This window comes from Miniopterus natalensis, chromosome 18, assembly GCF_054644295.1.
Source record: "Miniopterus natalensis isolate mMinNat1 chromosome 18, mMinNat1.hap1, whole genome shotgun sequence".
Classification (NCBI taxonomy): domain Eukaryota; kingdom Metazoa; phylum Chordata; class Mammalia; order Chiroptera; family Miniopteridae; genus Miniopterus; species Miniopterus natalensis.
The window spans coordinates 40,384,598-40,487,992 of NC_142098.1; the positions used below are offsets into that span (position 1 = coordinate 40,384,598).

Consider the following 103,395-nt stretch of genomic DNA (forward strand, 5'->3'; position numbering starts at 1 on the left):
CGGCGCTGGGGTGGCACCAGGTGTTAGATGTTGGGGTCGGACCGGACCTGGGTTCGGCATCCTCGGTACTTGGGTTCTGGCTGGGAGAGAATTCAGAGCCAAGACTCGAGCGATAAGAGAACATTTATTTGGAAAATTACAGGGATAGAAGGAGTGATTCATAGAAGAAATGGGCCGATGAAGCAGGTTATAGAGGCAAAGGAAGGGCCCTTGGAGCTTAGAATCGGGGAAGGGGAAGGTGACCCGCCCAGGGGGCTGGGAAAGAGGAGGGGGAGCTCACTGGGCCCTCTGTCCTCAGGGTTTAAGGGTGGAGATTTTAAGGGAGGTTGGGGTGGGGGATCTCAATAGAATATTCAGCAGCTTCCAGGTGTGTCCTTTCAGGGTGTCTCCACCGACTGGCCAGCGCCAGGGCAGAGGGCCATTAGCCACTGCAGCTGGTCCAGGGGTCAGCCATGGGGTCACTGGTGTGGTTTTGCTGCTTTTCTGGGCCTGGGGCTGAAACAACTGAGGCCTAGATGTTATCTCTGGGGAGGGGAGGTCAGAGGGTCCAAATCCCGTGACCAGCGATGTGCTGGGGGGGAAAGGCCGCCCTGGGGGTGAGGTCCCACCCTACAGTTGTCTGGTACCTCCTGCACCTGGCCCCTCGTCCTTGCTCTGCTCACGTCTGTCTCACTGCTGACCACAGTTAGCTGTCTGTCTGTGATGAGGATGTGGAGTTCCAGGGATTTTAAGAAATCTTCCCGACTTCACACAACCCACAACTTATATCCAAACAGCCTGAAAAACAAGGACTCTCGTCTTCCCGTGGTTGCTGGCCTCTTCTTGGCATGTCCCACGTGCTTAAAAACAAACAAACCTGGACTACACTTGTTACGGTTTTGGTGATTTCAGAAAATAAACAGTCGGCAATCGTGTTATTAAAATCAAAGGCTTAGCCTGGCCGGCGTGGCTCAGTGGTTGAGCATCGACCTAGGATCCAGGAGAGCTCGGGTTCGATTCCCAGTCAGAGCACAGGCCTGGGTTTCGGGCTCCCCCTCTCCCTTCCTCTCTCTGAAATCAATAAAAACATATTTTAAAAAATCAAAGACTTACTATCCTAATTTAAGGAGGGTGAATACCAGAATGGATGTCCATAAATAATTTGTTAGAGTCATCAGTTTTAGTCATCAAATACTTGTCATGGTGGTTTGACCAAAACCAGGCCCCCTTCTCGGACTAATTTAGACTCAAAGGACTTCTGGGGTTTGGTTTTCTTTTGTTTCTGGCACTGAGGGTGAGGAGACTGAGGGAACAAGAAAGCTGCAAGGAGAGAAGGGAGGCAGAGATTTGGAAGCAATTAGAAGCTAGAAAAAAAACCCCAAACACTGTTGGCACTGTCACTGGGCTCCTTTCCCTGGTGCTGCCTGAGTCACCCTCGCGTTTCTCGGGAAAGACTGGCTTCCTCCACATGGTGAGACAGATGGTCGGAGAACTCCCAAGTTTTAGAGAGAATGACTTCTGTGGCAAAGGGAACGGAGACTTCACCCCCCCCCCCCTTCCGGAGGCGACCTTGACAACCTGGGGCTGCTGAGAAGAGGGGAGCAAGGGACGCTCCCTCAGAGGTGCCACTCCTGGGAGCTTCTGGGTGAAACGAGTGCAAACACACCGGGTCCAGGGGCACCCACCCAGTGCCAACAGGACCTCCCACTCACACGGGGACCCTGTGTTTGGGCTTAATGCTCCAAGGTCACCGTCTTGAAGTTCTTTCTTTTCTAAAGAATTTTCATTGATTTTTAGAGAGAGAGGAAGGGAGAAGGAGAGAGAAAGAGAAACATCGATGTGAGAGCCAAGCATGGATCGGCTGCCTCCTGCCCGCCCCCTACTGGGGATCGAACCCGCAACCTTGGCATATCCGGATGACACTCTAATCAGAGGAGCCACCCGCTACAGCTAATTCAATTCTTATTTGTAAATTTGTTCAGATTTCAAAAAGCACTGTTCTTGCCCGGCCGGCGTGGCTCGGCGGTTGAGCATCGACCTAGGATCCAGGTGATCAGGGTTTGATTCCCGGTCAGGGCACAGGCCCGGGTTTCGGGCTCGATCCCCAGCAGGGGGCGTGCAGGAGGCAGCCGATCAATGACTCTCATCATTGATGTTTCTACCTGTCTCCCTCTCCTTTCCTCTCTCTGAAATCAATAAAGACATAAAAAAATTTGAAAAGCACTGTTCTGGAGCAGGGGCTGGCCAGCACGGCCCACCGCTTGTGCTCGTGAATAACGTTTCACTAGAGCACAGCTGCACCTGCTTGTCCACACACAGCCCCAGCCCGCGGAGCTGAGTGGACTCCGCGGCCCACGGAGGCGGGAACGTTCCTCTCTGCCGCTTTCCGGGAAAAGTCAGCAGAGCTCTGGTCCGGGGTGGGCCGGCGGCTCGGTTCTGCCGCTGTTATGGGTAAGACTGGGAAAGCAATGTCCTGAGTGACGCCGCCCGGCCTCCCCTGCCTCTCTGGTGCTTGGTCTGCCGGGCGCTGCCAGTCTCTGGCGGGCAGACACTAACGGCTCCTCTGTCACCCCCGTGGCAGGCGCCCGCTGAGATGGGCCCGGAGGCGCCTTCTTTGGGTATTTGTCGTAGTAACTGTAGGAGCAGGAACTCAGTCCCCCCCACTATCCGGCTGTCCTGCAGCGCAGGTTGTAATGAAAGGCGGGATAAACACTGGAGTTTTTTGTGGTTTTTTTTGGTTCTGTGTTTAAGACTTTTGGGAGTTGGCTTTCTAGCATCTTCCAAAGGTAGCCGCTAACATCTTTTTCTAAACAGATCCAGGAAATAAAAGCCCCTTTCCTCCGTGCAAGGCTGTGGGCCTGGACTTGGGACCAGCCGCCGGCGGGAGGCACAGCTGGTCTGAGTAATGACACGGAGAAACAGGCGGGACGGGTCTGCACGGGGTCAGTGCGGGACGCAGCTGTCGGAGGTGGTCTCTGCCTTGGTTTCCCCCATAGTTTAGTGACATGATTCAATTCCCTTTTTAAAAAAATACTTCTTATCCCAGGATATGTTTATTAATTTTAGAGAGAGGGAGAGAGAGAGAAATCCCTCAGTTGCCTCCCGCACACACCCCAACCAGGGATTGAACCCTCAGCCTTTCGGGGGGGGGGGACACACACACTCCAACCAGCTGAGCCACCCAGCCAGGGTACCGACATATTTGAAAAAACAAAACAAAAACTTAGTTTTATTAGTACGGATTACGAGCAGAGAGCACAGTGATGCGGATTTCTATCCGCCCAGCCGTCTCAGCCACCCGAACCCAAGCCCGCCTCCCCGGGTGAGGAGTCCTTCCTGCAGGGGCTCCGCCAGCCCCCTACACTTTCACCGCGGTGCAGTCACCGGGCCCCGGGGGCTCCTGGGCAGGGACAGAAGCCGCCTCCGCCGGCACCTTGCTGTTTCCATCCACACAGGTCCCCTCCTGCGGGTCTTCAGTCTTGGGGGAAAGAGAGGGGTAGACATGGGTGTTTAGAGCTGAGCTGTCCAATATAGGGTGGCCATGAGCACACGCGGCTGCTTAAATGTAAATGAATTAAAATTAAATTAAATTTGAAGATATGCCAGACCAGGAGTGTTTCAAATGTGTTCTTGCCACATGCGTCTGAGGTATCAGAGCCACAGGTCATTTCTATACTGGCAGAAAGTCCCAGCAGGCAGCGTCTTATGTATGTATTTATTTCTCTATTGATTTTTATTTTTTAAAAATATATTTTTATTGATTTCAGAGAGACAGGAAGGGAGAGGGAGAGAGAAACATCAATGATGAGGGAGTCATTGATCAGCTGCTTCCTGCACGCCCCCTCCCGGGGATTGAGCCTGACGTGCCCTGACCAGGAATCGAACCTCGGTCTCCGGGATCATAGGCTGATGCTCAACAGCTGAGCCACGCTGGCCGGGCTCCACTGATTTTTAGAGGGAGTGGAAGGGGTGGAGGGAGGGGGAGAGAAAGAAACATCATATCCAAAGGTTGCCTCCTACATGCTCCCTGAGCAGGGCCTGGAATCGAACCCACAGCCCTTTGGTTTGCTGGCTGACGCTCTAACCACTGAGCCACACTGGCCAGGGCGGCAGCCTCTGTACTTCAGGGGGGATGGAGGGTTTGACTCTAGTATCAATAAAACAATACCGACAACCAGTGCCAGCCCTGCTAATGGAAATCACTGCAAACGTGTGCCTTTGAGAATAAGAGCCGCCAGCCTGTGAGGACACCTGCTGGTCACGTAACAGTACATCCTTGTTTCAAACAGTTTTATTAAAATATAATGTATAGCCCAGCTCATCACTGATGCTTCTCTCTCTCTCCCTCCCTCCCTTCCTCTCTCTGAAATCAATAAAGAGATATTTAAAAATATATATAATTTATAAAGAAATAATTTCCCTATGAAATTCCCATAAAATCCCCCCCCGTATGTGTACGATTGGATGAGTTGTGGTAAATTCAGTGGTGCACCATCACCACAGCACACTCGGGGGGCACTCCACCCCACCCCGAGCCCGGGTGTCGGGAGGCTGGCAAACCTTGCCCTCCTGCCCCCACCCCAGCCCCACCCGCACCCCCACCGCAGCCGTAGGCAACTACCGATGTGCCCTTTCTCTAGATTTTCATATAGATGGAGTAATACTACTTGGAGCCTTTTGTATCTGGCTTCTTTCTTTTCTTTTAAAAAATTTTTATTGACTGATTTGGGGGAGAGGGAGGGAGGGAGAGAAACATCGATCGGTTGCCTCCCTTTGGCACCATGACTGGGGCCGTGATCGAACCTGCAGCCCAGCTCTGCGCCCTGACTGGGAGTCAAACCCGCGACCTCCCGGTGTATTGGGACGACACTCCGCCAGCTGAGCCGCCCGGCGGCGCAGAGCACATGGTCTGAAACGCGATGTTAGTTGCCTCTCAACTGAGTCGGGGCATCCCCGCAACCAGGGCCCAGGCTGAGCCGGGAAGCGGGCAGGGCCGGAGGGGCTGAGCGAGCTGCTGGGGAGAACTCACCGAGAGGGACAGCGACTCCCCTTCCAGCCTGGATGCGTCTGCCCCCAGGGAGAAAACACAACACAACACAGCTCAGCTCTCCCGCGTCTGCCCCGTGATTCCCCCGTCTCCCCTGATCACTCACCGCGGGCCTCCTGCGCGGGAAATTCGGAATGGCTAGTTCTGGGGAGGGAAGCACACGTTACAGCAGGATGCGGGGATCGGGAGGGGCGGCGAGGGCTTTGGAGAGGGCGGGAGGAAGGTCGCAGCCCGGCCTGGGGGCCTGGGGGCCTGGGGGCCTGGGGGACTGGGGGAGCCGGGGAACGGGCGGGCCTGGGCATGAGAAATGGGGTCTGCGCAGGTGGGCCTCTGGGGGTGGAGTGCAAGGCCTCCGGGTATCTATCTACCTCTTGGCGGATTCTTCATGTGATGAGCCTACAAAAAAAGCACAGGGAGGGATTGACGGAAGGAGAGGCTGCTTCCCCCCCCCCCCCCCCCCCAGCGGCTGCAAGGGCTGTTCCCAGGGACTCACCGTGCTGACTGCACCTGTAGATGAGGAAGACGGCCGGGAACAGGAGAAAGATAGCGAGGCAGCTGAAGGTGGAGACGAAGACGGTCCTGGTGTCTGCAGGCGGAGGAGCGGGCCCGACGGTCGGCGCGGCTCCTGAAACACACAGAGGGGTTCAGCGGGGCAGGTAAGAGGAGCCCGGCCACCTGGCTTCAAAACCTGGAGCTGCCACCCTGGCCGGCCTGGCCCAGGCGGCGGGAGCCCCGTCCCGCGCACCCTAAGGCCTCGGCTTTGACCCCCCCCCGGGGCACATGCCTGGGCTGCTGGTTCAGTCTCTGCCGGTGGGCATGTGCCCATCGGTGTTTCTCTCTCCCATTGATGTTTCTCTCTCTCCCCCTCCCTCCCTCCCACTCTCTCTAAAAATCGATGGAAAAAATAGCCTCAGGTGACGATTAACAACAACAATTAAAAACAGCAGCAGTTCCCCAGGCATCTGCTCGGACCTACTATCCCAGGGAGGGAACCACTGTTCCCGGACCCTCAACCGGAGCAGAGAAACTTCAGTCCTGCCTCAACCTTTTACTTTCCCCCTGGTGCAGCCTACAGTTTCCCTCGCGGAGCAATGGGCTAGAAATGAGAAGTAGATTCTTGCAAAATTCTCCCCTTCCTATGGCCCCACAGCCCGAGGAGCTGGGTTCGCCCCAAGATGTCCACATATCCTGCTCAAATTCTGCACCTCTATTTACAAATAGCCAAAATGAATTACGAAGGGCCTGTGCGAGCGGCCTGGAGGAATCGGGCTGAGCAGGGGGACGCAGCTCGACCCCGGCAGCAGAACACAAGCCTGGCCTGGTGTCCGAGTCCGCTGGTCACATTGCCAGTCTGCGCGGAAAGGGAGCGTCGAGGCTGCGGGCCGCATGTCCGCGCCTAAAGATCTGTTATTCTGTTTAGAGATGTGGTGGTACAAGCGTGGACTCAGAAAGTACATTTTAAGAAATGATATGCACACCCACTTGGGTGGCTGTAATAAAAATGAGAGGAAATCAGCAAGGTTGGCCAGGAGGCAGGGATCCTGGAGGCGCAGGCATGACTGGTGGGAGGCGGGGCGGTGCAGCGCACTGCAGACAGCCCGGCAGGTCCCCGGGAAGCAAACACAGAGCTGCCCTATGTGCCAGCAAGCCTGCCGCGGGTACCCCCCGGTTGGTTCGCCAGTGTCTCCCCGATACGTTCAACTACAGAAAGGTTAGCGCTTCCCAGTTACAGTACTTCCTGTGTCTTCTAAGACTCAGCAAATAAATAAGTAAACTGGGAGAAAAAAGAGCGAGAACATTTTCGAAGACTAACACGTATTTTGCAAAGACACGCCAGAGGCTATCTTTTTTGAAAAAATGAATTATACCAGTAGCGGCTCTAATGGCAAACTTTAAGAATCTTGGCTCTTTGGGGCACAAGGTTATGAATTGCTGAAAAAAAAAAAGATGATGAAGCGTCTAGATGAGTTCCTGCCTCAGTCTAAAACTACCAAAAGCCCGAGGCCTGGCCAGGTAGCTCAGTAGGTTAGAGTGTTGTCCTGATACTCCAAGGTTGCAGGTTCGATCCCTGGTCAGGGCACATGTACAGGAATCGACCAATGATGCCTAAATAAGTGGAAAGACAGATCGATGTCCCCCCCCCCCAAAAGTCAATCAATAAAACTACCAAAGGCCTTAATTTTTACAAGAATCTCTGAGGACAGAACCTTAGCCAATTCTTGATGGAAAAGCAAAATCAGAGGAAAAAAAATTCACCTGTTTTTGAAGACTTTAAGGTTTGATCAAGGCCTTAATCATACACATCCCCAAAGTACCTGGGCTCCGCAGGGCCTGGCCCCATTCTCCAGTCACACTAACTCACCCCAAGCTCACATAACTCCAGCATAGTTTTTATCACGAGAGATGGCAGACGATGCGCCTCATGGTGTTTTTATTTTTTACTCACTAGGATGTTCAGGAGTGGCTTAGAGCTCGCCTCCCCCAAATGCACTGGTTCCTCCCAAAGCACGGAGAAAGTGGGCATCGGAGGGATCCCCCTCCTCGTGAGGTGGATGTAAGTGGTCAAACCACCTCTAATCATCTTACCTGTTTTTGTTGAGGAAGCCCCAAGCCCATCACGGTCGTCTAGAAAACAGGATGCAAAAACATGCAGTCATAAGGATTATCTGGGAACCCCGGGGGCATAATTGCTCATGTTCTGGAGTTTGATGTTATTTTATTAACAGGAATATTTATGAATGACACTGCTAATTTCCTCCCTTCGAATCCTATTTCTTGCCAATCTCCCTATCTCAGGAAAGAGCACCAACATTTTGTTTTGTTTTTATTTAATTCATTTAAAAAATTTTCTATCATGTATTAGTTTTGGGTGTACAGCTTAGTGGATACACAATCATATACTTTACGTAGTGTTCCCCTCGATATTGCTAGTACCCCAAGTGGCATCACACAGTTACCACAGTATTATTGACTATATTTCCTAGGCTTTACTTACTTCCCTGTTACTATTTTTTTAGCTACTGATTTGTGCTCCTTGGTCCCTTTATCTCTCACCCAGAAGCACCACCATTTTTCAATTTTTATCCCCCGCCATTTAGTAGGTTGCCTTTTCATTTTGTTGATGGTTTCCTTTGCAGTGTGGATGCTTCTTAGTTAGATGTGATCCCACTTATTTATTTTGGGTTTTGTTTCTTGTGCTTTTGATGTCATATCCAAAAAATTTTTGCCAAGACCAATGTCAAGGAGATCTTCGTTTTTAAAAAAAGCACTCTTTTTAAAAAAAAAAAAATTTAAATATGTTTTTATTGATTTCAGAGAGAGGAAGGGGGGGAGAGAGAGATCAATGATGAGAGAGTCATTGATCGGCTGCCTCCTGCACGCTCCCTACTGGGGATGGAGCCCGCAACCTGGGCTTGTGCCCTGACTGGGAATTGAACTGTGTCCTCGTGGTTCATAGGTTGATGCTCAACCACTGAGCCATGCCAGCGGGGCAAGAAATCTCTCTTCTTAAAAATTGATTTTAGAGAGAGAGGAAGGAAAAGTGTGAGAGAGAAACACCAATGTGACAGAGGAACATTGATTGGTTGCCTCCCATATGCTCCCTGACTGGGGATCAAACCCGCAACCCAGGTATGTGCCCTGACCAGGAATCGAACCAGCAACCTTTTGGGGTGGGGGGTGACGCTCAACCAACCGGATCACTCCAGCCAGACAATTTTGCTGCTTTTTTTATAATTTGTGATCAATAATTGACTTCACATATTATATACTTATCATTAAAATGACTTCCAAGACTAAACAAAATTGTACTGAAAAGTTGTAAGATGCAAAGGTAATAGAAAATGTAGAAAATAAAGGGAATTCCGAAGAAGCACCATCCTAGTGCTTCTGGATGTTCACATCTTTAAAATATTTATAATAATGCCCATGTCTCTGTGGGTGATCATTTAACGTCTTCCTTCCCACTTTGGATTCCTTTTCTTTCTTTTTCTTGCCTGATTGCTCTGGCTAGCACTTCTAGTACTGCGCTGGATAGGAGTGCTGAGAGTGGGCACCTGATCTTAGAGGAAAATATTTCAACCTTTTATCATTGAGTATGATGTTAGCTGCTGGCTTCTCGTATATGGTCTTTCTACGATTGAGATACATTCCACGTATCTGAAAGAGATGTTGTATTTTGTCCACTGCTTTGTCTGCGCCTGTTGAAATGATCGCATGATTTTAATCCTTCATCTTATGAATGTGGTTCATCACATTTATTGATTTATGTGTGTCGAACCATCCTTGCATCCCAGGGATAAATCCCACTAGATCACGGTCTATGATCCTTTTAATGTGCTGGCAAATTCAGTTTGCTAGTATTTTGTTGAGAATTTTTGCATTTATATTCATCAGGGATATTGGTCTGTAGTTTACTCTTCCTGTCATGTCCTGATCTGGCTTTAGTATCAGGGTACAATGAGGGCTAGTGGTCCCTCCTTTTCAACTTTTTGAAACTGTTGGAGAAGGACTGGCATTTTTCTTCTTCAAATATTTGGTAGAATTCACCAGTAAAACCATCTGGTCCTGGGCTTTTTGTTGTTGAGAGGGTTTTCTTTTGTTTTGTTTTTTAATTACTGATTCAATCTCCTTGCCCATTACTGATCTGTTCCGATTTTCTATTTCTTCATGATTCAGTCTTGGTCTGTAGACTCACACAAAGGCTCTCTCATCCATAGGTGGTTATATAAGTCCATGTTCTTCAGGTGATCCCGGACCACAGCCAAGAGGGGCTGGAACCAGTGCATAATCGCCTGCAGGCTCCACAGCTGGTACTGAAGTCTAGCTATTACTTGAAGCACAGGTGGGTGAGACTCCCCCAGGGTCCCTTGGCATATGGTGCTGGATCCCACAACTCCCACATAGGCACTTCTGTTTGTAGATGGATGCTGAATTTTTGTTGTTGAAGGGAGGGCCATAACAAGGGATGCCTTATGCCAGCATGATGCTTAGTGTGGCTTTTTATTACTTTCTCAATTTGTAATGGTTCTGGGATTCCCATTTTCAGCAGAGCAATAAGGATACATTCAGTTCTGTTGTATGGAATCAGATATCAGTGTCATACTGTGACCTGGAGTCATCTCAGGCTTTATGATGACTGAGGGAAGGATTTAGGAGTGATCCTGAAGAGGACAAGGCAGTCGGAGTGAAGGAAAGGACCAGGGCTTTCCATTTTTCACTGCACCTGAAGACATTCTCACTCACCTCTCTCTATTAACCATGTCTTTTATTTTCTACATCTGAAGCTTTGACATTTGTGGACTTTGCTGACTTTATTCCCCTCCCAGGGTTAGCCAATTGCTAGAGCACACCCCTCAAATGCAAATCAACCAACCCAGAGTCCACACTCCCAACCACCTCCTTCACTGGGCTCTCAGACTCAGGGCCACTATTCCCTTCACCCTAGAGCCACGTCCCAGACAACATGAAGCAGCCTCTATGCCCCAATCCTAAGCCTGCTGATTCCCATAGAAACCACAATAAAGGCTCTTTTGCACAGTCCTCTCCCTCCCTCTGCTTCCTGACTCTGGTGCTTCCCCATGTGGCCCTGCATGGCCTCTTGGGAACTGTACCAAACTATTTCTTCAGTGACAATTGTCCCTTGATCCCTTGACCTTGCTGCACCTCAAATTTTCTATTAATACCTCTATTCTAAAACCTTGACCCACTGTCCTGGCCAGGTAGCTCAGCTGGTTAGAGCATCATCCCAATGCGCCAAGGTTGCTGGTTCAATCCCGGGTCAGGGTACATACAAGAACCAACCAATGATGCATAAATAAGTGGAACAACAAATCAATGTCTCTCTCTCTCATCAATCACTAAAATTTAAAATAATAAATAAACGTTGTCAACATCCACATCACTGAGACCCGCTCAGAAGCCCCAATGGGAATCTTGTCCCCACACTCAGCTCCCGTTTCCTTGCACTCAAGGTATTGCATCTGTCTTCTTGTTTCCTAGATTCCTTCTCCTCCTGCCAGGACCCATCACAGGACAAGGAATATGTGCGCCAAGGAGAAAAACCTGAGGCTGCTCTGCTCACCTGTGACCTCCAGCTGCAGGTATTCACTCTTCTCTGACCACTCATGGGAGCCTGTCATCTTGTAGGCACAGAAGTACATTCCTGCGTTCTTAGGCGCCAGGCCCGTGAGGAGGAACTCAGCATCGTAGCCCCCTGAGCTCTGCTCCTTCCTGTATCCAGGGTCTCGCCACTTCCCCAGCATGAATGTCACATTCTGGAAGTGGCCCTGGCACTTGAGGGTCACGTTACCATTGTGTCCAACCACTGACCCCGGCAAGGCGTGGAGGGAGGGCTTGGGAAGTGTCTCTGGAAAGAATTCAGAGTTAGTTGGACTCTATTTTTTTTTACATTTCATTTTTCAATTACACTTTACATTCAATATTTTATATTCGTTTCAGGTGTACAGCGTGTGGTTAGACAATCACATATTTTACTCCACTCTTTATCTTCAGGACCACTAACACTCTCTTGGGATTCAGAGGATTAAAGGGAAAAGGTCATATAACTCAGCCATAAAACACACCCACAAAAAACCGCAAAAAATGAAACCCCGCCATTTGCAACAGCATAGATGGACCTAGAAAGTTTTATGATACGTGAAATAAGTCAGATAAAGAGAAATACCAAGTGATTTCAATTATATGCGGAATCTAATATACAAACAAACAAAACTGAAACAAACGCATAGATACAGAGAAGAGACTGACAGCGGTCGGAGGGGCGGGGGTTGGGGCTGGGTGGAAAAGGTGAAGAGATTAAAAGGCACACATTGGTAGCTCAAAATACTCATGGGATGTAGAGTACAGCACAGGGAATACAGTCAATAACAGTAATAACTGTGGGTGGTGCCAGGTGAGCTTCCCCGGGGATCCCTCTGTAAGGTATATAAATGTCTAATCACTATGCTGTACACCTGGAGCGAATATAATATTGTATGTCAACTGTAATTGAAAAAAAACATATTTTTAAAAGACATCATGAAACTTGGATATAAAAAGAGACAACTCACCATTCCTGTGTTCCTCTTCGTAGCCCCGAGCGAGCCCTGGAAAGGAAGTGATGAGCTGAATTTGTTACGGATCTACTCTGCTCCTTGGAGGTAGGTCCCTGGGTTTATTTTTTTTACCTTTCAATTTTATCCCATCCTTTGTCCTTCAGAAGTTATGCTTATGGAGAGCCTTCCAGCCACCCTTTCTTTATATATGTGTGTGTGTGTGTGTGTATGTGTGTGTGTGTGTATGGATATATATATGTGTATATATATGTGTGTGTGCATATATATATATATATATATATATATATAATTTTTTATTGATTTTGAGAAAGAGGGGGAGAAAAATATGAGAAAGAAACATCAATCGGTTGCCTCTCTGGGGACCGAGCCACAACCTGGGCGCGTGCCCTGACTGGGAATCGAGCTGGTGACCCTCCGGCTTGGGGTGATGCTCCACCCAGCTGAGCCGCACCGGCCAGGGCTCCCCTTTCTGACTGCATCGGGAATTGTAACAAAGCTTCTCCGATTAGTCCTACTTTCGCCATCTATAGACCATTGAACACTGACCTGTAATTTTCTGTCATAGTGTCTGGGCCTGCAGTGTTTATCCTTAGCACTTAACTGATGCCCTGGGTATTTTACCGTGGGGTGTCCGGGAGGGTTTCCTCCCTCAGTCAAGCGGAGAGAGTCTGGGGGAGGGATGAGGGCAGTGCCTGATGGCCCAGCAGGCTCTGCCCTGCGGAGGAGGTCCGGGGTATGGTGTCGACAGCCGCCTCTGAAGTTCAAGTGTGTGTGGGAGGAGTATTACCCCAAAGGGAAGAGCTGTACCCAGAAGGAGGAAGGAACTGGGGCAGATAATAAGTCCCGCACCCCCTCACTCAAGAAGAAGGATCTGGGGGCTTAGGGAGGTGGGGCTGTTGGTTCCCAGCCCAGAGCTCCTGCGAGCCCATCCCAAGATTCTAATCCAGGCCATCCTTTTTGCAGGCCGAGGTCTGTGTCTGCCTTATGTTCAAGTTGAAGACGATTAAAATCAGGCTGTGGGTAGGGCTGGTCAGAAAATTTTCTTCTTAAGCATGGTCCCCAGGCCCTGTTCTCGATTCCTGGTTTGTCCCCAAACCCATAGCTTTTCATGGCCCGTAGACCCTGCCCGCCTATAGGTGAATGGGACATTCGTGGCAAGGCTGTGATGTTTATTATTTTTGTTTTTGTTGATCCTTACTGGAGGATAATTTTTCCATTGATTTTTTTTTTTAAAGAGAGTGGAAGGGAGGGAGAGGGAGAGAGGAAAGAAACATCGATGGGAAAGAGACACATTGATTGGTTGCCTCCCACACGCACCCAATAGGGGGCCGGATCCACCCTGCAACCCAGGTACATGCCCTTGACTAGGAATCGAACCTACGACCCTTCAGTGCCACGGCCAACAGCCCTAACCCCTGAGCCACAACGGCCAGGGCGAGGCTGCGGTGTTCAGAGGATACAGACTTGGAGATCCCATCCGAGCTCGGTTTCTCAGCTGAGTAAAGAGAGGGCACTGCCCCAGTCTCTGAACCGTGGGTTCCTCATCGTTTCATGCGAACATCAGAATGAAGGCATGAGCCTGTCGCAGCCCATGAAACTGACGGTTGGCATGTACCCAACACACAGAAGTCGTGTTCCCCATGATAATGCCCCCTGCCCATAAATTTTCTCACCTATCCAAACCGATCCCTCCTGGTCCTGGAGACTCACCGAGGCAAAGCAGGGGCAGGAATCCTGTGATCATAGCGTCCCTCTCTCTAAGACCAGGGTCCTGTCTTTAGTTTTACAGTTAAAGACAGACAGGGAACTGGGATGATTGAAGCTTTCTGGCTGCTTGCTTTGTCCCCAGGCTGTGTGGGGAGACGTTTTGCTGGCTCTCTGGCTCTCCACACCACCTGGCATACAGTTTCCTTCTCGCAACCAAATCAGGAAGCCAGTGGCTGTCAATGACAACATCTTCCCCATAACCCGGTGCGTGCGCGGCTATGGCTCCGCCCTCCCCAAGATCCATCTCTTCTCATTTGAAGTCGTGCCCAAGACATTTCATTAATTTTTTTTCTTTTTTTTTTTTTTTGCCCAGCCAGGCGTGGCTCAGTGGTTGAGCGTCAACCTAGGATCCAGGAGATGGGGTTCGATTCCCGGTCAGGGCACAGGCCCGGGTTGGGGGCTCGATCCCCAGCAGGGGGCCTGCAGGAGGCAGCTGATCAATGACTCTCATCATTGATGTTTCAACTCTCTTTCCCTCTCTCTTCCTCTCTCTGAAGTCAATAAAGATATATTAAAATATATATATATATTTTGAATAGTTTGAGAGTAGAAAAAAAAAAAGTATACAGAGTTCCCACATACCCATCCGCAAGCTCCCCACAATGGTAATACAACTATTGTACATCATCAAAACCAGAAAGTTGGTATTTGCACAATAGGTGGCTCTGCAAGCACATAGTGTCTGAAATGCTGGGATCTCTGTAAAAGCTGGACACTCACAGCCTCTCAGGGCACGTAGGTTAACAAAACAAACAAACAAACAAAAACCATAAATAAATATGTCTGCCTTTGAGGCTGAGTAAACTTGTCCCCTAGTAAACCATGACAAATGGGTCACACAGGAGTCAGATTGTAAATGTGCTATGTTTTTACAGAAGAGAAAGTAATCTAGGGACATTGAAAAGCTTCCATTCAATTATTTCTCCAAATGAGAAGAGCATATCCCATCTTCTAAGGAGCCAGGGAGGAAACATCAATGAATCACGGGAGTAGTCCCTCCCTAGAAGCATAACATTCAGTCATTGTTCCTTCCCAGCTACTCATTGCTTTCTAAGTGTTAACCTAAAAATATAATTTTATTTACATTTTATTTGCTTTTATAATTTTATTTTCTTTAATAAGTACATAATAGTTTAATGCATAATAGTTTTATTTTCTTTATAAGTGCATAATAGTTTAATTTAATAGATTATGGGACATTTAATTCCACATTTGTGCTATTGTATAAATGTGCAAAATAGATATGCTTGTATGTGTTTTTGTGCACACATGTAGACTAAATTTGAATAGCAGAATTACTCCATGGACAATCATGAGCCTCTTAACAGACTGACAGCTGTCAGAGGGGAGGGGAGGGGGGATTGGATGAAAGAAGGTGAAGAGATGAGCCAAAGAACATGTACGCCCACCCCACGGACACAAACAACAGTGTGGTGATGGCCAGCGGAGGGAGGGGCTGGGGGCCGGGTGAAGGCAGGCAAAGGGGGAAGGGAGCGGAGGACATCTGTAATAGCGTCAACAATAAAAAATAAATAAAAACAAAAAATTACGTACCCCTTGAAATCTTTTTTTTTTTTTTTTAATAGATCTTTATTGATTTCAGAGAGAGGAAAGGAGAGGGAGAGAGAGAAACATCAATGATGAGAGCGTCATTGATCGAGTCTGGCCCTGGCTGGGGTGGGTGGGGGCTGTTTCGTGCACAGAGCTGGCTCCCACCAGACAAGACATGGGTGTGTGACAGGCGGGGTGGGGGCGGGTGGGGGCTGACGGACAGTGCACTCCGGCCACGTCTGGGCAGCAAAGGGAGGGCGCCCGCCCCGGCTGCGCACCCGCCACCCCACCACGCATGCTCGCTCCGGGACGCGCAGCCACTCCGCCTACCGCACGCGTTCACGCACGCCAGCCCCAACGCTGCGCCTCCCGCGCACGCCCCGCAGGCACGCCTCCCTCCCTTCCCACGCACGCTCCTCCTCCCGCGCACGCTCCGTACGCACGCTGCCTCCCAGGCACGTTCCTCGCACCTCCCCCAGGGAGCATGCGCAATACATCGGTGGTGGTTGGGGGCGTGCGCGCGCAACGTGCGCTTTCCGGAACCTTCTGGGCGCTCCTCTGCTCAGGCGCTGCCTCAGAGTCTCTACTAGGAGAAGCCTGAGAACTGGGGGGTCCCTGACACACCCCGCACAGCCCGCTCGCGTCCTGGGGAGGAAGCACGGCGTCCCCAACAGTGAGTACCGCCGCCGTCGCCCGCCGAGTCGCGGCCACCCTGGAAGACGTCGGCCGCGCCTTCGTGGTCCCGCAGCTCCCGGTGGGCGTGCGGGGCGGCCTGGGCGCAGGGCGGGGCGCAGCCGGGAGTGCATGTGGGGCAGGGGGTGCAGCGCAGGGGACCCCACCCCCCGGGGCCTGCTTCCCCTCTTCCGCCACCTCGGCCTGCCCGGGAGGTCCCGGGTTCTTAGATGTCTGGTGTTTTGGGTCTGTCGACAGGAAATTCCGGCCGGGTGCTTGGGCGGGAAAGGGTTTGTCCCGGAAGGAGAAAGGGCGGTGGGTGCTTGGGCGGGAAAGGGTTTGTCCCGGAAGGAGAAAGGGCGGTGGGTGCTTGGGCGGGAAAGGGTTTGTCCCGGAAGGAGAAAGGGCGGTGGGTGCTTGGGCGGGGAAGGGTTTGTCCCGGAAGGAGAAAGGGCGGCCCGGTGCTTGGGCGGGAAAGGGTTTGTCCCGGAAGGAGAAAGGGCGGTCCGGTGCTTGGGCGGGGAAGGGTTTGTCCCGGAAGGAGAAAGGGCGGTGGGTGCTTGGGCGGGGAAGGGTTTGTCCCGGAAGGAGAAAGGGCGGCCCGGTGCTTGGGCGGGAAAGGGTTTGTCCCGGAAGGAGAAAGGGCGGCACCGCCGTGCGCGGCCGGCCTGGCAGGATGGAGGGGCATCTGCAGAAGGGGGGGAAGGTGGGCCCTAGGGGAATAATAAATAATAACTTATGAGCAGAGTTCTTAGGTAGAGTAAGAGAACTTCCCTAAGCCGTAGCGCTTCTCGTAGACCCTCCCACTGATTGATTGTTGGTCTCGGTCAGGTGTGGCCCCCAGAAGAGCACCCCAGATATGCCAGGGGGTGTTTTTCCTTCTAGAGCTGGCTATTACATAATGGTAGATAGCAGGTTCTCGAATGACGTCACGTTGTGCAGTGTAGTTTGGTTATAAAGTGGGTAGGACGCCTGGGTGCTTAACTCTTGTTGACATCAGTTCGCCTGTGGCAAAACTGGTTTCTGTTATGTGGCATCGCTTAAAGTCACAGAACCTACCTGTGATGTTAAATGAGGGTTTACTGTACAATGTTGTCTGTTATTATGCCGTGAAACCTCGGTTCTCGAACTTAATTCGTTCGGGAAGGCTGTTTGAGAAGCAGTTTGTTCAAAAACCGAATCATTTTTTCCCCCATTAGAAATAATGTAAATTGAATGAAACCGTTCCGGACCCACAAATGATTCCCTCTTTAAATCTTTTTTTATATACAGTACATGTCTAATGTACTGTTTAATCTATAAGTAGATGCTTTTTTTAAATGTGCCAGACCACCCCCCTACTAGCCTTAAATGAATTGTTCATATATCACTGCCTCTGAAATACTAGTTTAGCCAAATCAACCAGTTTTTCTACCTGTTCAGTTGCCTGTGATTGTTGTTTTGTGTGCTCTTTCACCCTCTTAGCAGCACTCTTGATGGCCTCTTTGTATTTTGAAATTGGGCTAATGGTCGATTTCAAAAGCCTTCTCTCCTTTGTCCGTTGCCTGAGAGACGCTTTTTGTCATGCTGAGGTATCAGCTTGAAAGGGTCGTCAGGTCAAAAACTGAAGTTTTGGTCGACAACAACCAAGGCATTTTTTCCTGTGAACAACTTGGTCAAGAACAGAACTGTCCGAGATGGGAGATGTTCTAGAACCGAGGTTTGTACTGTGCATGGTCTCTGTGGCTCGTTTATGACTTCTTACAAGTTTGTGCCCTAAAAGACATCAGTGTTATTCACGTGCCTCCCCCACCCTCAATCCCCTGGTAACCACCATTTTCCTCTCTTTTACAGTTTTGAGTTTTTTAGCTTCCATGTATAAGAGAGGTCAGACACTTGTCTTTCCCTGGTGTATCTTGCTTAACATAATGTCCTCAAGGTCATTCTGTGTTGTCACAAATGGCAGGATATCATCCTTTCTCATGGCTAAATAATGTTCACGTGTGTGTATGTGTGTGTGAGAGTTGAAAATGGCAATATTTTGGAGATGGAGAAGAAATCATCGGTTGCCAGGGTGGAAGAGCGGTGTTGGAAAGAGTTGTCTGTGACTGTAAAGGGACAGCATGAGGGACATCTTCATGGTGATGGACCAGATCAGTGTGTGGGCTGTCGAGGCTACATGAATCTCAACACATGATAAACTGAGATAGAACTGAACACACATTGTACTCAGGTCAACTTCCTTCCTTGATACTGTAGTGGGTGAGTAATGGAGCCATTGGGAGAAACTGGATGGAGAGACAAGTATCTGTACTACTGCAACTTCCTGTGAATCTATAATGATTTCAGAATAAACACATTAAAAGTGGGTTCTGATTGAAGAGGAAAAACACAGTCTAAAGTAGACATGGACAGCCACACATTGGGGGTGTAGGAGCATCGCTAAAGTTGTTCCATGTGAGGCCAAGGTGGAGATTGAGCAAGGTCAAGGTTGTAGAGGGAGCAACCAATGCCTCTGATGCACCTCACCCATCCTATCTGCAGATCCAGACTTCTGTTTATTTTTATTGCACTTGACCAGATAGTAGCCAAGGGGGTTTATTCTCAGCAGGAGCCATGAGTTTTAGTAATTGAGTGGAAGGGACAGGAAACTTCTGGTGCCCAAGGATACCTAGAACCCCTGCACTGAGAAATTCCACAGATACACAGCCCAGAAAGAGGCCCAGTGATTCCCCCCAGCACCCAGAGAAGTGCAGTGGACAAAAACAGGTCCCCCTACCTCATCACATATACAGTTTGGCACATATGAAAGGATGCGCCTCAGCTGTAATGAGAGGAGATGACTCATCTGTGATCTGATGGGCCCAACTCAGTGCAGGGAGCAGATGAAACAGAGAACTTCCATCTCAGAGTCATTTCTGTTATGATCCGAATGTGATTTTCATAAGCGTATCTTCAGAGTTATGAGAGGAGATAACAGATCTAAGAAAAGAATGAGCATTTATGGAAAAGAACAAGATACGACAAGAAACAAGAACAGGTCTTGAAAATGAAAATATAGTGGATGACATTTTACACCTGCACCAGGAATACTGGGGACAACTCAAGCAAGTTGGTACTATGATGGACTGGAATTCTCCCAAGTTAGATAAAATGATGGAAATTATGAAATAAAATTTAAAAGCTGTGCAATAAATACAGAAATTTCAACATTTGACTGATTGCTGGCCGAGAGCAGAAAGAGTACAGGGGAAGTACTAGTAAATATTATCCAGGAGCCCGTCTTTCCCCCCACTTCTCTTTTTAATACTCACCCAAGGATATTTTTCCATTGCTTTTCAGAGAGTGGAAGGGAGAGAGAGAGACATCAATGTGAGAGAGAGAGACACTGATCGGAAGTGCTGTACTTAGAAGTACAATTTTATCATAAAGAATACAAATCAGTACCAGCTGAATGAAGAGACACCCACAGCGTGAAGCTTCCTATATCCTCAGGATGTGTCCACTCTCCAAGCACATGAAGATGCGGCTGATTGAATTGTTGCCCACATGACTGAGTCTGTCTGCAGCCTCCCTCTCTTCCCTAGATGTCAGGCTGATAGAACCTGGCTCAAATCTCCAACCTTTAATCACATGGTTGGTCGTCGTCTTTAATATTTTTTAAAAATTCGTTTCAGAGAGAGAGAAACATCAGTCCGCTGCCTCCTGCATGCCCCTACTGGAGATCGAGCCCAAAACCCAGACATGTGCCCTGACGAGGAACCAAACTGTGACCTCCTGATTCATAGGTCAGTGCTCAACCACTGAGCCACTCCGGCCGGGCACATGGTTGGTCATCTTGGCATGACCAGAATACCCATCCTGAGTCATCTTTTGGCGTATTATTCTGTGTAAGTAATACCTCTGACTTAAAAAAAAATTTATTTAGAAGGAAACAAGTCTAAATTAGAGCTTTGAGGAAAGGTATCCCCATTTGCCTAGTCCCCCAAGAGTGGGACTATCCCCTTGTTGGAGGTTCTTCCCAGATCCAGATCTTCTCCTGGCTATGTCTTTATCTTCAGGACTGAGTACACGCAGGTTTCCAGAGGCTGCTTTACCTGGCTGGAAGGGCCCTTGCTCAGGGCTCTGGGGTTCAGTTCAGCGTACGTCCCTCCCTGAGGTTCTTCAGCTCTTGGCTCCTGAGTTCCCTCATCCTGAAGGTAAGCAAGAAGAAGATCAGGTCTCCCCTCTGCCTTTATGATCCTCACCCTGGTTTTTAGAGACAGGCAGGAAGGGAGAGAAACCTCGATGTGGGTGAGGAACATACTTGCCTCCTCCCATACATGCCTGAAGCGGGGATCGAACCAGAAGCCTAGATATGTGCCCTGACCGGGAATTGAACCCAATACTCTGGTGTATAGGACAGTGCTCCGACTAACTGAGCCACACAGCCAGGGCAGGTCCCCTCCCCTTTTTTTAAATCCTCACTGGAGGATATTTTTCCATTGGTTTTTAGAGAGGGGAGGGAAGGGAAGGGTGGGGAGAGAAACATCGATGTGAGAGAGACACATCCACTGCCTCCTGCATGTGCCCCAACCAGGACTGGGAATTGTGCCCTTGACCTTCGGTCTCCTCTAACCACTGAGAAGAACCAGCCAGGGCTCCCCTCCCCTCTTGAGGGTTAGCTGGACCTAGTGCCTTACATCTATCAAAGGAATATAGCAAAAACAAAAATACACCAAAAAAGGTGTGATGTCACGTCCAAGACGAGGTAACGACGGACTGTGCCTTCTTTCATGCCCACTTCTCTGTTGTCCCTGGCTCGTTCACACTGGTGAAGCCAGGTGCCATGTTCTGAATTGCCCTGTGGAGAGGCCCTTACTGCCAGAGTGGTATCCGGCCAACAGCCAGCAAAGAAGTGAACCCTGGCAACAACCACCTGGGTGAGTATGGAAGCAAATCTTGGCCCTGGCCATAATTCCTCACAGCTCTGGGAGACCCAGCTTAGCCCCTCCAGAGCCTCACCTACAAGTATGTGAGGCCTGTGTTGTTTTAAGCTGCTACATTTAGGGATGACTCAGTTATGCAGCAATAGATAACTTATACAAACAGTCACCAAAATGAGGGTTAGTAGGAAGCATTCAAGATAGGTAAATCCATAGGGACAGGAAGCGGATTAGTTGCCACCAGGGCCTGGGGAAGGGAGGTAACTGCTAAAAGGGTGCCCCTGGGGGTTCCTTTTGGGGAGATGAAAATGTCTAGAACTAGATAATGGTGATCCTGACACAATATTGTGAACATACCAAATGTCACTGACTTGTACATGCTATAATGGTGAATTTGTTATGTGAATTTTGACAAAATTTTTAAAAAAGGGAAAAATTAAGGGTGACTGTTAACATTGCTACTAATAACCGATTTAGGATCTGCTGTGTGGTGTACAGTGTGGTAGGTGCTTTACAGAGAGGGATCTTACCATATTTACACCAAGAGGTGGATTATTATCCCCATTATCCAGATGAGGAAACTGAGGCTCAGGGTGGGAATGTGACTTGCCTGGGTCTCACAGATAGTTGTAATAATAGCTTCAAGGCAGTGAGTGCTTATGCCACGCCTGGCATCCTACTGATCTTTCTGTGGCTGTGTGCTTATTAAACCATCCCGTTAATTCTGTTAGGAAGTTCAACCCATTTAGGGGATGGGAAGTGTCCTCAAAAAGGTATCATGGGCTGAAGGTCCCATGGCCAGAGAAGCACAGTTGAGTTCAGACCAGGTTCCCCTGAAATGTAGAGGAAGGGTTTGAGGCAGATGAAAGCAGAGGCCAGACCATTGACAAAACTAAATGGGAGCGATGGAGAGCCTGGACTGAGCAAGGGGCTGATGGGAAACTCACCAGGGCAGGAGAGCAGCCCATCATAGCTGGAGGTGCACCTGGGAGGGAGAAGATTCTGCCATTGGTTCACCCCCAGGCTCCAGGGGTCAGGTCTACACATGCATGCTTGCATGCAATATTCACATGCATACTCACATATACACATGCATAAGTACCACCTGCACACCTGCATATGCAGACTTGCACACAGCATCCACAGTGTGCACACACCACACATGGACCCCCCACCCACCACCACTTTCTTTCCCTCGTTGATTACCTGTCACCACTTCTTCAGCTTTCTTAGAGGAACGGGAGCTGAGACAGTGAAGCATTGGAGATAAAGAAGTTGGAGAGAGAAATCAAGATCCTTGTGTGGGTGGAGGTGAGATGCAAAGCAAGGTCTCTACCTACTCCCAGCTCAGATACCCCACCCCCAGGTCTCTAAGCAATCATATTGCATATAGGATATATATGGGTGAGAACATGGAGAGAGCTTGGGGTGGTTGTGGGAGCTGGTCTGGGGCACATAAAAGGTTGGTATAACAAAGAAGATCAAGCAGTTCAGGAAACGAGGGAGGGTAACGCGTTGGTTGGCTGATGGGATTCTTAGGTGGTCTACCTTTTGGTCATCTTGTTAAGAGCTGCCCCTGGGATAAAAAAGAGAAGGGGATGGATGAACCCTGTGGTGGTAGCTTTGTCGTTATGTTTCTCCTGTTTCCCCCAGAAGGTTGGGCCACTGTTCCCCTGAACTCACCGCAGCAGGTGTATTTGCAGATGAGGAAGACTGCGAGGAAGAAGAGTAAGGTGAAGGTGACAGTGAGGATGATTTCAGTGGTCCCTGTGAGGGGAGGGCAGGAGAGAGGCCAGTTGGTTTCCTGAGCCCTGTTCTGATCCCTAATTGTCTGCCACTGACTGTGTTCCTGGGACATGCTGAAAACTCACTGTATCTCTCTCATGCTCACAGGTACCACTGAAGAGAGAGAGAATGATGCCCACTTTACAGAGGTACAAGCTGAGGGTCAGAGAGCTGAAGGACTTCCAAAGGAACCCAACTATTGATTAGGCAGAGCCAGGACTCCCAGCCCCACCCACATCAAAAGGTGTTGCATTGAACCATCACCAAAGTATAAAGAAATATCCATGAGGATGTTCCCAGCAATAGATAACTCTCTGGGAGCTTCATCCCATGTCTGAAGGACTCTGTATCCCAGGAGGCTGTCTTCTCTTACCTACTGTTGCTCCTGTTCTCTTGGGAGACTCCGTTTCATCTAGAAGACAGAATTCAAGTTGCAGGACCACCATTGCAATAGCTTACCGTTGGTGTATAATGTTTGAAAGTCTTTGTTACTGGTAGAGGTGTACCTATATTGTGAATGTATAAAAACCTGGAAGTTCCCACTGGAGGGGCAAGGTCATGGGAATGGTGTGGGGAGGGAAAGAGGACTCTATTTGTGGGAAGAAAAGGACTTGTAGCAAATATGACTCAATGAGGACAAGTTAATTCTCAGTGGTGTGTGACTATCTGTTATCTTCTATTCTGTTGGGTCGTACTTTACAAGTTTCCCAAAAGAAAACAAAAGTATAGGACACCTGTTATATATAGCATATTACATATTACAATAATTATAATCAAAGTTATCCCTGTGTATATACATATGTATTATATGTAATAGCCCTGGCCAGGTAGCTCAGTTGGTTAAAGCACCGTCCCTATATGCCAATGTTGGGTCAATCCCTGGTCAGGGCACTTATGAGAAGCAACCAATGATGCATAAATAAGTAGAACAGCAAACTGATGTTTCTCTCTCCCTCCCTCTCCCTCCTTCTCTCTCAATAAATAAAAATAAAACTTAAAAAATTAAATATGTAATAGAATACATACATATAATATATAGTCCTATTGGTTATATTTCTCTGGAGAACCTGGGATAATACAGCGGGACAGAATTCACTTAAATCAGATATGGCTGGTTCCCAGGACACTGGAGTATGTTGCCCATTTTCTCTGGTGCTTCTGAGGACAAAATAGCAATGACCCCACCTAATGGGTTCGAGCGCCTACTCACACAACCTTTCGTCTTCCTGTAGCCACGTCTCTGCTTTGTAGTCCTGCACAGAGCGGTTAGGATAGAGGAAGAGTGGATTTTGCTTTTTGCAGATAAACTAAAGCTCAGAGGTTACTTGAGTTGCACCGGGTCACGCACCTGTGAGTAGAGGAGTGTGGCTGGTACTACATGCAGGCTTCCCTAGCTCTGCAGATGTGACACTCACCTCCCTGCGTCACTTCATCGCTTCACCATTCAGACCTGTGGCGTCCCTGCCTTGGAGTTGACAAAGTAGAAGAAACAGACCCTGGGACCCCAAGAGCTCCCTCTTTCAGCTTTTACTTCAGAAAAGGAAGCGGCCACGTGTTCCCTCTCTTCCCTGTGCTCCTGCCTTTGGTTCTTCACTTTTCCACCCTACCAGGCTGTTTCCTTCTCATAGCACCACCAGGAAGTGGGGTGCTGTTCATCATAACTCTGTCAGCTCTGCCCTCCCTGTCTGCTGCGTTCTGCTTTCTGTAGAACCGGAGGCCACAGTGAACTTATTCAAGTTCAGAAACAATAACTGGGAAACGAGACAAAACGAGCTTTGGAGTAAAGGGAGAGGTACAAGTGACCTTGGTGACGGGTGGTGCCAAGTTAGGTGATGTATATTTCTTGAATAGCCATTGGTTTAGGGCACATACTTTAAGTAATTAGAGGTTTCAGGGATCGGAGGAGAGTATGTTGTCCATCCCCAAAGTCCCTGCCAAGAACACTGGTGTCTAGAAACTAGACAGTGGGTTTACAGAAAGATTTCTCAACTTTTGCCCTATTGACATGGAATGGATAATTCTTTGTGGGGAGGGGGATCCTGTGCATTGTAAAATATTTCGCAGCATCTCTGGTTTCCACCTCCTAGATGCCAGGAGCATGCCCCCTTCCCCAGTTGTGACCACCAAAAACATCTCCAGCTCTGGCCAATGTGACTCAGTGGTTGAGCCTTGACCTATGATCCAGCAGGTTGCAGTTTAATTCCCTGGTTTGATTCCCGGTCAGGGCACATCCCCAATAGGGGGTGTGCAGGAGGCAGCCAATCAATGCTTCTCATCAGTGATATTTCTATCAGTGATATTTCTCTCTCTCCCTTTCTCTGAAATCAGTAAAACATTTTTTTATTAAAAAAAGTCTCCAGACATTGCCATATGTCACCGAGTTGAGAGGTGACATATGGTGTGAGGAAAGTAAGGGGTGAGGTTAAGGCCAGTTGCTTCCCTCTCCTCTCCTGTGAGGATTACTGCCACCCACCTTGCTCCGCCTCCTGCCTTGCTGATCCGATGACCCCACAACTCCACAAGTCCAACCGCTGGTGTAGCAACAGGTTAACTGTTCCAGTCCTACGATAGCTGCATACAACTAAGTGGTTTGTGAACGGCTCTGGTGAGACCTGAAGGGGAACTCGGCCTGTTTTCAGTAGCGTGTCCCTGCACCTGCCCCCAGTCATCTGTCCTCCAAGCACACGCCCATCGACACCCTCCTCAGCCTGTGGCCCCTGGAGACAGTTGCCAGGACTTGGGCAGCGGCTGAAGGACGACAGGAAAGGTCTAGCTTGAGCTCGACAGCAGTTCCTGGGTCACTGCCGGTCACTGGTTACATCGGCATCTTTGGGTCTAAAGCAGCAATAATTGCAACCATCGAGTAAGAAACTCATCAGATTCCTCCTGTGCCAAGAATTGAGGAATGGAAACCACTATTAACCAGCAGTTGAGTAACCCAGAAGTATTTAAGTTGCCCCTTCTGTGGAGAGCGGGTCCAACTTACTATGTCTTCTAAATGAATGGGGACCTGCCAGGCAGTGACTTTGGGCTATGTCTTATTTTCCTAGTGGGGTCAGGTATTACAGATCCCCCGGCCTCCTTTGCTGTGGTTCTGCACCACTCACACTCCCTGTTAGCAGAAGGTCCTGTCCACTCCACAGGATCCTGGCCCTAACTTCCTTTTTCCCCAAGTGACTTTCCCCCAAGCTCCAGGGTCATGTAGGGACAGAACCTCCCTCTGATGTTCTCCAGGTGGCACAATGTCAGCTGGCAGATAAGCCAGCTATTGTCCTGATGGTAAAAACCTTACCTATCACCCAGATCTCAAGGTGATCACTGGGCTCCGAGGCCCAGAAAGGAGGCTTTGTTTGGTAGTACACACAGCTGTAGTCCCCAGTGTCACCGACTGTCACATTTCGAAGGACAAAGGCTGTCTCCTTTCCTACTGGACTCTGGTGCTTTATGGGCATTGAAATTCCTTTCTTCAGTAGAGCAAACATGTTAGACTCAGTCACGTGGTCAGGCTTCTGGCACTGCAGAGTCACATTTTCTCCTGCGGACACCTTACCACCTTGGAGGGCTTGCAGGGAAGGTTTATGTTGAAACCCTCCTGTAAGGGAAGGAAGACTCAGAGGTCATGTGGAGCAGCCTTGGGTCCCCCCTCAGCAACACTTGTTGTCCTGGCAGGGTTCTCAGGGAGTGTGGGAAGTGACAGACACCTGATCTCACCCTCGTTCTGCTCTGACTCTAGGAAGGAGATTTCCCTCCTACAAGCCCTGACTCTGTTTCCTGTCTTTCCCCATCACCGACTCCCCATTTACAGTGGAAATGAGACCCCCGCTCCACTCTCATTCTCTGGATCCTTTCTCATCCCTGTCCTAAGAGGAACTTGTGTCATTCTAAGCACCCCGTCCTCACCTGTCACCAGTAGTAGAAGGGCATCACTGGTTGGTGACCTCCTCGTGGGGCTCACTTTTCTGTGGTAGTCACAGGTGTACTCTCCAGAGTTACTGTGTTGTAGGTAAGTGAGCTGAAATTCCACCAGGCCCTCTGGGGAACCAGGAGATGGCGGGGAGTCTATGATATCTCCTTGCCTTCTGAAAGCAAAGTTGACCTCCCTGAACTTGACCTCCGTGGGAGGATTGCATTGCAGTGTCACATTACTCTTGGCAGGGACCACGGAGCTGGGCCAGGCACTGATGGAGGGCTTGGGGAGTGACTCTGGAAGGAAGCAGATTCCAGGGCTGAGTGGTTTGCTCACCTGTTCTTCTAAACGAAGAAGGGATACGACGGATGCGGGAAATTTGGAGTGACGAAGGAAGGTTTCACTTTAGGAACACTCACCATCTCTTCTTAGTTCTGTGCCAACACACAGCCCTGCAAAGGAATTGTCCATGAGACAGAAGCTCCAGCCTGGAGCCCATGTCATCACCCTGACCTGGTCCCCGAGGGACCGTCCAGGGCTTTTGCTGAGAATGGACCCTCATCATCACATTCCCCAGCAGTCCCAGCCGCCCCCCTCCCCAGGACCCCAACTGGCACCGACGTATATTTGCATCTTGTTAGTTTTCTAAGGCTGCTCTAACAAATTACCACCTGGTTCCTGGCTTATTACACCACCAATGTATCCTTGTGCAGTTCGGTAGGTGAGAGAAATCCAACATCCCGGTCTCACTGGCTGAAATCAGGGTGTTGGCAGGATTGCATTCCCTCTGGAGGCTTGAGGGGAGAGTCCGTCCCCTGCCTTCCTAGCTTCTAGAACCGCTCACAGTCCTTGGCTTGTGGCCCCTTCCTCCATCTTCATACCCAGCCGTGGTTGGTTAAGTCCGACTTCCTCTTCTGCTCCCTCTTGACTACTTTAGGGACCCTTGCGATAACGTTGGGACCAACCAGATAATTCAGGATCATCTCTCTAAGGTCAACTCATTAGCAACTTTGGATCCATCTGCCACCTTAATTCCCCTTTGCCACATAAAGAGACACATTCACAGGTTCCGGGAATCAAGACATGGACATCTCTGGGGAGCCTGCCACATAGTGTCTTACCTTTCTCACTTGTCCCAGATTTCCATCCCGGGTGCCTGTCGCAGTGCCCCCATGACATTGATGGCCCTGCCACTTTCCTCCATAACTTACCCATTTCTCCCCATCGGACATCCTTTTTTTTTATTGAGTTTATTGGGGCAACCTCGGTTAATAAAATTACATAGGTTTCAGGTGTACAGCTCTACAGTTGGTCACCTGTATATTGTACTGTGTGTTCATCACCCCAAGTTGCATCTCCTCCCATCACCACTTATCCCCCTGTACCCTCCCGCACTCTCCCTGCCCTCTGGCCCATCACCATCCATTACCCATCTTACTCTCCTACCATATCCTGGGATATTGTCCCTAGATTTCATGGTGGAGGAGAGGACAAGGGACACTAGACCTCTCCTGAACGTCTCTATCACCCTGAGTGGTCACCCCAGTGTCTCCTGATGTGCCCACATTGTAGAGGGCATAGGACCCACCCCTTCCCCTGGTGCCGTGGCTTCGAGACTGAGAGAGAGATCAATGGTGGCAGAATTTGGGGGGAAAACACTTCGATTTTAATGACACATTATTCCTCGTGCTCTTGGGAAAGCTCCTAGGATGTCTGGAGTCACTAGAACACGAGCCCCTCGAGGGCAGAGAATGCATCCTTGGTGCCTAGGACTGTGCCCAGATTTCGGCAAATGTTCCACAAATACGTGTTGACTGAGTTGAAGCCTTCTGAACAGGGAGAGTCATTTGCAAAGACTTTTGATGATCCAGAAGTAGCAGTGCTCCCCCGAAACCCCCTCTCAGCACACCACCATCCCCATCCACATCAACTGAGAGTGGGAGAAAGAGGCAGGGAGACCCCCACCCTGGGACAAGGACCATCTGGCTGCTGAAAACTGTCCTTTGCTCTGAGATACTTCTTTCTGCTCTCAGACAACAGCCTAAATACGTATCTGACACTGCAGTTGGCTGTGAGTCATCTCCTTGGTGCTCCAGAGTAAATCTCAAAAATCCAAAATTGACATGACTTGGAAGAGTGAAGCATGTGTCCCCCACCCTTCCCACCTGGTAGCCTTACTCAAAGCTCTAGATCAAACTGGCCCTAAGAAATGTGTTTCTAGACATCATTGTAGGTGGTCTAGCTTATACCAGCGATTCCCTGCAGGGGACATTGGGCAATATCTGGACACTTTTTGCTCAGCAACTTGCAAATACACAATTCAGTGTTAAGACAGTCACCATGCTGTACACTGGATCCCCAGAACTTACTCACCTTGTAGCTGGAAGCTGGTATGCACCCTTTGACCAACATCTCCCGTTTCTGCCCCCACACCCAGCCCCTGATAGCCACCGTTCCTCTCTTGGTTTCTGTGAGTTCAACACTTTTAGATTCGCATGTGAATGAGAACGGGCAGTATTTGCTCTCTCTGCCTGACTAATCTCACTTAGCATGGTGCCCTCTCAAGGTCCATCCCCATTGTTGCAAATGGCAGGATGTCTGTCTTTCTCCTGGTTGAACAATATTGCATTGTGTATCTCCATGGCAGATAGGTGGACAGACAGACAGATCTCATGGCCTTCAGCCACTCATCCATTGATGGACACTTAGGTTGTTTTCATGTTTTCAGTGTCGTAAATAATCCTGCAGTGAACACAGGGACGCACATATCTCTTTCCTTCAGATAAATACCCAGAAGGGAAATTGCTGGGTCATGTGGTAGCCCTATTTTTAACTTTTGGAACAACTTCCTTAGTGGCTGCACCCGTTTACATTCCCGCCAGCCGTTCCCTGTTCTCCACATCTTTTCCTACACTCGTCATCTCATCTCCTTGACGACGGCCGTTCCCCGTCAGGGGTGCGTGCCTGGGTTGCAGGTTAGGTCCCCTGCCCCACTTCTGGGCGTGTGTGGGCGGCAACCAGCCAACATCTCTCACATTGATGTCTCTCTCTCCCCCCCACTCCCTCCCTCCCTCTCTCTCTCAAAATCAATGGAAAAAATGTCCTCAGGTGAGGAGTAACCAAAAAAAGAAAAAAGTATACAGATGTGTGACACACATCTGGCAAAATGTCACTGGGAAGTTCAGGAATGACTGAATTTGGGAAACGGGAAAATGTGTGTAGAGCACCCAACACATTCCTCCTATGTAGTAGGTATTCAGGAAATGAAACTTCCTGTTGTTTGCTTACCCGTCCGACCCCCTTACCTACCCCTCAAGTCACCCCAAGTCCAGCTGCCTCCACAGCCCTGCGCACCGCCGCCCTCAGGCGCCCGCCCCGCTGCAGACTCACCAAGACGGAACAGGGCCAGGAGTGGGAGGATCATGGTGGCCCCGACCCTCCTTCAGGGATCTTCCTTGAGCTTTGCTGTTTGTGGTCAGGTCAGAATGTCCTCTCTCAGCTCCTGGGTGTGCAGTAGCAGCGTTGCTCTGTTTCCAAGCCTCCTCTTGGAGATACCCACGGCTTCTGCCTCCCGTCGAAATGAGGAAATGATGACTTTCTGGCAGCCCCCTCAAGCCACTGCCACAGGCCTGACTCTCAGCGCCCTGCCCGTGGCCCAGCCCTGACATCTTCGCAGAGTGAGAACTTGCTTCTTGGTTTCATAACCCCCTTCTACACGACAGCAGAATCAGCTGGCCCGTGGCAGGCAGAATGGCAACTACATTCACTCTCCCAGGGCTGGTCCCTCTGGCCAACAGGGCGTGAGTGGAAGTGACGTGGACAAGTTCTGGTTATCCCCCGCCCCCCGGAACGTCGGAGGGCTGGAGCTGGGACACAGCTGATAACGGAGACAGGACGTTGCAGGGACATTGGGGAGGGAGGGAGAATCTGGGGGGATGAGGCAACAGACCCTGAAAGAAGATCTAAGAACGAAGAACCCTTGTGGGCAGCATGGCAGAAAAGCAATTTGAAGGAGACAAACGTTGCCCTGGCCGGGTGGCCCAGTGGGTCAGAGCGTCGTCCTGATTCGCCAAGGTTAAGAGTTCGATCTCTGGCCAGGACCCATACGAGAGTCAACCAATGATGCATAAATCTATGGAACAACAAGTCCATGTCCCTCTCTCTCCCTCCCTCGCCCCTCCTCTAAAACGTCAATAATAATAATAATAATAATAATAAATAAAAAGTTGTCAGTTTTCTGCTGTGACCTGTTCCCTCAGTATCTCCTGTGAAATCCTCAGCAAGGCCGACCTCTTCATTAGGCCCTTGGTGGAAAAGGCCCTTCAGGGGAACTTGGAGGAGCCGTGTTCCACATCTGGCTGAGGCTCTACAGGGATGTAGAAACAACCTAGATGGCGGATCCAGATGATAGAGGAGAGCTGACATCCACATGGAAATTTCTAGAAGGTTGCGATCTAGTGTTTTAAAGTACTATTCCCTGAGTAGTAAACTTGTAGCCAATATATAAATATACATACAGGGTTATATATACACTTTAACAGCTGATAGCTGTCAATTGAAAATGAAATGTACTCTAATAAACACAACCCTTATAATTATATTCAAAGTGTGTATACATTTTTTGGGACACTACACACACGCACACACACACACACGGGTGGGCAAAAGTAGGTTTACAGTTGTAATACAAATAAATAATACACTGATTAATAACATACAAAAAAACTCTGTGTTTCGTGTACTCACAATGTAAACCTATTCTGCCCACCCCCACCCCTGTATAGACATATATTCCTTTTGCTCAATGTGTTTTCTAAATTTGCTGAATTTTGTATCAGTTAACTTTATCACTTTAAATTGTTTTTAAAATTTAAGCTTTAGAAATTTTAGGTGAGGTGCTGTGGAATGAGAAAAACTGCATTTAAAGAAAGAGTGAGGCCCTGGCCAGTTTTCTCCATGTTTAGAGCATCAGCCTTCAGACCGAAGGGCCCCAGGTTCAGTTTCGGTTAAGAGCATGTACCTCATGGGAGGCAGCCAACCCATGTGTCTCTCTCACGTTGATGCTTCTCTCTCTCTCTGCCACTCTCTCTAAAAGCAATGGGAAAAATATCCTCAGTTGAGGATTAAAAAAAAGCGAGCGAGTGCCCTGGCTGGGCCCCGGCTGGTGTCGCTCAGTTGGTCGGGCATCGTCCCCTGCGCCACCCAGGCTGCGGCATTTTGTGATAAAAGCCCAAGTTGACTGAGACGGGCGCACACAGAGGGGAACGTGGCCGGGCTCGTGGCCGGGAGGGGCGGGAAGACTAGCACAGACGTGTGGCAGGGGCCTGTGTTCCCGCCTCTGTCCCTCGGGCACCCAGACGGGTGAACCGGCCAGTTCATACCAGACATTGCTGGTCCCTGGTCAGGGAGAAGAGGAAGCTTGGGTAGGGGGCGGGAGTTCCTGGGATTAAAGCTCCATCCTGGAAGCGACACTTGTCAGTGCGATTGACAACTCATTGTCCAGCCAGAACAGACAAAGGCTAGCAAGGGCGGCCCTACTACAAGGCTGCAGTTGCGATGCGCGTTGACAGGTGTGCGTGTGGGGAGCTCCCCTGCGGCACGAAACCTTCCAGAGGCAAAGGCGGGGGAGGGGAAGCACCACCCAGAAGGAGAAAGGGGGCAAGGGACAAGAGGGAGAGGGTGTCAGAGAGGGGCCTTGTGTCTAGGCACTGTCGCTCGGAGGTACTGTCTTTGGGTTTACCTATGGCTAGCAGCTGCGGGGTGCCACTCCATGGGGTAGGCAAAGCAGGCAGGCTCTGCCTAGTTTAAAAATCTACATATTTGGGCTTTGTTTAAAATAATTGGATATATAAACATCTGAGCTTGGTGCCCGTTGGGCTTTTGGGCTAACGGATCTCAGCCTGCTGTGAAGTGCACAGGTAGGGCCAACTCGCAGAGGCCAGTTAGCTCATTTATAGAGTCATGCCCCGAGTGGGGGGCATTTGGAGATCCTTGGCAAACGACAGAAATGACTCTCATGTCGTGTTTCTAAGAAAAGGGCACCCCGATTTGAGAACAATGTTCACAGTGTTTTATTGCTGTATTTCTCCCCTGGAGAGAAGTAAAGTAAATAAATTCTTAATGCAAGTTAAGGGGGATGCAGGCCGACTCGGAGAATTTATCTAAGGCTTTTGCAGAAAATCCTTCTTGGACTCTAGTGCTCCCGAGAGCCAGGACCATACTTGTCAAGTTTCCGTCTGAATAGCAGATGCGCAGTGCAGGCCTTATTATAACGTACAAGGGCAGCCTGGCCCACGCCCCAGCCCTACCTTCCTACACTTCACTTCTCTCGTCTCTACACTCTCGGCTTCGACCACACTGACCATCTTTCCTATTCGGACCTGTAGTGAGTCCAGAGTTTCGACTCTGATCTAGGAAAGATGTGTGGCCACTAGGTGACTGTAGCTCACAACTTTTAGTCCCTTAGGACAGTCCTCCTCCCCTGGACTTTTGGTCAATGCTGTTCCCTCTGCCTAGAACACCCTTCCAGCCCCTCTTCCCCTACTTAATGTCTGCTCAATTTTCAGATCTCACAGCACTTCTTTAGCCAAGCCATCAGAGATCTCCCTGGTTAGATCAAACCCTTTTATTACAGGCTTTCAAAACGTTCTCTATCTCTCTCTTTTTTTTAATCAGTAAAGTTTTAGTAAATTGAATTCAACAATATATAAAAGAGTTAACATTTTAAAACATCAAGCAATGTAATTCACAAGTTAACAAACACTATGAAGATCTCAATAGATGCAGCAAAAATATTTGGCAGAAGCCAATATCCACACATAATAAAAATTCTCAGCAAACTAGGAATTGCCTCAACCTGATAAAAAAAAAAAAAAATCTAGCCCATCGGGTGTGGAACATCGGCCCACGAACCAGGAGGTCACCGTTGGATTCCCGGTCTGGACACGCGCCCAGGTTCCAGGCCCCATCCCCAGCAGGGGGCGGGCGGGAGGCAGCCGATCAATGTTTTTTAAAAAGAATACAGTGTGCTAAGTCCTCAGAGTGTGATAGGCACGAGGGAAGCACGGTGGGATGGGCGGGAGTTTGCAGGGGAAAGAGTGTCCAATCCGAGGCCCGAAGGGTGAGCAGTTAGCCAGGCCAGCAGGAACAGAAAGCGGGAACCATGCTGGATGTGTCATGAGGACATCCTGGGGGCTCAGAGCCTTTGTGGGTGACAGACAAAAGGAACCACTGCCTCGAAAACTGTAAATTGTTTTGCAATTGTTAAATGTTAAACATTCCCCTACCTCTTCCTCATTTAGATGGAAGTGACAGAGGAAACTAAAGCCAGTAAAACCCAGAAGTCCTGACTCAACAAACTGGAAGAGGTTGTGGGGTGGTTTCGTTGTTTCTAAGACACAGCCACCGTGGGGAAAAGAAACCCGGAGGCCGGAACCACACGGACTCTAACCTGAAGTCGCAGGTTAAACTCCCGTACAGGTCTTAGAGGGCTGCTGGGGATGATCTGACATAGCATGGGAAGCACCTGGCAAAAGTGACCGGCTGGAGGCACCAAGCTGGCGGCGTAGGTAACCGCTGCACCCGCCGCCTCCCGCAGCCACATCAAAAGTAGAACTAAAATACAGAACCACCAGTGCTCGGAACCCCCTGAAGCCTGGCTGCACAGAGGCCCTGCAGCCGGGGAACTGAGGAGGCACTGAGACCTGGTGACATCTGTGCAGAACTGGGCAATGATGTAAGACCTGCTGTGACTTTGCTAGGACATATAAATGCTGTCACTAAACAGTTTTTGTTTGTTTTTTTAAAATATATCTTTATTGATTTCAGAGAGAGGAAAGGAGAGGGAGAGAGAAACATCAATGATGAAAGTCATTGATCGGCTGCCTCCTGCACGCCCCCGACTGGGGATCGACCTGTGCCCTGACCTGGAATCGAACCCCGATCGCCTGGATCCTAGGTCGACGCTCAACAGCTTTTAGAACAGTTTGCCCAAACACCATGGCGGCCTCCTCCAGAGAGCAGCCGGCGGCAAACGGAGAGGGAAAATGGAGAGCAATGAAGCTGCCCCCAGGGCGTTAGCTTCCAAGCTCCCTGCGCGTGAGTTGTGAGTTATTCCGCCCCGCCAGGCTCAGGAGCAGCCACCCCAGGCTGCTGCCTCGGGAGGGGCAGATACTGCGCGCTGGGAAACCTTCCCCCGCAGGCGGGACGCTGCCACTTTGGGAGCAGTGGGAGTGGGCTTGGGGTTTGCCCTTGCAGCTGCTGGAGTGGCTAAAGGTGGAAACCCAGGACAGCGGGTCGCCTGTGTGGCAGGAGACGGTGCCTTTGGGTTTCTGGCCTGGGAGTGGAAACCGTCTGCAGGTACAAGTTGCCACTTGCACTTGCGGTGGTAAATAACCGCCTCTCATCAGCGTCACGATGGAGCCACAGGCGGAAAGCCCAGGACTGCCCCCTGACCCGCTCTAATATGTAAGTGAAGACTCCGTAAGTGGTCTTCAGGAGTTTCCTCTTTCCTGTAAGGTGGAATTTTCTTTTTACAGCAAAATAAATACAATGTTAACATTGTTGTACAAAGATAAATAAAAACACATTTTTAAATTAAAAAAAAAAAATGACTGGTATGGAGCCCTGGCCAGTGTGGCTCAGTTGGTTGGGCACCATCCCGTGCACCAAGAGGTCACCCGTTGGATTCCCTGCAGGGCGCGTGCCCGGGTTCCAGGCTCCATCCCTGGCGGGGGACGTGCAGGAGGCAGCCGGTCGGTGTTCTGCTCTCGAATCAATGTATCTCTCTTTCTCCCTCTCCCTTCCTCTCTCTAAAATCCATAAAGACGTATTTAGACAAATAAACAAAGAATTTTTTAAAAAGATGAGTGGCATGGAGGCATGATCAGTGGTAGAAAGTGAGATTCGTGGCACGGGTGCTGTTCACTCCGAGGCTCTCCCTGGACACCCGGCCTTGCGCCGGGCACTGGAGCTGCCCCTCTGTCGCGTGCACGGATGCCCGGGTGGGCTGAGGGAGACTGGATAAGTAAACGGGCAGCGGGTGAACGCACCCACCCACTGAGTAATGAGGGGGGCGGTGGGTCACTGGGTGTGAGAACCAGCGCAGGCGAGCGGCCCAAGGCGCAGGTGGACGCGCGAGCGCCCGAGGAGTGGGTGGGGGAAGTCACGTTCAGGCGCAAACTCAACTTTGCGGCCCTTCCAGGTCCGGCTCCCTCTTTATAACCCGGGTTCCGTCCTCTCCCCGTGTGGCTCCGTGGGTAGGGCGTCGGCCCCCGCGCATAAGGGTCCCGGGGTGCAGGTTCGTTCCCCGGCGGTGTAGGGGCGGGTGGGGCAGGCAACCCGTCGGCGTCTCTCTCATGTGGCTCCCCCCCCATTCTCTCTGACATCAGTGGGGGAGGAAGCAAGGAAGGGACAGGACGCGCCAAGCGGCGGGAAGGGCTTAGGGACCAGGGTGTGCGGCCGCGGAGACGTCGCTCTGGGCCAGGTGAAGGCGCAGCGCCACGAGTGGACTCGGGAGCGCCTGCAGGGAGCCAGGCCTTGGGGGAAGAGGCAGCAGACTGCGCGACAGGCTGCCTTAGGGTCGCGCAGGGCGAGGGCGGCCGCCGGAGGCGCGCCTGCTGCGACTCGCTGCGCCCAGGTCCAGGCCCTGCTGCGCGCCCCTTGCCCTTCCCACGGCAACGCGCGCGCTTCAACAGCCCGGACGGTGCAAATGAAGCTGGCATCAGGGGAGACGTCCCACCAGGTCTACTAGGTCTACGAGGGGTTTGCTTGGGGCCCAGGTGGGATGGTGTCACGAAGGGAACAACATCAGCGAGTTGCGTAAAAGGTGAGCTGGAGCGCGCGCCGTGGGAAAAGACTAGAGCTGCCTTCAGGCCCCGAGACCCTGATAGAAATCCGCGCGGCAGAGCAGCTAACATTTATTGAGCACTTACTACCCGCCAGTCACTGCTTGAAACGCCTCCAGTTCACCCTACAGAAACCCCCTGAGGCGACTGTTAGCAGTGCGCCCATTTTACAGCCAAGGCAAGCGAGGCTCAGGGAAGGGCACTCTGCTCACAGCACCCAGTGGGCGAGCAGCACCCCTGGGACTCGAGCCCAGGCCTTCTAGCCACTGACCGCACTGCCTCCAGATCTGGGAGGTCCTCGGAGTGATGACCGAGGGGGAGATGCAGCGCGCGGGACAAGGGTTACTCGGGGCGCCGGGCTCAGCCGGGAGGGCGGGCGCGAGGCTCCCGGGGGCCGGGCCGCCGCTCCCCTGCCTCTCCGGGAGGGCTTCTCGCGCTGCGGGCGTCGAGGTCCGGTCGTCTGGGCTGGGTCAGGCGCTAGCAGGGGCGCGACGCCAGCTGCGCCACTCCAGGCCGACCAGCGCGGCCAGGCAGGCGAGGACCAGGCCAGCCAGCGCCAGGCGCACCAGGTTGCCCTTGGTGTAGTCCAAGCGGTCGGAGCCTGGGGAGCCGAGGAGCCGGCGAGGGAGACAGGCCGTCAGCAGCCCACCCCGGGCTCGGCCCCGCGCTCCCGGCCTCTGACCTCCAGGGGAAATTGGGGACCCAATTCCCTCCAAGTTCAGGGGGGCCGGTGAGGGGGGCGCAGGAGCGGGAGACCTCGACTCCTGGGGCGGGGGGCACAGCTGGGGGGCGGCCTCCCGGGGCGGGGGGCACAGCCGGGGGGCGGCCTCCCGGGGCGGGGCGGGGCGGGGCGGGGCGCAGCTGGGCTCACCGGCCGCGCGGATGACCAGCGTCTGGCTGCGCGGGGACAGCACGTAGGGCGCGGAGGGCGTGTGGTAGTAGCAGGCGTAGGTGCCGGGGGCGCGCGCGCCGGGCAGCGGGAAGTCGGCCCAGGCCTGCGGCGAGGCCCGGAACTGCAGCGGGCGCGCCTCGCCCTCCCGGTACAGCGCGAAGCTCATGTTCCGCACGCGGCCGGCGCAGCGCAGGCGCACGGTGTCCCCGGGCGCCACCACCGGCCCGGGCAGCGCCACCAGCGACGGGCGGGGCAGCTGGTCTGCGGGGCAAGGACGGGGCCTGGGTGGGCGCCGGCCTGGGCCTCTGCCCCCCGTAGGTCCCTCCCCTCTGCGCTGGCGCCTAAAATTCTGCTTCTGTCTCCCCGCCGCGCCGCTCTCCTGCACCCCAGAGGCAGTGTCCCCCGGCTTCCGCTCCGCGTCTGTGCGTCTGTCCCAGGGCTCCCCAGCCTCGGCCCTAGGGACGTTCTCTGTGGTGTGGGGTCGGGGGAGGGGGACTGTCCTGAGCACTGTGGGCTGTTCAGCATTTATTTCTGGCCTCGTGGTTCCAGCTGTCGCCAAAGATCCTTGGGGGGGGGGGGGGGGCGCGCACAAACGCCCCTGGTGGAGAATCACACCTCTCTCTGTCTGTCTGTCTGTCTCCAGTGTCTGTATGTTTCCCTCTTCCCCCCCTCCCTGACTCCCTCCCTCCTCCCACTCCTGTGTCCCTTCTCCCCCACCCCCAGGACCTCACCTGTCACCAGCAGTTCCAGGGCATCACTGGGTTGGGACCAGGCACCCGGTGACCACCGTGGGCTCCGGTAGCGACATTGATAACTGCCCCCCTGGGCCTCAGTCACCTCCTGCAGGAAGAACTCCGCCAGCTCCGCAAACACGTCCTGGTAGAGCAGGGGGGCGAGCTCTCCAGACTTGAAGAGTGCAAACCGCCAGGAGGGCTGGGGCGCCCGGCAAGTCAAGGTCACATTCATCCCTGGGGTCACAACCGAGGCAGGCTGCGCTCCCAGTGATGGCTTGGGGTATGAGGCTGGGGGCACTGAATAAATGGATGGCCTGGGCTCGGGTGGTAGGGGCTGGAATGGCCTGAGCTCGGGTGGTGGGGGCTGGAATGGCCTGGGCTCGGGTGGTGGGGGCTGGAATGGCCTGGGCTCGGGTGGTGGGGGCTGGAATGGCCTGAGCTCGGGTGGTGGGGGCTGGAATGGCCTGGGCTCGGGTGGTGGGGGCTGGAATGGCCTGAGCTCGGGTGGTGGGGGCTGGAATGGCCTGGGCTCGGGTGGTGGGGGCTGGAATGGCCTGAGCTTGGGTGGTGGGGGCTGGAATGGCCTGAGCCCGGGTGGTAGGGGCTGGAATGGCCTGAGCTCGGGTGGTAGGGGCTGGAATGGCTTGGGCTCCGGTGGTAGGGGCTGGAATGGCCTGGGCCCAGCTGGTAGGGGCTGGAATAACCTGGGCTCGGGCGGTAGGGGCTTGAGTGGCCTGAACTTGGGGTGTGAGGTTGGGGGGACTGAATAAATGGATGGACTGGGCTGGAATTGCCTGAGCAGCTGGGTCCAAGATGATAGGGGCTTGGGGGACTTGAGGGGCTTGGGGTGCTTGGGGTAAGTGACCGAGGGGACTGAATAAACAGGCAGCCTGGGTTCTTGGGCTTCCTGGGTGCCTGAGGACATGAAGGGGAAGCTGGGGTGAGAGGAGAGTCACCTGGAACCACCACTGTCCCTTTCTCAGCCTCAGTTTCCTCCCTGTGAAAGAGAAAGGGACTGGACCCCAGCAGGCTTGTCAAAACTAGCTGCAAACCACAGGAGCGAGGCATCAACTCCCAAGCTTTCCTCTACAGTTTTTATTTTGAATCCTCACCAGAGGATATTTTCTCCATTGCTTTTCAGAGACAGTGGGGGGGAACATGGATGTGAGAGAGGCACATCAATTGTTTGCACTGAGACTGCAGCTGAAGTACGTGCCCTTTCCTGGAATCAAACCCAAGACCCTTCAGTCCGTGGGCCGACGCTGTAACCACCGAGCCAAACCAGCGAAGGCTTTCCTGCGTGGTTTTAAAACATCATGTCAAGGAGGTGGGCCCCAGAAATCTGTGCTTTTTACATTGCTCTCCAGAATATTTGTAACATATCCAACATATTTCAGTAGGTGCCAAACTTGCTGTCTGTTTGTGGAGGAGGGGATGTTGGATCTCTACCACATACCCTTTCCCAAAACAAATTCCCAATTAATTAAAGACATACATGTATTTTTAACAATAAAAGTATCAGAGGAAAACATACTTGTTTTGGGTTAGAGAAGGTTGTCTTAAAGTGAAATGAAAAATTCAGAAGGGACAGGGTTAGTAAATTCAACCTCTTCAGCATTTTCAAGTTGTGTCTGAGAAAAGACAAATAAGTGACAGCACTGGCCAAAATGACTTACTCATAAATCACATAGATTAAGAGTCCAGAAAGAGCCCTGGCAGTGTGCCCCGTGGTCAGAGCGTCGGCCCATGCACTGAAGGGTCATGGGTTCAATTCCCAATCACAGGCACCTACCTGGGTTGCGGTTTCGATTGCCAGCCCCGGCTGGGGTATGTGCAGGAGGCAACCAGTCGATGTGTCTCTTTCACATGGATGTTTCTCCCTCTCCCTCCCTCCCTTCCACTGTCTCTAAAAATCAATAGAAAAAATATCCTTGGGTGAGGGTTCGCACACAAGCAAAAGAAAAGAGTATAGAAAGAAATCCAAGGGCCAGCCCAGTGAAAGTTGGGTAAAACATGTGACTAGGCAATTCACAGAACAGGAAGTACAATTGACCAAAACACACTTGGCGGTGGTGGGAAGGATTGTTCAACCTTAGCAGTAATCATTAAAAACATTAAAACTGGCCCTGGCTCCATAGCACAGTTGGTTAGAGCATCATCCCGATAACACCAAGGTATTGGGTTCGATCCCCAGTCAGGGCACAGACAGGAATCAACCAATGATTGTGTACATAAGTGGGACAACAGATCGGCGCTTCTCTCTCGCTCGCTCGCTCCCTCCCTCTCAAAATCAATAAAGAATTAAAACAACAGTAAGACATTTTTGACTATCAGGTCATCAAAATGAAAACAATGGTTACTATTCCATTTGGGTGGAGATGTAGTGACAGGCACTTATGCGGGCTTGAGTGCGCCTGTGGAGAAGGCGGTTGGTCAGTTTCTATCCAGATGCACAGGGCTGTGGCCAGTCAGTCCACCGCTGCACCCAGGTGGACACGCACACACGCACGCACACACACGCACGCACACACACACACGCATACACACGCGAGCGTGCGCCAAAAGCTCACGCAGAGGCATTCCCTGCGGCGCTGGTGAGGAGGTGCGAACTGAAAGCAACCAAATGGACATCAAGAGCGCCCGTAAATTAGAATCCAACCATACAACGGCACATGCTAGACAGCAGTTTAAAAGGAAAAAAAAAAAAAAGTAAAGCCAGCTAAATGACATGGAAATATCTCCAAGAGAGATTATAAAGTGGAAGATGGAAGATGCATAACAGGGTGAGTCACGAAATATCAAGTTTGCCTTGGCAAAAAAACCAAGAAGTAGATAAGTACGTATGTGTGCTTGAACGCCTGGAAAGTTTTTGTAAGGATTCAGGGGTTATTTAAGGAAGGGAGCAAGGGGAAGAGAGAGGCTGCTATATGTCCTTCAGTAATGATTGATTTTTCAAAGCCATATATATATTTGCTTTATCATTTAAGCGTAGTAATTTAAAGTAAGTTGATAGCATAGGCATTAATGGTGTTCTAGGTGGTTCTTATTTGAGGTTGGAGTGTAGTGGTTGGGGGGGGAGGTTTGAGAGAAAGGAAGAGATCTCACTATCAGAAAATCTGGAAGGAAACCCAGGGCTATTTCAGGGTGGGGGACCTTACTTTCTAAGTAAGGGAATCATTAGTGTTGGCAGAAATCCTCTCTCTTGAGCCCTGAGCTATGCCACATTCTGAGCCAAGGGTTTGACACGTGTGATTTTATTAAATCCTCACAACAGCCCATTTCACAGAGAAGGAAACTGTGTCTTAGGGTGCAGTGGTTTGTTCAAGTTCATAAATGATTAAGACGGTGAACGTGGGTGGGGTTCCAGCTTAGGTCTCTTTAGCTCCAAAGTTCATGGTCTTCACTACTCACCTATAGCCCTGGCCAGTGTTGCTCGCAGTGGTTAGAGCATCCGCCCATGCACTAAGGGTCTCGGGTTCGATTCCCAGTCAGGCGCATGGACCTGGGTTGCAGGATTGATCCCTGGCAGGGTCCAGTGTGTGCAGGAAGCAACCAATGAATGTGTCTCTCACCTCTCTCCCCCTCTCTCTCTCCCCCCCTCCTCCCTTCCACTCTCTAAGAGTCAACGGAAAACATAACTCCTGTGAAGATTAACAAATTTATTTTTTAACCCTCACCTAAGGATATTTTTTCCATTGCTTTTTCAGAGAGAGAGGAAGGGAGCGAGAGAGAGAGAGAAACATCGATGTGAGAGAGACACATCAATTGGTTGCCTCCCGCACGCGCCTGGACTGGGGCCAGGGATTAAGCCTGCAGCTGAGGTACATGCCCTTGACCAGAATCGAACCCAGGACCCTTCAGTCCGACAGCCGACACTCTAACCACTGAGCCAAACTGGCTAGGGCAACAAAAAATTTTAAAAAATAAAAAGAAAGATAAATAAAGGGAGTGAGAAGGAAAGAAATAAAGGAGGCGGAATGAGGGAAATAAGGAAATCTGGGGTGAGGGCGGACACCAGAAATAAAATCTGAGTAGTTTGGAAATGGGATGTCAGCAACATACAGGGAGCCGGATGGGGGTGTACTCACCATTCGAGGTAATGTCTGTGTGACCCAGAGGCCCTGTAGAAGGTTGGGGGGCATGGTCTCATGGAAGCCCTAGACTGCTCCCAGTCCCCCGTCATTGGCAACCCAGGAATATAAGTCCCCAGGCCCTCTGTCCTCTAGGAAACAGGAACCTTGGCCACACTTCCTCCTCTCTGGTAGCCATAAATCCACAGGTCCAACCCCCACCTACTCAAGAAGCCACAGGTCTGGACCCAGGACCTTCTTGCCTCTGCACCTAAGACTTCAGGCCCCTGGGGTCCACCTTTTACAGGAGACAGTAATCTAAGCATTCAGGGGTCTGGGCCTCAGCACCCCCCCTCCCCAGGGACCCCCATGTCCTGGCTCCCACCTCCCCACCCACATCAGGATCTGGGGCTTTGTACTCCTGATCCCCAGGGGCTCAGGTCTCTAGCCCTCTCCTGCCTCAAGGGCGGGCGGACCCTGCCCTCAACTTCCTCTTGTCCCAGGAACCGGGGCCCCTGTGTCCTCTTGCTTTAGGGCCCAGGGGTCTGCCCCCTGCCCCCCACCGTCCTGGTCCTGTGGGGGTCTGTACCCCGGCCCAGCCCGGGACCCAGAGAGAGGGCGTGGGGCAGCTCACAGAGGGTCAGCAGCTGGAGGATCAGCACCAGGGCCATGGTGGGCAGGTCTGGCTGGAGCGGGAGCAGGAGCAGGGGCAGGAGCAGGAGCAGGAGGGAGCCGGGGCTCAACCGGAACCTCTCACCTCCCAGGAAGTGAGGCAACATCAGAAAGGCAGAGTCAGAGCCCGGCTGAGGGAGGGGAGCGAGGTGGGTGCCCTGGAGGATTGCAGCACCCCAGGGCGCTGTGGGAAAACGGGCTGGGCCGTCGTCACCCTTTGTGCTCACGAGTAAACTTTGGGAACAGCACCCGTCGCCCGGCCGGGCGTGGCTCAGGGGTTGAGCGTCGACCTGGGATCCAGGCGATGGGGGCTGATTCCCGGCCAGGGCACATGCCCGGTTGCAGGCTCCATCAATGACTCTCATCATTGGTGTTTCTCTCTCTCCCTCTCCCTCTCCTTTCCTCTCTCTGAAATCAATAAAGATACATTAAAAAAAAGAACAGCACCTGCTGGGTGCCAGACCCCGCTGCGCGGTTCCGGGGCACGAGGGGCGCCAGGCCCCTTACTGCCCGCCCTCCAGCAGCGCCCAGGCCGAGGGAGAGGCAGCTGCCCACGGGTCAGATTTAAACTCAGTCCTGTGCGCGCCGATGAAGGTCCGCAGGAGGCGCCTGGCCCGCCTGCGGTGAGAGTCGGGCTTCTGGACGCGCCGACTTTGAGCTCAGCCATCCGTCCCCCCCAGCCTTGGTTTCCCCGTCTGCAAAATGGGCCTTTGTAGGTAAACCATGAGGGGAGGACTATTGCCTTTCGCCTTAGGTGAGCTGCAGCAGGAGGCCGGGGGGAAGCTGCTCCTCTAGAGCGATTTCTAGGCTGAGAGAGGACAGAGGGTGGCGGCAGGCGAGCCGACACGGGCTCGCGCTCCAGCCGGCGGGCGGCCTCCCGTCCCGCCGCCGCCGCCGCCCCCGGCTCTGCGCCGGGCGGAGGGACCGCAACCCCCAGGGTGCTCCGCGGCCTCGCAGCCCTACGCCGCGCCAGTGCGCACGCGCAAACTCAGACGCCGGCGCTCCGGGCTCGGGGACTACAATACCCAGGGTGCTCCGCGCGTCGCCGCCGCCGCCGCCGCCGCGACCAAGATGGCTGGGAGTAAGTCCAGGCGCCGCGGGCGCGCGGGGCGAACCCGGGCGGTGCGGAGATGGGGCGCCGTGGTGCTCGGGCGGAGGCGGTGGGGTTGGGACCGGAGGGGGACGCAGAAGCCACGAGAGGGCTCCTGCAGGGCGAGGGTGGCGTGAGAGGGTTAGAGGTCACCGCGGGCGATCCTTGCTGGCGTGACCCTCCCGCGCACCCCGCAGGACTCGCCGCCTTCCTCAGGGATGCCTGGGCCAAGGAGCCGGTGCTGGTCGCGTCCTTCACCATCGGGGGCCTCGGTGCGTGAGCGCGCGCGCATCCCCTGCGGGCGAGCCAGCCAGCCTGCCTCACCTTCCCCGCGCCCCCCCCCCCCCCCCCGAGGGCCCGTCGCCCCGCGCCGGCGGCCGGTCCTCACCCCCGCGGCTCCCGGCCGCCCTCTGTCCCCACCAGTGTCAGCACCCCACGACGTCCCCTGGCTGACCCCAGCCCTAACCTTCTGATCCCTTCACCAGCCCTGTCCCTCCCCACCCCAAGGTCCGTAATCCCGCGCCAGGAGAGGCTCCCAGCCCTGCTGTGCGTTAGAAACGCCCAGGCGGTAGCTGACGAGAGTAACGAGAGGGTCCGAGTCCGCCCCTTTCACCAGGACAGGCCCCCAGTGACTGTAACGTGCGGCCTGAGCGAGACCCTGTGCTCTGGGACAGAGTTACTTGTACCTGAAGGTGCACCGGGGTCCGGGGCGGGGGCCTTGTTAAAACGCAGGCCGATTCGCCAGGGCCGAGGGGGGCCTGGGAGTCTGCGTTTCTAACAGGTGCCCAGGGCTTGTCACCACTGCGTCTGCAGGCCATTGGGTAGGGTTGTTTCTTGGAAGACAGGTGTCCCATGGGCCACGTTAGCCAGGGAGCGCTTGAAATGCTAAAGTATACACTGGACTGCAAAGACGTCATGTGAACAAAAAGTACATAAAGTGTCCCTTCTTCTTTTCATGGTGTGCTTTGGATATACCAGGTTAAAAGTTAACTTGTTTTCACCATCATGTAGCTGTTAGAAAATGTGAAATCACATATGTGGCTCTTATATTTGTCAGACAGTGCTGGCCTAGAGCGTCCCTTTATATGCCCTGCCCCACCCCCCAGGACTCCTGTGCCCACTAGATGGACTGTTCCTTGTACAAAACCTGTTTGTTCATGATTCCCCTGGAACACTCTCAGGACACCCCCAACCCTACCCCAGTATGCTCCATGGCCCCATCTACACTTTAGTGCTCTCATTCCATGACCACCACCTCCTCTCTTTTGTTCCCTCTAGGTCCCACCTATCTGTGCTTGGTTCCCAGCTCCACCTCCAAAAAAATTATAAACCCTTCTGATAGGGATCCTGGGGTGCTGGGGGGCCTCCTAGAGGTGCTATATCTCCTGCTTCTCTCCCCCCATGTACTCAGCCCCCACTTTGCCAAGGTCCAGCTTCTACCCCTCCCCTTTCCGGAGCCACCTTCCGTGGGCCTCACCCTGGTCTCTCCACAGCTATAATTCTGCCTGCCTTCAGCCCCTACACCAAGTACGCTGTCATGATCAACCAGGTCACACCCTACAACTACCCAGGTGAGTAGCAGCTGTATCCATCTCTCTAGTTTCCTGTCTCTAGGTCCAGAAATCTTCCTGGTTGCCTCTGCATCTCTGATTCTCTGACCCTTACTCTCCTGTCTTCTCTTCCCCCTGGGGTCCCAATTGCCTCTTTGAATGTAAACTAACAGACCAGCCCTTCTCTAGAGCCCCTGGAGATCTGCTGGTCTCAGTGGCCCACCCTCCTGTCCCACAGTGCCCGTCCGAGATGATGGGAACATGCCCGACGTACCCAGCCACCCCCAGGACCCCCAAGGCCGAAACTTGGAATGGCTGAAGAAACTGTGAACACCTCCACTGACAGGGAGGAGGCCCCTCCCCTGTGGCCCCCAATAAAAATGTGAAAACTGACCCTAGAGTCGAGAATCTGTGTGATAAGAGGTGGGAGCAGCAGACCATGGCCAAGGAGAGTGTGGGGTCAGTTTATTGGGGGGTCAGTCAAAGGGGGGGCTGGCTAGGGTGGGGTAGGGCAGCAGTTTGTCTGGCTCCCGAGAAACCCAACTTGAGTCCAGCGCCTCATCCGCTTCGAAGCCAAAGTCTTCCTCAACCTTTATCTGGGGAAAGAGTGTGGCGTGAGTAGGCCTGGGGTCTGGAGAAGGCCCTTCGGCCCCACCATTCCTACTCTTCCAGGCCAGACAACCTCCTCTGTGTGCCCCAGAAATTCCCAGTGTTCCTGGGTCCACGTGGTCTCCAAGTTCTCTAGCCGCCGTCTCCCATCCCATTTCCTCCCCACAGCCTCCTCCAGGTCTTCCTCCTTTCCACCCAAGCCTTCCTGGCTTTTTCGAACTCTTCTTCCAACCCCAACCACCAACCCTGCTTCACCTCCTCTGTCCCGCCCTCCCACCCAGGCCTGTTGTGAAGCCTGCAGCCCTGGTGCCTCCTTGCCTGGTCCCTGGACTCCAGGTCTCCCACCTGCACGGGGGCCAGTTCTGGAGTCAGTGGGACTCCCGCTCGGCGTCCTTCCCTGGGCGCTCGCCTCCTCTTTCGCCCACTGGGCCCCTCACCAGGGGCAGGGCTGCTGGGCTCTAGGGGTGCCGGCGTTCTTCTGGGTGGGGAAAGCTCCTCTTTCTCCGGAGGCTCATTCTCAGCGTTGCCTGGGGTGGGAGCATCGGTGCCCTGGCTGCCCTCATCCTGGTGGGGAGACAGGTGGCAGGTGAAGACTGTGTCCTGGGCTCCCAGCTCACCTAGCTTCTGGAGAGCCCCCTGCTCACCTCCAGCAAGATGGTGAACTGACTGGCACGGTAGTCATCGCCATAGGAGTCCAGCACTCTCATGAGGAACCTGTACCCAGAGACAAGCCACCAGGTGACACCTTTATCTTCTGGTGGTCAGTTGGGGAAAAGGGCACTTGATAGCCCAGCTCTGGTTCCCTCTGAAGCCAAGGTGTCCTTGGCCCAGAAGGTGTGGAGCTCTGGGGTCTGAGAGACCTGAGTGCCAAGCACTTGTCCAGTCAGTGGGACTTGGGGCAAGAGAAGGTGAACTCTGCGCCTCAGCTTCCTGCTGTCAATGGGAGATGACAACCCTGACTGTGGGGACGGCTGTGAGGGACACCACAACTGGACATGGTCTCTAGAGCACTCAGTGGGATGGTGGCCTAGCAAATGTTCAAGTGTAAGTTATTTTTATTGATAACTAAAAGGAGAGAGGCACGTGCAGAACACTTCTGGGGACCTCAGCTCTTCCTGACTGCGTCGTCTTTCCCCGTCCTTGCTTCTAAAAGCTGTTTTGTTTTGTTTTTGTTTGTTTTAAGCTTTAACTGACTAAATGCTACCTGTGAGCCAGCAAATCATAATAGGTCAGAAAGTAGGAAAGAGGCCAGGAGGAGGGGGATGCCGGGAGGTGGAGAGTAAAGGGGGGACTAAATTGTGATGGAAGGAGACCTGACTCGGGATAGTGAACACACAATACAGTGCACAGATGATGTGTTGTGGAACTGTGCACCTGACATCTGTACAATTTTGTTAACCAGTGTCACCCCAATAAATTCAATAAAAAGGAAAAAAAAGAAAGTAGGAGACGATAGATGGCACCTGATTGGAGCTTGAAAAGGACAGTGGGGGAGGCCTCACTGGGAAGGCGAGCGAGTGGCCCAAGGACATTTCTGGGGGAGGGAACAGCAAGTGCAAAGGCTCTGAGGTGGGTGCGTGTCTTGCGTGTTCTCAGCAGGGTGGGAGGCTGATGTGATGGGCCCTCTGATTAGGGCGTGGTTAGCTGTTGAAAGGGTGTCAACTCCTACTGAGTCAGGGGGGACCCCTGCAGGGTTTCGAGCAGAGGAGTGACTTGGCCTGCCTTACATTTTATTCATTTTGTTGCTTTTGAAAAAAATAACTTTAAAAATTTCAGTAAGATATGATTTACTAATTTAAGCATTTTTAAGTGTACAGTGCAGTGGCACTAGGTGGCATTTGCGTTGTCGTGCGACCATCACCACATCCCCTGCCCCTAGCAACCACCATTTCCTTTCTGTCTCTGGTTTGGTTACTTTAAGTACCTCACAGTGAATCCTTCAGGATAAGACCCACTCTCCCCATTTTCCCTGAGTGGGAACACACAGTGGCAGGGTTGGCATTGGATCCCGGGCAGGCTGGCCCCAGGCTCATGCCCATCCTGGTTGTGGTGCCCCGAGATGGAGGCTCTCAGCCGAGCTCATCCTGTGAGCTCCTGTTCACCCTCAGCAGCCTTGTGGCTTTGGTGTGACTTTTGCGTCACCCTTAGTTGTCAGGAAACTGGGGCTCTGAGAGGGGAGTCGCTTGCTCAGAGTAGCATAGCAACAGTGCTTAAAACTGGGTTTGGGATTCTTAAGGCTGGGGCCCCTCCATTTGCTGCACTTTCCACTCAGAGGGTACACACCTGCTTCCCCCAGGCCCAGTCAGCTCTTTCCTGTAAGATCCAATCCCACTCCTGGTCCCTGCTGGCCTCAGCCCCCTGCCCCCTCTGCAGCCTGGCCTCCTCCTGGCCCCAGACGGCCAAACAGGGAAGGTGGAGAAATGATGAGAAGCACGTGGAAACAAGCTCTGGGAGCAGAGGTGTGCCGGCCAGAGCAGGCGTGCAAGGGGTTACCTCCGCTCCTGCTGAAGTCTCCGTGTTATCCTCTGTACCTGATGGAGCCTGTTCAGGACCCGCTCATTCACCTGCAGGAGGTGGGAGAGCACAGGTCAGCTGGCCCCCATTCAACGGAGGGTGAGTGGAGCCCCTGCTGTGGACCAGGGAGACGGCCCAAAGATCATCTTGTGGACCGTCAGGGGCTGTACCTCCTGCATCTGCTCACACTGGCCTCCACATGCAGGGGAGGCACCTGTGAGGCATCAGCAAGCTGATCTGGGCAGTCCTGGAAGCTCCTAGAGGAGACAGCACTCCAGGTACCCTGCACAGTGCCAGATTCGTAACAGGTGGGGAATAAATGAATGATGAATGAAAGATTCATCCTGTTGGGCAAGGAACGCTGTGCCCGTGGATAGGCAGAGACTGGGCAGGGGTGGTAACTTAGGCCAGGGGACCCCAAAACGAAATCCGCACTCACCTACCTGCTCGATCTCCCTGCAACGCCGACCTAGCGCCTGGTACTTCCTGCGATTGAGTTCGCGCTGGCGCCGCCGTCGGCCCCGGGCTGCCTCTTCCTCTTCGTCTCGCTCCCGGAGGCTCGAGCTGCCCAGACCCCCAGATACGAACTCCACTTCTGTCTCAAGCTCGCTCTCCAGGATGTGACCACCGAACAGCGGAGGCAGCGCAAGCTCCGAGCCTGGAGGCGCTGAGAACTCTTCAAAGCCCACGGCTGCCATGGTCCTGTAGGGTCAGGGGGGCTCAAGGACCTTAACCTCCGGCCCCCAGGCCCTCCTCCCTCAGACCCAGGAGTCCTGTTCGCAACCCCTCCTTCCCAGGACCCACAGAGTTCAAGCCCCGACTCCCTCCTCCCAAGATCTAGGAGTTCAGACCCCGGACTCTTCCTCCCTAGGATCTATGGAAGTTCAAGGTCCCAATCCCTTACTGAGACCCAGGAGTCCAGGCTTCCAACCTCAGGACCCCCAGTCGCGCCCCCCCCACCCCCCCAGGATGCTGGAGTACAGACCCCAGGCCCTAATAGTTCTAACCCAAAGCCGTTGAGTGAACTACAATCCCCATCAGCCCTCAGAGCAAACCGCGGATAGTTGCACATTCTGTACCCCGTGTCTCGGGATTGGCAATTTTCCCCAAAGCCACTTACCCCTCTCTCTGCTCCAGCTCCATTTCTCCTCCGCTCCCGGCACCCCAGGACTCAGGACTTCCAACCTTGCAAGCCTCTAGGTTAAAGTCGTCCGCAAAACTACCCGGCCCATCAGACTTCACGGCCCAGCACCGGAGACTCGGCCGCTAAGCCTCCTGGGAGCTGTAGTTCCCGACTTCCGTCTTTCCTCCCTTCCCCACCCCCACCCCGAGTCAAGGCTGAAAGGCCTTGCTTTCCCGTCTGATGCCACCTCCAGTCGTCTGAGCCGCCCCCGTCTTTATTCTCGTCGCGACACCGTGCCGTGCGACCACCGCGACTGTCCGCTCGGGAGGCTCAGTCCTCGGCGGGCTGTGAGCCGGAGGCCCCTCGCCTCGCGCCTGCTCGCCCCATCTCCGCCCAGCGGTTGGTGCTAATAAAGTTGTTGTTCCAAAGTTGGGCCGGAAGGACGCAGGGGCAGGGACCAATCAGAGAGCGGCTTTGCGTCGGCTGTGGCGCAATGGCGAGACGTCATCAGTCGGCGTCTAGCGGCGCGAGGGCGAGACGTCATCAGTGAGCGTCGAGCGGCGTCGGAAGCTAATTTCCTGGGAACGGTCCTTCGCGGAGGAAGGAGGTGAGTGTGACCGGCCCGACGGGAGGGCGGGAGGACGCGCGCCTCTGTCTGGGGCTGGACGTGAGCGGGGGCAAGGGCGGGTTTTGCCGGATTGACCACCCAGAGGTCTCCTGTGCTCCCACGTCAGGACTCGGGGGCCATGGCAGGAGCGAAAGTGTCCCGGGCCTTCAGACGACGCCTTGCGTGGGGAGACAGGTGATCGAGTAATGACTTAGTCACACGTGTGTGAAGCGCCCCGGGGTGCCCGCGGGGCGTGCGGGCTGTGTCTCCCAGAGTGGGGTGCGTGGGTGAGGGAGCTGAGATACAAGGTGAGACCTGGAGACTGAGGAGGGGCTGAACCCGTAAAAATGAGGGGGCGGGGGTGCTAATGAAGTTGCTGTTCCAAACGCGGGCGGGAAGGGCCGGTGCTTCGGGGGCGTTGGCGAGGGGATGGCGGCGGAGGTCGGCTGGAGTCAGGCGGCGTCGTTGTACCTGCTCTGTGCCAGGTGGTGCTGCGGCGGCACTGGGGCTAGTGAGCATTGAATAAAACGGGCCCTGTTCCCAAGGAAACTTCAGCTGAATGGGGAAGTCAGGTATTAAAGTGTTAGATGTTTAGAGAACCTTTAAGTGCTGAAGCAAACTAAGGAGCTCATAGATACATAAACAGCGGGATAGGATCTAGTCTGGGGTCACAAAAGACCCACGCCGCAAGACATAATGTTTATGTCTCTACCAGAGGAGCGAAAAATTAATATATTGGCTCTGGCCGGTGTGGCCCAGCGGTTGAGTGACGTCTCATGCACCAAATGGTTGCCAGTTCCATTCCCGGTCAGGGCATATGGGGGGCGGGGGTGCAGGCTCCATCCCCAGTAGGGGGCGTGCAGGAGGAAGCCTATCGATGTTCTGCTCTCACATCCATGTTTCTCTTTCGCCCACCCTCTCTCTTCCTCTCTCTCTAAAAAAGAAGTCAATAAAAATATATTAAAAATAAATATAGAGACCTGGGGAAAAGAGACCATAATGTGGGGGTTGTGTTCAATAAAGATAGGAAGAGTTCCTCTTACAGAAAGTGGGCGAGGGCAATTTTGGAGAAAGGCGTGTGTGAGATTCTAAAGGGGCGTTTAGGAGGAAAACGTGTGTCTTATAAAGAGAAGTGAGTATAAAGGGAACATCATATCTCAGGGAGAGAGGAGGCTATGAGGGGAGACTTCTCACAGAGACAACTGGACATCCTGGGGTCTTAAACTGGCAGCTCAAGGGCCACATCTGCCCTGTTTTCACCTATGGTGTGGCCTATGCCGTGGTGGTGTTTTTTTGTTTTTTTGTGTGTTTTAATCTAAATTATCTATTTAAATAATAAAGAAACATTTTAAACTGGGACATTCCACATAAAAATTCTGAATTTCTTGCTTCTCTTGAAAAAAAAAGAGAAAACCTGCCCTGGCCAGTGTCGCTCAGTGGTTAGAGCGTTAGCCTGCTCACCAAAGGGTTACGGGTTCAATTCCTAGTCAAGGGCACATACCTGGGTTGCAGGTTCCATCCCTGTCCCTGGTCGTGGGGGTGCATGCAGGAGGCAGCCAATTGATGTGTCTCTCTCACATGGATCCTATTCTATCGGTTCCTCCTCCCTCCCTCCCTTCCTTCCACTCTCTCTAAAAATCAATGGAAAAAATATTCTCAGGTGAGGATTAATAAAAAAAAATTTTTCTTTTGTTACAAAAACCTGGCAATGTGGAGCCCATGTTCCCACTGGCAAGGTGTGTCCAAAGCCGAGCATTAGCTGTGCCTGTACACTGAGTTCTTTGGTTCTCCAGTCTCCACTCCTCCCTATTGCCCTATCCCCAGGCTGCCCCACTCACTAGTCACCCACTTAGCCTCTGAGCATTGGAGTGTGCAGCCTGTGTTTTCATAGGTTAGAGGAGGGTGGTGCAGAGCGGGAGGGAATGAGGTAGGGGAATGGATTCATGGAGCGAGGAAAGGAACAGGAAGAGGGAAAGACTGCTTATTTTTAAAAAAGCAGTGGGGGAGGACAGTGGTGGGGATTGTACCTTGTAGAGCAAGTAGTGCTTCCCAAACTTTTCCTCTTCATGGGACTCACAGAAAAGACTAATATTTCTACACTGCCTGGGGTAGTTGAGGAGGCTGCCTGTGGCCAGTGGTAGTCAGCCTGGGAACTCTAGACATGAGGCCTGTCTGATTGCCCTGATGGCTGAACAGATCAGTATTTTAGGAAATCTGTCACTCATTCGGGGCCCAACAGTTGGAGGGAGGCTCTGTTATAGAAGAAAAAAGGAGGTTGCATCTCATCGTAGGGAGGATGTATCTTTTAAGCTTTAGCGAGGTGATGGCATGCGGGGCGTGCTGTGTCTTGTCAGTGACGTGGGTAGGTCTGTGAGTTATGGCTGGAGATTATCTGGGTTCTCGAGGTTTGTTCATGGATTAATTCAATAGGTGTTTACTGAGCACCTAATGTGTGCCAGGCACAGTTAGGAGCTGGAGAACAGCACAGATGAAAATGCCTGTCCTTGTGGAGCCTGCGTGCTAGTGAGGTTGATGCGGACGGACCAGGGCCTTCTCGGGGGAGGGGAGGAAGCCCCTCTGGGTAATGAGGAGGAACCCTGCTCTCCCCCCCAATAGGCCTCGGGATGTCTCTGGCAGACGAGCTCCTGGCCGACCTCGAGGAGGCGGCGGAAGAGGAGGAAGGAGGAAGTTATGGGGAGGAGGAAGAGGAGCCGGCGATCGAGGATGTGCAGGAGGAGACACAGCTGGATCTTTCTGGGGATTCGGTCAAGAGCATCGCCAAGCTGTGGGACAGCAAGATGGTGAGCGGGCAACAGGTGGACGCTCCGGAGGGGTGAGGTAGCCGGGGCTCCTCTCCACCTGTCCTGGGTTCTGACTCTTCCCCTCCACAGTTTGCTGAGATCATGATGAAGATTGAGGAGTATATCAGCAAGCAAGCCAAAGCTTCGGAAGGTACCTTCTCTCCGCGCTCAGCCTCATCCACCTGCCTGCTCTCCCGCCAGGCCCCTGGGCCTCTTTGGCTGCTTGTGGCTTTGAAACTTGGGTCCACCTCCCTCTTGGCCTTTTCCAGAGCCCTCTCTTTCTCCATCCCAACCCAGTCCCCTTCTCTCCCAGAAAGGTAGTGCATTTTACAGCAGACACTCCTAAAGTTTTTGCTCCATGCTGAGCACTCACCAGTCGCCTACGACTTCTGTCAAGGTTCCTAAGTGGGTCTCATGCTCAGTTACAGGGGTTTTGCCACTTGTCTTGTTTACTTCACATTTCCTTTTTGTTTGTTTTTTTAGTGTCCAACTTTATTTTTATGTTTCAATTACAGTTTACACACAATATTATATTAGTTTCAGGTGTACAGCATAGTGGTTAGATATTTATGCAACTTATGAGGTGGTCACCCTGATAAAGCTAGTCCCCACCTGGCCCCATACATAGTTATCACAGTATTACTGACTATATTCCCTGTGCTATACTTTGCATCCCCATGACTGTTTTGTAACTGCCAATGTCCGCTTCTCAATCTCTTCACCTTTTTCACCCAGCCTCCAACCCCCATTCCACGTTTTCTTTAAATCAACATATTTTTCATTAAATTTCTCTTAGAAGGAAAGTTATGCTACTGTGAGTAGGAAACTGGTATAATTTGATAAACAGGGAGTAACTGTAAACATGTGTGGTCACTAAAGCATCGCCTAAAACCTCCTCTCAATCCCAGCTTTGGGGAGTGCTGGGTTATCTCCTGACTGCCCAGACCAGCTCTCAGAGGGCAATCCTGTTATATCCAATTCTTCTCATCAGGGGGGGCTCTCTGGAATTTGGTGGCCTCGAAACCATGGGAGGTTGTCGGGCACAGGGGTGGTGTGGTCAGAGCAGAGTTTCAGGGAGATTCATTCTTTCCTTTCTGTGGCCAGTTGTGTGGGTGCTGGGAACCCAGGGGACTTAGCTGAGATCAGACAAGCCAGGTCCCAGACAGCTATTGGTGGGCAGTGCCTGCTGGGAGGGAGGGAGCTGGGGACACTGTGGAGCCACAGAAGCGCCAGCTGACCAGCCTCAGGGATCAGGGAAGAACTAATACCTGAATTGGATGTTGAAGCAAGAATGTACATGCCAAGTCCATAGCTGGGGGGGATCCAGGGAAAGAGAGCTGTGTGTGCAGAGCCTTGGACACGGGTACCCACCAGGCTGTTTCTCACCCTCACAGTGATGGGACCAGTGGAGGCAGCCCCCGAATACCGGGTCATCGTGGACGCCAACAACCTGACCGTGGAGATTGAGAACGAGCTGAGTGAGTGTGGGAGGGGCAAAGAGAGACAGCCCTGCCTGGTGTCCTTGAGGGAGGGGCAGGCAGGATCTCAGGCTGACCTTTCCCCGAGCCCCTCCTTTCAGCTAGAATCCAGGTTCTGTTGTGGTGACAGTGGCTTAAATTAGAAGGAAGTGCATTTTCCTCTTGTGTGAACGTCCCAGTGAGCAGTCTAGGCTGGTGCCCAGGCTCTTTTTATCTTGTTAATCTGCTGCCTGTTTCATGGTACAAGGTGACTGCCCACTTTCAGCCATTTCCTCCACATCCCCACCAGCAGAACAGGGGAGAGAAGAGAACACAGCTCTCTTCTTTAAAGGTTGACTGGAAGTTGCACACATCCCTCATAGACCAGAACTAACTCATTTTGGCTTCTCCAGCAGTGAGGGAGCCAGGAAACATGGCCTTTATTCTGGGTGCCCTAGCGCCCAGCTGAAGCTCAGGGGTGCAGCTACTAAAGGAACAAGGGGAAATGGATGTGGGAGACAGCCAGCCGAGTCTGCCTGTCCCCTCACCAGATGCCCCCCGTCCCTGCCCACCTCAGACATCATCCATAAGTTCATCCGGGATAAGTACTCGAAGCGGTTCCCTGAGCTGGAGTCACTGGTCCCCAATGCGCTGGACTACATCCGCACAGTCAAGGTGAGGGAGGGTGTGGGGCTTGGGGAGAACTGAGGCTTCTCTACAGCTTCCGGTGTGAAGGGAGGTGGGGCCCCGCCCTCAGACCCTGGGTGGGGAAAGGCTTCCCTCGCTCAGCATTGCAGGATGCAGGGGACCAAGCTGCAATGAGTGATGTTGGAGGCCTTAGCTGCTGCCAGCTGCCCAGTGCTTGATGGGTGGAGCCTGGAAAGGACATTCTCATGGCTCCTCTGCCCCACACTCCATTCCCAGCCCTCCTGAGAGGGTTATCCCGAGGGGCAGGAGTGAGGCCCAGAGAGGAGGGGAGAGAGATGAAGGGGTGCCCCACTCCCGCTGTGCTGGACGGAGCAGGTGGTGTCCAGATCTGACAAGGGGCAGCCCTGCAGAGATTGGAGGAAATGTTAGTGTCTAGACCCCGAGAGGTAATGAGCCCTGGTGGGTTCAGGGAACAAGAAAGTGGAATTGGGGAGGCAGAATTGATGAGGTCGGATCACGTCTGACCTTTAAGCCCCGGGAGGGTTAGGTGCAAGTGAAGGCAGGGACACTCCCATGTGTGTCCACTAGCCGAGTGTGTCGGCTAGGGACATCCATGCAGGGAAGCGATGGGTCAGATTTGTGCTCTGAGTTGACTGAGCAGCAGGTCCTCCCTGAGTGGCCAGTTGCTCTGGTTGGTTTCCAGATCAGCCAGCACAGGGCAGACAATGCTGGCGCTTTGAGCACTGACATTCTTGGAACTTGTAGGGGCAGGAGAAACACCCTGCACACAGATCCCAACTGTCCTAGCATCCCCAGAAGAGATCAGAGCAGGTGCAGGAGCCATAGGGTTGGATCCTTCCCAAGTCTCTGCCATCTCTCTATTGCCTCCTCACCCCCAGGAGCTGGGCAACAGCCTGGACAAGTGCAAGAACAACGAGAACCTACAGCAGATCCTGACCAATGCCACCATCATGGTCGTCAGCGTGACTGCCTCCACCACCCAGGGGTGAGTACACAGCAGGGTACCAGTGGCACAGGTGTCAGTCTCAGGAGGACAGTTCATTTCAAGTCCACATGTGTTTAACGAGTGGCACCTGCCAGCCAGGCACCAAGCTGAGCTCCCTCACTGGCATCTGAGTTGTGCCTAAGAGAAGGAGCTGTCTTTAAGCCATAACCCCCAGCAGAGTCATGTGGGGTAGAGACCTCCCGAGGGCTGTCATCCTGTTCATCCAACAAAGGCTGGCAGATTCCTGGATGGAGTTACACAACTTAGCCCTCTCAGAGCTCCTGTCTGGGAGGAAGAATGTTCATGCACAGGTCAAAGGCCAAAGGGCGAGTGTCAAGCACAGAGGAAGGGTGCTTACCAGGACTGGGTCTGGTGGCTCCCTGGAGGCGGTGGTGACTCAGCCTCAGGCAGGGACCGAGCTCTCTAGCGGGGGCGAGGGGGAGAGGGGGAGTTGGGGAAGAATAAGCAGGCCCCTAGCTTGCCACTTCGGAGGGGAGATTGTCCTGAGGCTGCACACACTTGCATACACAGCTCGGGGGACAGAAGCTCCCATAGCAGTCAGGCAGGAATCTCAGGAGGGGCTGTTCATCCCAGCCAGGTCATCATCCCCCCTTCCCTGCAGGCAGCAGCTGTCAGAGGAGGAGCTGGAGCGGCTGGAGGAGGCCTGCGACATGGCGCTGGAGCTGAGCGCCTCCAAACACCGCATTTACGAGTACGTGGAGTCCCGCATGTCCTTCATTGCGCCCAACCTCTCCATCATCATCGGGGCATCCACAGCCGCCAAGATCATGGGTGAGCCCCGGGGCCGGGAGGGGCCTTGGTGTCCTCTGTTAGATGGGGGACACTGGTCCTGGCAGGGTGTCTGCACTGCAGGGGGGTCCCGCTCCACTGGACTCCTGGCCCCTTTAATGAGAAACACTCTCAGGAAAGTTGGGTAACGCAGCTGTGTTCGCCCACCTGGGCTGCCGTCCAAAGGCTTCTACAACCGAGATTGATTGTCTCCCAGTCCTGGAGGCTGGAGCCCGGAGCCCAAGATCCAGGCGTGGGCAGGGCTGCTTCCTCCTGAGGATGTAGGTGGCCGTCTGCCCCGTGTCCTCACACGGCCGTCCCTCTGTGTGTCCGTGTCCCAATCTCTTCTTATAAGGGCACCAGTCAGATTGAATTAGGGCCAGTCCTATGATGTCACATCACCTTAGTCACCTCTTTAAAGGTCCCACCTCCAGATATGGCCCCATCCTGAGTACAGGGGTGGGGTGAGGACACAGACACATGAAGTTTGGGGGCCACGCTTGGGCCCCTCGCAGCCTCCTTAGAGGCAGGTGTGTGCGGAGTCGCAGGTTGAAGGAAGCAGTGGTTTTTAGGCAGGATACACTGGGTGTGGGTTCTCCCCCTCACTGACCTCGCATTCTTGGGCAGGTGACCTCACGTGCCCCCGTTTCCCCTGTGGTGATTGGGGGTGTGCTGCTTTCCTGTGGCTGCTGCAACAGAGGACCACAAATTGAGCTCTTTAAACACCCATCTATCACCTCATGATTCTGGACATTGCTTCATGGAGGGCCCAGGAGGCCCTGCTTCCTGGCCTTTTTTGACTTCTTGAGGCACCCATGTCCCTTGGCTTGTGTCCCTTCCTCCTGTTTAGTCTGCTTTCACATCTCTGACTCTGGCACTGCCTTTCTCTCCCACTTTTAAGAGCCTTTTCTGGTTCCATTGAGCTGGGGTCCTCCAGGAGAATCACCCCATCTCGAGCTCCTTGTCAGCAGAGCCCCTCTGGCCACCACAGGCGCCATGGCCATGGGGTCTGGAGATTGTGATGTGCATCTCTGGAGGCTGTTTTGCTCCCTCTTGGGCTGGCAGACTGTGTTGGAGGCTCATTTTAAGGATTTAGTTGCTTGATGACACAGTTTCTCTAGTCCTTAAAGACACTCAGCACCAGCCTGGCTCACAGCAGGCCCCATCAGAGGTAGAGCTATTTCCCCACCTACAGCCCTCTTCCTCTCTCTGTGCCTGGAAACTAGTTCAGGGAATGCCTGGCGCTGCATACTGGGCCCTGTGGTCGGCCCCAGGGCGAGCTGTGCAGCTTTGCAGACTCAGTTCAGGTTCCTGTGGTCCACTTGTTTGCTGTGCACCCTCAGGCAGGTTGCTTCACCTCTCTGAGCTTCCCTCACATTCCCCCTCTGAAATGAGACAGGCCCTCCCTGGTGGGGCCACCATGGGATCCAACCAGAAATTCAGTAAAGGCTTAGCACACAGGTGAGCTCCCAGACAAATGCGCCTGCTGCATCTCACCTCCTCCCTCCCCGGCCTGCTGCAGGGGTGGCTGGTGGCCTGACCAACCTCTCCAAGATGCCCGCCTGCAACATCATGCTGCTGGGGGCCCAGCGCAAAACGCTGTCCGGCTTCTCCTCCACCTCCGTGCTGCCCCACACTGGCTACATCTACCACAGCGACATTGTGCAGTCCCTACCCCCGGTGAGCCCCTGCTGTGCCTGAAGGGGAGGGCCCTGTCAGCCTGAGCATGCTCCCATCAGCTGGCGACAGTGGTGGGAACCCTGGGGGACAGAGTGGCACGGGGTGTGAGAACAGGGATGCTGGAGCAGATGCGCTGGGGTTGGGATTCTGGCAGTGCCACTTGCCAGTTAGGTGGCCTCGGGTAAGAGGCCTGAGCTCTGTGCCTCAGTCTTTCCATTTGTAAAGTGGGGAGAACAGAGCCTGCTTCATGGTCATGATGCAGACTCATCCTGGCTAGGCCTTGCACCTGACAAGTGACAAGCCCTACCTTTCGAGTTCGGGGGGTTCCCAACACCACCCTCAGGCTCGGTGACCCATGAGGAAGACTCGCGGAACTGGCGAGAGCTGACCCCCTCGGGGTCACAGTTTACCACAGTAGGGGACAGTAATGTCAGCCAAGGGAGGAAGAGCGAGGGGCAGGGTCCAGGAGTACACACTGTGGTGTGTGACAGCGGGCGCACAGAGATCACTGCCCAGCCAGGCCGCGGTGCTCACATTCTTTACTGGGACTCAGTTACACAGGGTAACTGACCCCCATCTCCAGGTTGACCCATGCACCGTAACCCAAAGACCTCACCCTAAATCACAAGGATCCTGTCTGGCCGGGACCAGACCCCTTAGGGGTAGGCTAGTTCTTCACTGCAGGGAGCTGCTGCTGACTTTGTTATTTTTATAACTATTACTGGTCAAGACCTGTGGCAACAGGTTTTACATGTGGTATATTGGGATTTCCCAAAACACAGGCCACCTTTTCTTTCATGGCACAGAACACTATTCTCAGTAATAACCTCACATATTTCCTGTTTTTATCATAACAAACTTATTCTTTGGTATTTGACAATTTTCCATCTGTAGCAGTACAGTGGTCTATGCAAACCAGACTAAGTTTTTAAAAAATAGTTTGAAAGACAACATTGACGGCGATACTTTGTTATCATAACACATTGTCACAGTAACACACGACATAGGGTGAAATGACAGGCAGGAGTCGGACCGTGGCGCTAGCATTTTGGGAGCCCAGTAGTCTCATTGACTCCTCACCTTGACTCAGCCTGTTTCCGTTCTTCCAGGATCTGCGGCGGAAGGCGGCCCGCCTAGTGGCCGCCAAGTGCACGCTGGCAGCCCGCGTGGACAGTTTCCACGAAAGCACGGAGGGGAAGGTGAGGGTCGGGCCAGTGTTTGTGCGTGTGGGTCTGTGGTCTGTCCAGAAAAACCGATTGTCCTAGCAGTCAGGCATGTCTATCTGTGGCCCCGCCAAGGTCACTGTCCCCTTCCCCCCAGTGTGTCTTTTTCCTGTCACTGCTGCTCTTAACAAATGACCACAAACATAGTGGCTAATGCAATATAGGTTTAATATCTTACAGTCCTGTAGGTCAGAGTCCAAAACGGGTTTTACTGGGTTAAAATCAGGGTGTTGGCAGAGCTCCTTCCTTCTGGGGGCTCCAGGGGAGGTTGGTCCCTTTGCCCTCTCCTGCTTCTAGAGGCGCCTGGGTGCCCTGGCTCATGGCCCTCCCTCCACAGTGTAGCATCTCCTACCCCTGCCTCTGCCCCTGTCTTTACATCTCTGCCTAAGCACCTGGTGACGACACTGGGCCCGTACCTTCCCCATCTCAAGACCTTAACCTGGCCATATCTGCAAAGTCCCTTTTGTCATGGGTGACATATTCACAAGACCAGAGATTCAGATGTGAACCCCTTGGGGGTGGTGGGGAGGCATTTTTTGCCTGCTGTGCTGGAGTCTGTTCCCCCACCAGCACACTGTTATCATGCAGTAATTATTCAGCGAGCCCGTCTTCTAGGCAGACTTGTTCTGAGAATGGAGAGACATTTCTGTCCTGTGCACTGTTGTTTAAGCACCCAGCCTGGTGGTGTTCAGGGTTTCAGTTGTTTGTCCTCTCTCTCTGTCTCTCCCCCACTGGTCTGGAGGCTGGGGTGCAGAGTAGCAGCACAGACAAAAGCCCTGCCTTGGACATACTCAAATTGTAATTGGGGCAGGGTAGGGGACAGCAAGTAAGTCTGTGGTGTGGCCACGGATATTAGCCTCAGGGAGGTGAGGGTTTCACAGAGACCTGAATGAAGTTAGCAAGCGAATCTCATGCATCTTGGGGGACAGCAGTCAGTGCAAAGGCCCTGAGGCTGGCGTATAGCCAGCCTGGGAGAGGAGGCTGGTAGGCTGGGCAGACCATGGGCTGTGTATCTCGGGGGAGCTCGGCCTCAGCAGACGTGCTGAGAAGAGGCCGATTTGGGGTCTTTCCTTAAGAAGAGCCCTATGGGACTTATGGGGTGAGAGAGAAATGGAATGGAGGCCGACCGACTTCTGGGCGTCTCCCCTGCGGAGAGTGGAGGTGGGAGGTGGGGCAGGCAGGCGTTCTCAGGCTATTGTATCCACAGTTGTCTGTGGGCTCAGTGTTCAGAGGACAGTCTGGGGGTCACTGGCCGTGGGTGGAACTTAATGCTAGAGCCAATAGTGGCTGAGATTCTTGGCCCAGATACAGGGTGAGCCCGGGACAGGCCCCTGCAGCCCCTCCCCATACCCCCTCTCTCAGGTGGGCTACGAGCTGAAGGATGAGATCGAGCGGAAGTTTGACAAATGGCAGGAGCCACCCCCTGTGAAGCAGGTGAAGCCGCTGCCTGCGCCTCTGGATGGGCAGCGCAAGAAGCGAGGTGGCCGCAGGTGGGCAGTGGTGGATGGCTGGGCAGGGCAGGAAGGGAGGAGGCTCCCAGCGTCCCAGCTGACTTCCTGTGCCCTGTCCTCAGGTACCGAAAGATGAAGGAGCGGCTGGGGCTGACGGAGATCCGGAAGCAGGCCAACCGCATGAGCTTCGGAGAGGTGGGCCCCTGCCCACCCTGCCCTGTCCCTGCCCCTGCCCCATCCTGCCCTGTCCCTGCCCCTGCCCCTGCCCCATTCTGCCCTGTCTGTGTCCCCGGCCCCCCTCAGATCTGGGGCACCACCCCAGCCTCCTCCCTGTTTCCCAGGCCCTAGGTCCTCCCCTCCTCATCTACCCAGCCCCAAAGGGGTCTACCCAAACCTCAGTGCCTGCCCCCTCACCGCGACGCCCCCTTCAACTCAGGCTCCTGGTGTGGGCACTACAGGCCTCCCCAGCTTGCTCCTCCCTGCTCCCTTCCCCAGGCCCTGCCTTACATGCCCTTCCCCAGGCCTCCCACCGCCAGTCTCATGGTCCAAGCACCCTCCTGGTCCCACAAGAACAACGCGCACTCATACACACGTGCACACGAAGACACGCACATAAGCACGCATGTGCACGCGGCCCCTCCCACCTGTCAGCTTAGGGAACAGTAAGAGGACCCAGCTCCTCACTATCACCTGGGGCCTCATCAAGGCTCATCGCATTAGGGGCCCAGTAGGTGCCTGAACAGGAGCCTGCAGGACTGGCTGGTCAGGCAGACGCCTGGGCTTCTAGCCCATCCAGGGGTGACTAACTCTAGGATGCCTCCCCCTCCCTCAGATAGAGGAGGACGCCTACCAGGAGGACCTGGGCTTCAGCCTGGGCCACCTGGGCAAGTCGGGCAGTGGGCGTGTGCGGCAGACGCAGGTGAATGAGGCCACTAAAGCCAGGATCTCCAAGACGCTGCAGGTATGGCTGGGCCCAGGTGGGAAGAACGAGGCGGACCCTGGTGGGAGAGCTCAGGTCACAGCCGGGACCTCCCCTCCCCTCCCCAGCGGACCCTGCAGAAGCAGAGTGTGGTGTACGGCGGGAAGTCCACCATCCGTGATCGCTCCTCGGGGACCGCCTCCAGTGTGGCCTTCACCCCGCTCCAGGTACCTGGAAGCCCCTCCCCCTCCCCAGGCTTCAGCCACTCCACCTGTTCACACAGGGGTGTGGGGGGTGTTGTCAAGGGGTCAGGCTGTCTCCCCACCCCACCCCACCCCACCCCACCCCACCCCACCCCACCCCACCCCACCCCACCGTTGTCTTCCTCACCTGCCCAGGGCCTGGAGATTGTGAACCCACAGGCAGCCGAAAAGAAGGTGGCTGAGGCCAACCAGAAGTACTTCTCCAGCATGGCCGAGTTCCTCAAGGTCAAGGGCGAGAAAAATGGCATCGTGTCCACCTGAGGGCGCCCTGGGTGGCCACCCACTGCAGGGACACAGAGGCCACATGGGTCGGAAGGGGTCGGGGCTGGAGGCTCCGGCAGGGAGAGCCACGCCGCCATCGGCCGGTGCCCAGACTGTCCAGGGAGGCTCGGAGGGCCCCCCAGCACCGAGATCGCCGCCCCATTAGGGGGCAGAGCCTGTCTTCACCACACCTCATCTTTTTTAACTGGGAAAGGAGATACTTTTGGAAAAAGTTTGATTAAAAGCACATTGTCAGGACCTGTCCCTGGGGAGTGATCGTTTGTCAAGCACTTGGATGACTGGAGGAGTCAGAGCTACTGGGTTTGTGGAACAAAGCCTGGGCTCCCGATCCAGTGGACTCTGGGCCCTGTCACTCCCCCCACCGCATGGGATCCCAGGAAGAGGAGCACCCTCTCCATCCCCACACCCTCGGGAACCTCAGTCATTTACAACCACGGGATGTGTCTGCTCAAAGCCCCAGCTTTCAATGTAGGCCAACCTGGGTGGTTATGGCATCGTGGGCAGCTGGCCTCCCCTTTCCAAACACTCCACGGGATGTCTGAAGGCACTCAGCACGGGGCTGGCCCTTGGCCCATGACTGGGCACTGTTGTTATTTCTATCCAGTGTCTTCTGGGAGCTCCCCACCTGCTGTGCCAAGCTTGACTCACTAGGTAGGAGAGAGGAGCCCCCAGTCTATCTTGGGAAGTGGGCCCAGTCAAGGCCTCCTTCACTTGGGTTGAAAGGGGAAGGCTGAGGAGGCCATGGACTGCAGACAGGTAGGGGAAAGGCATCCAGCTGAGGAACAGCTTGGGCAGTCCAGGCAGGGGCCCAAAACCTCCATGTCCCTGCAAGGGCTACTTTAGGGAGAGTGCTGCCCACAGCCCTGTCCACTGTGTCCCAAGCTGGGCTTCACAGGGGCACTGAGGAGTAGGCCCGGTCCCTTCCCTGGGAGGTCAGTGCGCCTCCTAGCTACTGTCCCCTCCCCACAATGTTCTTTGGGCTGCTCTAACGGACATGAGAGAGATTAACAAGAGAAAATCACCAGGTTTAATACATCATCTCTTAAAATCTCTTATGGCCCAAGACGGCTTGACTCAGTAGTTAGAGTGTCAGCCCTCAGACTAAAGGGTCTCAAGTTCTATTCCGGTCAAGGGCACGCACTTCAGTTGCAGGCTCGATCCCTGGCTGGGGCGTGTGCGGGAGGCAACCAATCGATGTGTCTCACGTTGATGTTTCTCTCTCCCTCCCACTTTCTCTGAAAAACAATGGAAGAAATATCCTTGGTTAAGGATTAAAAAAATAATAAAAATAAAGCCACTCTGGTGATTCTATTTGTAGCCAAGTTTGAGAACCAATGTTCTCGATCTTTGCTACTCAAGGTACAAACTGTGGACCCTCTGGTCACCTGGGAACTTGTTAGAAAAGCATAATCTGGGACTCCTGGGTCAGAATCTGCATTTTAACCAACCCTCAAATGATTCCTAGGAAGTCGGAGAGGCACTGCCTCATCTAGGACCACCCTCTGTTTTCTGTTTTTTAATTTTTATTGATGGATTGATTTGCTTTTTAGAGAGAGAGGAAGGGGGAGAGAGAGAAACATGGACTTGCTGTTCTACTTATGCATTCATTACTTGATTTCTTGTGTGTGTCCTGACCCGGGTTCAAACCCGGAACGCTGGTGTATCATGATTACGCTCTAACGACAGCTGCCCAGCCGGGGCTAGGGCCCAGGCTTTAAATAGCAAAGCTCTACATCAAAACTACAGCTCTAACGAGCACAGTGCTCCCCTGGGAAGTGTGTAAAAGTACAAATCTCCGGGGCTGAGTGGACCTAAGCACGTTCCTCTTTTGCAAGCATGCTTTCCTCCCTCGTCACTGGTGATTCTGATCAGTTCTCACCTGCACTTACCTGACTTTCCTCCACCTACAGAAGACAGCTGATCTGGCTTCCAGTATTGATGGGCGTCAAGGAAAACACCGGTGCCTAGCGAGTCTCAACCAGTCACCCCTCCCACTCACTCACCCGTTCAGCAAAGGGTCACTCAGGGCCTCCCGCGGATGCAAACTCCGTCAGGAGAGAGTTGAGTAATTACGAAGGTGCGAGCGCCAGCTGCAGGGAACAGCGCCCACCTGGGCGCTCCGCTCGGGATGCCCGGGGAGTTCTCCTCCCATGAGATCCCGGAGCTGAGATCTTAAGGACCAGAAGCCGTCAGGGGGCAACCGCGGGAGGGCAGACGTCAGCTCGCCTGTCCCTTCCGCAGCGTCCCAACGACGAGGACCCGAGGATGTAGTTACCGGCCCGCAGCCGCGTTGCCCTCGGAGGCGGGACAAGCACTCCGGGCCTCCCCGGCCGCGCGCTAGGGATGCAGAAGGGTGCGCCCCGTTCCCAGGCCGGCTGCCCGCTGCGCCGGGCCGCACGGGCTGTAAGCGCGGGCGCTGCCCACTCGCTACCCTATTGGACGCTTGGCATGAGTGATAGCAGTCAGAGCCAACGAGGGGGAAGGGGTGGGCCCTCTGGCGCGGCTCCTCCGCCTGGCCAGGGAGATGTTTTGATTGGCAGATGACTTCAGCTTCGCAGGCACCTGTCCGTAGTCCATTAGGTACGCGGTCTTTAACTCCCACTCTGCACGCCTTCCTCCGCTTTCCCTACCCACTCCCAGGACCAGCCAATGGCTTCAGGATAGAATATTCCCTCCCAACCAATTAAAAATGGCTCTAAACTTGACGGACGACTTCCCTCCCCTGATAAGCCTAGCTCCTCCCCCCTGCCAATTGGTTTAGGAGAGGGGGGCGGGTGTATCCAATCAGCACAACACAGGCTCCTTGATTGACGTACGGGCCCTCGCGCTGGCGTGTTGTGCCTTGAGGCGGGAGGAGGAGGAACGGGGAGCAAACCTGAGCCAATCCTAGCAGCCTGCGCGAGAGGCCAATCGAACGCCGCGCCTTGGAAAAATTGCCCAATCGGCGAGAGGGGGCCGGCCGCATCACTGACAATGACCAGTAGGACGCGCCCGAAGGGCAAGAGCGACGTGCAGCGGGAGCAATGGCAGGCCTATATTCGGGGCTTGGGGGCGGGTCGGCGCCAGAGACGAGAAGAGAGGAGGGAGGTCTCCTCCGCCGCCGCCATCTTGGACCGGGCCCGTCAGCTTCCGCGGAGCCATCGGCAGACGCCGCGGCCTCCCTTGAGCCCCGACCCCGTCGTCAGAACAACCCCGGGCCCACTTTCCCCCACCCCACTTCCGCTCCGCGCCGCTATCGCGATAGCGCCCGGGCCCGGGGCGCGAGAAAAAGGCGGCGGGCGCTCGCCTCCCCCGCCTATCGCGATACGCTCCTCAGCGGCGGCGCCAGCTCCTGTGGTGAGAGCGTCAGGCTCGACTGGGCCGGACCCCTTCCCCTCCTCCCCCCGGCGCCGTCGACCGCCTTCCCCGCCTCCCCCGCCCCTGCGACACCGCCTCCTGTCGCGACATGGCCGCCCCCGCCTCCGCTCGGCCCCCGGGTGCCCAGCGCAGCGCGGGCTCGGGGCAGCGCGGCCCCAGCGTCCGCCGTCCGGGCCGTGCGCGCCCCTCCTCCCGCCGCTCCCTCCTCCGCGCCCCTCGGTGTCGCCCGCAGTCCGCCCGCGACCCCGGCCGCGCGTGGCGTCCGCGTCGGCCCCGCGGGGTGTGGGGTGTGAGCCGCGGGGCGAGGTGCCGCCCTTGCGCGTCGCCGTGTGGCTGCGGGCGCCGGGGGCTCAGGTGCAGGCCCCTGACCGGAGCCCCTTCTGGGCGGGGTGCCGCCTTCCCCCGGGTGAGGGGCTGCGAGCCCCCAGGACAGGGACCGCGGGCGGGCGCCCCGCGACATGCGCCCAGCGCGGGTGCCGCGGCTGCTCCTCGGAGACGGGGCGGGGATGAGCCCCCTGGACTGGGGACGCCGCTCACAGTTGGCGCCTCGGCGAGTCTCCACCAGTTTGCATGTAGTGCTCCCGTCCTAGTGAAAAGCCCCGAAGCCTCAGGCTGGGGAGGCAGGGCTGGCCCCGTGTCGCCCACCGGCCTCGGCGCCCACCCTGTGGTCTGGGTGTCTGCCCCTGGCTTTGCGGCTGGATCCAGACCCTGGGCTTCAGGGGCGGGCTCCTGCTGTCACTCGCACCTCGGGGTGGGTATGGTGTGGCCGCTTAGCTACCTTTGGTCTCAGGTACCTGCCTGGCCCCGTCTTGGTGACACCCCTTAAACTCCCACTTTCTCGGTGTGGTTAACGACCTCCCAGTGTGGGCGGGGCAAGCGCCCCTTCTTCTAAGTCTAGTACCTGCCCCTCGGTTCAGGGGCTGTCACCTCCGCCAAGGGTAGTTAGTGCTTCGGCCCTTTTGGTCCCGGTTTTCTGACACCTTCCTCCCCTGCCCTCGCCATGTAGGTTGTCATTTCCCCGGGTCTCAGGCTCGTAACCCGGTTCACATCAGTCCTTCCCTTGGGGTGTAGTCTTTCCCGGACGCAAGGATCCCCCCTCTGTGCTCTTGTAAAGCCCCTGGCTGTGGGCGTGTAAGCTTCCCGGCTATGAGGAGCCCCTCTTGGTGTCAGCAGCCCCAGAGGCGGGGTTCACACTCACCCACAGCCATGCTGCTGGAGCCCCAGGAGGATAAGGCTCCCTGGAGCTGTGAGGTGTGGGCTTTTGGGGCTAGGCTGTGCTCTTTCTCCAGAGTAAGGAATCTTTATGGAGTTGCCTCCCCCAGGGGTCGGCTCCCTGTCTTCCTTGGTATTGGCCCCTCTGTGCCTGTCCCTGCTGTGGGGCTAAGGACCCTCTCAGGTGTAGGTGCCCAGGGCTAGTGCTTCTGCCCTGCCATGATGTCTCCACAGGGGACTGATGCTCCTGCCCTCTATCCTGAGGCACAGGTTCCTTGCTGTGGGGTGGAAGGTGCCTGAGACTGGAGGGGGAGACCCCACTGTCTGTTGTCACTTTCCTTAGGACTAAAGATTCCTCTGGTGTACCCTTTCTCAGGTGGGATCCCCAGGACCTAACACACCTACCTACGGTGCAGAGGCTCGGGTCCTGTGTGGCAGCGCAGCAGCCTCCCAACATTACTCCCCAGGAGGCTGGAGCCCTCAGGGAGGGACCGCTTGGTGTTAGTCCCAGGACTCAGCCTTCTCCTCCTGCCCTACTCCTCTCAGGCCTTGGTGTGGTAGTGTCACCCCCACTCCCCTGGTGAAGTTTTGGGCACTCTTAGTTTGGGCCCTTTGTTTCGTGAGTGTTGGCTCTTGGGGTCTGGCGCACGGCTCGCCCACCCACCCTCGGTGTAGGCTCCTTAATTGTGGTGTGTGTCCTCTTGGACAAAGGACTCCCTTTGGTTAAGTCTCCTGGGCCAAGCTTCCCAGGTTCCTTGGCGCTGTTTGAGACCCCTTGCTGTCTGGGAGCAGGCATCCTGAGCACAGGTATCCTGAGCCTGTGGTGCCTTCCCTTCTCTGGAGGCACTGCCTTCTACATCACGCAATGTCCTGTGTGGGTCTCAGCTATGCCACTTTGAGGTTCTCTCTGAAACATCACCTCCCTGGGCTAGGACTCTTATTCCCCTGGCACCTTCTGACTCCTTCAGGACTTCTTGCTGCTACAGGCTGTCCCCCTCTCTGGGGGGGATCAATTCCCCTGGGCCAGCCATCCCAACCCCTCAGCCTGGGGACTTGGAGAAGGCACCCCCTCATGAAGTAGTGCAGTGCCTTGTTTAGGGGCATAAACGGGGTCCTGTCCCTTGGGGCGGAGGTAGGGAGCACATACTCTTGTGTGACATTCCTGTCCCCTCATCCCACCCCCAGGCAGCAAGAGGCTTTTCTGGATCAGGGTGTTAGAGCTAAGACTCATCCCTGCAACCTCAGTGTTGGGGTCTGGGCCCTCATATATACTTCTTATGTTGAGTCTCCTCTCTTCAACTATCTCCTGGGTCCTTTTTCTGGCTGCTTCGCCTTCCTGGAGCTGGTATTTCCCTTGGGCCAGGCTTGGGCCTCACCTTGGCATGTCAGCTGGCCCTGGGCTGCGAGTGTTGCCAGTTTTCTTGCTTGGCTTGTTGCAGAAGAGATTTGCCACACCCACCTACCACCATGCAGAGTGGGTCCCTGTGGAAGGACCAGTGCAGCCTCTTTGAGGTTGAGGGACCTGCCCTGTCTTTATGGGCCTCCGTCCTGGTCAAAGCCTGCTCTCTGGTAGAGGCCCCCTCTCTGGGGGGCAACCTCGCATAACCCTCCCTTTTAGAGATCCTGATCTCCCCTGGTCTTTATGTCGGCCCAAAGGTGTAGCTCCCCCTCCCCCAGGCAAAAGCTCCTGGTGACTCTCTTGGGACCTCAGTTCCCTCTTGGTCACCTGTAACTCCCTTAGGGTGAAGATGCCCCTCTTTGAGTGCTGGGTGCTTGCCCTGACGGTTTGTGTTTCCGAGTCTACATTACCGGTGCTCTGATATGTAACTCCTTCGTACGTGCAGATAGCTCCTCTCAGCGAAGGTCCCCTTTCACCTTCTGAAACTCGTCTTCTGAAGAGTTTTCTCCTCCCAGCCTCTCGAGTCATGCCACCTGCCCCCAGACATCCAGCCCTTCTTGGTATCCACCCCTTTGGGTTTGGGGTATTATTTCCTTTGATTTCAGGGTTTGCTCCGGGATAAACTTTTTCACGTTCTAAGGCTCTCTCTACTTGGGACCCAGCCCTGTCAGTTTGGGTGGGTTTAGCTCTTCAAACTTATAGGCATTTCTATCCCCTACCTCCTCTCTGTCCCTTACAGTTCACACACCCCCAATATCAGACCCTTCTTTGGGAGGTGCACCTATTTTTTGTCTCCTTACTTGGCTGAGAGTAGCCTCTTAGGTGTTAGGATCTAGTCACCTGTATCCTCTACCCCTCGATAGAAAGTGAGGTCTCCACGTCTCGTACCTTCGTCCCTAGCAGTCAGTTGTGTGCTGCATGGCTTTCTCCTGCTCTGATTAATCCTTTTTTGAGTGCCCCATGCTCTAGGAATTTTCCATTTCCTAGGTCAGACGTACACAAAAAGTGTATCTATTTTCTCATTTCAACAAAGTTCCAGAGTGTTGTTAGCCAGACCCAGTGCTGGGCAATCAAGGCAGCAATCAAGGGCCAGGTCCTTGTCATCAGAGTAGATGCATCTTCCCTGTACCATCCTGTGCACCCACCTCTTCCCAGCCTCTTTCTTGTCTCTGTGTTTGCACCAGCCAGAGAATGAATGTGCATTCCTTCCCCATCTCTCCCAGCAGCGTCCGTCTCCAAGAGAGTATGAAGAGAGTGCGTCTGTAGGGCAGGGAAGATGGCGGACAAGCGAAAACTCCAAGGTACTTGGTGACTGCCCACTGCCTGTGCCATGTGCCCTCAGAACTCCTCTTTGGGTGCCAGCTGCCTCGGCAGGTGCTCACTGCCTTCCTTCCTTCCTGGCCAGGTGAGATTGATCGCTGCCTCAAGAAGGTGTCCGAGGGCGTTGAGCAGTTTGAAGACATTTGGCAGAAGGTACAGGGTCTGGACCCTAAGAAACTGGGTCTCCAGGGAGGAGGTTCAGGGTGTCTGGTGTAGACCAGGGAGAGGGGATGCTGAGGACCTCAGGGAAGCAGCCTGTAGATGGATTGTGGGGTGTCCCCAGAGTCCTCAGCACACACAAACGGGCACTAGGGCAGCCAGTCCCACACTGATGTGCATTCTCTCCACCCTCAGCTCCACAATGCAGCCAACGCGAACCAGAAAGAAAAGTATGAGGCTGACCTAAAGAAGGAGATTAAGAAGCTTCAAGTGAGGGGCTGGGGGCCTGGACACCTGTGTCCTGAGGGTGGCAGGATGGGGAGAGTGGACTATTGGGTCCCAGGGAGAGGAGGGCTGGAGGCCTCAGTGCCTGGGACCTGAGGCAGTCTGACTGTCTTGCTTTTCCCTTCAGCGGCTGAGGGACCAGATCAAGACATGGGTAGCGTCCAACGAGATCAAGGACAAGAGGCAGCTCATAGACAACCGCAAACTCATTGAGACGGTAGGAGCCCAGGGCCTGGCATCTGAGAGGTGGGAGGGCCCCCAGAGGTCCTGAAAAGATAAGGCCTCTGCACCAAAGGAAGGGGACAGGCATCAGGCTGGAAGCCCTTTGCCAACTGCACTCTCCACAGCAAATGGAACGGTTCAAAGTTGTGGAGCGAGAGACCAAAACCAAAGCCTACAGCAAGGAGGGCCTGGGCCTGGCGCAGAAGGTGGACCCCGCCCAGAAGGAGAAGGAGGAGGTTGGCCAGTGGCTCACGGTGAGTCGGGCAGAGAAGGGGAGGTAACCTTGGGGCCCTGACACCCTGGCATCTAAGGGGATGCTGGCTGACCCTCTGCCTTTCCTTCCTTATTCCCTAGAACACAATCGACACCCTAAACATGCAGGTGGACCAGTTTGAGAGCGAAGTGGAGTCACTGTCAGTGCAGACACGCAAGAAGAAGGGCGACAAGGATGTGAGTGGGGCCAGCACCCATAGGGTCAGGTGGGCTGGCTGGTGGGCTCAGGGGTCCAGTGGCGGGGTTGGAGGACACAGCTGACTTGGGCTGGTGCAGGGAGGAGGTGAGGCAGTCTTGGGTCCTGTCTAGGTGAATGGTGGGGACGTCAAGGAGAAGGAGCAGTTTCAGGAGAAGGTGCAGAGTTCTTCCAGCTCACAGAGTACGTGTGAGACCCAGTGGACACCCAGGGAGGGAGGTCCAGCAGCTGAAGCTGTGGCCTCATAGCACTTAGAGGGCCCCTGGTCCTAAGAAGAGGACAGTGGGTACAGATAAGGCGGGACCTGAAAAAACAGTTCATTTGGCCGGAGGAGAAGTGAGGTCTGGGACAAAGCCAGATGTTCGGTACTCCAATCCCCAAAATGCAGCAGGTTTTGAGTAGGTTGTAGGCTGTAGATTGTGAGTTCACAAGGCTGCACACCATGTACTTGTTGGCACAGGAAATACAGGGAACAGAGTTGGGTCCTCAGGAAACTGGCACTCAGGGGGATGGCCTGGGGAGAGGGAGGTATGCCAGAAATGGGCGCCTGAGCCTGAGGGCTCTGGGAACCCGGCTTGAAGGGGATATAGAGTCACCTGCTGAGTAATGTTTGGTTGATGACAGACTGTAAAAGATGGTGGTCCCGTGAGATTGTAATGGGTTATAAGCAAAAAGTTTGCTGTGATATTTAAAGGAAAGGCTGGATCTGACTTCAATGTTGAACTTACTGCCTGAGCCAGGTGGTTTAAATGAGCATGCTGTTTTCCTGCCCTGTGTGGGGAGTGGGCTCGGGAGGAGGGGCTCCCGGGAGCCTGTCCCCTGCCTGCACCTGCACACGCAGGCACACACTTGTGTATACACACTTCCCTTTGCTCCTGGTTCTTTTTCTTCCTTTATATTGTTTCTCATCTCCAGCTTTGTCTCTCTGGGTCTTTAGATTCCTTCTTTCCCCGTCTTTTCCTCCTTCCGTTCTAATATCTACCTGCCTCCATCCACAGCGCTCCCCCTGCACCTCCAATACATGCACACACACGCACACGCACACTTGATTGTTTTCTGGATATGTTTAGGTACACGAATGTCTTCGTGGTGTTACAGTTGGTATAGTACTTAGTACAGCGATGTGCTGTACAGTTGCTCGCCTTGGGGCACTAGGCTGTACCAGGCAGCCTGGATGTGTAGTAGGTCATACATTCCTGGTCTAGGCAAATGCCTCTGTGATGGTCACACAACAGCAAAGTTTCCTGACGACACATTTCTCAGAACAGGTCCCTGTTGTTGAGTGATGCGTGGGGTTAAAACTGGGCCTGAGGTGTCACATCCTAAAGGGAATTGGGGCCTTGAGAGGAGTAGGTACCTGAAGTGACTAGGAGCCAGGCTTCAGAATCTGGGCTCCTTAGGGAGACACAGCTAGGGTGGGGGGCATGGCCATGATGAGGGCTGTGATGATTGTAAACTGCAAACTCCCTTGAGGTCACCATTATTATTTTCAGAGCTAGACAGGGGGTGAGTGTGTGTTTCTGTATCCCAGAAGGTAGTCGAGCCACCAGGGGGCTCAACAGAGGTAGGAGGTCGAGGCAGTCACAGGAGGCACATGGGGGGGAGGCCAAGGGGTTGGGAGGCACAGGGATCCCTGAGTCCTCTCCAGGTTTGCTGGGACATCTAGGGCAGCTGTGGGATCCCTGAGTGGTCAGGGCGGGCAGACTCCACACTGTCCCCACCGGGAGGGCCCTGAGTGGAGCCTCTGGTGTGCAGGGGGTCGGGGACTGAGGATGGGTTCTGTGGGGCAGGAGGGTCGGGCGGCGCCCTGCAGCCCCTGAGCCTGGCCCTGGGCTCGCCAGCAGAAGCAGGACCGGATTGAGGGCCTAAAGCGGCACATCGAGAAGCACCGCTACCACGTGCGCATGCTGGAGACCATTCTGCGCATGCTGGACAATGACTCCATCCTGGTGGACGCCATCCGCAAGATCAAGGACGATGTGGAGTACTACGTCGACTCCTCCCAGGACCCCGACTTTGAGGAGAATGAGTTCCTCTATGACGACCTGGACCTCGAGGACATTCGTGAGGCCCAGGGGTGACCTGCGTGTGCAGGGCGGTGGGGGCTGGGCAGGAGGGCATCCCAGCCAGCTCAGTACGCCCCTCCCCTGCCCCAACAGCACAGGCGCTGGTCGCCACCTCCCCCCCCAGCCACAGTCACATGGAGGATGAGATCTTCAACCAGTCAAGCAGCACACCCACCTCTACCACCTCCAGCTCGCCCATCCCACCTAGCCCGGCCAACTGCACCACGGTGAGGCCCAGGGTCCCAGCCCGAGGACATGGAGGCTAGGTCTCAGAAACGGCCTGTGGGAGGGTGATGGGGGAAGTGAGGACCTCAGCCTCCAGGGTCTGGGCCCTAGAGGTCACATAGGTTTCTGATTGTGCCTCTCCCACCCCAGGAAAACTCTGAAGATGACAAGAAGAGGGGACGCTCGACAGATAGTGAAGTCAGCCAGGTGGGTCTGATGGGCATGTCACTTGCTCATTCTTTAGTTCCCAAAGGTGTACTGAGGCCTGAGTATGGCTACAGTGCAGGGCTTCAGGAACAGGCAGCCCTGAGGGAGGCCTGAGGGGCAGGCAGATCAGTGCTGTGGCCCAGGGCACCGCCCCTAGCCTAGGTGGTCAGAAGCTGTTCTGGAGGGGCATATCTGCCCTGGGTGTTAGAGGAAGACGAGCTTGCCCAGTGGGGAAAGGTGGACATTCCTGGGCGAGGTGTAGTGGCAGGTAACACAGGCGAGTCGTCAGTGAAAGCCAAACGTGTCATAAGGTGAGCCTGGCCAGGTGTGTGGGGCTGGCTGTGAGCGCAGGGCCTAGGATGGTCAGGCTGAGGGTCAGACCCTGTGTGCCGCTCCGAAAGGGCCCAACCAGCCTGAGACATGCTAGGTCAAGTCAGGCAGGTTTCCTTTCTTTGGGAGGTTCTCGGTCTTTGGCTGCACTGTGATGGATCTTGTGAGTTTCCCAGAGGTGTAGCGCTTATTAGAATTTCTTCTTCCCCCTTGTGAACCTTGTGAATCATTAGCACCTCTCAGGACGGGAGCACACCTCGGGAAATGCTGCTTAAGGTGTTATCTTTAGGCAGGTGTGGAGCAGACCTGAAGGCCCTCTATGGGCTGATGAAAGGGCTGGTCCCTGGGCCCCTGAGGTGGGAGGTGGTGAGGCTGGTGTGGGACCCTGGTGAGCAGGCGCGGTGCCAGGCAAGAGTCAGCCATGAGTCCCGCTTGAAGTGGGTGAGCCCGAGGTGCCTGTGGGGCATCAGGATGGCAGACCAAGGTGGCCAAGAGGATTTTCTTCCAGCAGCTCCACCTCGGGTGCTGTGGGCATGTTACTGGCCTGCTTTCTGGGGTGTTGCTCATTAACACCCACCATGCTTTAGTGACCCTTTATGTGATGTTTGGAATTATTGTCTAGTGTTCAGCTTTCTTTTTTCTTTTGGACTCTGGGCTGATTCCATCTAACCTCAGACTGAAGCTATTTAGGGGTTCCCACTACACCCCTGTTGTGGACATAGGGTTTCTCCTGCTGAAACCTCAGCTGTGTGTCAGATCCCTCTGGCTGAGGGGACATTGTGGGGACTTGTTCAGGCAGGATGGGAAACACTGGGTTGGGTTAGGGGTGCATCAGTGTTTTAAGCATGAAGGTGGCGATTGAAGCCATGAGGGTGAAGTCAGCTGGGCCCCAGGAAGGGTGTACAGGAGGCTCGGCATCCCTGCTAGCCCTCTGGGTCCTGACCTTCTTCTCTCTCCCACCTGCAGTCTCCAGCCAAAAACGGCTCCAAGCCAGTCCACAGCAGCCAGCACCCTCAATCCCCAGCTGTGCCTCCCAGCTACCCACCCGGCCCCCCACCTGCCACCTCTGCCCTGAGCACCACCCCTGGCAACAATGGGGCCCCCGCCCCAGCAGCACCTCCAAGTGCCCTGGGTCCCAAGGCCAGCCCAGCTCCCAGCCACAACTCGGGCACCCCAGCCCCCTATGCCCAGGCTGTGGCCCCACCAGCCTCCAGCGGGCCTAGCGCCACCCAGCCCCGGCCCCCCAGCGTCCAGCCCGGTGGGGGAGGTGGGGGAGGCAGCAGCAGCAGTAACAGCAGTGGAGGTGGAGGTGCCGGCAAACAAAACGGTGCCACCAGTAAGTGGAGGGGCAACTGGGGGGCAGGGGGTCCTGGGGTAGCCATTGGTGGCCCCTTTCATCTCCTCTTCCTTTCCCCAGGTTACAGCTCAGTCGTGGCAGACAGCCCAGCAGAGGTGGCTCTCAGCAGCAGTGGGGGCAGCAACGCCAGCAGCCAGGCTCTGGGCCCCCCATCTGGCCCCCACAACCCACCCACCAGCACCTCGTGAGTGTCTGGCCTCCACAGGGTTGGGGACAGGCTGTGTCTGGCACACACAGTCACAGGGAACCCCTCTCTGGCCAGTCACGCAGACAGGCCCTGCCCTGCTGAGTGGGACTCCCCCATGAGCTGTATTCCACCTCTTTCCATCTAGGACGCTGTGCCCTTTGCAGTGTACAGCATCCCTCATCTGATTGGGGTTGTTCTCAGCCCCACACACCCCCTTGGGCACTCTGACTTCCACTTTCCCAGAAGAGCTCTTGTTTGGCCCCCGCCCCCCATTTTCTGTTCCCTGCCCCAGGGTCCCCTGACTCCATGAAGGGCTCCATGTCTGCTTTTCAGAGTAAAAGACCCCAAAGCCCTCCTTCCAGTCCCAGACCACCCCCTACTGGGTCCCCGATGCCCGGAACAATGACCCACAAGAGAGCTTACTCTCATGGTTGGGACCTAGGAAAGGCCTGCTCCCAGACACCTCAGTCCTGGCTCTGGGTGGGCTCCCAAGGGGAGGGCACCTGCTGAGGCATCCTGTTTTGTGTTTGGAACATCGCTCTCACACCTTCCTCCATGGACTATTCCAGAAGGCTGACCTGTTTCCTAGTAAATTTCAGCTAGGTTCCTTGGAGCATCCGGAGTCCTCTTTCCCACCTCACAGCTCTTTTTTTGCCCAGAGTCCTTCCCTCCCATCTGTGTCCCTTGTGGATCCTGTCTGCTGGCCTTCTCTCTGTTTTGACCCCTTCCCTTTATCACCCTTCCTGTCCATCTCACCCTTGAGGACACTCTTATGAGCCCACTCTTGTCCCCTTTCCAGGAAGGAACCCAGTACAGCTGCCCCAGCAGGTGCTGGGGGTGTGGCCCCAGGCTCAGGGAACAACGCTGGGGGACCCAGCCTTCTGGTGCCACTTCCTGTGAACCCTCCCAGTTCCCCGACACCCAACTTCAGTGATGCCAAGGCAGCTGGCACCCTCCTCAACGGACCCCCGCAGTTCAGTGCCGCCCCAGAGATCAAGGTGGGTGTAGAGCCTGTGTGTCCTGCCCCTGCCAGCCTTGCCCCAGACCTTCACTCACCCTCCTTCCCCCCACCTCCACTCCTCACACTCTTGTCACTGGCTTTCTTTCTGGTCTTTCCCTGCCGCCCACACCCTCACCTTGTCTCTGAGTCTCTCCATCATACCCCAGCTGTCTCCTTCCCTGGGCCTTCCCCTGGCTCCTGGTGGTCCTTGCTCACCTGCTGTCTGCTCTCTGGGTGCCCACTGCCACCTCTCCCTCTAGTTCTATGTTTCCATTTTCCTAAGACGCATTGTACTTTGTTCATACAAACCACTGCCCAGCTCACTGCCCTCCTGTCCCCTTGAAGAAGTCATCTAAGTTGAGAAAAGGCTTGGTGATGTCTGCTCAGGGCCAGTTTGTGCCTAGTGATTGCACCCAGTTCCCACCTTCTGTGCAGAGAGCAGAGCCTTCTGGACTGGGAATGTCCAGGTGCGCCAAGGGTGCTCTGGACCCATGTGGTATATCTGGTTTAACCTGTGGAGATGGCCCTGCAAGGCCTCTTGGGGGTTGTATCTAAGTGGGGGACCCAAATAGGGCAGGTGGGGTCACAGTGGCAGGAAATGCTGATGGAGGAAGAAGTGGGTGTCTGTGCTGGACTTCTAGGTGGGCTGGTGTCGGGATTCAGCAGAGAGAGGAAGAAAGGGGCATACCCTCTGCAGAAGGGGGTACAGGCTGGCTGATGGGCAGGATGATGGGGTGTCACCAGAGAGGGCAGGGGGTCCTGATGTCCAGGGTCTAAAATGGCATCAGCAGGACATGGGCTTTCTGGGCCCTGAATATTAAACCTGGTTCCACGGGGCAGTGCAAGTGCCTGACTAGGTCCAAGTCCGCATTGCCCTCTCTTCCTCCCTTCACCTGTCATCATGTGAGACATTGCTTGGGGGCTAGTAGCCCTCTCTTGGAAGCTCGGCCCAGAGTGAGCACTCACACTGAGAGGTACAAAAGACAGGAAGTTCGCGTGTGTTCATGTTTCTGGAGCAGGGTCAGCAGCTGTGAGGTTCCCAAAAGGGAACGAGTGCTGGGGTGAGTGGTGGGAGACTTGGGAAAGTTTTGAGTGGTGAAAGGACAGAAACACATGGTGGAGAGGTCCCCATGCGCCCAGGGAAGACAGGATGGAGAGGGTACTATGAAGGTCTGGTGGGCGAGGACAGGTGGGCTGTGGGTGTGGAGGGATGTGCTGGCAGAAGTGGCTCCTGGAGTTGATAGGAGTGGTGTTGCCCATGCAGTGGCAGGTGGTTTGTCCTCTGCCTGCCCCATCCTGAATATTGTGTCTGTGACATCTGCACAGGTACTCTCCTACCTGGCAAGCCCCACACTTACCAGGCACACCCTACTCTTAGGTGCTTCTGTGTCATTCCCCCCAGTTAGGAGCCATGGTGAACAGTCTTACACCAACAGCCTGGGTTTTACTGCCCTCCCCCAGAGCAGGTGAGGGTGCTGGGCCTCTGAATCCCTCTGTCCCAGGGCCTGAGGCACTTTTTCCCTCCCCAGGCCCCTGAGCCCCTGAGCTCCCTGAAGTCCATGGCAGAACGGGCAGCTCTCAGCTCCGCAATTGAGGACCCAGTGCCAACGCTGCACCTGACTGAGCGAGGTGAGGGTCCAGGTGCAGTGGGGGTAGCTTAGGGAGGAAGGGTGCCCCACCCAATCTCATCCAAGGGCCTGCCCTTGCCTGTCCCTACAGACATCATCCTGAGCAGCACAGCAGCTCCTCCAGCCTCAGCACAGCCGCCCCTACAGCTTTCGGAAGTGAACATACCGTTGTCCCTGGGGGTGTGTCCACTGGGGCCTGTGCCCCTCACCAAGGAGCAGCTCTACCAGCAGGCCATGGAAGAGGCTGCCTGGCACCATATGCCCCACCCCTCAGACTCTGAGCGGATCAGGTGAGGGGCTGCAGGGAGGGGGACCAGAGTCTAGGGAAGAGGCTGCAGTGGAGATCTGGTTCCCCGGTCTTGAGACTATATAAAGCTTGCTGGGCACCTGACTTGGGGCTCTCCACAGTAGGTGGGGACTGAGGGGTTCAATGTTGGGATGATCAGGTGACCAAGATGCTCCCACTGATCCATGAGTGGTGGGGAGACAGGGAGACCGAGGCCAGGCCAGGGGGTGGCCTTCCGCCACCCTTGATACAGGAGGGGCGGCAGGCACTGGCACTGGCACTAACAAACCCGGTCCCCCACAGACAGTACCTCCCCCGGAACCCCTGCCCGACGCCCCCCTACCACCACCAGATGCCACCCCCACACTCGGACACCGTGGAGTTCTACCAGCGCCTGTCCACTGAGACGCTCTTCTTCATCTTCTACTATCTGGAGGTACAGCAGGGCCCCCGGGGCAGCCTCGGGCCCCCCGGCTTCGCCGCCACCGCCGCCGTCCCCCCTCGGGCTGGAGGGGTGAGGTGGGTGCCCCACTGCGGCCACCGGGACCGCACCCCTCCCCATCCCCCAGTCCTGGGCCCCCTCAAACCAAACCTGTCCCTGTCCCCAGTTGAGCACAGGGGTATCAGAATGGCTGAGTTGCCCCACTTCCAGTGCCTGTCCTGTTTAGCTGTCCCTGCAGGCTGCTCACTAGCACTGGGGCAGCCTCTGTGTGACCCGGGCATCATGAATAACCTCTGCCCTCATCCCCCCTGGGAAACTTTCTAGGCTGCCTCCTCTGAGCACTCCTCATGCCTTAGCTTCTCTTCCTCTCAAAGCTTCTCTGGAAGCACTTCCCACCTCCCGTCTCACTTTCCTTCTGACCGGCACTGGTATGTTTTGTGCCCCTACCCAGCTCCAGTTGGAGAGTCTGGCCCATCCTCAGTCTGTGGCGGGGCCTGGGTCAGCCCTGATGCCCTGCCTGTCCCCCTTGTCCCTCCCACTTGGGGGGCCCCCTGATCCCCTGCTGTGCCCTTCCTCCCCCAGGGCACAAAGGCACAGTACCTGGCAGCCAAGGCCCTGAAGAAGCAGTCGTGGCGGTTCCACACCAAGTACATGATGTGGTTCCAGAGGCATGAGGAGCCCAAGACCATCACTGATGAGTTTGAGCAGGTGAGGCCCCTCCCCAAGCCCTTCCCCCTTCCCCACCACTTTTAGCCAGCTCATCTGGGATCTGTCTTGTCATTCATCACTTATCCAACTCCTAGTCATCCCGTAGATCCTGGCCTAAATGTCCCTTCCTTGGAGGAGCCACCCACAGCCACACAGCCCGTGTGCCTGTCTGCTGGCACAGTGGGGTGTGTGGTGTCTCCCACCCAAGACCACACTGCACAGCAGAGGCCTTGACAGCCCCCTTCCTGCATGTCCTCAGAACTCGGCAAATATGATAGGGGAGCTGTTCTTTTTTAAGTGACCTTCTACAGTTCCAATTGTTTGATTGGACGAAGGACTACCTGGGTTTGAACCCACTTCTAGCTGGGTGACCTTGGCAAGGCACGTAAACCTGTTGCCATTTCTGTTTTCTGTAAGAACGGGGTGACAGGACCCACCTTACACAGTTGTGAGGATTAAACAAGTTAATCACACATACGTACTTAATGGTGTGTGCCATGCAGTGCCACAGGCGTGTGGTATGTTGTTCAGAGTACTTTTAGTTGGTTCCACATTGCTTTTTCCACCAGTCATCTGCCTGATGCAAGCACTGAACAAGGTCCTTGTCCTCAGAGAACTCAGTCCGCTCCCCTCGGTTCTTACAGGTTCTTTGAAGCATTTCAGCCGTTCAGAACCCAGCCCCATTCCCACTGTGCCTTCTCTGACACTACAGACCTCCCGTTCCCTCCTGGTTGGGCCCAAAGTAATCCGCCAAGTTAGTGTATTTCCAGGCACCACTCCTTCAGAAAGCCCCATACGCTGTCACCATAAACGTCTGTCCCGTAGACAGCCTGTTCTGTTTCTAGCGGGGCCATGGCCTCGAGGGGTTGGTGAAGATGCAGTGCTAGCACACGTCACTACTCGGCACCTGAGCCGTGCTCTAAAGCCACAGCCATCCTGAGAAGCACGAGAACTTCACAGACGTGCCCGGGCCTCGGCCCAGCTCTGGCACGTGACCTCTGCACCTCTCTCAGTTTCCACTAAAGCGGGTGTGATAACCTTTCCTACCTGAGAAGAGCAAGGCCAGGGCGGAGTGAGACGGCGCACACATGCAGGGCCTGGTGCCTGGCACCTGGCACACCCATGGCCCTAAGAACAGTCCCCTTTGTCTATCGATTGGGCCCAGCACCTCCTCGTCCACTCACTGACCGCCTTCTCCCCCGGCCAGGGCACCTACATCTACTTTGACTACGAGAAGTGGGGCCAGCGGAAGAAGGAAGGCTTCACCTTTGAGTACCGCTACCTGGAGGACCGGGACCTCCAGTGACACCGGCCCCTCCCTTCACCCTCCCCTCCCCCAGCATGCTGATCCCCTGCCCAGGTGAGGGCTCTGCCCTGGAAGATGGGGAGGCCCCAGGCCATGGGGCAGCCCCCTCCCCCAGGAAGCAAGGAGGGGCCGGGAGGTTTTCTCTTCCTCTCAGCCCCACCCTGGGGGCCTGGGGGCAAGGGCTGCCCCCCCTCCCCTCTCCAGTGAGGGACATTTTTTGGTAAACCTATTTTCATTTTGGAAAATATTTATGAATAAATAGTTTTATATGACGGCTGGCAGCAGCAGCCTCTCCTATACCCCTCAGGAGTCAGTGAGCCAGAGGAGGGTCCTGCCAGCGGGGGCGCCGGGCCAGCTGGGGGTTGAACTGGGAGTTGTACCGCCTCCGCCGATCATCTGTCTCTTCTGGCTGCTCCTCCTGGGGTGCCCCCCCTCGGACCCGGGCCAGTAGGGCCTCCGCCCGTGCCCGCTCAGCCGCTTCCCTCCGAAGGCGTTCAGCTCGAAGCTGGTCCAGGGATGGGGACCTGGGGAAAGAAGAGTCAGGTTAGAAAGCTGGTAGCCCTGGGAGGCCCCAGCCTCCCGAGAGGGAGCTGCCACCTGGACCCCCTGCCTGCATCTGACATGCTCCTGGCCTTGGTGCCTGGAGCCCCTGGGACCAGGAAGCTGGCCTCAGGCCAGGGGCAAAGATCTGCACCTCCCTTTCTGGTCCCAGTCTCAACAATCAGGTGCACCTTCAGATTAAGAAAGCCCGCTGTTAATCAGCTGTGTGGCACTGAGCACACACTGGGCCTCTCTTGGCTTCAGTTTCCCCTTCTGTAGGAGGATGCTGGTCAGTACTACTCTTCTATGCTTGGGTCTGCCGTCTTAACTCCATGGTTCTCAAACTCTGGTCTCTCAAAACTCCAGGACCCCGCAGAGCTTCCATGTCTGTGGGTTTTATGTTAACATTCAGCACATTAGAAGTGAAAACAGATCTTGGAAACAAGTATGTCCCACTAGCCATCCGAGCAGCAGAACCTTCCCACATCTCCAAAACCTCCGTTGCAACTTGAGGATGGATATGAAAAGCTAAAAGGTGTTGCTATGGGCTTGACCTTGCCAAGTTCCTGAAGGGGTGTCAGGACCCCAGGGTCACTGAGAACCATGTCTCTGCCCAGCCAGCCCATCCCAGTTCCACCTCTGCGCCCACTCGGGCTTCCTCCTCACTCTTTGGGCCGCTGTTTCTCAGACGCCTCTTCCTTTCTGCTGTGTCTGCCATGGTCACCACTGTGCCTTCTCTTCTTCCCCAAATGCTTCTGCATCTCCAGCAGAGGGTCCAGACGGTTCTTGATCTTCACATCTGGTCCTGGGCCGGGTGGGGGGGCCCTTCGATCTGGAGGCAGCTGGTACCAAGGGGGCTGAGTCTGGGCTTCTGCTGCACTCTGGCCCAGGTATGTCAGGATGCCCAGAGCTTTCTCCTGCCTCTCCTGAGGGGGACAGGAAACATGGAAGGTTGTCAAGTTTGTCTCCCCTCAGGGAGCCCTGGGTGTGACAACGGACACCATGGCTGGGAAGCCATTCATCCAACAAGTACTGAGGGCCTGTCATGAACCAGCTCTGCCAGACACTGGGGACACAGGAGGCCAACACACATAGGGGTCTGCACTGGGGTGCGGTGGTGGCTCTAACAGAAAGCATGGGGGGAGAGTTATTTTAGGATTCAAAAGGCAGGCATCTTTGGGGATATAAAAATCTGATAAAAGCCAAGCAAGGCTGAGAAGTGATTGAGGTAGGGGGAGGGCAAATTCACCTGAGGGCAGGTTAGTGACAGGATCTGATTTACATTTTACAAAGCTCCTACACCCTTCCCAGACCCCTCCCCTAGAGTCTTGATATCAGGTTAAAGAACTGATGGGTCTGTACCTGCAGCCTCAGAGTTGGGGTGGGGGAGGCTCCAGCTTCCACTTCTAGGCCCCTGCAGGCCCAGATGGCTGTAACCAGCACTTGAGAGCTGTTCTGGGTATAGACTCACTTAATCCCCACCTGTTCTCTAAGCTCCTGTTGGCGCCTGAGGGCAGAGTGCTCCCTCCACCCAGGTACATCCGAGACTGAGGAAGCCTGCTAGAGGGGCTTACTTTCTCCTGGCGCTTTTCTTCCTCGTACTCTTTGTTGCTTCTGGTCACCCCTTTCCCTTCCTCCAGCAGCTCCCGAAACAGGTCCACAGGGCCAGAACTCGGGGCTCCTGTGTCTGCTGCTTCGAGCTCAGGTAGTGAGTTCTGATGCCTGGCTTTTTTCCGTAGGAATTCTGTGCGGGCCTGGGGGAAAAGAAAGTTATAGGCAAAACATTCAGAACCTTGTGATCCAAGGAATCGTGAATCTGGTATCAGCCACAGAGAACTGCATGGTGCTAGGAAGGAAGGAGGGACACTGGGAACCCAGAAGAGGCACCTGTACCAGCCTGGGGGTAGAGAGGGGAAATGAGGTGCTGCCGGGGTTGGTAAGGCGCCTTTCAAACAACATACCAGAGGGTTTCCCAGTCGGTGACACAACAGACAACTATGAAGGCAGCCAAAACATGTATCGGGACCGGTGATCTAAGTTCTAGGCGGGGCTCCAAGTCACTACCCCAGTTGAATTTTTGTTTATTGTTTGTTTCTTGTTTTAGAGAGGGAGAGATACCTTGATTTGTTGTTCCACTTATTTATGCATTCACTGGTCGCTGCTTGTATGTGCCCTGACAAGGGATCGAACCCACAACCTTGGCATATAGGGGACAATGCTGAAAACAACTGAACTACCCAGCCAGGGCCCCCAGTCGATTTTCACTCTACTGAAATGTGAATTTAAAAAGCCCAGACTACCTCCCAGCCAGTGCCGAGGACCAGATTAGCTAGCTAAAGGACTGACCGCCAGGTGTAGACCAAACAGGTGAGGAGAGCGTCTGATGCGCGTGTGTGGACGGGGCAGTGCAAAGCGCTCCCCCACCGAGCGGCCTTGGCTTGTGCCCCGTCACTCCACTGCGGCGTCCTCTCTGAAGCCATCTCTCTCCTCTGCACCACGGGGCCGAGTGACAGCGCCCCTCTAACAACGAACGGTGCCGGAGGGGCGTCGCGAGTCAAGCGCTCCGCGGGGCGAGCATCCAGTAGGCGCTCAATACATACACTGCGCAAGCAAACTACAAAGTGGTCCGAGCTTCCTAGGACTGCCCAGGGGCTCCTTTATTCATAAGCGCCCACTCTGCCAGGCACCGCTCTGGCCTCGCGAAAAACAGAAGCGGAAGAAACGAGGTCCAGGGAGGTTCCGCGGTGACCGTCACTCGGGCGCATTCGGCTGGGCACCTAATTCCGCGCAGGACGCACTGCGCCTGCGCGCCGCCCCACTTCCGGGGCGCCTGCGCGCTGGGTCCAGGAGCACCGCCCGGCCGCTTTCGGAGCCTACCTCTTGCTGAGCGAGCAGCACCCTCCGCTCACGCTCTTTCTCCTCCTCCCGGGCCTGGGCCTCGTCACGTCGCACGCGGGCGACATTGTCCTTGTTCCGGACGTGCCAACTCTTCTTGGGCAAGATGTTCATGGCGCCGTGACGTCCACAGACTGGCAGACCCGCCCCCTAGCACTTCCGACTGGAGACAGGAAGCCCCTCCCTGTTATTCCCGCCCCGGCCACGGATTGGTCCTGGACTAATTGACCCAACGCGTCGAATCACGCGTGGCGTCTCCTAGCGACCGCCTCGCATCAACGTTCTGAGCCAATCCCGGTGTCTCCACTCCAACGCGAACCGGACGCGGCCTCTGATTGGCTGGCACGCCCGCCAGGTCCTCTCCCCGGCTTCAGCAGGCACGTTTCAAAAAGCGCTCAGAGGACTGCGCCGTGTTTATTGATACAAGAATGAGGTTCACTAGACAGTCAGGGGGTCCGGGGCCCTGGAAATCTCAGAATCGCAGGCTGGAAGGAAGTACAGTCTTCTCCAGTCCTCCCATTTTACGGATGACGTGGCCCATGGCTTACAAAGGGTTTGGGGCGGATCTGGGTTTGAGAGTGGGGCGTCACCCTGAGCCAGGCTAGGAAGCTCAAAGAGCCCCGCGGGCCGAGCTCAGGGCCACAGCGCGCTGTGCCAGGAAGACTTTATTCTGTGCCTCCTGCGGTAAAGGGCAAAGAGAGGTAGAGGTGAGAGAGACCTTCCCTTCCCTCGTGTAATTTTCCATCTTCCCCAGGACCCCTTCCCTGGCTCACCGTCTCTATCTGCCGTTTGAGCTCAGATATGAGGCGTCCATAGGAGTTAGCCAGGGCCAGGGTATACGCCATCAGGATGCTAGAGGGTACAGGAATAAAAGCCACTCCCCAAAGGCTCTTAGAATAGCCTCATTGTATGGGTCATTAGAAACCAGAGGTCTGGACCCAGGAGTCCAGGCCACAGCTCCCTCCTTTCTTCAGATCCAGGAGTTTAGGGCCCCAGCCCCGCCCCCCCCCCCCCCCCCCCAGGTGCAAGAGTTTAGGCAGCCAGCCCTCTCCTGTCTTCAGATTCAGGAGTTTAGGCTCCCAGCCCCCTCCTCTCTTGGATACGGGCAGCGGAGGCCCCCAGATCACACACATTCAAACTGAAACCCAAGAGTCTGGGCCCCCTCACCTGGAGATCAGCAGAAGGGGCACAGCAAAAGCTTGGGTCCCCAGGAAGAAGAGAAAGTTCTGGGCCATCTGAGGGAGTCTGGAAATAGACTCAGGGATCTGGGCCCAGATGGACGGCTGCTCCCGGAATGGACCACACAGCTTAGAAGGCGGGATTCTGAAGCCAGAGACAAGAAGAGCTCGAGGATGGCCGAGAGTCAGGATCCTGGAGGAGGGCGGAGGGAAGGACAGAGAGGCAGGTGCCTCTCGCACTTACAGGAAGATGCTGTAAAGCACAGGAACGGCCGAGATGGCCAGACCCAGGAGAAGGACCATGGGGAAAAAGAAGTTCGCCGTGGAGGCCCGAAAGGTACGGGAGGCCGGGGAGCAGGTGGAGAAGAGGGTGAGCTGGCAAGGGAAGGAGGGAATCTGAGACACAGGCGTCTGTTTTCCTCACCCAGGAGTCCTGGCCCCTGATCCCTCCTCACTCAGGATCCGGGAGCCCCCGGGGGGGGCCCCTCTTCCCTCAGACCTAAAAGTTGGGATGCCTAGACTCCTCCTTCTCCCACATCCAGGAGTCAGTCCTCCACACCCCTCCCCCCTCAGGATCCAGTGGTCTCCTCCATCCTAGGACCCAGTCGCATCCCTCAGTCCCCTCCCCCAGTACCTCCAACTCCAGACCGGCGTCCCCACCCCTCACCTTTTTCAGATAGAAGAGCAGCAGGAATTTGACTGTGTTGAGCAGGGGCAACAGAGGGCAGAAAAAACTCCCCACCCAGACCACTGTCTGCGCGTAGATGAGCCCCAGCACCTCGTCGGGCACCTGGAATTCCTGGGTCCCCAAACGACCCAGCGCCCCGGGACAGAGGCCGCAGAGCAACCTGGGGGCGGGGCCGGGCAGAGTCAGAGACGAGCCCGCCAGGGGTTTCCCCGCCTCCACCCTTACGCGCACCAATCAGAAGTGAGCCCGCCTCAGGGGCGGGGCTGTCGGGGTTCTGGAGGGGTGTGTCCAGGGGGCGGGGCCTGGGGACTAGGGGCTGGAAGGGAGCGACCGGAGGCGGGGCTAGAAAGGGGCGTGGCGAATTGGGGGAAGAACGGCGGTGGGCGGGGCTTGTCACCAAAGGGGCAGCGAGGGCGGGGCTCTCACTTCCGGGGGAACTGGACCAGCAGCGTGACGGCCACTTCCGCCAGCAGGTCGAAAAGCAGGAGTTTGTACATCTCCTGCCCCAGCCGAGTCTCCCAGCACTGGGGAAGGAAGGAGGGGTGAGGGGGACCCCCAGGGCCCGGAGGCCCAAGCAGCCGAGTCTGAGAGGGTGAGACGCTTTCTCCGGGGGGTCTTCCGTTTTTTCCAACGCCCGTACCCCTTCCTCAGGCGAGGGTGTCCTAGTACCCTGGCTCCACCTTCCCCCCAAGCCGGGAGTCCGGACGAGGGCCCCCCGTTCTCCTCACCGGCAGTTTTTTGTAGTTGTAGCCACAGGCTTTGCACGCCTCGGCCTCTGCGCCTTCGTCCCTGCAAGTGATCTGACTCCAGAGAGAGGAGAGCAGGACCAGCAGGGAGGCCAGGCGGAGGAACATGGTCCTGGCAAGGGACAGAAAGGGCATCAGCCGGGCCCAGTGCCAGGCCCCTCCTGCGCGCGGGACCGCGCTCACGGGTCTCCCCATTTCACAGATGAAGGAACGGAGGCTCAGTGACGGGGATCCGGGGCTGAATCCAGGCCTGACTGGATCCCATCCATATCGTTTGGGTTCCCCCGTCTTTTCTGCTCGTACCTCCGCCCACCGGCCTCGCCGTCACCCCCAGCCCACCCCCCGAAGGAAGGCTGGAACCTGAGCAGGATCAAAACGATCTGGTGGCTCCTGGTGAAGCCCTCTAGCGGGGCGAGGAGCTTGAACACGGGCGGCAGCACCAAGTTGACCCCGGAGATGAAGATGGAGGGGAGGTAATCCACCCCGAGCTTTAGCAGCGCCGTCTCCTTGACAAGGGGCAAGTCCTGGGAGGGAAGGGGCCGAGAGCAGCGGCTGTGGGTCCTGGAGGAGCCACGCTGGAGGAGACTCTTCCTCCCACACCCTGAGGTCGGGGGGCCAGACATAACCCCACCATCCCGCCTCTAAGATCCCAGGAGTCATAGACCTCAGACCCCTCCGCCCTTGGAAATGTAGGTTCCAGGGCCCCCGCCCTCCTGCCCCAGCCCCTCCGCACCTGCAGCTTCCTCGTGGTCCCTGTAGCCCAGTAGATGCCGTAGAAGGCGGCCCCCAGGAGCGCGGCCACCAGCAGGTTGAGCAGCGCCCGCACCGACCACACCCTGACCTGCTGGCCCAGGGTCCGCACCGCAGCCCGGCGCCGCACATCCGCTTCCTCCAGCTCCACCTGAGTCGGGGAGACGAGTCCCCTTGGGTGCCATTTCCCCAGGCCCAGAGCCCCGGCTCAACTGCAAAGGATGTAGCAACACCCTTCTAGGGACTCCGATCATCTTTGTCTCAGCCTCTCCAGGGCCCTCCAGGTGACAATTTAGGTCTCCTGGCCCCGCCCTTCCAGGCCCCACCCAGCATCGGAAGCGCGACCACCGGCGGGCCGAGCGGCACCCGCCCCGACCCCGCCCCAGGCCCCGCCCCTCCGAGGCCACACCCTGTACTCGGCCCTGGTACCAATTCCCGGTGAACTTTTTCAAGTCCTTTCTGGCCACACCCTTCTCAGCTTTGAACCCGGGAGCTTCATAGAGGCCCCGCCCCTTTCCTAATGCTAGCTTTCTCCCCCCACGCCCCGCATCCTTTGACCTCAGGCCTGACCTTCGACCTCCTCCCAGCCCAAACATCCCCCAAAGCCTGCTCCCTTAAGAGAAAGGTGCCCCCAGCATCTCCCCGGAAGCCCGGAGGCCTAGGCCCCGCCCGTCCCGCTCCACCCTCCCGGCCCCGCCCCGGCTTGGGCCCCGCCCCCGGGCGCACCTGCAGCTCAAAGCGGATGAGGCGCTGGCGCAGCCGCACGTGGGCCTCCCCGCGGAGACCAAAGTCCCAGGCGGAGAACACGCGGTGGCTGTAGCTGGTCAGGACTCCGGCCTCGGCCAACAGCGTCTGCTTCAGCCCCGACACCGAGCTAAAAGAGGGGCGACCCAGGAGACGGGGTGCGGCAGGACAGTCAGAGCGGGGGCGGGGGGCGGGGTGACTAACAGGGAAAATACACCCTAAGTCTTGGGCATTTGGCGAGCTGCCACCTGGTGGAGAAAGGCAGAGTCCTTAGAGCCACCGAGAGACTCCTAGGGAGACCCAGAGGGGATGGGACACCCTGCAGAGATACAGAGACCCAGGGGACAGGCGCAGGGTGAGAGGGACAGAGACCCCGGGAGCAGAGATGTACGGGGTCTAGGCCCCAGAGGGCCAGAGGTGCAGAGGAAAAGGCTCGACGAAGGAGGAAAGCTCTAGAAAGGCTGCCAGAGACTCAGAGGGAGGCTCAGTCACCCCGAGAAGGGGGGGCTCAGAGAAGTGGGGGCTGCATGTCAAGAGGCTGGAGAGAGGGGCGAAGACCTGGGGAAGCGGGACAAGAGCAGAGAAAAGGAAAGGGACAGAAAGCTGGGCGGAGGGACTCCATCTCCACCTTCGGCGCCCTGGGGCGAGCCCCGCCATCGCCCAAGAGGACAACTACAGAGGGCGTCTACCTGGGCTCCTTCCTCCCCCCTGCGCCTCAGGAGCCAGCCTCTGTTCCTGAGCCAGTACAACCTGCTTTTTAAAAAAGTCTCAAAAAATATGTTTTTAGCCGGGCTGGCGTGGCTCAGCGGTTGAGCATCGACCTAGGATCCAGGAGATGGAGGTTTGATTCCTGGTCAGGGCACATGCCCGGGTTGCGGGTTCGATTCCCAGCAGGGGGCGTGCCGGAGGCAGCTGATCCATGACTCTCTCATCATTGATATCTCTATCTCTCCCTCTCTCTGAAATCAATAAAAATATTAAAAATATGTATTTATTTCAGAGATGGGGAGAGATAGAAACATCGATGAGAGAGAAACATCCATCGGCTGCCTCCTGCACGCCCCCTGCTGGAGATGGAGCCCACATCTGGTCATGTGCCCTGACCGGGAATCGAACCCATGACCTCTTGGTGTAGGGGTCATCGCTCAACCCTGTGAGTCACACCGGCCGGGCAGAACCTTCTTTTTAACGCAGATCAGATGGGATTCCCCTGCTTCGCCTGTTCATGACATCTAGGCTCCTTCATAGCAGAGCCAGCCAGAGCCCACCTGATCTGGACCCTACTTCTCCAAGCTCAAATCCTGTCCCTCCTCCCTCCCCTCCTGGCCGTTCTTTTTTCAGATCACTCCAAACCTCTTGCCACCTGAGGGCCTTTGCACTGTTTGTTCTACTGTCTCTTTTGCCAGCTGCTTAGAACAATGCCCGGCACATAGCAGCTGCTCAATAAATCCTTGCCGCATGAACGAATGAATGAACGACCGCCATTTGTTTCCTATTTGGCACTTCTCCCTTTTTGAGAAGCTGTAGCCAGTTTGCTTCCTTGTTAATAGTATGCCTGCTCTACTAGCCACAGGAGGGGCGGCTTCCCATCTTTATCCCTGGCCCTGAGCACTTACAAAGCATTTTAAACATGGCTTTCAACTCAGAGAGAAAGGGATCACAGAGCGAGGCTCGGGATTCCTGGAAGGGGGGTCTGGGTGTGCAGGTGTCATGTCACTGACCGGCGCAGGATGAGCAGCAGGGACAGGAGGCCGACGGTGAAGGTGGAGCACAGGTAGGTGACGGCCAGGCGCCAGCGTGGCGGGTAGAACCCATAGAAGAGAGGGGACCATTCTAAAAAGCCCTGAGGAGGGAAGGGTGCAGCAGGGGTCACCGTGGGGCTGGTGGGCGGAGATCGGGGAGCTGGGCGATCAGAGCCTGAGGTCTGGCGCCTCAGAGAGCGTCTCCCAGAGGGGGGCCTGGCCACTCACCTCTCCAGAGAGCAGATTGAAGAGCTGGGAGGGGAAGGTAATCAGGCCCTGGGGGCGGGGGTCATAGGAGCCGCAGGGCGAGGAAGGGCCAGGGTCAGGGGGATCCATGGGACCCCCATCCAGCCAGGTGGGCAGCAGCGTCATGCAGGCCTTTAGCACTGAGGCCAACACGTTGAGAAACAGCAGGAAGCGCAGCAGCAAGAAGTAGGACTTGGTGCCTGCTCCAAACTGGCCTGCAGGGGGTGGCAGACAGGCCCTGTGTCCTTGCTGAGTCTGGATCCGGGCCCTTCCTCCCTCACACCCAGGAGTCCAGGCCCCAGCCCCTCCTCCCTCACACCCAGGAGTCCAGGCCCCCAGCCCCTCCTCCCTCACACCCTGGTGTCTGGCCCACCCCAAGACCCCAACCCCAGCCCCTCCGCACCCCCGATCTTCTTCAGCACCCACGCCCAGGGCTCCAAGGTGTGTAGGCCTTCTTGCATCTTCTCCTTGGACCTCCGAAGCAGCAGGGCCCAGTTGGCCACCCGGGAACTTGAACCCTGAGCCATTTGGTCCCTGGCGTGGCTCTGCCTGGGAGGAAACAGGGTCAGGGGCAGAAAATGGAAGGCCTAGCTGCCCCAAATGGAAACCACCTAGATGCAGAAATGCCCCTACAGTACACTGTGGTGGGCTCCTAACACAGACACTCTAAAGAAACCTGTGATGCTAAACACAGGCAGCTGGGCAGAAAACCGAGACTTTGGGGTTCTATTTACAGAGGTCCCAGAGAAAGTGCAGGGGAACCCTGCCCTGCAAGGACGCAGACCCAGGTGGGCCAGCTCTGAAGAGCCAGGAGCGATCACCTCTGGGAAGGAGAGGGTGGGGTGACAGGGGAGAGGCACTTGGGGTACTTCAGGGGGACTGCAGTGTCTCTCCCCGCAGGCAGAGTTCACCTGGGCTCTCACTATAGGAAGACTCTTTGATTGAGTGCGTCCATCATCTTTCCTGCACTTTTTTGCAGGCAAATATCATCATAAAGTAAACATGGGGGGGAAAGGCACAGGGAATGCCTTGGCCAGCGGGGCTCAGTTGGTTGGGCATAATCCCCTGCACCGAGAGGTCCTGGTTTCATTCCTGGTCAGGGCACAAGCCCTGGTTGCGGGCTTCATTCCCAGTAGGGCATGTGCAGGACGCAGCCCGTCGATGTTTCTCTCTCTCTCTAAAAATTAATTGTAGAAGGAACAGAAAAAAGAAAGGAAGGTGTGATATTGTGATTTCTAATGATAAATATATATTTGGTCTTGGTCCCTGTTGCTGGCACAGAGCTCCAAAATCCTTGGAATTTCCTCAGTGTTGAGAGCGATTAAGGCGCCTCCTGTTACTCAGGTGACTTTTGGAAAGCATGTAAGGGTGGGGTCTGGTTGCCGGGGGAGCCAGTCCTGGGGTGAGATGGCTGGAATGTGACTCCCCCACCCCCATCCTGGGAAGGAAGAGGGGCAGCAGGTTGACTCAATCACAATGGCCAATGCTTTTTGCTCAGTTGTGTCTCTGTGTGAAGCCTCCATAAAAACCCCAAAGGAGGGTTCAGAGAGCTTCTGGGTTGGTGAGCACGTGGGGACTAGGGAGAGTGGTGACCTCTGAGGGCATGGGAGCCCCACACCCTTTCCCCATGCCGTGCCCTGGGCATCTCTTCCGTCTGGTTATATCCTTTTACAATAACCAGTGATCTAGTAGTAACACTTGTCTGAGATCTGTGAGCCGCTGTAGCAAATTAAACCCAAGGAGGGGGTTGTGGCAATCTCCGATCCATACCGGTCGGTAAGAAGCTCAGGTGAGGCCCTGGACTTGTCACTCGTGCCTGAAGTGGGGGCAGTTTTGTGGGACTGAGTGTTCAACCTGTGAGACCTGACACTGTCTCCAGGCAGCTGGTGTCGGAAGTGAGCTGAGCTGTAGGGCACCCAGCTAGCGTCGGGGAGTTGCCTCGCAGGAAGTCTGTAGAGCAGGAGTGGGGGACCTTTTTTCTGCCAAGGGCCACTTGGATATTTATAACATCATTTGCGGGCCATAGAAAATTATTAACTTAAAAATTAGCTATGAAAAAGCTCCTAGATTTATTGAATTTTGAGTCCCGCCTGCAGTGGCCTCGGCAGGGCCAGACCAGAGGTTTGGGGGTCTTACAAGGCCAGCCGTCGGGCCCCTGCTGTAGAGGGGGGAGGAGAGGAAGGACTGGAGAGACAGGACGCAGAGGGGGGCCTAAAGCGGAGCAGAGAGCCCCAGGGAGACAGGGCTCCTTGGCGTCAGAGAAGCAGGGACGGGCACAGAGGCTGCCCTGGGGGCAGGGAGGGGAGGCCCAGGGGGCAGGGAGGGGAGGCCCAGGGGGCAGGGAGGGGAGGCCCGGGGGGCAGGGAGGGGAGGCCCAGGGGGAGGCGCCTCACCTGCGCGCCCGCCGCGCCTGCATGGGCCAGGGCAGCTCCCGGGGAGGCAGCGGCTCCTGCAGCTCCGGGGCGGCTCCCTCGAAGGCCTGGGTGCTCCCCTCGCCATCCGCTTCCTCCTCCAGAGCCCCCCAGGGCAGCACCCCAGGGCCTCGGTAGCGGAGGGTAGCAGCGCTGGGCAGCTCATTCAGAACCGAGGACAGCGACGGGCCTGCGGCAGGGGGCGCTGGGGAACCCGGAGTCCAGGCCCAGCCTCCCCTCCCCCCGGCGCGCACCTTCCTGGCCCCCCCTGCCCCAGGGCCCAGGGGTCCGCTCTCCAACTCCCTTGTCCCTTTCCTGCAGGAGTTTGGGACCCTGGCCCCTGCCACTGTTCAGATACCGGGGTCCCAGACCCTACCCCGGGCTCCTCCCAGGACCCTGGGTGCCCAGCCTCCGGTTCCCCTGTCCCCAAGAAACCGAAACCCCTCCCCCCTGCCCTCCGACCCAGGCGTCCAGGCCTCCATTCGCCGCCTCCACCCGGACTTCCCTCAGCCCCAGGGGTTCCACCAAGGCCCCACCTGCTCGGGCCCCCCGGGGCGCTGGCCACCTCCCAGAGGAGCCCCAGCCCTCGGGCTCCCACGCCGGGGTCTCCTCCATGGCCCCAGGAGCAGTTGTTTCCGCGTCTAGCGACCGGCTGGGCGGCACCGCTCTGGGGGAGGGCGGGGCCTGAGGCTGGTCACACCTGGGCACCAGGTGGCCCGGAGGGAATAGCGAGCACTTCCTATAACCTGTCGGGGCAGCTGCTCCCAAAGGTCTGCTGGGAACTGAGGTCCACAGGTGCCGTGAGGATCCTGGGAACCCCGGCGAGCATGGCACAGGGGGTTTGGAGGCCCAAGTCCCCCCACTCAGGTCTGTCACCCAGACAGTCCACACAGTCTGTGTGCAGCACTTTATTGGGAGAGTCACACATTCTGATGCCGCCCTCTTAGGCCACAGGATGACAAGAGGGTAGCAGGGGCACTGGGATCCTGAGGTGGCTCCAGGGACGGTGCTCTCCAGGCCTGCTCACTTGTGCCTCAGTTTCCCCTTTGTGAAATGGAAGGTTATGTACCCTCCCAGGCCTGAAACACTGGTGTGATGACAAAAAAGTAAAAAGCCACCAGGAACAGGCTCCCCACACCCTGTGCCTCCTCCCCCACTGTGGGGTGGAGAAGGGGACTGCCCCAAGGCCCCTGCTATTCAGGGGCATCCAGCTCTCTGAAAACCTGAAAGCTCGGCAGGGACCAAGGGAGCCTTGTCTGGGCAGAGTCTGTGTTTTACAGGCAGGAAAGGCCTTGGGAGCCAGGGGGAGCTTGGGCTATGCTCTGTGCCAGGCAGGGTGCTGAGCGGAAGCGGGAACCCGCTCCAGGCTCCAGGCCCCAGGCCCCAGGCCCCAGCAAGGACTCTTTCCGGGAGAGGAGTGGCAGCCTGGTTCACAGAATTCCCAGGCAAAAGCTTGGCAGCTGCACCGAGGGAGAGTCGGCAGCTTACTCCTCCCGGAGCTTTTCCGGGGCAAGGCCGTCAGCCTGGGACGTGGCCTTCCGCCGGCTGGGGCTGCCCCCACCCAAAGCCAGCCCGAGGCCCAGGGCCACCAAGGCCAGGATGTGGATGCAGAAGTAGATGGAGGCCCAGTAGCGGAGGGTGTCACCCATGGAGAGCAGCACGAAGCCCATACACATGTAGTCATAGGCCCGCATCTTCAGGAACCAGTGTGCCCAGTCCCAGGCCTGCTGGCCACCTGGGCCCAGCCGCCACCTCAGTGCCGACTCCAGCCGGCCCTCAGCTGCCAGGCACAGCGGGATGGTCAGGAAGCTTAGGTAGTAGCCAGGGTGGAGGCCATGCCAGTAGGCACTCAGCAGCATGGTCCAGGCGCTCCTGCAGGAGAGAGGAAGGGAGGGCATCAGGACCCAGGACCCCGGCCCCCAGCCCTCCTCATAAATCAGGTCATTCACCCAGGTAAGTCTACCTCCAGAACTCCCACTGTTCCCAGACAGTCAGTAGGAGCACCAGGGGAGTCTCCCCCATTGGCCAAGGTGGTGTAGGGGGAAGTTCTTACACCCAGTGGTCAAAAGCTAGAAATATGGACAGGACCCCTGCATACCAAAAGCTAGAAATATAAATGTACAGGGCCCAATGAAGCACACCAAAAGCTAACAAGATAATTAGGTAGAAAAAAAAGTCCTTCCCTTCCTATCCCTATAACCATGTGCTTGAGTAGGAAGGGGAGATGGTTTTTGAGAGTCCACCATTCTCCCAGGTCCCTCAACACCTGAATAAACCTCCTTCCTTTTGCACCAGCACCTGCCTCACAAGTTTGGCTTTGGTTGTGAAAGGCAGCTGAACCTGCATATTTTTTGTGTTTTTTGGTTACACCACCACTAATGACTTCATTATGAGGAAGTTTTGTTGGGTATCCTGACTTCATCTGAATACCTGCTCAATCTTCACATCAACCTATGAAACAGGTAACAGCGTTACCCCCATGTATCAGAGGAAACAGAACTCACTGCTCAAGGTTTCTGAGTAATTGCTGGGGCTGAGATTCTGGAAAGTTTAGCTATTGAGCCCAGAGGACTCAGTGCAGTGCTTCTGTCCGCTGACTTTACAGAAGTAGAAACTGACAGGAAATAAGTCAACCCACAGTAATGCAATCAGCAGAAGCACAAGATATTCAGAAAACTACAACTCTCATGACCATCAGGAGTAAAGTCCCAGCCTGATAGCTTCAGGCTGCACTGCGTGCTGCTGGGAGATGTAGTTCTGTCCCGTCTAGGGCTGGCAGGCTCACCTGAGAACGTAGGAGCTGGTGGGCGCACTCTTGTAGACATACTGCGCCAGCCACCACTGCACCGTCATGTTCCAGTACCGCATGCCCTCCCGCACCCGCATGCAGAAGTCTGTGCGGTAGCAGTCGATGTTGCGGATGGTCTCATAGTCGTACTCCAGGGCAGCCGCCTCCTCCAGACTGGGGGGTGGAGGATGAGGGTGGGGGACAGACATGCAACTCAGCCAGGCCCCCTCCTGATGCCGACTACTGTCCCAGCCCCAGTGCTAAGGAGGGGATCGCTGGCTAGGGCAACAGGGGAGGGTAGCCCAGAGGGAGCCTTTTTAGGGAAAGGTGGTGGTAGGGCACACAGTTCACCAACAGTGGGGTTCTCTTGGCAACGAGGCCTGAGAAAAAGCTTTGAAGGGATATGGTTGCTAGGCTAGGAGTCCTTAGCAACCTGACCCTTCACTGGTCTCCCATGCCAGGGAAAAGCCATTTCTCAGCAACCAAGCTCAGTGTATTGAGAGAAGCCACCAAGTGCTGTTCCCTCTGAGTTGTCAGACACTGTGGTTGCTATGGAAGTAGCATCCTTAACAATGAGGTGGTCTGTGGTTGCTAGGGAGATGTTCTAGGCCTGGATGGTCTCTTTTGCTAGGGAAAGGGCATTCCTTAGCAACAAGATCTGAAATGTTTAGGTTTTGGAAAGAGCCTTTGGCTATTGGTCCTTATGATTGTTCAATAAGTGTTACCCCCGGCAATATGGTGGTTCCTGGGTTACTGGTGTCAACACCCCCAGCAGGGGGGCATCCTTGGCCCACCTGAACGCCTGATGGCTTCTGATAATGGGAGGGCAGCCATCCACTCGGAGTGGGGCTAGCAGGGTTAGAGAAGCCTTCGGTTCCTGCCTGACATTTTCTGGGGGATGCCCTCTCCAGCAACTGGAGGTCGACCCATGGTTCTAAGGGCAATGGAAATAAACTTGTGTGGGGGTGCCACCTTCCCCACAGTGGAATGGCAGTTCATGTCTACTAGGTGACGGCCTCATCCTATCAAGGAGTATTTCATAATTTACATCGACGAGGGGCCCCTCTAGCCCTGGCAGAGGCTGACTGCGGTTGCTAGGAAGAGAGGCAGTCCACTCCAGGTTGCTAGTGGCACCATTTCCCTAGCAACACTTCCTTAGCAACAAGAAAGCCCGTAGTTACCAGTGGTGTGACTTACCTAGCAGTGAGGAGTTGGGGGGAGGGGAGGTAGCATTACTAGCAACAATGTCAATCCTTCGTTACCAGGGGTATGGGCTTCCTCAGTAAGATAGGTGGGTGACCTATGGTTGCTAGGAATGGTATCCCCTCTGCTAGAGGCCAGCACAGTCAGGGATGCCATTTTCTTAGGAACAAAGGACAACTGCAGGCTACGTGATGACATTCCACGGGAGGGGAATGCTGGCTCCTAGCAGCAAAGGGGTAATTTGGTGCCATTTTTATAGCAGCAAAGAATAACACTTCGGGCAGGAAGGAGTGGACCATGGTTGCTTGGGAACCTGCTAGGGAACCCTAGCAAACAGGGGTGGTCCAGTTGCTAGGGAAACGGTTCCCTACCAACATAGGGCAACCCATCACTGCCCAATGATGGCATCCTGAGCAACCAGGTACAGCCCGGGTTATGTGGGTGACACTCCCATGGCAACAGAGGGGCTGCACATGGTTGCTAGGATACCACCTTCCTCTTCCTAGCAACAGAGAGCAATTTGCCATCTCAAGGGGTGATAAGCGCTAGCAACAAGGGACAATCCCTAGGTATCAGAAGTGCTGTTCCCTAGGACAGGGGAAGGCGAGCTGAGGTGGCCCAGGGGCGACACTGCGCCAACAACAGGTGGTGGACCTGCCCCCTGCCCCCCGCTATCCTCCCTGCTAGGGGCAGGGCCAGCCCGTGGTGGTGGGGCCTGCCGGGTCTCGGGTCACCTCCCTCCCGCCGCCTGACCTGCTGGGGGGTGGGCATTGGAGGGTGGGGCCGCCCCCGGCCCGGGCTTTGGCGGCTACGGGGTAGGCCCCGAAGCCGGCGGCAATGCAGCCACACTCGGCCGCAATCCAGGCCACGTAGAAGCGCATGCGGAAGGCGAAGAAGACGGGGATCATGTAGAAGAGGCGGGCGGGCAGCGGGCGGGCGTAGAAGGCGTCCTCGCGCACGGCCTCCAGCGGGAAGAGGTGCGAGGAGAGCAGGAAGAGCAGCCCGAAGAGCGGCGCCGGCCAGGCGCGGCGCAGCAGGGGCCGCAGGCTGGGCACGGCGCCCGGGAACGGCTGCTCCAGCCAGTCCAGGTACGTGCGGTAGCGGAAGAACGGGCCTGCGGCGGGAGGGGCGGCGGCGCTCAGCCCTGGACCCAGGGCGACCCGGACCAGGGCAGGGCTGGAGTCGGAGGGGGCGAGGGCCGGGGCCGGAGGGGAAGGAGAGGCAGAGGCAGGGTGGGCGCGACAGACAAAGGACAAGGAGGCAGAGGGGAGGACAGGGGGCAGTTACAGAGGGACAAAGACCCAACGGGGAGGGGCACGGAGGCTCGGACACCAGTGGCATCAGGCAGGCAGACAGAACCCAGGAGGACTCGGGTTTGTTCCCAGTGCTAGGAAACCCTGCCAGCTGTTCCCGCAGGCGGGAGGAGTACCAGTCACCTTCCCAGGGACCCCTCAGCCGCTGAGAGGGGAGGGGACAGCAGAGGGACAATGATGGAAAACGGAGACTGTTTCGGGTAAGATGATGGCCGGCTTAGGGAGGGAGCAGTGGGGGTTAACGGAAGTGAAGGGTGTCAGAAGCCTGGCATGTCACCAAGGCCACACAGTGTGTGCTTTCTACAAGGTTTACAACAAGCAAAACCACACGGATAGAAAGTTCATCGGGGTTCCCAGGGACTGGGGTTGGAGGGAGGTTTGGGGGATGACAGCCGAAGGGTGCAGTGTTTCTTTCTGGGGTGACGGAACTGTTCTACAACTACAGGGCGGGGACGGTCGCACAGCTCCATGAATGCACTAACACTGGCCGTCTGGACATGGTCATGAATGGGAAAAGATGTCAATTATAGCTCAAGAAAGTTGTCATAAAAAAGAAAACCTTGTAGGAGGTCGACATTTGTGACAAATATTTTCTGAAACTCTACAGTGTAGACTTTCCTCCTCTATCTCCTGTTTGGTCCCCAAAAGCTACAAGGAACCACAGGCTGAGAACAGTCCGTGTCTCCCCTGGAGGAGCCCGGGGGTCCGGTGGGAGGGTCAGACATAGGAGCTCACCCTCAGAGCAGCAGATGCTGGAATGGAGATGGGGAAGGAGGGAGAGGCAGGCCGGGAGCAGGCGCACTCACCTGTCATGATTCCCACGTAGCAGTAGCTGTAGCTGAGTGTCTCCATCAGGGAGGGGACGTCAGGCAGCAGTCCCAGGCTGGGCCCCTTGCTGAAGCCCAAGGCCATTTCCTTCCTCTGGGCCAGGTGCAGGTCCTGTACCTCACTAGCCAGACTCACCAGCTGGGAGGAAGGGGAGTGGCCAGGGGACAAGTCAAACTCCAGGTTGCCTTACACCATCTCCCTGAAGCTACCCACCTGGGCAGCCAAGGGGTGCTGGGGTGCAGCCAGGAGCTGAGTTCTATGCCCTGGGAGTAGTAATGGCATCTTAGTGTCTCAACGGATGGCAGGCATTCCTGGGGGATCACTCCTGGGCCTGCCTGTCTTCTTTTTCTGTGTTCTCTTGTGGTCTGGGCCTTTCAATACCCCCCACCTTCACCTCATGACTCCTAAACTCTACCCTGGCTGGGACTTCTCTCCCCCAAACCTACCCATCAAGTTGCCTCTTACTGATGCTCAAATATCTACTGGGCACACGCACAGTGGAACCCGGTATTATCCACTCCCCAAACCAGATCTGCTTCTAGACTCTCCCCTCAGGCAATGGCACTGCCACCCAATGAATTGCTCAGGCCTGGAAACCTTCCTTTCTCCCCAGATCTATTCCCTCGGGTCTCTTGAGCCCTAGCCCTGAACCTTTTGTTTTGCCTCCACCACGGGGCTGGATATGCCTGGCCTGCCCCTCCAGGTGTGCTCTCTACCCTTCTCCGCACAGACCCGAGGCCGGCCCTGCAGAGTCTTCCAGCTCCCTCCTGTTAAGTCGACCCAGAACCCCAGGAGGAGATGGAGGAAGGCATGACAGGGGGCTGGGGCTTTATTCCCTTGTAAGACCACTTCGGGCTGGCATGACCTTGGGTAAATCTCAGGGTAGGTGCCTCTACACAAGCCTTCTCCTTCTGGGCTCTTCTGCCAGTCCCTCCTCTCTTCCCCTGGGGCCTCACCCCAGCTGCTGGTCCAGGATTCTTGCACTGTCCCTGTCTCTACCACGGCCTGCCCACCCCGCTGTAAGTAATAACTCCTCAAGTTACCCTAAATGTGGCTCTTCCTGTTGGGACTCAGACTGACCGACCTTGTGTCCCCAGAGGCCGTTCCTCCAACTCTTTTAGCTAAGCATTGCCTGCCTGTCCTGCACCCCCATCCTGAGGAGATCCAGCTGGCTAGCGGGCATGACTGTTCTGCTCACTGCTCTGTCTGTCGCTGGAGCCCAGGGCACCATGGGAACTCACGACTTCTTGGTCTGGGATGGGGCCTGGGAATCTCTTTTCGCCCATCTTCCCAGATGATTTAGAGCCAGACCTGGGTGTCCTGGTTTTGCGTCCTTGGATAAGTGTCTTCTTCCCAGAGCTGGCCTTCCTCTTTTGCAACATGACTTGCCCCACAGACGCCAGGAAGGCATGTAGGTGAGAGCACTTGGCTCAGCCTCGGCACCCACGCATGCATTATTCAAGATATCTTTTTACCCCAGGGAAGAGCTGAGGTGAAGCCCTGCCCCCGGGTGTGTGGGAGATAAAATCCCACCTTCCCTGTCCCTCACAGGAGTGGCGGGGAGGAGGAGGTGATGTTGGGGGGTTAACTGGCACAGGGGAGGGTGGAGGGTAGTCTGACCTTCAGTGTCAGCAGCAGCTGGACGGCATTGGTGAAGGGCGTGGGAGTGGGCAGGCCCAGCAGGCTGAGCGCTCGGAAGAACAGGAGGTAGGAGAAGGTCCAGGCTAGGGCCAGGGCGTGGCAGGAGCTGGGGCAGAGGTAGGAGGCGGTGGTGCTGGGCTCCCAGATCTGCCCTCCCCTGCCCCAGATTCTAGCTACAAGTCCTCCCCCACCTCCCCACCTTCAGAGACAGAAAATGAGGGGCCGGTGTGGGGGCAGAATGAGCAAGACTGACACAGCGGGAGAAGAGGCACAGCCACGTGCGAAAGCGCAGTTACAGAGAAGAGAAAACGAGAAGAGGTTAAGGGAGCTTTGGGCGAACACCCTTCCATTCGCTTTTTACTGGGAGGAAGGGGGAGAGAGGGAGGACAGGAGAGGGGATATGAGATGGATGGTGGCAGGCTCGGCAGACAAGTAATGGTCTCCTGCCTCCTGAATCCATCACGTGGACGTAGAGGAGCCAGGCAAACACGCAGGAACAAGACCCAGAAAGGCAGGAGAGGAAAAAACAGACAAACGACCCAAACAAGAGATGTCCACAGAGCAAGTGAGGCAGAAACCGAGGATGACTCAAAGAAGACACAGGTGGCTACCTCTCCCCCTCCATGCTCCCCCGGCCCGTCCTCACCAGGGCTGGGCCTGAATGAGGGCCCAGGTCCCAAGGACAGTGATCAGAGAGTGCAGAGTGTGGGGGCCGCAGGTGAACAAGGTGAGCCCCAGGCCCACAGCTGCTGCCCCCCATCTCTTCAGCCCAGGTCCTGCAGAGAGAAGAGACAGCATAAGCCTGGAACCTTCCAGGGGTCCCCCCCCCCCCGCTGCCCCCTCCTTATTTTCCACTGGGGAGGGAACCTGACTCACCAGCTTTCTTAAAGAGGAAGCCGATGGGGATGGAGATAAGAAGAACCACTAGATACGTCCATTCTTCGGGCGACATGGTCTGGGGGAGGGGCAGGGGTTCACAGTGAGAACCCAGGAACCGCGACCCCCAGCCTCTCCTCCCCCGGGGGTTCAGGAATCTGCTCCTCGGTCCCCAGCCGTCGAGGGCCGCGCAGTGCTACCCTGGGCGCCTCTCCTTTGAGACATAAGAACCCGGACCGCCGGGCCCCTCCTCCTCGGGGCAGAGGATCCCACCCGTAGGCCCCCCTCTCCCCCTGGGAGAACCCAGGCCTCCGGCGCGCGCCCCCTCGGTCTCCAGGCGCCCCCTGCCTGCGACGCGCAGGCGGGCCCCCGGCCCCTCGGGCGGCGCGCAGCCAGGCGGTGGGGTCGGCGTCGGAGCCGCGGGCAGGCCCGCCGCCCCGCCCCAGGGCCCGCCGCGTCCCGGGCGCCCCCCGGCCCACCTCCGCACCGCCCGCCGGGCGCCAGGCGGCTGAGCAGTCCCGGCCCGCGGTCCACCGGGCCGGCCCCGCCTCCCGGCCCGCGCGCCCCCGCCGGTCCGGAGCGCGGCCCCCGTCAGGCCAGCGCCGCGCTCTGAGGGAGCTGGCCGCCGGCGCCCCGAGCACGCGTCCGCGGCCGGACCGCGACCCCGGCCCTCCGAGCGCGAGCTCCCGGCGAGGCGGGGCTCAGTGCTGGGAACCAGGAGGGGCGCGAGCACGGGCCCCCGGGACGCGACGGCTCGGAGGAGGAGGCGGGCCTCCGGCTGAGTCTGGCGGCCGCCCGGAGGCGGGGCTGGGAGTGTCCGTGTTTTTCCGGAGAAAGTCGAGTACTTGAAGGTCTGTGTTCGGAAGTAGGCGGGGCCGAGAGCGCCGGACGGAGGTGGGCGGGGCTTCGGTGAGCCGGGTTGGGCGATAGGCGTGGTCTCACGGCAGGAGGGAGGCGGGGCCCAGGCTTAGGCCGCTGGCGAGACGCGGTGATCGGAACATTCGCAGGGGGCCGGGCGGATAGGGTCCCGAAGTGAAAGGGCGGGGCCCCGGGTTGCGTCAGCCAAGGAGGGCGGGGCCAGGGTAGCGCGCGCAGGCCACGGAACCAAGACGGCGGAGGGGGCGGGCTCAGGGGGCGGGGCCAAGGTGCTCCACTTCAGGGGAAAGGCGGGGCTGCGGCCCTGCTGGGCGGGTCCCAGGCTTCCCGCTCTGCTGAGGTGGCGGCGTGACGAAATTGACACGGGGGGGCTCGGCCGGTGGGGGGCGGTGGTGTGGAGGAAGCAGCGTGCGTTGCGCTACGTAGGGGGTGGCTCCGCCAGGACTGCGAGGTTGGTGCTCACGAGGTGACCAGTCGGCTCTATCGGAGGACGGAGCCACGTTCTGAAGGGGCGCGAGGAGGGGGACCACGCGCCCACGAGTGGGGTGAGCCTGCCCGAGCGGAAAAGGGACGGCGGGTGCCCAGGGGGCGGAGCCTCCGGCCGTGGGTTTCGGCCGTGGGGCGGGGACTCCCCAACGAGGGGAGCCCTGGCGGCAGGAAGGGGCGGGGCCTCGGACTTCCGGTTGACGGGAACCGCTGACGCCCGAACTGCGAACTGCTTATATTCGGAAAGGGGCGTGGCTCTTCCTTCGGTCGACCCGAGAACTCCCGAACGCGGAACCGCTTCCGTTCGGAAAGGGGCGGAGCCTCGTGCTGTGGAGTCGGGCGTGGCCTTGGCCTTGGGAGGTCTCG

General features: G+C 55.6%; 10 protein-coding genes across 15 annotated transcripts; 3 read left to right on the top strand and 7 right to left on the bottom strand.

The window, feature by feature from the left end:
* Positions 1-3,337: 3,337 nt before the first annotated feature.
* VSTM1 (V-set and transmembrane domain containing 1) lies at positions 3,338-13,896 on the bottom strand. The gene is made up of 9 exons (XM_087827460.1): positions 13,813-13,896; positions 12,097-12,132; positions 11,109-11,393; positions 7,613-7,651; positions 5,520-5,612; positions 5,395-5,422; positions 5,133-5,170; positions 5,009-5,046; positions 3,338-3,457 (listed from the first exon to the last, which is right to left on the bottom strand). The coding sequence occupies exons 1-9, from the start codon at positions 13,844-13,846 to the stop codon at positions 3,338-3,340; spliced, it is 711 nt and encodes a 236-aa protein (XP_087683586.1). The 5' UTR covers positions 13,847-13,896.
* A 6,081-nt stretch (positions 13,897-19,977) lies between these two features.
* On the bottom strand, positions 19,978-27,159 carry TARM1 (T cell-interacting, activating receptor on myeloid cells 1). Its single transcript, XM_087827057.1, has 9 exons — positions 27,108-27,159; positions 26,682-26,984; positions 26,074-26,370; positions 23,155-23,193; positions 22,680-22,763; positions 22,545-22,572; positions 22,203-22,240; positions 21,944-21,981; positions 19,978-20,264 (listed from the first exon to the last, which is right to left on the bottom strand). The coding sequence occupies exons 1-9, from the start codon at positions 27,157-27,159 to the stop codon at positions 20,115-20,117; spliced, it is 1,029 nt and encodes a 342-aa protein (XP_087683183.1). The 3' UTR covers positions 19,978-20,114.
* A 9,844-nt stretch (positions 27,160-37,003) lies between these two features.
* On the bottom strand, positions 37,004-42,900 carry OSCAR (osteoclast associated Ig-like receptor). Its single transcript, XM_087827058.1, has 5 exons — positions 42,864-42,900; positions 42,248-42,280; positions 38,157-38,456; positions 37,405-37,686; positions 37,004-37,134 (listed from the first exon to the last, which is right to left on the bottom strand). Exons 1-5 carry the CDS (start codon positions 42,898-42,900, stop codon positions 37,004-37,006), a joined length of 783 nt encoding a protein of 260 aa, XP_087683184.1.
* Positions 42,901-43,964: 1,064 nt separating this feature from the next.
* NDUFA3 (NADH:ubiquinone oxidoreductase subunit A3) lies at positions 43,965-45,934 on the top strand. The gene is made up of 4 exons (XM_087826943.1): positions 43,965-43,982; positions 44,189-44,263; positions 45,485-45,562; positions 45,780-45,934. The coding sequence occupies exons 1-4, from the start codon at positions 43,973-43,975 to the stop codon at positions 45,869-45,871; spliced, it is 255 nt and encodes an 84-aa protein (XP_087683069.1). The 5' UTR covers positions 43,965-43,972; the 3' UTR covers positions 45,872-45,934.
* On the bottom strand, positions 45,676-50,157 carry TFPT (TCF3 fusion partner). The gene is made up of 6 exons (XM_016217233.2): positions 49,785-50,157; positions 49,108-49,366; positions 48,644-48,714; positions 46,795-46,864; positions 46,496-46,714; positions 45,676-46,137 (listed from the first exon to the last, which is right to left on the bottom strand). Exons 1-6 carry the CDS (start codon positions 49,805-49,807, stop codon positions 46,018-46,020), a joined length of 762 nt encoding a protein of 253 aa, XP_016072719.2. The 5' UTR covers positions 49,808-50,157; the 3' UTR covers positions 45,676-46,017.
* Positions 50,158-52,806: 2,649 nt separating this feature from the next.
* Positions 52,807-63,150, top strand: PRPF31 (pre-mRNA processing factor 31). Its single transcript, XM_016217228.2, has 13 exons — positions 52,807-53,195; positions 53,286-53,346; positions 54,590-54,673; positions 55,230-55,327; positions 56,200-56,306; positions 56,929-57,098; positions 58,618-58,775; positions 59,885-59,974; positions 61,361-61,488; positions 61,572-61,644; positions 62,282-62,410; positions 62,497-62,595; positions 62,767-63,150. Exons 1-13 carry the CDS (start codon positions 53,019-53,021, stop codon positions 62,890-62,892), a joined length of 1,500 nt encoding a protein of 499 aa, XP_016072714.1. The 5' UTR covers positions 52,807-53,018; the 3' UTR covers positions 62,893-63,150.
* Positions 63,151-66,015: 2,865 nt separating this feature from the next.
* Positions 66,016-81,350, top strand: CNOT3 (CCR4-NOT transcription complex subunit 3). Of its 4 annotated transcripts, none has more exons than XM_087826920.1 (18): positions 66,016-66,249; positions 70,105-70,182; positions 70,287-70,354; positions 70,556-70,630; positions 70,773-70,862; positions 70,993-71,121; positions 71,222-71,317; positions 73,178-73,400; positions 73,496-73,629; positions 73,778-73,834; positions 75,131-75,500; positions 75,582-75,705; positions 76,508-76,706; positions 78,238-78,337; positions 78,428-78,626; positions 78,926-79,058; positions 79,647-79,772; positions 80,980-81,350. In XM_087826920.1, exons 2-18 carry the CDS (start codon positions 70,158-70,160, stop codon positions 81,076-81,078), a joined length of 2,247 nt encoding a protein of 748 aa, XP_087683046.1. In that variant the 5' UTR covers positions 66,016-66,249; positions 70,105-70,157; the 3' UTR covers positions 81,079-81,350. The 4 variants fall into 4 exon arrangements, with proteins under 4 accessions (XP_087683046.1, XP_087683045.1, XP_087683048.1 ...); XM_087826919.1 differs by having other exon boundaries at positions 70,108-70,182; XM_087826922.1 differs by having other exon boundaries at positions 70,108-70,182; positions 73,181-73,400.
* On the bottom strand, positions 81,308-84,735 carry LENG1 (leukocyte receptor cluster member 1). Its single transcript, XM_016217235.2, has 4 exons — positions 84,496-84,735; positions 83,193-83,372; positions 82,285-82,544; positions 81,308-81,602 (listed from the first exon to the last, which is right to left on the bottom strand). The coding sequence occupies exons 1-4, from the start codon at positions 84,625-84,627 to the stop codon at positions 81,389-81,391; spliced, it is 786 nt and encodes a 261-aa protein (XP_016072721.2). The 5' UTR covers positions 84,628-84,735; the 3' UTR covers positions 81,308-81,388.
* Positions 84,736-84,895: 160 nt separating this feature from the next.
* TMC4 (transmembrane channel like 4) lies at positions 84,896-93,633 on the bottom strand. 3 transcript variants are annotated; one of them, XM_016217227.2, is made up of 15 exons: positions 93,555-93,633; positions 93,001-93,208; positions 91,011-91,156; positions 90,590-90,822; positions 90,341-90,462; positions 88,602-88,749; positions 87,859-88,026; positions 87,486-87,649; positions 87,108-87,237; positions 86,806-86,903; positions 86,359-86,539; positions 85,936-86,066; positions 85,681-85,836; positions 85,287-85,365; positions 84,896-85,192 (listed from the first exon to the last, which is right to left on the bottom strand). In XM_016217227.2, the coding sequence occupies exons 1-15, from the start codon at positions 93,631-93,633 to the stop codon at positions 85,124-85,126; spliced, it is 2,112 nt and encodes a 703-aa protein (XP_016072713.2). In that variant the 3' UTR covers positions 84,896-85,123. The 3 variants fall into 3 exon arrangements, with proteins under 3 accessions (XP_016072713.2, XP_016072712.2, XP_087683049.1); XM_016217226.2 differs by having other exon boundaries at positions 93,001-93,223; XM_087826923.1 differs by having other exon boundaries at positions 93,001-93,250.
* Positions 93,634-93,910: 277 nt separating this feature from the next.
* Positions 93,911-102,205, bottom strand: MBOAT7 (membrane bound acylglycerophosphatidylinositol O-acyltransferase MBOAT7). Its single transcript, XM_087826930.1, has 8 exons — positions 102,147-102,205; positions 101,668-101,746; positions 101,438-101,567; positions 100,771-100,897; positions 99,129-99,288; positions 97,763-98,123; positions 95,804-95,980; positions 93,911-94,890 (listed from the first exon to the last, which is right to left on the bottom strand). The coding sequence occupies exons 2-8, from the start codon at positions 101,741-101,743 to the stop codon at positions 94,503-94,505; spliced, it is 1,419 nt and encodes a 472-aa protein (XP_087683056.1). The 5' UTR covers positions 101,744-101,746; positions 102,147-102,205; the 3' UTR covers positions 93,911-94,502.
* Between the last annotated feature and the right edge of the window lie 1,190 nt (positions 102,206-103,395).

Excerpts from the sequence above, each read along its gene's own strand:
- VSTM1 (XM_087827460.1), bottom strand. The coding sequence starts at position 13,846 with ATGATCACAGGATTCCTGCCCCTGCTTTGCCTCG. Across the intron at positions 5,613-7,612 it reads GGCTTCCTCAACAAAAACAG|ACACCAGGACCGTCTTCGTC; the intron begins GTAAGATGATTA and ends CTCCGCCTGCAG. Across the intron at positions 5,171-5,394 it reads CATGAAGAATCCGCCAAGAG|AACTAGCCATTCCGAATTTC; the intron begins GTAGATAGATAC and ends TTCCCTCCCCAG.
- TARM1 (XM_087827057.1), bottom strand. The coding sequence starts at position 27,159 with ATGGACAATTCCTTTGCAGGGCTGTGTGTTGGCACAGAACTAAGAAGA. Across the intron at positions 26,985-27,107 it reads CACAGAACTAAGAAGAGATG|AGTCACTCCCCAAGCCCTCC; the intron begins GTGAGTGTTCCT and ends GCTTCCTTCCAG. Across the intron at positions 20,265-21,943 it reads TGGGCTGCTCTCCTGCCCTG|GATGAGGGAACTCAGGAGCC; the intron begins GTGAGTTTCCCA and ends GCTTACCTTCAG.
- OSCAR (XM_087827058.1), bottom strand. The coding sequence starts at position 42,900 with ATGGCCCTGGTGCTGATCCTCCAGCTGCTGACCCTCT. Across the intron at positions 42,281-42,863 it reads CCTCCAGCTGCTGACCCTCT|GGCCTCTGGGTCACACAGAC; the intron begins GTGAGCTGCCCC and ends AACCTTCTACAG. Across the intron at positions 38,457-42,247 it reads CACAGACATTACCTCGAATG|TGCCCCCAGCCTCATACCCC; the intron begins GTGAGTACACCC and ends CCATTTATTCAG.
- NDUFA3 (XM_087826943.1), top strand. Across the intron at positions 44,264-45,484 it reads CTTCACCATCGGGGGCCTCG|CTATAATTCTGCCTGCCTTC; the intron begins GTGCGTGAGCGC and ends GTCTCTCCACAG. Across the intron at positions 45,563-45,779 it reads CACACCCTACAACTACCCAG|TGCCCGTCCGAGATGATGGG; the intron begins GTGAGTAGCAGC and ends CCTGTCCCACAG.
- TFPT (XM_016217233.2), bottom strand. The coding sequence starts at position 49,807 with ATGGAGCTGGAGCAGAGAGAGGG. Across the intron at positions 48,715-49,107 it reads GTTGCAGGGAGATCGAGCAG|GTGAATGAGCGGGTCCTGAA; the intron begins GTAGGTGAGTGC and ends CACCTCCTGCAG. Across the intron at positions 46,865-48,643 it reads AGACTTCAGCAGGAGCGGAG|GTTCCTCATGAGAGTGCTGG; the intron begins GTAACCCCTTGC and ends CTCTGGGTACAG.
- PRPF31 (XM_016217228.2), top strand. The coding sequence starts at position 53,019 with ATGTCTCTGGCAGACGAGCTCCTGGCCGACCTCGAGGAGGCGGCGGAA. Across the intron at positions 57,099-58,617 it reads CACAGCCGCCAAGATCATGG|GGGTGGCTGGTGGCCTGACC; the intron begins GTGAGCCCCGGG and ends GGCCTGCTGCAG. Across the intron at positions 59,975-61,360 it reads ACGAAAGCACGGAGGGGAAG|GTGGGCTACGAGCTGAAGGA; the intron begins GTGAGGGTCGGG and ends CCCCTCTCTCAG.
- CNOT3 (XM_087826920.1), top strand. The coding sequence starts at position 70,158 with ATGGCGGACAAGCGAAAACTCCAAG. Across the intron at positions 73,401-73,495 it reads CCTGGACCTCGAGGACATTC|CACAGGCGCTGGTCGCCACC; the intron begins GTGAGGCCCAGG and ends CTGCCCCAACAG. Across the intron at positions 73,835-75,130 it reads CAGATAGTGAAGTCAGCCAG|TCTCCAGCCAAAAACGGCTC; the intron begins GTGGGTCTGATG and ends TCCCACCTGCAG.
- LENG1 (XM_016217235.2), bottom strand. The coding sequence starts at position 84,627 with ATGAACATCTTGCCCAAGAAGAGTTGGCACGTCCGGAACAAGGACAAT. Across the intron at positions 82,545-83,192 it reads AAGAAAAGCGCCAGGAGAAA|GAGAGGCAGGAGAAAGCTCT; the intron begins GTAAGCCCCTCT and ends TGTCCCCCTCAG. Across the intron at positions 81,603-82,284 it reads GAGAAACAGCGGCCCAAAGA|GTCCCCATCCCTGGACCAGC; the intron begins GTGAGGAGGAAG and ends TTCTTTCCCCAG.
- TMC4 (XM_087826923.1), bottom strand. The coding sequence starts at position 93,633 with ATGGAGGAGACCCCGGCGTGGGAGCCCGAGGGCTGGGGCTCCTCTGGG. Across the intron at positions 88,027-88,601 it reads TCATCCGCTTTGAGCTGCAG|GTGGAGCTGGAGGAAGCGGA; the intron begins GTGCGCCCGGGG and ends TCCCCGACTCAG. Across the intron at positions 86,904-87,107 it reads ACAACTACAAAAAACTGCCG|TGCTGGGAGACTCGGCTGGG; the intron begins GTGAGGAGAACG and ends TTCCTTCCCCAG.
- MBOAT7 (XM_087826930.1), bottom strand. The coding sequence starts at position 101,743 with ATGTCGCCCGAAGAATGGACGTATCTAGTGGTTCTTCTTATCTCCATC. Across the intron at positions 98,124-99,128 it reads CTACGTGGGAATCATGACAG|GCCCGTTCTTCCGCTACCGC; the intron begins GTGAGTGCGCCT and ends CTCCCGCCGCAG. Across the intron at positions 95,981-97,762 it reads CAATGCCCACCCCCCAGCAG|TCTGGAGGAGGCGGCTGCCC; the intron begins GTCAGGCGGCGG and ends TCCACCCCCCAG.